The sequence below is a fragment of the Colossoma macropomum genome, unplaced genomic scaffold (assembly GCF_904425465.1).
Source record: "Colossoma macropomum unplaced genomic scaffold, Colossoma_macropomum, whole genome shotgun sequence".
NCBI classification, from domain to species: Eukaryota; Metazoa; Chordata; class Actinopteri; order Characiformes; family Serrasalmidae; genus Colossoma; species Colossoma macropomum.
Window position 1 is genome coordinate 19923650 of NW_023494804.1, and position 121896 is coordinate 20045545.

At 38.6% G+C, this 121896-nt stretch overlaps 1 protein-coding gene across 1 annotated transcript; it reads left to right on the forward strand.

Moving 5' to 3' along the window:
• The first annotated feature begins 60475 nt into the window (after window positions 1-60475).
• lrrtm4l1 (leucine rich repeat transmembrane neuronal 4 like 1) lies at window positions 60476-120961 on the forward strand. The gene is made up of 3 exons (XM_036595875.1): window positions 60476-60558; window positions 77918-79557; window positions 120417-120961. Exons 1-3 carry the CDS (start codon window positions 60555-60557, stop codon window positions 120480-120482), a joined length of 1710 nt encoding a protein of 569 aa, XP_036451768.1. The 5' UTR covers window positions 60476-60554; the 3' UTR covers window positions 120483-120961.
• The last annotated feature ends 935 nt before the right edge of the window (window positions 120962-121896 follow it).

Sequence of the window (121896 nt, forward strand, 5' to 3'; positions counted from 1 at the left end):
AACTAAAGAATGCCTACAGGCATGAAGAAAAACTGTCAGATCAAACTCATTATCCAGTCTGTATAGATGTGGCGAAGTCAGCAGCAGGATCGATTCTAAAAAGTTCAGAAACATTTTAAATGCTCTGAGCTGACCAGATGCCTAAGAAACTCACTAAATGGTGTTTCACCTCAGAGCAGGAAAATGACTTGGCAAAGCACGCTATTAAAGCAATTATGGACTCATTCAAGACCAAAAGGTGAAATGTTCTCGCCATTCAACCAACCTGAACTTTCCAGAGCAGAACATCACTTACTAAAGAAAAGAATGACAAAAAAGGAACAGGAACATCATTGAGGAATATAATCAACCTCTGAAGATATATATGGACACCATATATGTCCACAGCCATTGACTGCAAAGCCTTTGCTGTACTAAATATGAGCAATAGATACCTCAATTCCAAAAAGGTTGGGACAGTATGTGAAATGCTAATAAAACAGAAAGCAGTGATTAGTACATTTTGTTTGACCTGAACTGAATTGAAAACAATACAAAAATAGAAAATTTGATGTTTTACCGTTAGTTTTTTTCTGTAAGTATACACTCATTCTGAATTTGATGCCTTCAGCGTGTTCTAAAAAAGTTGGGACAGGAGAATGTTTATCACTGTGTTACATCACCTTTCCTTTAAACAACACTTAAACATTTGGAGACTGAAGTTAGCAACAGATCCAGTTTTGAATACAGATATTTTGCCATTCTTCATTAATACAAGTTTTCATAATGAGCCACATATTTTCAGTGGGACAGGTCTGGAGTGCAAGCAGGCCAGCCTACCACACACATGCCCTGATTACACAGCTGTGCTATATATAACAAGCAGGGATGTCCCTGAAAAAGACATCATCTAGAAGACAGCATGTGTTGCTCCAAAATGTGTGTCTATCCTCCAGCATTAATACTTCCTTCACAGAAGCGTGTACTCCCCCAGGCTCAGGAAGGATGCTGGAGGCAAGAGAAGCATATGCAGCAGCCATTTTCTCATTCACAAAATACAAACAAATGAAACTGAAACTGCTGCTCGGTGCTCTGTCTTGGCTTCTCTCTGCCACATGCAGGATGCTCGGACTCGGAAATTTCGGTTTTCCTCTAGTTGATTCCCATATATATATTTAGGGGAGTGACCAGTTCAGTTTATCCCTTTTATGCCTTTGGATTAGCATGGCTGTTATCACTTTGGTGCATAGCTTGTCAGTCTGACAAGCTACTTTCTTTGTTTTCCTTGTTTCCCTTTTTATTTTACTCCTCATCCAACTTGGTTTCCTGCTCTTAGCCCTTTCTCTCTTTTTGAAGTCTGTCTTTCACCTAAGTTGCTCTGCGCTTGAGCCTGTCCCTTATTGCCCATCAGGTTGTTCGTCCCTTCGTGCTTCCAAATACAAGCATGAGAGTCATGAGTTTGATTCTCTCTTAGGGCGAGCCCCCTGGTGCATAACACATTCCCTGGGGTCCTTCTTCTTTTCCCGCCATCGTCATGTTTTTTTTTTTTTCCTCACTTGGGATTCAAGCCTCACCTTCCTCCCAGCTCTCATAGCCATCATCCAGGGGCGCATGGCACACACAGGTAACCCACTAAACCACCATATATTATGACACATCACTGACTTTAGAACTTTACACTGGTAACAAACTAGATGGTCCTTTTCTTTTTTTGGCCCACAGAACACAACGTCCATTATTTCCATAAACAATCGGAAAGGTTGACTCATCAGATCACAACCTACATTTCCACTGTGCATCAGTTTCTTTCAGATGAACTCAACTTCAGAGAAGTCAGTGGTGTTTTTGGACTTCGTTGACATATGGCTTCCACTGTGCATAGCATAGTTTTAACTTGCATGTGTGGATGCAGTGAGGAATGGTGTAATGCAATGCTATCTGAGGGATCAAAGGTCATGGGCATTCAGTTGTGCTTTTCAGCCTTGCTCTTTACAATGAGCACAGAGTTTTACCTGGAATCCCTGAATCCTTTGATGATATTATGCATTTTAGAAGGTGAAATACCTTCTATTCACTGACACCTTTTTTTGGCAAAGTGGCAAGCTTCGACTCATTCTTGCTCATCAAGGAACAGACCTTCCCTGGATGCTCGTTTTATACCCAAAGATGATTGCATCACCTGTTTAAAATGTTTTCACAATGTTCCTGGTCTAAAATTTCCTGTGTTCTGACTTCAATTTCAGAATATATTTACAAAAGACAATGAGGTTAATAAGGTGAAAAAAAAAAAGGTGTCATAGTTGTGCTGTCTTTTTTACTATTTATGCTAATACAGTTCTAAGTAGATTTACAAATCACTGCTTTTTGTTTTTATTTGCATTTCCAATACTGTTTTTGGAACTGTAGTTGATTTATAAGTTTTTATTATTTTTTCCAATCACTTTTGCTCCTTTTGAAATGGTGGAACTGTATCAACTGTATGGTTGTGAATTTTGTATGTTTTGCAAAAGATGTAAATAGATTGATGCAAAAACTGATGACGTTTTGTACTTTTTTAGCATAATCATTATTTTATTGCAAAAACAATGTGCCAGAGCAAAATATCTAAGGTATATACTTGTCCAGTTAATTACAGGATACACTATAAATCACGGTGCTGAGGTCTCGCATACATGTCTGCTGATCAGCTCTAAAAGTTGTTAAAAGATTAAGTGATGTATGTTTGTTATTTGTTTGTTTGTTCTCGTTTGTTTTTCCACTATGATTAAGACAATGACAACAGCACGCCTGAACTACCCCCAGAGTCTGTGTTGGCCATCAGAACTGGCCAAAGAACCAAAATCCAACCAGCCCAGGATGCCGGCACACAAGCCAAAGTACATGCCAGCTCTTCCCCACAGCCTAGAGGTAAGCCACTATCTGGATTCCAGCTACACACACACACACACACATACAGGGACTAAACTGGGAATACACCCCCAGCATTCAAGCATGTAAGGATGTGTTAGGTAAGGATAAGATATCTGTAGCTAGCAGAGTACTACAAGCAAAGCCTCTTTGGCTCAGGTAGCTGCTATTCCCTTGGCTTTACATGCAGTGGACACTGCTTTGTTTCGTTTTATTGGTCGATTTTTGCATTTTGGGAGAGTATTTAGTGGGTTAGCCACCTAGTGAGAGAGTGAGAGAAGGCCCATATAAGTAGGATGCTGAGGTTGTATGCAAAAGTTTGGGTGCCCAGGCCAAATTACATGTTTTGTTGATTTTCTAAGTGAAAATCAGTTAATGCTTCCTCTACAGCAGGGTTTCTCAACCTGTGGGCCGTGAACCACCAGTGGGCTGTGAAGCACCTTCTAGTGGTCCATGGGATCTGTACTCAGGGGGAGACAGTAGTTTGTAGTGGGCCAGTGGAGACTTATAAATAAAAACATCGCAGGCTAATTAAACATCATCACTTTGAGACAACGCAGCAGCAGCAGTGGAGAGGTTCCTTAGGGCGCTTTCTCCTACCTTGTTCGGAGCAGAACCATCAAACTTTTTTGTTCACTCCACTCATATTCAGGTCTGCATCAAACAGCTAAACCAGTCCGGCACAAATCCGGGAAATCTGGTCTCGGTCCGCTTCCAACCAAATCCTGCTCAGTTCACTGCTGGTGGGAACGCATCTTATGATAAAATGAATTTTTACAGACTCATTGCTCTTATATGTTCCTACAGCTCAAGCTGCAGCTTTAAAAAATGACAGACAAGCCATAAAATAATAGTAAAAAGATGTGTTTAATTTGTGGCCGAGCAGCTGCAGACACAGGTTTTCAGTGCGAGCAATTAAGAAAAACTATAAAAAAAAGTTGATTTTAGTTTTTCTGTGGGCTGCTATCCTTTTTAGTTATAAACAGGTGGCCTTGGGGTGGAAAACATTGAGAACCCATACTCTGCAGCAGTGGTTCCAAACTGGATAAGCATAGCCCCAGGGGTGGACCAAATGATGTTGGAGAGAACATAAAAAAAATTACACTTGATGTTTACTTTAGAGAAAACATAAACAACTCTGCACTCCACTCACCAACCCCTGAACAGAAGATCCTCACTGAAAGTGCTATGAGTGTATGCATGAGGAAAGAGTAATTGGGATATTTATAATATCCAGCATATGACAAGCGTGTGCTCTAATAGTTAATTTGTTGTAATGTGGGTAAAAGGCTGTATTGGAAGAAGCCGTTTCACTCCTAACTTCACAAGCAGTTCATTTATTAGTTTAGCTGCGCTGTTGTTGGCATGAATGAAGTATCATTTATTAACTCTTGTTAAGGCATGTGTACTCCTCGTTAACAGAGTACTTGAGTCAGTTTCACTTTCACAGATCTGGATGTAGCGAGGTGTTAGTTTATAGCTGCTGTGATTAGTGCTTTAGCGCATTACCACTTTGCTTGCATGTTTCCAGAGCTGGGTCGAGCTGTAGGGCCATCAAAACTAAATGATGATGTTACTGACTGTGATCTGAGGGACATTAGTGAACATTTTGTTATTCACTGTTTGTTTTACAGCCACAGACTCTTTCAGACACGCACAATGTGCCCTCATGTAGACCACTGTGCACTTGTAAATAACATTATTTAATTCAGTATATATGGTGTAATGTGTCATCACACCATGAATATGTTTGATCTCTTAGGGGGGACTGATTTTATAAGACTAAATGTCTAATCATCGCAATATGTGTGTGTGTATGTATAAGAAGAGATGGTACGCAGCAGGAGGTTTAAGTTCAGAGGGGGTACAGGACTGTAAAGCTTGAGAACATGCACAATTACTGTTCAGTTGCTGAATTTAACTTATCATATAGATGCTAAACAATATGTTAAATTCAGAAAAAAATGAAATTGAAATTGTGCACAGAAAAATTTCATATTAATTTTTTTTTCCGTAGCAAATTGGCCAGTGGCGCCCAAACGTTTGCATATGTATGTATGCATCTATCTATCTATCTATCTATCTATCTATAGATCTATCTATCTATCTATCTATCTATAGATCTATCTATCTATAGATCTATCTATCTATCTATCTGTAGATCTATCTATTCATTGATCGATGTGGGAAGCCATCTTATTGATATGTGCCCACTGCATGCCAATTCGTCATGTGATATAGATAGATAGATCTATAGATAGATAGCTAATAGCAGCTAATACATATGTTTTTGTTGAGCTGGTAGCCTATGTAGCCAGCCGACGTATACTGAAGTATACTAGAGTAGCCTACTAGAGAAGAGAATTGATTTGAAATGTATTTGAAATCCATGAATGACTGACAGGTTAATTTGCATTCTGTGTTGTAGAAAGACGAACCCCTCAAGCAACAAGGTATTGGCTAAAGAAGCTGAAGGAGAATTCCGTGCCGCATGCAGGGGCCATGTACTGTAAGTTGTGAGTGCTGAAATTTTAAGCAGCATGTTTGTAATGTACACAGAAGTCATTCAAAATAATAAGCCTTTTTTCCATTTGAATTTTTGTATAATTTACATCAAATACAACATGTCACAATGTTCTACAGTGAGAAAAGAGATGATGACCTACATATATGATTCATTAAACCACTGCTCACTCTGCTCTCTCATTCTGAATGCACTTTATGCAAATGAGATGAGTGGTGACCAATCAGATTGTTGATGTGTGGCACAGTAACGGACTGCCAAGTCTATAATCAAGCTACAGATTCAGTGCTGGAACATGGGAGCTAATTACTTTGGTTTAAATATCTGAGTTGAAAACAAATGAGCTAAATTTGCTTGTGGTTTAGCAACATGCCCCAAAGTAGCCAACAGTGGATTTTGTTCACTATGCTGAGAAAACAGCTTAATTAAACATTGCACAGATACCATAAATTTGGAAATATATTTATTAAAAAAAATCTAATTCTACCTTATAAGAAGCATTCATATGTATTTAAGCTAAATTTTATTAACGTTAAATTATTTTCTTACTTTTCTTTGATGACCTTTAACAGTTGTAGTTAAACAATCCTTTCACCCTCAGCATACCCACTTCTCTCATCCCTTTTGTCTAAATATTGTGTACAGTAGGTGATTCTGACATTTGCTTTTTGTGAGTTACTAGTTTTTTGTTTATTTTTTGTAACAAGGTGCAAAAATGTACAACTCAGAAACACATTTTGTGGATTTTGGCCATGAACAAGCACCTGAACCCATGAGTCACTCAGCCATCAGTGACTTAGGCCCAATCCCATTTCTTATTTTTTACCCCTACACCTTGTTTTTGAGTGTCACTTTGCCCCTTGGAACTGAGTTACAAGGGGTAGTGGTTGAAATCTTTACCAATGAAATAAAGAAGAACATTGCTTCATTAACAGGCTACTAGCGGTGCTCTGTAGGCGATTCTGCCAGTCTGCAGTGATAGCAGAGGAGGGTAAAGTTCAGCAACCTCACTGCTGAGCTTTAGTTACATTCAGGGAATCCTATGTGCAAAGAGTGGAAGTCAGCTATTCTCCAGCTTCTCAAATTTTCCTGTTCCATCCGAAATAGAGCAGCAGTTACATTCTGACGCTTGAGGCATCAGTACTGCCAGACTATTCTAGGTGGAACGGGAAATTCAGCTAGCTAGCTACCGAGACATTAGCATACTATTAGCGATTTTTTATGCTTGCTATGAAGAAAAGGATAGTAATATACTTAAACGACACAAAACTAAGATGACACAATGGTTATCATAATTTTGTAAGAATGTAAAATGTAAGAAAATACTCACATTTGTGGATTTCTTTGGTCACTTGCGCAGCCATTTGTCCTTTTTTTTGTTGTTGTTGTTTTCTCATAACACTCTGTTTGGATTGTGCTTCTGAAAAACCACAATTTAACATTTCAACCTACCCCTCCATCTCAACAAAAATTGGGACACCCTACCCCTAGATGTGAACACTCAAAACAAAGGGCTGAGGGCTAAGTGGTAGAGGCAAGGGGTGAAATGGGATTGGGACTAATGGGTGAGCTAGAGCCAGCCGGTCCTATACGCTCACTATGAATGTTGTGAAGCGCCCTGCAAATTATGCAAGGGCCCTATGTCCCCCTCAAATCAATTTACAACTTTGATTAGAGGATGAAATACAACTAAAGAAAGGAAAAAAACACTATGAGAGTGAATTGTGGGAACAGCAATCAAGTAAACTTGTGTTCTCTTCTCTTCAAGTTTGATGTCAGCTAATAACAGTAATGTTTAACAAATAAAGGTTGCTGTACTAACTGGGCAGTGCATCTCTCCATAGTCTATGAGAGTGAAATACAACTATTTATTATGTTTGATGAACAGCAATAGGCAATAATGTTTACAAACTGCAGCTCAAAAAAGATAACCATGTTGTGCATAAACATGTTCATATGCACAGGCACAAAATGAAACTCACGCTTTGCAGCAGTAGTGATGATCTAGTCTCTCAGTCCAGGTTTAGTTATAACTCTGGACTAATGCAAAATGGAAAGCAATGGATTGACACTGACTAATGACACTGACTGATTAAATATTATATTTAAAATGTTGATTAGCTGGGCATACTGGCACATATGGATGCACATCTGTCAGTAAATAAAAACAATCAAGTATTCAGCCAAGCTATGCAGCTGGTAAAATTAATAATAATATTATAGGTCTTCTAGCTGTGTGGTGATTGCAATTGGTTTACACGCCTCACAGGTTAAGTAGGAGGGGCTTTTTGCAAAATTTGGTCTCACTTTATTTGAAAAGTCCACTTTAGTCCCTTATTGATTTTCTACAGATGTTCAAATTGTTCACAAACTAAATAAATGCTGAAACTCAGTTGATTCTAAACAGTGGTGAGGTAAGGTTTAGGGTTAGGATTTGGACCAGGATTAGGGCTAGGACCAGGGTGAGGATTGGGTTTAGGTTTTGGGTTGAGATTAAGGATAGGGTTGGGATTAGAGCCAGGCTTAGAGTTAAAAATTTTGGTCCATTTAGTAGATATTTAGTTAAATGTAGCTTGAGTATCTACAAAGCATCTAAAGTATACTATCCATATAAAGTATGACCCAAAATTTTGCCCCAGGGCCCCAAGGAGGTCAGGACCAGCTCTGGGGTGAACAAATATAGAGATTTGTCCTCATTATTAAGAATAAATTGACTAAAAATAAACTCAGCACACAGATGCAGTGAGTAATGTAGACTTCTCATATATGATCTATACATCTTGTGCACAAAACATTTTGAGGAAGGAGTCATTTGAGGATGAGCGAATCTGCTCTGAGCTGCACTTAAACTTATTTTGTCAATAAGCAAAGAGTATTTGTGTTATGCTATGGCTCTTTAGCACATATTAGTGAATGCAGAATAGCTTTCAGTTACTCCAGAAGATTCTTGTGACTGATCACAAAACATGATGCCTCATGAAAAGGGAGTCTTTAATGCACTCCTACAGCTGAAGGAAACTTTGTCACAGTGCTATGTCGGTGTGCATGATGCCACATCACTGGAAAACCTCATATTCAAAGAGAATGCTAAATGCAGTTACAGCGCCATGTTTTTCTAGGACTGGCTGACAACATTATATAAGGTATCAAGCAATATTTCCTCTCCAATTACCAGATTCTTCACATTCAGTGTCGTGAGTGTCCATAATTTGGCTTTCACATGGCTTTGCTACGCATCAGCTAGAAACATCATGCAGACTCGAGCCACTTTACATTCTTTTGATACACCATTGAATGAAAGGGAAAAAAATAAAATGAGATGTGTGGTGTGTTGGCGAAGGTTGCGAGAGATTGGGAGAGTCGCACAGAACTGTATTGGCTTTATGGCACCAAGCCGAGCATGTGGGCGGATTAGCATCCTACCTGCTAGCTTACTGGCTCTCTTGGTCGAGCTCCTGCTGAGGACCGAGGTCTCTTCTCTGAAATGTGTGTCGTGCATTTGTTTTTGTGGGCATCTGGTTCTGTATGTAGTAAAACAGATAGATTTAGCCATTTTATGGAGGTTTTAATATATAGTTGATATACTGCACTGTAAAGTGCATAAACCAATGCAGAATATCCCAGAATGCTTTGCAAATCAAATGAACTGACAGCACAAATTTTAAATCACCATCCACCCCAGGATTCTTGTACAAAAATTGAAAACCTACATTTTTTTCCCTGATTTTCTCCCCACTTTAACCAGTTCCACCTGCTAGTTAGGACTCCTTCATTTACACGATACCACCAGCGCTAGGAGGGCGAAGGCTAGCACAGGCTTCCTTTGAGACCTGTGAAGCACCACCGCCTCTTTTTGAACTGCCGCTCATGCAGCATCATTGGACAGCTGAACACGCTCAGAGGAAAGCACCAGCCGCCAGTTGTGTTATGTCAGCCAACAGGTGCTTGCACTGACTAGCATTGTGCTGAGTAAAAGGGGGAGAAGGGGAGCCATCCAGCTCACCCAAAGAGAGGCCAAATGTGCTCTCTTGGACTTCCGGCCACGGATGGCTGTAGTATCACCAGGGATCGAAATCACAATCTCCTGATGATGGTCAGTGCTTAGATAGTTGCACCTCAAAACCTCAACATTTATAAAAGTATCTTTTAAAAAATTATATTATTGAATATTTTTGTTATCTTTTAGGTCATATGCCATGTGTTTTGAAACCCATTAGCTGTTAGCTTGTTAAATTAAGGGTTTTCTAGTAAATCTACGTCCACTTATGATCTAGTCAGGTCAGGTTTTAAAGAGGCTGTTAGGTTAAGCAGACTCTTTGGTTAAGTAGACTCTGGGGTTACGTAGACAATGGGTTAAGAAGAATCTTGAGTTAAGCAGACCCTTTGGTTAAGAAGAATCTTGGGTTAAGTAGACTCTTTGGTTAAGCAGACCCTGGGTAAAGCAGACCTTTTGGTTAAGAAGAATCTTGGTTTAAGTTGACTCTAGTTTAAGCAGACTATTTGGTTAAGTAAACTTTGGGGTTAAGCAGACTCTTTGGTTAGGTAGACTTTGGGATTAAAGAGACTGTGAGGTTAAGCAGACTCTTTGGTTAAGTAGACTCTGGGGTTACGTAGACAATAGGCTAAGAAGAATCTTGAGTTAAGCAGACTCTTTGGTTAAGTAGACTCTGGATAAAGCAGATCCTTTGGTTAAGTAGCCTCTGGGGTTAAGTAGACTCTGGGGTTAAGCAGACTCTTTGGTTAGGTAGACTCTGGGGTTAAGCAGACACTGGATAAAGCAGATCCTTTGGTTAGGTAGACTCTGGGGTTAAGCAGACACTGTATGTAAGTAGATTCTGGGGTTAAGCAGACTCTTTGTTTAAGTAGACGCTGGGGCTAAGCAGACAGTTTATTTAAGTAGATTCTGGGTTAAGCAGACTCTTTGTTTAAGTAGATTCTGGGGTAAAGCAGACTATTTATTTAAGTAGATTCTGGGTTAAGCAGACTCTTTGTTTAAGTAGATTCTGGGGTAAAGCAGACTATTTATTTAAGTAGATTCTGGGGTTAAGCAGACTATTTATTTAAGTAGATTCTGGGGTTAAGCAGACTCTTTGGTCAAGTAGACTCTTGGGTTAAGCAGAGTCTGGGTTAGGCAGACCCTGTGGTGAAGGAGAATCTGGTATAGGGACTCTCCCACTCTTTTTGGCCTTCGCTCCTCAATCCCACACAGACAGAGTGAGCGGGTCGCCCGCTGCTCAGTGGTGGAAAAGAGGATTTGCGTTCTTAACTGGCTCGGAATAGCCTAGTGTCGATACATGAAAGGCAAGCAGGTACTTAGTCATGTAACCCAGTGAAAAGAAATCAGGACGAGGGGGTCGGGGGCGGGTAAATATGTAAGTATATAAAGAGATTAATCTGCACTCACATTCTTATCACTCGTTTCAGCGTGAGTCTTATTTAGGGCTCCTCTGCAGAGCTATTTTAGGCCTGCTGTAGGCTCATCACTTATTACAATCTGCTGATACTTGCTTTTCAGTTACCAATATGATGCGGAGCCAGAGAGATGATGTCAAGTGAAATGTAAAAATCAGTGCACCAATTGAGATGTACTCAGGTTTGTTTGAAATCTGCCTCTCTGTTGGGTATCATGGATGAGTCTATTAGAAAGATTCTGTTGCAAACAATCCTCATATTGCACTGTTTATGAAACAACGAACAACACAGCAGGTGTGGGATGTGTTGGCAAAAATCCTAGAAAGGATATGTTTGCTCATTGAAGAATGATGCATTTTAAAAACGTGGGCGCTCCATTCCATTTCCCCACCACATTTCAATCACCTAGGATTGTCAGCTAATGTACTTCTTTGTGTTGTGAAAAACAAACAAACTCATAACGCTGACTTTTAAAAGCCATTTTCTTTACATCAATTATATTGTATTGGCCTTTTTCCTCAGTTACTTATTTTTCATTTACTTCTCAATTGTTGTACTGTATGGTTCCTAATTCAAGTACCTTGTTTTCACTATGCTAACATATCCAGATCCACCTCCTGAAGGGCCTGATAATTAGCTGATGTGCTGAATTAGATGAGTTAGATTAGGGAAAACAGAAAGATATGCAGAGACAGGGTCCCCAGGAATGAGACTGAAAAACTCTGGGTAACGGATGATTGGTTCTTACACCAGTAGCTCTTTAAATTAAGGAAATATCATGTAATATATGCACAAAATATCCAGACAGCCCTTCTGCTTAGTGAATTCAGGTACCTTAGGGTGCCCCCATTGCTGTCAAGCATTCAGTTGGGCACACTCAGCTTGTATAACCGCCATAGAAGAGCACTGCCAATAGAGTGGGATACTCTGGAGCAACTACACATGAGCCCAAAGTCTCCATGCTCAGTGCCAAGCATTGGCTAGAGGGATAGAGCACTGGGCTGTGGAGCAGTGGAACTGCATTCTTTGGAGTGATGGAGCTCCATCCAATACCTTTGGGAGGAGTAGCATTGGAGGGGTGATCCAGCACTGATCATCCAACATCAGTACCTGACCTCAGTAATGCTCTGATGTCTGAATGCAATCAAATCCTCACAGCAATGTTCCAGCATGTAGTGTAAAGTCTTCCCAGACAAGTAGAAGCTGTCTCTGCAGCAAAGAGGCACATAATTTAGTGGATTTAATACCCCTGATTTCAGAAGAAATGTCTACAAACCTCCAGATAATGTGCAAACAAAGTAGCTCAAGCAAAGCCACTGAGCGACTATGGAAGGGTAAAGAAATGAAAAACAAGCTACTCATCTCCACACTGTCCGCTCTTATAGGAAGAAAGGAAACCTAAATGTACCAATAATTGCTTTCTCTGGGATGTTGGATGTGCAAAATAATTTACTGCTTTATTACAGCCTTCTGCACATTGTCTGGAATCAAAGACTCTACAGCAAATAACTTTTTGGATGTCCAGCAGGAACATAACAGATCCTTACTAGGTCAACCCCCAAACTACTGAAAAGAGAAGCTCTAATCTTTCTGGGGGTCACTGACATTTTAAACTTTTGAATGCAGCCAGACGTGGCCATGCTTTCTTTCTGACAATTTGCTTTATTGACATCTGGCAATGAAATGATTATGTGCAAACAAAGTAGTTCAAGCAAAGCCGCTGACTGAATATTGAAGGGTAAAGCTTCTTGTGTTCAGAGCTTAAGCCTGCTGTTTTAGTAAGGAACTGTACCGGCATGGCCTGGAAAGCACATACAGATGTGATCGATACCTTTCACTGCTATATTTAATGTGAACTGGCCAGTGCTGCAACCTATTGAGTTCATAATTCAGTTGGTATACTGTGGAGAAAGCCAGGAGGTGGGTAAATAATGTACATTCTATGAACTGAAGGTGCAATATTAAATATTCAATAGAGAAGATACTGTCATACCTGCTCTAGGAAGCTGGTGTCATGTACGTATGATGAATGTATGAACATGTATGAATTTGAAAGAGACTCAATGCATCTTCCTTCATAGTTAAAATCAATTGAAAACACATCAGCCTGTTCCAAAAAAATCTTTGGTGTTTTTTTGCTAAGTGTAGTTTTAATCATGAACTTTGTTTGCGGTTTGAATATTCATTGAATGCAGGAATAAGTCATTGATTTAATGCTGAAAAAGCATACAAAGGTGAGGAGTGCATAGATTACACTTACTGTGGTAGAAGCCTTGCAGTTATTTTTATTTTTTTTCTTCTAGCAACTGTTGTAAACTTGGAAAGAAAACTGAAAATGCTCCTTAAATTGCTATAAATTGTGCATTCTAATTTAGCAAATTAACTCTGGATGCTACTGCTACTGAAGATATGAAAAAGATATGGAAAAAAATGTAAACAGCTCAGTGTCAACAGCTGCTTAACTTATTTTGGGTTTTTGTTGTGTTTTGTTCATGCCAGCAAACATAAAACAAAATCTCTAAAAACTGAGCAGCAGGTCTCTCCGGGGGTGGATGTATGATTTCCTATGAAGAGCAGTTAATGTTGTTATTAGTCTTAACAAGTCTCAGCTGGCATGAGTGGAGCGAAGACATCTGTATTCAGCACCGTTTTCACCAAAAAAGATGTAAATCCCGCCCCGTCACGTCCCTGTGAGTGTATGATTTTCTAGAAGGAAATGACTGGCTTGTAGTCGAAACACGATCCACTTTTGTAAATGGGGCCTGATTCCACAGCCACTTCAGCATTTCTCCAGGCGGCACAGTCACCTGGAAATCGAAGATGTGTTACTATAAATGTGAAAATGCAGTGAAGGGAACAAAGAAAAATACTTCAGTGTGGAAGTGAAGTGTCAAAAAAACAACAGGAGCCAGAGGGTTTAGAATGCCCGGTGAAGCATCGATAGATGTTGGCCTTGTATCAGAGGACTGTGGAGTCACTGCTTCACCTTTGAACCCGCTCAAGCTGATGTAGGATGGCCAGATGTCCTATATTTCAGCCTCACTCTCTAATTTTTACAAAAATTGTTCATTTCTTCCTCATTTAAGTATAAGAACTCATTTTTTTCTAGTAAAACATTGTGAAAAATGTATGTCACATGTAGTATGCAGGCTAATCAATAATCAGATCAACTCTATGGAAAACGTCAGTAAGATGTTCACAAGTCATTTCATCATTTCAAGTCCAAGTCGAATCTTAATACTCTAGAAGTCCCAGTTGAGTCTCGAGTTTCTGAGGTGAGACTAAGTTGAGTCTTGAGTCTCTGGGGTGAGAGTCTGAACTGAGTCTCATGTCTCCTGAGTGTGAGTGAGAGTTGAGTCTTGGGTCTCTAGAGTACAAGTTATAATTAAGCCTTGAGTCTCTGGGGTGAGAGTCTGAGTTGAGTTTCAAGTTTCTGAAGTGTAAATAAGAGTTGAGTCTTTAGTCTTTGGGCTGTGAGTCTGAGTTGAGTCTCAAATTTCTGGAGTGCGAGTCAGAGTTGAGTCTTGAGCCTCTGAGGTGAGAGTCTTAGTTGAGTCTTGAGTCTCTGGAGTGTGAGTCAGAGTTGAGTCTTTGGGGTGCGAGTCAGAGTTGAGTTTCTGGGGTGAGAGTCTGAGTTGAGTCTTGAGTCTCTGGAGTGTAAATCAGATTTGAGTGTAAATCTTTGTACTGTGAGTCTGAGTTGAGTCTCAAATTTCCAGAGTGCCAGTCAGAGTTGAGTCTTGAGTGTCTGAGGTGAGAGTCTGAGTTGAGTCTCCAGTCTTTGGAGTGTGAGTCAGTGTTTAGGATCTGGGACACGAGTCTGAGTTGAGTGTCGAGAATGGGGAGTGTGAGTCAGAGTTGAGTTTTAGTCTCCAAGGGTGAGAGCCAGAGTTGAGTCTTGAATCTCTGGAGTGCCAGCCAGCGTTGAGTCTTGAGTGTCTGAGGTGGGAGTCTGAGTTGAGTCTCGAGACTCTGTAGTGTAAGTCAGAGTTGAGTCTTGAGTCTCTGAAGTGAGAGTCTGAGTTGAATCTCAAGTCTTTGGAGTGCGAGTCAGAGTTAAGGATCAGGGGCACAAGTCTGAGTTGAGTCTCGAGACTCAGGAATGTGAGTCAGAGTTGAGTCTTGAGTCTCTGAGGTGAGAGTATGAGTTGAGTCTCAGTTCTCTGGAGTGCAAGTCAGGTTCTACACAGCTTCCAATAACAAGCGTTAATTATAGAAAACTTTCAGTTTGAAGGACAAATGTGAAGCTCAACATACTATAATGCATGTTTAAAGAAAGGAAAGCAAAACAACTCGAAATGTATGCTTAGTCTTTAGTTTAAATAGCATCCCAGACAGCATAGAATAGCATAACTAACTGAATAGTATGAAAACCTCACTTATTTATGCAGAGGTTCATTTTATTTTCCTGCCTATTTTATATTATAACATGTTGATTTTGTGTGCGCTATCACAGTGCTTCACTGTTAACTAGCAAGTCGGAGCAGTGCTCATCATATCATTCATGAGCCCACCAAGAAAGGGAAACTTATTTGATTCTATGGCCAAATCATAGGGATAAAGGCATTTTTTGCCCTGACTTAAATACTTAAATCACATACCTTCTATGTAGACATCAGAGAACAATTTAAAATACTGAAATAATGCATTCTGTGGCACCTTTAAAGGGTCAGTGAAGACCATTAGAAAATGTGTCCACCAATTCCCATCTATAACAGGAAGTCTAATAAATGTAGTTAAATATAGTTGACCCCTAACATTCTTCTGACCTCTCTATTCAACACTGGTCACTCAGTCTTCCCTTGCCCCTCCAGCCCTTACCCCTATGAAAGAACAGCAATTGCTCAACACCTTACAATGAATATTGGAATTTAATGTTTTTCCTAGAAGCTATTCTATTCCTCAGCTATCTGAATGCCATACAGCCCCATGCTGTGCTACATGCCTGGAAGCTGAGATTGTGACCTGCTGCTTTCACACGCTGGCTAACATTACACGTACTTACCTTGCATTTAGTCACTATATCAAGCCCCTGTGTCAGACTGTGAAGAGACTTAAAGCCACATTTCTGCATTAAGCATGTGAGCTCAACACAGGGTATGAAGATCAATTGCTAGAGCAGGGAATTACATTAGCCTTACGTAGTGTTCTGAGCTTACTGCTAATACCTCAAACTTAACATCTGTCTAAAAGTGACAGGCAGTGTCTTAAGAAGAGCAGACTCTTTGGATGTTTTCACATATAGTTAGGCTATTTTTGAGTGAACCAATCTCAGTTCTCTAAAAGTGAACCTCAAAGGGACCCATCTGCAAAGATTGTAGTGCTTTTTGTTGTAATAAAAGCAGACTTTAAAGGGGGCTTGGATTTCTTTCAGGTCCTCTTCACATTCATGATCAGAGGGCACTTGGTGTTTGCACAAACATCTTGTTGTGTAACTACTCTGTCCTGAGTAGCTTGTTGTTATCAATGAAATGGGAAATGAGTATATAATAAGTGCAGTATTCTTGGGCTGTCTTGCATGCAAATTATGTTGAAGTGCTACCCACAGATTTTCAATGATGTGATGTTCAAGACAGGGGACTGTGAGGGCCATTCCAAAAATTTCAGCTTGCATTTCCTAAACAGTTCATTATGGATTTTGTGGAATGGTTTGGAAGCTGTAGAAGCCAGTTCTCTTGTCAGCTTCAGTTGCTTCTAAATTTGCTGATAGCACAATCCATCTCTCTGTGCAATGTTTCCTGTGCCACTGGCTGCCACACAACTCCAAAGCATAATAGATCCAACCTCACGCTTAACAGTTGACACAGTGTTCTTTTCATCAAATGCTGTTCCCTTTTTTTTCTCCAAACATGCTTTTGGTGATTGTGGTCTAAAATTGTATTATTGATTTATCAGTAGAGCACTTGTTGTCAAAATGCCACTGACTTATGTCAAGACTGCACTGAGCACTAACGGTTAGCCCTAATTACCTAATTAGTCCTGGCTATCCAGCCCCTCCCAGCAGCTGAAGATGGCCTAGCAGGCTGCCTGGACATTACATATGGATGTTTTGCTTTGCCTTTGTGGCCAGCATGCAAGCAGTTCTATCTGGTTTTCGTGGTCTTCCAGATCTTCTACAGTTCCCCTTTACTGCAACATTTCAGACAGTAAAAATGTTGAAGCGCTTTGATCTCTTTTCATGTCCTTACCCTGCTTTGTAGGCAAGAATTAGCTTCATTTTCAGATCCTCAGCCAGCTGCTCAGAGGAGCCCAGGTTTCTCGATTGTAAACGCAAGGTTTAAAAAGTCAGAGAATTTATTATGTTGGTGAATTTTCAGCACTTACAATACCTGATGACAATTGTTGACCTTCTTAACTAGTCCCAATGAGACAGTTAAGGCCTAACAAGTTTATAGCAGGAAGGATGTCCAAACTTTTACACATGCCACAATTACTATTCTTTTCATTTAAAAAATAAAAAAAATCTGTTTTTGGACAGGAGTGCCCAAAGACATTTTGCATACATCTGTAACCACTGGCCCCAAAAAATTACAGCTGCATGTGTATGGCAGGCCTAAGACTAAGACTAAGGCCATGATACCGTTTGTTTGTCGGTCAATTCGGGGTTTTTGAGTTCGTTTGACATGTTGTGCACAAAAACGCTGAGTCAGCAGTCTAAAAACACTCGAAACAGTAAAAAAAAAGTAAAAACAACCTTTTTTTTCACTCAAATTTTCAGCGTTCTGCAGGGAACATTCTGCAAGTCTATGGCAGAGGCAAAGAATCACTGAAAGAATCAGTTGTCTTGGATCTGTCACAGTCTGACTTAGTTCACTCCCCAGTGAGGAGAATACAATATACAGCCTATAGGAAAAGAACACTAACAAAAGCATTCTAGCATACATGTTTTGCTACTGATTCAGGCAGCAAATGCCTGGAGAATACACTGGAGAAAAAGGCGGGTGAGACAATGCATTTGCAGATCACGCTGCAGAGCGAAAAGGCCTTGAGAGAGTGCACAGGCAGAGCTACCGCTGACTGGAGTTTCTGCATGTGGGCCAGCAGTGTGACCATGAGGCAAAAGAAAAATTGTGAACTCTTCACTTTTTTTCATATTGGAGTTAAAAGAATCTGTTCAATAAGACACTCCACTACTGCTGTTTTGTCCGTTAAAACGTCCAAGCACTCTGGGTTAAAAAGAAAAAAAAAACATAATGACACATGGCGAAATAAACTTATTTCTCTTCCATGGGCTGATAAAATGCACAGCTTCATCTTCATAGACCAGCAGGCAATTCAACGCTCAAAAAAAGTTTTTTTTTTAATATTTTGGACAGGATTGTTGACCCTCTCTCCTGCAACTTCCTCCAGCTCATTCCGAGGTACCCTGAGCCGCTCCCAGGCCAATTTGAAGGTATAATCCCTCCAGCGAGTCCTAGGACAACCCCGGTGTCTTGTCCCAGTAGGCTGTGCCATGGAAACCCCCACCAGGGAGTGTCCAGGGGCATCCTGATTAGATGTCCAAACCACCTCAACTGGCTCCTCTCAATGTGGAGGAGTAGCAGCTCTACTCTGAGCTCCTCCTGGATGACCGAGCTCCTCATCCTATCAAGTAGTGTGTAGCCCACCACCCTGGGAAGAAAGCTCATTTCCACCGCTTGTATTTGCGATCTCATTCTTTTGGTCATTACCCACAGCTCATGACCATAGGTGAGGGTCAGGGATGTAGACCGACCAGTAAACAGAGAGCTTTGCCTTATGGCTCAGCTCCCTCTTCACCACTATAGTGCAGTACAGTGACTGCATTACTGCTGCCACCTGTCCCATTAGGGCAGGGCATCAGGGCTGTCAAAATTGGCCAAAAATGATATCTGATTATTCCTTCTAGAAAAAAAAACACAAGTTCAAACCACTCAAATATCTACTTTTGTGCAATATGTCCATAAGAGGGCAAATCAATGCAACAAGAGTGTTGCATCAGATTCAGTTTTCTCTCAAACTCACATTCCCCTTCACAATGTCCCCAGGAGCAGCATCCACTGAGCAGAAACCAGCACCAAACAACACTGCAAGTACAGAAAGTAAAAAGGTGTAAGAAATGTGTAAATCTTCACTTTGCTGCCAACTGTTTTTTAAACTGAGGCAAAAGCCTTTTTTACGCATATTGCTTTCCATTGTTTAAGTGCTTCCTATATGTGTGCACCCAAGACCATGATTCATCAGGGGGAATGTGAATTTGAGGAGGAACTGAATCAGATACATTTGGGTGTATGTTATTGAGATGTGCCCTCAGGTTGCTAGTGCTTGAATAGCAAGCTAACTGTAGCTTACATCACTTACATACAACTTTCCACAATTTTGCCATCTACTGACCTTAAAGTAGTCTACTGCTCTGCAGTGTTTCCAAACAGGGCTTTGTAGATTGCTCGGAGAGCAAATCACTCTTTCTGCATCCGAGTTGGGTTGTGAACTCTCTGCTATCATTACCACATAGTTGTTGTTGAATTATTTGCTTGTTTCAGCTGGACCTACATTTCATTGTAAATCATTAAAGCCACATTGTGTGATTAAGTGCAGTGCATGCAGTGCAGAGGCTCAAGCCCATGTGAGAAGGCAGACAGACTTTTTTTTTTACATTTTTTTTTTTTTTGGGGTTTTTTTGTTTGGGTTTTTTTACAATTTGATTTAGTACCTAATGTAATATATAAGACAGAAGCATATTATGCATCATATTATGCATATGCGACTCACAGGGGAGGCCACTTTGGGGGGTGGGGGTGGGGGGAGGGCAGCGACCATATCAGGGTTGCTGTGCCTCCCCCATTGATAGCACCTTTTCATATGAACAAGTTTAAAATAATATCTACGCTGCATTCCCAAGTTTTCGCTTAGCTTCATGAAGTAAATCCCTGTCTGTACATTATCAGCAAGTGGTAGGTTAGCTAACTTAGGTATGGTAAATGTATACTATTGCCCTAATTTCCTACAACCAAGCTAACTTTGTAGGACAGGAAGCAATCTAATTTAATTCTTATTGTGATCCTGCATGGCTGGTATATCTAGCAAAGCACTGACAATATAGTTAACCTACCTCAGTAAAACCTCATCCAGTACAATACAAGTTCATCCATGTACCACACACATCTTTGCTTTCAATATAATTGCTTTTTAAATTGCGCTTTAAAAGTACATTAAAAGTACTTTGTTCCATTATGAAGTTAGACAGTAGGTAGGTTTTCATCAGTTGCATTTAATTCCAGAGTTAACTCATACTGAGAAAACAAAGAAACTGTCATTGTCAAAACATCTAATTATTACAGTGTCAAGATAATTCCCTCTAAATTAACACTGATTTCCACTTAGATACAAAAGGTCATCATTGCAAAGAAGATACTGCACCAGTAGTGTATCTGTCCTGCTGTGGAAGAAGCCAGGACTGCAAAGCCAGTAAGTAAATATCAAACTAACACTGACTTTTAACTCAACCTCAGTGTCTAAATTCAGAACTAAAAGTATTGACTGTTTGTAGGTTGTTTGCACTGTGTAGCTATAGCACACTGTGCACCAGCAACTCCAAGTTCCAAGTTTTCTTCATTAGTGTGGGAGCAACATGGTGCAGTATCCGTGTTCGGATGATCAGAAGAAAACTGTCCTCTTTGTCTTGGAGCTTGGAACTGGAAACTGTCAGTGTTTTGCTGGGCAAGCTTTGGAACAGCAGACCCTCCTCAAGGCAGTCGATGTCTGTTTTATTGTTTTAATGGAATTTAAGGAGTTGTTAAATTATAAATAATAAAATCATATGGCAAAAGGAATCTATTATTATTATTATAAGTAGTAGTGGTAGCAAAAAATCATTCATGGTACAATTGACCCAGTATAGTATAAAAATAAAAAAAATTAAAAAATCATTAAAAAATATTTATTTATTTATTTATTTATTTATTTATTTTCATAACCCAGCACAATGGTTAAATTACTTGAAGCAGCCAATTGGGTTAAAATACCTCAACATATGTTCTGTCAAATATTTACCCAATGAGGAGCTGCCAAATAACCCAGGTTGGGTTGTTTCCAGCCCACCAATATGTAAAGTGTAGGAGTAAAAATGTAAGGACTTGAGACACTAAAGATGTTTATCTTCATTTCAAGGAAATTTGCTGCAAGTGAAGAAGTGAAAGTCTGTTACAGAAAGTTTGAAAATGACTAAAAGGATGAAGCGTGAATCATATTTATCAACAGTTATTATTTTTGAAAGGGCAATGATGAAAATGATGGCCCCATGGTGTTTCAGTGTCATCTGGAAAAGCTACCTTTTGGAGTAGGACCAAAAGTGAGTGGAAAAGGGTCGCCAATTTTCCATCTTCAGACCTTCAGACTGATATCACCTTGTATTATCAACACAGAAAAAAATATTTCTTCAGTTGCATTTTCTTTCTCTATAAAACAGAAATTCAGGTTTCAAGTGCTAAAATCACTGCTTTTTTTAAATAAAAAAAACTTATGAGTGTTTCAGCCTGGACTGCTTTTTGAATGAGGCACAACACAGAGCAGCCAATCAGAACAGAGCTCATTTACATATAAGGGCATTTTCACACTAGTCTCAATTACTCCTCACACAGAACCAATTCTGGGCTCATCTAGGGTAGGGGCTCATTATCGCTGGTTTGCTTTCCTGCACAAGAACCATTCCATTCTGTTCCATCTGACCCATGGATTGATTGCGCAATTCTATACATCTCTTTTCTGCACAGGTTTGCAAAATGGTCGGTAGCTTAATCCGTTTGCTGCTTTTTATTATTGTCCACATATGCAAACACTCAAGCAGTAAAGAACAGTGCTTTTTAGATGCATTGCATTTCACTGTGGAGAAGCACCTGAGAACAAGGAGCCATTGTTGTATGAGGTTTTTAGCCATGCAGGCCAACACAAGAGGTGTTTTCCACGATGCTCTCAGTACACAAAGCAGTCACTTTACATAATGAACCAATCACGCTTCCCTGGAGGCCAGAGAACTGATTTCAGGAGGTCGAAAACAGCTTTCACACTTGGCCAAATGTACCAAACTTGCAGAGCAAGCGATCATGGGTCCAGAAAAAACTCTAGCCTGAAAATGCCCTTAAGGGCACATTAGCAAAAACAACCTGTTTCATTCTAAAATAGTCAACAATCAACTGTAAGAGCCGAGACTGAGTCATCAACCTTCTGGGTCGCGGTTGGGTGCTGGAGCCTATCCCAGCTGTCATTGGGCAGAAGGCAGGATACACCCTGGACAGGTCATATTATACCAAAATATATCACTAAATAATATATGACCTAAAATAATATGAATTATTTTTATGTAATCCAACTTTGCTTTGTGACTTTTGAAAGCAAATGATGGTGAGATTATTCTCTGCCCCTTCTTCTCTAAAACTTTAGAATCACTCAAATATAAACCAGACAACTTACCTCCATTTTTATTATTAATAGAAAACAGAGTAATAATAACATTCTAATCTTGGAACCTATGAGCATCAGCAAACAAATAATATCCAGTTAAACCATCATGGAAAGATCAATAAGATCCTCAACAAACAGATTTTATTTAAACCGGTAGAGAAAGAACTGTTTTATTCTGTTTGAAGATTTTGCTGATATTCAATATTGATAAAAAAAAGTTCAGATTCCAATTACCTCAGACAGTGGCCTCACATTCGAGAACAGTTTCCAAGACCACCTTACCTCCAGACCAAGACAATACGTCCAAACGGTGTTGAGGCTGAGACAAGACCTAAGACCAGTAATCAGTTGAAAATCAGTAAATAGGTGAAGCAGAACAGTGGAGAGTCATGTGAGGGAGATCTGGGGTCATATGATCAGGTGGGGAGTTCTGGGAAATGGAGTTTGGAAGCTGGGAAGTAGTAACAGCGGGAATGGAGGGAGGCGTGACAATGTTATAATTGCCCCTCAGGAGAAAAGAGACATATGGACGCCAGTGAACAGCACTCTGGTATAAATATACTTAAATAATTACAGTTACAAAACTCAATAATGGAAGAAAAGAAATAAACAACTTCTAGATGTTGAAAAAAAGAAGAAAGTGCAAATAAAAAATTTACTGCACCACTAATTACACACAAATCCACTCGTGAAGCTACCAGCTAATTAAGCAAGCACAGGAAAAATGTCTCATTACAAAAAATAATAACTTTTCTGATAAAATGAATAAATGCAATGAGCAAAATCAGAGTCAGTTTTTTTCTGCATATCCTGAACCCCAAAATGTAGTCATGGAAAATACTTATTAGCTGAGTTACTAGTAGCACCCCCTGCTGGAGAAACCTCAGACTGTTGAGTAGGAGTTCCAAAGCTTTGTCCATGTGCTTTTGTAATGAGATAGAATAACTGAGATGCTGACAGAAAAAAGAGAAAGTGAGGCTTTAATGTTAGAATTGCAATCCAAAAACATGGTCAGAGAACAGGCAAAGGTCAAATCCAGAAATGACAAAAGACACAAAAACACAAACCTGGCAACCAGAGTCCAAGGGGCAAAGGCAAAAGGGGCAAAAGTCAAAATACCAAAATACAGTCAGAACCGGAAAAATTACAAAAACAGATGAAGAACACTCAATAGCTCTTAGAAAAAGAAACAATACCTCACAACAAACTAACCTACGAGCCTGGGCTTTATACTAACATTAATCGTATGATAACAGGTATGACAAGTTAACAAGTCACCTTTTATTAGACAGTCAAGCTCAGTGCTCAATTTTAAGAAGCATCTGAAAACGTATCTCTTTAATAATTAATTAAACCACGACGTCTTGTGGTATTTATCTTCAAATTTGATCTTTATTCATTTTCTTCTGATTCTAAATAAATACTGATGATTTCTTGTATAACTATGTTTTATCACCTGTCTGTAAAGCACTTTGAGCTGTCACCGGCATGAAAAGTGCTATATATAATAAAAATACTATTATTATTATTATTATTATTATTATTATTATTATTCCAAAGAGAGTGGTGATTGGAGCGAGATGGAGGGCTGAAGATTACATGATCCCCCTGGGGATTCTGGGAAATGGAGTCCCTAGAGACCTCTGAGCTCAAGGGATGTGTGACAGCTTTAGACATCTTTTCCATTGTTATTGCAGAGGAGCACTGGAAATCAGCTTTAGATGTGTTTGGGAAAGCACCAATTTTACAACTTTTGATATTTAATATTATTTAACATACTGCTTAAAATTGAATTAGTCCTCTAGTTCTTTCGGTTCTCCTTCCCAATCTGTTGATCATAGCAGTTGAAGCATCATCAGTGGTATTACGTTAGTTCAAAAGCATAAATAAAATGAAAATTATATATAAAAGAATCTTTCTTTATGTTTTCTGTTTTCAGAAGAGTGTGCCCTGTTCATTTCTTACAAACCACAACCTTAGTGCACCTGCACTGAAGAGAAGGACGTGGACTGTAGAGCTTCTTTTGATTCTTGAAAGGCTCTTACTCCAGACACTGTCTTAAAGGGCAGATTGAAAGATTCAGGGATGTTATCCAGTGTTATGATTCAGCTCTCAATCAATACAAATGGTGCAACAATTCCATCATAAAAGCTTGTTTGTGAGGCCCAAATCACTCTGATTCTCCAAACACATGACCGCACAGGCATGACCTAGAATCATACAAACACATTTGTAGGCATAAAACACTTTCTGACTTTAGGGAAAAGACTTTGAAGTAAAAACCCAGAAGACCAGTCCTAACAGACTTTAGTACTACCCCTGCTCCAGCACACCTGATTCAACTCATGAGGGGTTTAATTCAGCTGATGAGCTGAATTAAGGTTGTTAGCGCAGGGTCTAAACTGTGCATGCAGGGGTTTGGCGGACTGCAGTGAGGTATGAGGCACAGGCTGCGATGCATAGTCTTTGATACATTTACGTGGCGTTTCACTTCGGTGGAAATTGAATGCGATTGAAACCTGCAGAGCTGACTGCAATGATTGCCAATGTTTTGCTTCAGTGGTATCACATCCTTTGTGAAGCACTGGGACATCCGTCTCTTGTTCTGAGGAGCTCTGGCCAAAAAGATAGATATAGACAAGATAGACACAGTGGGCAGTATGAATTTCTATCCACCATGCGATGCTATCTATGTATGAACCTCAAGGAGAACACTCAATAGCACAGCAGCTTCATTAGGATCCATGGAAAGTGTACTTCTAGGAATTTTACATTAGGACTTACACTACTGCTTAAAAGTTTGTAACAACTTGTCATGTTAATATTGCTGTTATTTTATTCCATAAGAACTTATGCAGTCGTATTATAAGCTAACCACTGAAAGGCATTTTAAGATGTTTGATTGAAGTTTTGTGAGACATCCAGAAGATATTAAACAAACAGAAATATACTGTCTATTTACAGTACTTCCTGGATAAGCGCCTCAAGCACCACTTTTTAAATACAAGGTATGTTAGTTATATTAGAACTTCATGCTCAATGTTCTACAGCTTCTACAATCACTGTAGAATCCACCAAAACTGTCCCTATCGGATAAATTGCACTTAAAGCTTCATCTTTGAGAGAGAGGAGAAAATCAAGTTGCTTCAGATCTGAAAATATCCACAGGTCTTTCTGTCCATCCTTCTACTGTGAGAAGACAACCCAACACTATGAAAGCATGTAAAGCAGTTAGGAAGCCCTCACTGAAAAAAAGGAAATAGACACATTAAACAAAGAAGCTGCTGGACTTCTCAGAACAATGGACTGACCACCCCAGAGACCAGACCTCAGCATCACTGAATGTGTTTGGGATTACTTGGTTGGTTAGAAAATGCAACCGATTTCTGCACCTTCTGCAAAAAAATGCAAGGTAAATCATGTCTCACAGTTTGTGTTTTCGTCTAATGTGTAATCAATGTCCTATTTCAGCCCTAATATGTTGTTTGGCTTCAGAGCATTCAATAGCAGCATGAGGCAGCACTCCCCACTCCCGTGTTCGAGCTTTGCTCCAGACTTTGACACCATCATCTGTGTCAGCTGCATTTATGACACATGATCAATTATCAAAGACAGCAATTTCAGTGCAGAACAGAAAAGAACAGAAACTCAAAACACAACCACAAGAAAAGATAATAGACAGATGTTTCAGCACCTGTCAGTGTGTTTTCTCTTCTTTTACTAAGTATGGAAAAGCATCAACACTATTCTCCGTTGTAACTGACTGTATTCTTCATTCTATATGAAGAGATTAGGCTGTACCACACTGGAGTATTACTTCAGTAACTGAATGGCAGTTTATGGGAACTTTGCAGTTTAAGGGGTTAAATTGTTCTGGATGGCCTCACAGTTCTGCCTACGCTGCAGCGGCCAATCTGCTGCCCAATCAGTGAGCCAGAACCTGTGTGATTGCCAGCTGTTCTGTTTTTCTGCAGCTGAGAGGAGTTTTATGAGGTGTGTTCACCCACAAAATGCAGAACCAGACCTCAACATCGCTTGGGATCACTGTGGAAAATGGTGTTCAGGGGGTCCCATGTTAGCCTGCTGTTAACTCACTTGCCACAGCTCCATGGATGCTAGCTTCGATGGCAACAAAATGTTTTTAATAGAGGTCTTTCATATCTCTTCTTTTGTCTTTGGTCTGAGAAATGAGTAACAATTCACTCTTTCCACAAATTTCTTGGGAAACTGGATGTGAAGCAGCTAAACAATGAGCTTTCCCTGAATTTGCATACTAGAATCCATTATTCTCCTAAAGGAGAGAATAGCATCATAATCAGTTTATTGTCAGGGACCCTAGACTTTTGATTTTGAGATATTGAGGGGGTCCATGAGGTTAACTGGAAAGTCCCAGACCCCCTGGATCCACTGTATTTCACAACTTGTTTGGTATTACTTGGATTGTGAAAAGCTTTCTAAAACTCAACTTTGGAAGTCTGGAAAAATATCCATGCAGATTGATTTCTTTGAAAAACTGAAAGGAAGTCTCCTGAAAAAAAATGGAAAAAGATTTGGACAATACTGAAAAATGCGACATTAATTTTAGTTCATGAGACATCCAAGAAATTTTCAACAAAATTGGTTTCAGTTTACTGAAAACAATGATTCCAAACTTTGGAAGGGTAGTGTAGATGTGCGTCTTGGCACATCCACTCAGTGAACTGCTGCACTGCACTGAGAGCTCAGACTGCAGACACTGATTCTGCAAATTACTCAACAGTCCTCTGGACACTACTGTGGCATATTAGGGGCAATGCTATCAGTAAGCAAGTCCTGTTCAGAATTTCAAAGGACATATTGCAATGCCAGACAAAACAAGTGTGCATACTCACCTCCCTCAGGCCGAAGGATTAATAATTTAACCTTGCATAACTTCTTCCTTAGTTTTAGGCCTTTGTCTGGAATCTGTATTGCGCTAATAGGTACGGCCACTATACTCTGGAGGGCGGTGGGGTGATGGAACATATCGCATTTAACAAGAGGTCAGCGCCTTGGTGCTAATCCTCGGCTGGCTGAGGTGGAGCTGTTTTTACCAAACTGCCCCCAGGCAAGGTGTTGTTATTACTGAGACATCACACGGCAAGTCTTTTCCCGAATGCGCCCGGGTCCCGTTCCTTGGCGGAGCTGTTTTAACACTAGCGGCGACAAGAAAATCACATCTGCTCGGCCATGATATCATAATGCCAAGTTCAGGTTGACTGCATGAGTGCTTGGAAGACAGTTGAAGGACACTGACAGCTATTGAGGTACTCTGCATAGCTCTTGCTGAGAACAGGAAGCTCCTGATGCACCACTCATGTTACAACCCATGGCCATAATGTAAGCCATGTATCAAAAGAACAAAACAATAAGCCTCTCTCCAAGGGATACAGCAGAAGACGGCGAGAGACTGTGAAGAACTTCCCCAAGGCTGTACACGAGCATAAATTATCTGAGCTCAACAAGCCTACCTACACAAACCTCACAAGCTGAATGTCCGCCACTCTATCTGTGTTGCCATGGGTACAACGCGCCCACAGCCAGGAGTCCATCCACTTATGAAGAGCGAAGTCAAGGAACATATCTTTTCATCTTTCTCAAATCACTCCCTGAAAGACTGTTAGCTGTTTTAGGTAACAGTCAATGTGGCACTTGTTTACTGCGCAATTAGAGAGGAGGGCGAGTCACAGAGGTTGTTCTACTGTATGTGAGAATGCATTCATGCCGTGTTGCTGCATCACAGCCTGGACTGCAGTATTCCACAATAGTCCAGAACAGGGCTGTCAGGGGACTAGCCAAACAGTCTGCTTTGTTTTCACCCTGGCACAACATCTCCAGTTGATGCACTGAGCCTCGGTCAGGGACAGCACTCGTCCTTAATAACCTCAGGTGTAAGCACACAGTGGACGGCGCTAGGGTCACGGGCAGGTCTGTGCTGGCACTTTACGAATTGTTTGAGATCCCAAGCTATCTCACCACCTCATGCTGTGCATTTGGCAATGAGGATGTTTTTGCCGGAGTGTTGTTTTGACTTTGAAGAAAGTTGTGTCTACTGACCAGAAGTTATGAGCCGAAAACTCTCTTAAGGGGTGATTGAGAAGTTGGCTGAGGGAATAGGCCTGCTGAACAACAAGTGGGTTGCCATAATTGTCATATTGTCGGTGTCAAAAAGTCACAGAAATGTGAAATTTACTAGAGAAAGAACACATTATTATTTTTGAAATTTTACATTTTTTCCCTGAGGTCCACTTACAAGCTGTCTTAGTGTTTATGTATCAAAAATAGTCATAGTTCATTTTTACGTGATCATATCGTAACCTTACAATTACAATTAAACAGGATGTTTTTGTTACTGTGCATTTAAGATCTAAAATGAGCTGATTTTGCATATTAGTTTCTATGTATAGATTATATTGACTATTTTTAAATGGTGTGAAAAAATATAGACTGAAAAATGAAATGGCATTAAGAAGTTTTGATATGAGGTCCTTAACCACAATTACCCCAAGGGTACAACATTCCCTCAGGATATGCTTCTAAATAAGAATGCTTTTTTCATTTTGTATGGCAGTCATAGCAAATGCACATCACATTAGGTGGTTATCATCAAAGGTCTTGCAAAGTTTTTAACTCCAAATATGCCACCTAATCCAAGGAAATGAACTTCAAGCTTTTCTTCTTTTTATTTTTTTCATTTTTTTCTGCAATTTAATCATAGCCAATTCCAGCCACTAGCTAGCTCTTCCTAGTACGCAATGCTACCAAGCTGGGAGGGTGAAGGCTATATGAAGCACCACATTTTCAAACTGCTGCTTACACAGCATCATTGGACAGCTCAACACACCTGGAGAAAAACACTAAAGACTAATTCTGTTTGATCAGCCCATGTTGGCTATCAAGCATGTTTTTCAGTGCAATGTTAAAATAAAAAGGGATTTTGTTTTGGTTATTTATAGTCTGAAGCACGATGAGGCATAATGGCATAAAGCACAAATTTTGAGTCCTCTCTACTGCTCTGCTTTTCTGTATCTACTGCGCCCCCCCCACCCTCCACCCCACCCCACCCACTTCTGTTCAAACCAATATACAAGTCACAAATGTCATAGCAATAGTGGTAGCCTTCATGTACAGTGGGCCATTTTCCAGCCAGGCCCCTGAGGAACCAATGCAATCACGCTGAGTGGAGGCAGTGTGGACCTTTCAGAGTCTTTCTGAATAACAATCGAGCATCGCAGTATACGTGGATGGCTCTTTTTTCTTTTTTATTGCTCTTCTACCCCATATCTTCGTTCTCTTCTCTGCTAAAAGACCTGAGGCGACATTTTTTGTGAGTCAAACGTGAAGAACAGATGGCGTTCACTTTGTTATACATTCCCCACAGTCGTCAAGCATCGCGCCCTTAAACAAAGGAACGACTCCGACATCTCTCTTTTCTCCTCTGATTAATTTATGACCTTCCTTGATGCAGAAGCTAGTTTAAGTAAAAGGTGTGTCATGCATCGAAGGCTTGCGGAGCAAGAGGCCTTCTGATAACTTCAGAACACGCTAAAGCTATTCAGCTCGTGTCTGGAAACAACAACAAGCCTGTCCCAGAGGTGGTGAGAAAAGCACCAGAAACATACTCTCCGAGACCCTTCTACCACCGCACTGAGACTCAGCACTGATTTTATTCAGTGCCTGCGCTTGCTTTTCAGGGAGAGGTTTGAAGATTTCAGTGTGGAGGTGCAGTGTGGGGGCTTGTGTTGTTTGAATAGCGTTCATATTTATTCCCTCTCTTCTCAGTTGTTATAGGAGAATTCACATTTTCAGAACTTAATTTAGCATTAGCTCAACAGCAAATAATCAGTTGGCTTTTAGAGGAAACTCACAAAGGACTAAAGCTCACTCCTGCACTCTGAAAGGGCGAACATCACGGAAAAACAGCTCCACCACACATTTTGGAAAGGAAGCAGTTTGATGTAATACGTAAACAAGTTTAAATATTCTGCTCTCTCCCCAGCCCATATAGTCTGCATACAGAAACTAAACTGTAAAAAAAGAGCCTGTTCTGAAATCATTGTCTCTATGATGTCTCAAAATATGTTTAAATATATCCACCTGTTCACCCTACTGCAGTTTAGCCCTGTCCGTTCACACTGTTATGAGGAGTGTGTCAGATTGGACTGCTTTTTGAATGAGGCGCAATACAGAGCAGTCAATCAGGACCAAGCTCATTTACATATACCCTAAATGGTCCTAAAAAGGCTCTTAAAGGCACGGTAACAGAAACAGTGTTATTCTAAGGGATTAGGAGAGCTGGTGCTGTAAAAAGAAATTGGGCCAAAAGGAAACAAAAAAAGGTTCCTTAGATTCTATAGATTCTATGGAAAACAACATTGGGTTCCCTAAAGAACCTCTCAGTGGATGGTTCAGTAAAGAGCCATTTTTTAGATGTGTGACTGAAAATATCCTTTTCTATACTAATTAAAGCTTTTTACTGCATTCTTAAAAATAAGGGAGGCTGAAAGAATTATTTGGAATAATTGCCAAAGAGGAAGCACTTTTGGTTCCATAAAGAACCTGTCACTGGATGCTACTACTAAGAACCATTTTTGTAAATGAGAACTGCAAGTGTGAAGAAATTTCTTGAAGTTTAAAGAACCAGAAAGGGTTCTTAGGAGCATAGAGGAACCACATTTTGTTAACTCCAGCAAGTGTTGAGAACTTTTTTTTGTTCCAAGAACCTCTGCATAATGTAAAGGTTCTAGGAAGAGCATTTAAATTGGTAAGGGTTTGAAAAGTGTTCCTCTCTGGCATCGGCTTTCCTGCAGAGTTCAGTTCCAACCTGCATCTAACATGTAGCCTGTAGTTCTGGGTCGACGAATTAGACACTCACAGATATAAAATAAACCTAGAGGTTTATTTGAAAAAGGATTGATACAAAAACACCAGAACAGATGAAAATCCAGTAGAGAAAAACATAATACATGGGAGTAGGCGAAATCATAGTCATAAACAAGTGAGGGTCGAAACCAAGAGATCTAACCAACATGTAAACAAAACCAATAGTGGATAATCTGAAAGACGGAAAAAGAGAAACAAAGCAAGGTCAAACACGGGATGAGCAAGAAACAAGAAAATGGCTCGGTAACAGTGAAACAGACTGGCTTAAACGTACAGTTCTACAGGTGATGACAATCAGTACTCAGGTGACTTGGGTCTGCTAGTCGGCTAGTGATTGGTGGATGGAGTCACTTGACATAGTGAGGGACCTTGGGAGTTGGAGTTCGTATCGAGGTGGGAGTCCAACAGTGAACCAGAAAGCGTGACACCGCCCTCCTTCCCAACTACCCCAACCACCCACAACACACGCCCTCAACCCTCCAACCACTCCAACACCCTCCCAACCACCCCCAAAGCCCTACAACCCCTCCCCTGACAAGTACAAGTGTGACAACTTTGTCTTTTAAAAGGCAAGTGATTCCTTGCCTTTTTCTACAACTCTATGAGGGATGAGGGTTTTTCTTATTATTTAAAATCATGGAACATTTCCAACCCAAACTCACTTCCACTTGGGAAATCTATAATGAAGGCTTAAACAAACTTCTGCTTCTGAAAGCAGCACTGTTTAATGGTTGTGTCATTGTTTTGTTCCCCAAGGGTTGCTGCAGAGGAGCTGTGGCTAAACATTAATTGTAAATTGAAAGGCATTATTTGGAATTAAAATATGCCGCATCATTTAAAAAATGACAACTGCCCGCATCTGTAGCATGGATTATCTTGAGAGGAAAACGGCTTAAGAAAGGGAAGAAGGGCTTAATGTTGAAGAGCTGGACTCAGACCTGAACATTTCAGAAACAGAATCTGAGTGACCAAATTAAAAGACAGTAATCAAAATGTCAGGACGTGATTTGAAACTGGAGACTTGAGGTTCAGTCTGATGTCGACGTGATTTTGAAGAATACCCCTTGATGGATGATGCTACAGATTTATTATTAGAGATTAGATCAGTCTGATGATGGCTATTTATTATTTAGACACAAATTGCATGTTTTTTTCAGGAATGTCAGCAAAAATCAGTACAAATTAGGCACCAACCAGCCGAACAGACCAGCAGTACACCAAACCTCCTCAACAGCCATGAGAGCATACATTCATTAAGCTGCAGTGTTTTTGTTAGATGTTTTATAATATATTATTCAGCATTATAATTATTCAGCAATTTACATTATTCTCCAGAACATCACTTTTAATGCCTGAAAAGCAGCCGAAACCACAGAGCGTAGTTCTGCATACAAAATTAATTGGAACTACAAAGCGAGACTAATTTTGAGATGCACTGTGAAAGTCCTGTCTGTGTTTAATTGTGAAAGTTTTTTATGTATTTATTTATTTATTTTTAATAATTTAGGGTTACATGTTGGAAAGTGCTTTAAAAATGGACATATTGTTCGTTTGTGGTTGAAAACTCAAGCATTTCTTTTAGATTTTTAATAATTCGTTAAAAAAGATTAAATCAGATTCTGGCCAAGTAAACATAAAAAAAACATAATATATGCAGTTAAAAAATTATTGTTGTTTTAAGTATGAAAATGGAATAACCTGGCTGCCTTCAAATTTTTACTTCTCTAACAGTAAGTTAGCAGAACAATAAGCTGTTCCAAACTTTTAACTCACTTGCAGTTCAATAAAATTTATATAACTCACTTTAAAATGAATTCATTTAAAATGTAACCAGTTTTGAATATTGCATTATTTGCTGGGTAATAAATAAATAGATAGATAAACATATTAATAAACAGATTTGTGAGTGGGAAGAACCTTTTGAACCATTTAAAGAACCTTCACATAATATAAAGGCTCTAGGATTGACACATACATTGGTTTAGGACACTTATACTGCATCAGGGCTCTTTAAAACGTTCCTCACATTATTTTTTTTTCAAACATGGTTCCTTAGTGAGTGGTTAAAAACTCTTCCTGGCACCCTGTTATAAGTATAGATAGCTTGCTAGTTAGATACACAGAAGGATGGATGGATCTATAGATACTTAAAAATGAAGGTGCCAAAAAGGTTCTTTGCATGATGCCATAGAAGAACCACTTCTGGTTCCCTAAAAACCTCTCAGTGGATGATTCTCCTGGAGAACTACTTTTGTAAATAGGATGTGTGAGTGTGACAATTAAAGAACATCCACATAATAAAAAGCTTTTAGGACCCTTCAGCTGGTTTAGGACCTTTTTTATTGTGTCAAGGTTCAAAGGTTCTTCAGACTCACAATTCTCCTTTTTAAGTGTAGTTCTGTAAGGAACCAAAAGTGGTTCTTCTATGGCATCATGCAAAAACACTTTATGCAGAGTTTAGATAGATAGATAGATAGATAGATAGATAGATAGATAGATAGACAGACAGACAGAGAGATAGATAGATAGATAGATAGATAGATAGATAGATAGATAGATAGATAGATAGATAGATAGAGAAAATCCTAACCTACTTGACTGAAGCCAACAATCAACAGTCATGTCTGTTACCCAGCAACTGTCATACGCGCACAGCTGAAACATAAACACATAGTCAAAACAATCAAGTTAGTTAGCCAGACAGCTAAATTTAGCTGCTGTTATAAATGTAAAAAAGGTCAAACAAAACTAAATCGTGATAAACTGGAAGTTTATATTTATAATATTGTGTTGGCGCTTCGTGCTGTTTATCAAAGCATCTCCGCTCCTCAGTTGCAGTTTTCTAAATATTAACGTTAGCGTTATTTCTCCTATTCAACAGACACACGTTCAGCTCTGTCTCCTCATTATTTACCACTCTCACTGTAGTGTTTTGACTGATGAGTTTTCATCAACAATACCACACGAAAATAATAATAAGTATTTATTGGACACACCGGCAGAAATGGGCACATTCAGAACACTAAACTCGAGAGGGAAGTCACTGGCTTCACCCCGATGATAACTCCCAGGGTTGCAAGGAGGCTCTCCAAAAAGAACATTGCCGCCCGTTTGCTAATGATCACATGGACAAACCAGAAGGCTATTGGAACAATGTTTTGTGGACAGATCAGACCAAAATAGATCTTTTTTTATTTAAGGAAAGGAAAACACTGCAACCTTATCCCATCTGTGAAACACAGTGGTGGTAGGATCATAGTTTGGACCTGTTTTACTGCATCTGGGCCAGGACGGCTTGCAATCATCGATGGAATAATGAACTCTGAATTACTCCTGCAAATTTTAAGGGAAAATGTCAGGATGTCTGTCTGTGAGCTAAAACTCAAGATAACATGGATCATGCAGCAGGACAACAACCCTAAGCACACAAGTTGTTTTACCAAAGAATGGTTAAAGAAGAATAAAGTTAATATTTTGGAATGGCCGAGTCAAAGTCCTGACCTTAATCTTGTAGATATGTTGTGGAAGGACCTGAAGTAGGCAGTTCATTGGAGGAAACCCACCAACATAACAGAGTTAAAGTTGTTTAAGTGGAGGAATGAGCTAAAATTCCACCGAGCCGATGTGCAGGACTAATCAACAGTTACTGGAAACGTTGCAGTTATTGCTGCACAAGGGGGTCACACCAGATACTAAAAGCAAAGGTTCACATATTTTTGCCACTCAAAATATGTAATTTTGGATCATTTTAATTAATAAATAAATGCCAAGTCTAATTTTTGTTTTTGTCTCGTCTGTTTAATGTTGTTCTCTTTATCTACTTTTAGGACTTGTGTGAACATCTGATGAAGTTTTAGGTCAGATTTATGCAGAAATATAGAAAATTGTAAAGCGTTCATAAACTTTCAAGCACCACTGTGGGGGTTCACTGGTGGGTGTGGACAGCAAATTAAATGACTTTATTTATGTTATAGACGTCGTGATCCCCAGTTCCTATCAGAAAGGAATCAGACTTCGACTTCAAGTTTCTCCACAAGGAACCATTTCACATCAAACTCTGAATGAACTTTGTTCAACTTTCAACAGTTGAATTATGTAGAAAGTTTGATAAACTCCTCTTTGAGAACAATGCCCAACTTTCTCCATCTTCCTCTCCTATTCACATACATTTCCTCTATCATCTACAGAAAGCAATCTAAATCAGCAGTCTGGTAAGCAGGCCAGCAAAGTGGCTTTTCATGTTCGTTTGACGTTAGCTTTTGCCTGACACAGATCCATAGCGATCGGGACCCCCTCAGCTCCCCTTCTAAAAGGTCACTTGTTGGGTTGCCTGGTGCATTAATCCAGAGCACTAATACAGCAGCACGTGGGGCCCCACGCTGGCAGATTGGGTCTGGCGGGACTCGGCAGAGCAGCGTTAATGATGGAGTATGTGATGGCTGAGATTTCACTTTGGTCTCGGCTTTGATTTCCCCTTTCTCTATCCTCTCCTCCATCACTCGATTAGCATCAGAGTTATTGCACACGCCACGCTGTGAGGAAGGAGAGTGTTGTGTTTGGTTGATCAATACATACAAGACAGCGACAGAGGAATGCAATTAACGTCTCCTCCGCTTTCTCTGCGAGCTGCGTAGAGGGGCCGTAAATATACTCCTTTTCCCTCTGCCAAGCTTTGTTGCCCCCCACGGCGCAGCGTAATTTGTGTGAGCATGTGTGCCGAGCCTAGTCTTTCACAAACTGCTGAGCTTTTGCGTCTTGCCCCTGGCATTCTGACTGAACAGCCTTTTCTACTCTATCAAAGATAATTACAGGTGAGATCATTAGACATTATCTCCAATTCTCTCCTGCATAATATATGGCAAAGAATATCCAGTTCCACTCTTGGAGAAGTGCACTGAAAACAGTAATGCACTGAATTTACTTGATTTTCATTTCAATGTATAAAATATATCAGCACAATCTTGCTTACTTTTGGGAATGACTGCAATCATTTATTAAGAGGTGATTATATTTATCTCACAATATGCTTTTCAGAGTATATTGGATATTGTCATCGGCCAACTGCATGTTTGATTATAAAGAGAACATAATTTGCTGTTTAACTGTATTTAGTGCAGTGTTGAATAAGATCACTGTATTCATAGTTTTTTAAATGCAGCACTATGGGTCCTTTTCAAAGTTCCAACTAATCAAACCTCAGAGAAATGAAATGTCATGATACTGTGGTAGTGCTGAGTAAGACACAGGGAAGACCATGATTCTACTATGAGAAGTGCTTTTTATTAAAAACCAGCAGCCAGTTGCACCAGCTGAGCGTAAGTTTGATCGTAAGTTGGAGTGTAAAGTCCATCCTAAACCTTACTTTGTGAGTAGTTAGTTTAAAACTAGTGACATACAGAATTTCGGTTGCACCAAAGACACATGCAGTACATCTTAACTATTAGGGCTCGTAGTGCTAAAGTGATCGTAGATCAAAACAGTGTTGCACAGAATGACATTTTCTTTCTCTGCAGCCAATCAGTAATGCTACCCAACATAACAGGAAACATTACACACATGATCTCCACATGCAGTGAAATTGCTGGCATTTCTCTTTTCGTACATTTATTTCACTTAACATGTGTCGGTCGTATTAGCCATGATTCAAAAAGAGACTGGGTTTTACAATAAAGTGGTGTCCTCAAAGCGTCTATCTCTTGTATATGTGTTATTCTGGTCTGCTGCTGGAATTTTTCCGAAATTCAAACTGGGATTATTATGCACAAAATTTAACAGCATTTTATTGTTGAACAGTCGGTAACATTAGAGAAGCTGAAGCCTATGTAATCACTAAAAATGCTAAAATATTATCCTGTTAAAGGCCTGTTTATTAAATGATCCCAGCTCCAACATCTTTAAAATAGAGGACAATTTACCCCTTAAAATCTCATGCTTATTGAATACTAAGGCTTATTATTCAGTCACTACAGGGACTTCAATGCAAACTAGTTAAGCTATTCTTAGGTCAATGAAGTGATACCAAAAAAATGTTACCAAAATGTTACCTTAACCCAATTCTTACCAAAAGAAGCAAACTTAAACACAGCAATTGTGTTCGTGTGAATACTTAATTTGCAGAGGTGGGTAGGAACAGGTTACATGAACTCTGTCACATTTTCTAAAGTAACTATGTGTTGTACTTGTGCAAGTTGTTTAACTTTTTAAAATCACTATCTTATTACATACTAAAGCGTATTATTCAGTAACTACAGGGACTTCGATGCAAACTTGCTGATCTATTCTTATAGATTATTATAGAAGTGTGTAATAAACTTTGGACCTGCCAGCTGGCCCTGGCCATGTAAGGGGTTAAATACAAGGTACTTCGTACTCTTACTATTGTACTCTTAATCAAGGTGTGTTGGCTATAATTCAAAAAGAGACTGTGTTTCACAATAAAGTGCTGTCCTCAAAGTGTCTGTCTCTTTTATGTGTGTTTATTCTGTTCTGCTTCTGAAATGTTTCGAATGTTCAAACTGAGATATTTTACATTTTAACGGCACTTTATCAATGAATGTGTGGTAACGTTAGCAAAGCTGCAGCTAATGTAATCGCTATTTGAATCTGCTGAATGATAAAGATAATGTTAGCTATGTTAGTTATATTTTAAACATAATCTATGTTATGAATTCAATGATAAAGTCAGCATCACACACAATCTGAGCACTGTTGGAGCTGCTCTTATTACTCTGCACACAGTTGACTTGTGTACTTGAACAGAGTCACCCATGAGGTTTTGGAAAGACCCTGTAGCAAAATATCTCAGTGCCAGACACAAAGTAGGACTCAGGGCTCTGTTCCTGTCTGTGTTGTGTAAATCTGCGGCTAGGAGGTGTGTGATTTTTACTATCTCCATTTGATGAAAATGGGTGTAATCTGTCCTGCAGAAGTGGTCACCGACACAAACTGAGACGTATTTTGTTTTCTTGCATGTTTTCCCATCATTTAAATCGATCAGCCTTTTTTAATGTTTTTTTTTTATTACAGCAGAACCTACTAGAGGTTATGTGTAAATTTTAAGGTAATCCTAAAGCTGCGTTGAAACTATGTTACCTGGTACAACCAGTTAAATTCTAGTAGCTCGTAAACTTTAAGGTAGTGGCAGTTTACATAGCACTGAACTCACTAGCCACAGACTTCACCTTCATGGTGAGCACCAACCCACACTAACTACACCCACTCTCCAACACAGAAATACACAACAAACACATACACATATAGTCACTTTTCCAGAGGGTGCATGCCTCCCATGATCTTCCTGGCATACAATACAATACTTATTGTGTATCATGCAAATGTCTTGAAATATCATTCAACTAACGTAGTTGTAACACTTTGCTTGACCCAACTATATAAAACTGATAAATATGTCATGGCAGGTGTCATAAATTGTCATGACAGATTTTGTTCAGTTATAGAACTGACGTTATAAATACCATTAAATGTCATGATAGATGTTTTCAGCCTTTTCACAGCAGTGAGTTCTTATATAAGGCTTTTTTTTTACATCAACATGGATACATTTTTTAAATGCCATTTGAAATGCAGGCTCGTAAGCCAGACTGGGGAGGCTTTGAGAACCTGACAGGTACAGGCCATATGAATCACATGCAGAACAGACTGTTTAGCACAATTTGCGCAGTGAAAACAAACTTGGAGTACCAGTTGAAAAATGCACAAAGACAACTTGTTTGCTACCTACACTTTCAAACACATTTCAGAAATACATTTTTCAAATGGAATATTGTAAACAGTTCAGGCCTTTACCTCATTTTGCAAGACTTATTGGTGAGTAGATGCAACTGCTGCTCCTAGCATTAAAGGCTGGATTAAAGTTTTATACTCACTTACGGCACATATTCAGAGGCGCCACAATATTGTCCTATCCACTAGGTGTCCCTCTTCAAAAGTCTCCATGTTCTTGTTTGGCGTCCACATCCACAGCAGCATGTAGTTACAAAATTTTCTGCATGCTCAACACAAAGATCGACAGAGCTTTGAGCTTTGGATATGTGACGCACAGACCCTTGCGACTTTCGCAATACATCAGGTATAAACCAGACTTAAGAAAGTCAATCACTTGTTCACCAACATACAGTGCATGGACCAGAGCCAGTTTAAATTCTCTGAGAGAGGTGAAATCTGATTTTTAGCTTGCAGTTTACATCAGACAGTCTGTGTGCTTCTGTACTTGATGCTGAAACTTACTGAAATGTAACAAAAAAATGCACATCTCACACCTCAAACCACATTGTTGGCCTCCAGAAGCAGCTTCTATTAGCAAGCTAGTAACAAAATACTTTTCACAGATATCCACAACACTAGCCAACTACTTTGTAGAATGAGTAGTAAAAAAATGATACCGAAATTGTGACCACTGAAACTGCACTGTTTTGATAATGCTGTCTCAGGCCAGATACATTTGAAAAGTGCTGTTTTTGCATTGTGGACTGGGGAAATTTAATATAAAAAAATGCTGAAGTATCATCCTGTGATAGGCCTGTTTATTAAATGACCCCAGCTCCATACACACACACACACACATTTTCTAAACTGCTTATCCTTCTGGGTCGCAGGGACCCCAGCTCTTTAATATGGAGGATAAGTTACATCTTAAATCTCAGGCTAATTGAATACTAAGGATATTATTCAGTACCTACAAGAACTTCAATGCAAACTAGTTGAACTATACTTAGGTTACCAAAGTGATACCAAAAAAGTGTTACCAAAAATGTTACATCAACCCAATTCTTACCAAAAGAAGTAAACTTAAATACAGCAATTGTGTTAATGTGATATATTTTATTTGCAGAGGTGGGAAGGAACAGGTCACATTAACTCCATCACATTTACTTAAGTAACTGTGTGTTGTACTTGTACAAGTTGTTTAACCTTAAAATCACTTAACCTTAAGTATTATTACATACTAAGGCTTATTATTCAGTAACTACAGGGACTTCAGTGCAAACTTGCTGAGCTATTCGTAGATTATAGAAGTGTGTAATAAAATTTTGAGCTAGGGGTTCAATAGATGGTACTTTGTACTCTTACTCTAGTATGTACTTTTACTCCAATACATTCGTCGACATTCTTTCTGCTACATTTTAATGCACATTCCATGCATTTGTTCTAATGAAATAACATTTAACATCACTCCGTTTCATCAATCAAACACCAGTCACACACGTATGCTGAACTCAGTCAAGGTGAATTTGTTTTATGAAAGTGAAGTGTTATCTCCACAGCATGAAAGGATAACTACAAAAGAGTGAAACTGGGATGATTCCATGGAGGAAGACCACTTCCAGCTTCATTCAGGATATTCTTTCCAAACAAGCTGCCAAAACCAATGGTTTCACATTCGAATTTTAATTATAATGCAAAGCTTAGCTCCCCTGATAAAGACTTGAACTCCCTTAGAAAGAATTATATAATTAAGAGCATCTGAAGTTTGGTCATTATCTTATTTATAACAGTATATTTGTGCTCTAGCTCTCCTAGAACAAGGTGCAATTGTTGCTTGTTGAACATAAAAGTGTACAAAGTTCTCCTGTGAGAGTTTGGTTGTTTCTGTACTGTGGTCTGTTTTACTTTGTATTTCAGTGTGGAGAAAAAAATGCTTTCAAACTAGTGCAAAAACACTGTGGACAGAAAACGTTTAGATGTTTTGACAGCTGCATTTTTCATATGTACACTCTTAAAAAAGATGGTCCTTCAAGGGTTCTTCAGTAAAGAAAATGGTTCTATGTAGAACCATAAGCACTCAAAGAACATTTTGCATGATTAAAGAGTTCTTTGCACCATGAATAGCTTCTTCAGGTTGATGGAGAATGATAGTTCCAAATAGATTCTTTCTGAAAAGGGTTCTATAAAGCACCCAAAAAGATTGTTGTCTTACTTTGTGCTGGGAAATGGGAAATGGGTCAAGTGGTTGCATATAAATAAGGTGTATTACATCAAGGCAATTCTTGTCAAAAGAAGTCTACTTAAATACAGTAATTGTGTGATGTAACACATTTTCTTCATGTGCAATCGACTGACATGTTTAAACAAGGTAAAATCAAAGCACCATGTTATATAGCCAAAAGCCTGGTTTTCATTTACCATCCCTAAGAAATTTAATGTTTAAAAATATGAACAGTGCACTAAAAATTACATTGAACTTGAAAAATACAAAAAAAATAGAGTGCTGTGTAAAAGTCAAGTCAAGTCACCTTTATTTCTATAGCATATTTAAAAGACAACAGGTGTCGGCCAAAGTGCTGCACAGTAATATCAATTAAAATAACCACTACTAACTAAACAAAACTACACAATGCATTTAACAAGAAAAAGACATGCATACAAAACAAATCAGATAAAAACAATAAAACAACATAGAACAAAATAGAAGAGATATGCTGGCAAGACAGAACCAACCAAGACAGAACAGATGCTGAATGCGTAATCATTAAAGACCCAAAACCCTTAGAAAATGCATAGGTTTTTAGATTTGACTACAAAACCTCTATTGTGGGGGATTTCTTTATGAAAAGCGGAAGACAGTTCCAGAGTCTTGGAGCAGCTACAGAAAAGGCCCAGTCGCCTTTGAATCTCATCAGAGAGTGTGGAATGTCAAAGAGCAACTGGTTAGAAGATTGTAGCACTCATGAGGTGGAATGGAAGCAGAGGAGGTCAGAAATATAGCTCAGAGCCAAGCCATGAATAATAAAACTTTAAATTCAGTTCTATATTTTGCTGGTAACCAGTGCAATGATGTTACGGACAGGTGTAATGCTCTCCCTTTTCTTGGGACCAGTCAGGAGCCTCACGGCTGCATTTTGGACCAGCACAACAAAGTCAGAAAGCACCCAAAATTTATTTAATTTCCAGTCAAAATGAACATTTTTCATCATCAAGGAAAAAAGCAGTAAGCATATTTAACAGAAAGTTATTCAAAAGCCTCCAGTATTAAATATAATACCTATTCTATTTATACCTAAATTTCATGATAAACAGACCAAAGGAAATGGCCAAAAATCACTTTGAAAAATGTCTGATTCCATTGACTTACACATTTAAAGTAAAGTAGGTTTTTTGTTTCTCCTGTAAAGCTGTCATTTTGGAGATACTAGGTTTTGTTCTGCCAGCAGCGATATACACAACGGTTAGTTCCAGCCATGCAAGCTGATTGGTTGAGAGGCGTTCTAACCGTGCTGATATTTCGCCATAACATCACGGGTTTTTCACAAACACTGTATCACTCCGCTGAGACGCCGTAGGAGACGCTCAAGCCATTTGAATGCTTTTACTTCTTACTTTGCGCCCAAACAGAAAATGGACACTTTTAAGATCACATTTGACCGACAGCCGATTTGGTCAGACTCTGAAGATCAGACTACACTACATTCCGAAATTGTCATTACCACTCAGCAAGCTTTTCAGTCGGCAACTGTGACAGAAGAACACCTAACAACCTGGAATTAGCCAGAAATGAACCGAATACCATTCGCTCCAAATCAGATTGAGCCATAAAACTGCCGCAATAAAAAACAAAAAAGCTGCTCAGTGGTGATGACAGTTTGGGAATTTAGTGTAAGGAGCTGGAGAACTAACTGTCGGCTGTGCAGGAGTGAGCGGAGCTCGTTACTCTGATGTAGCAACAGGCTGCTTGTTAATGAACAATAATTTGGCGGAAGGAACTGCTGACATTAAAACATATTAAATGACACGTTCACAGCCCAATTTATTAATTTCTTACTTTATTTATTTAACTGTTGTATAACAGCAATAGAACACTCAAGGTTGTGTGTTATCACGTATAACATTACGGCTGTGATGATCTGAAAAATAAATAATGTGTACTTAATAGCCATTTTGACTGGAAATTGTACTGTACTGTATATTACATTAACTCTGTTTTATCTTTCAGTTTGCTTACTTTTCGCATTAATTATGTTGATGTAAGTATTTTGTTCATATAGAAATGATGTACATATGTGAATCAAGTAAACACACGCATCACTTTTTTTCAGCATACTTCACACACAAGCTCAACAAAAGCCAGGAGGCGGCATTAAAAAGACTTAATTACAGAGCACACAAAACAAGCACATAAAGCTGTAAAGCAAACACACACGAGGCTCATCATGCACGGCATACAATTTAGCACTAATTTATCTGAGTACATAAAACCTGTAAGAGGATTAAATGTTATGTTGACACTATTTTGAATGAACCAGAAGCTGCAGTATTACACTGCAATTAAAAACTCAGTGTGATTGACTTTCAGCAGCACCGTTGGAAACCTGGCATTTTATAGACAACTGCAGTGGTCAGTGAGGTTATTCATAGTATGGTCATATGCAAAAGTTTGGGCACCTTTGGTCAGATTATATGGTTTATTGATTTTCTAATTGAAGGGAAGTGAACACACCCTCTACAGAGTACACACTTCTAAACATTTTTAATCACAACAGCAGTTATTTGCTGAATTTAACATCTTGGGAAAAACAAAACATGAAATGTGGCCTGTGCAAAAGTAATGGCATGTTTTAAATATTTTATACTGTACATTTCTTCCAAGCAACAACTAAATACAAATCATGCTCTAAAATTTGCAGAAAAATGCCATATTAAAGTTTGTTCCCGGTAGAGAATGTGCAATGCGAGAGGGAATGAGCCAAAGTCAGATACTGTAAAAACTGTATTTTTACTGTCAAAGTAATGTAAAATGTTTTTTGAAAAAAGGCTTAATGTATGTACATTTACTGTTAAATTTTTTTCCTGCCACCCCTGCTGCTGGAATTTTCTTTTACAGATTTTTTTTTACAGTGTAGATCATCATAGTTCTGTCATTCTTGATGACCTACTCGCAAGACCGCAAGTGTTCTGTTGCTTTTATACAACAATTCTCCAAATTAAAGAAAGATATGAATCAAAGAATCATTGTATCAAACGTGCTTTAATATTGGCAATTTCTTCCATCAAAAAGTTGTATCTTCTTTCTATACTGATAGCTATAAAACTGCCATAAAAGTGCCTCAGTATCAGGTTCAGCTCAGCTTTTTCAGTATTTGCCAGCTGAATCTGAATGAGGTTTTGTTCCAGTCAGTCTGTAAAGCATTTCACAGCCCATCTTGTTCTCTGAACTGTACTTTGATAGTTTCTGGCTAATTTTAGCCTGTTTATTTGTTCACAGCTGCTGACTGAAAAGCTTAACAAAGACAGGTTCTGAATTTGATATAGTCCTTGGTCACTCTCTTCTTCAGAATCTGACTAAATGGGCTGCAGGTAAAATATTACCTTATAAAAGTCAGAACAAATTGTTGTATATAATACAGTACAACATATTACTATTAAATACAAACATCACTTGGCTTTTTTTATTACTGATTTGTTTTCATTTTAATTGCCTTACAGCAAGAAGGGCTTGAGTTTGATTCCTTGGCCGGGTGAATAGGGGCCTTTCTGTGTGGAGTTTGCATTTTCTATGTGTCTGTGTGGGTTTCGTCCCACAGTCCAAAGACATTTGGATATGCTAAATTGCCCCTGGCTGTGAATATATACATCTCTGTGTCCTGTGATGGACTGGCAACCTGTCCAGGGTTTTTCCTGCCTACTGCCTAATGACTGCTGGGATAGGCTCCAGCAACCCCGTGACCCAGGAGGATAAAGCAGCTTAGATTGTGTGTGTGTGTGTGTGTGTGTGTGTGTGTATTTTAATTTTTATATAAATTTAACTGATCAGGGGGCTTTCAGCAAACAGCAACAATCACTGACTTTATTCAGGGAGCAGATTAAACACAATGCATGAATCCTCTGGGGAGCAATGTATGCTGACTGAAAAAAAGGGTACACTACAGGTACGTTGTTGTTCACCAAGTTACAAACAATGTAAATGGACCAGCAAAGATACAATATGGTCCTTGAGGTTCATATCACACATCCATCCAAACCTAGCTCTCTGGTGGACTCCAGTTCCCAGAACCCTCTGGGTGAACATGTGACTGTTACTTCACACCAATCCATGTATCAGACGTGACGATTTTGCTAGTCATGTGATTCATTCAGTTTAGTATTGAAGCCCGGGCTTTAGGTTAGATCAATGCAAGGTATTGTGTCTATTACAGAGCTACTGTCTTTCTTGTATGTTTGTTTCTGATTCTGACATACAGTATCTTCTGTATTTTTGACTTTGCCTTTAGCCTGCCCTCTTTTGGATTTGGTCTGCATGGAGTTTTTCTTCTTGTGCATTTTGTCATTTTTGGACCCGACCTTTGCATGTTTTTTGACGACGATTCTGGAAAGCGATTCAACTAGTAAAACCTCGTTTGCCTTTTTTATCTACACGTGTCTGACTCATTCTGTCTCATTACAGTGCAATTGTGTATCTTAAATAAGTTTTAAAGGTACACAACATTCATTTACCAAAGGAAAGGAGCATATCTAAAAAAAAGGAAAAATAATAAATAGAGTCTGTCAACACTTAAAACTACATTATGTAAGATTTGGGGATTTGGAGACCTCTTTGGCTGAAATGTGTAACTGCACACAACGTTCAGAAGAACATTTTGTACCGAGTATTTTGCTTCTGATGAATCTGTAGATTGCTGGTGCAAGAGAACTCAGTCAAAACTTGGTGAAGGACGTGTCTTCTGAGGATGTAAGTGAATTATCTTTTAAGATCTAAACATTTAGCCAGACCTTCTTTTCTTTCATGTGTTATTGCATAAAGAGGTATGACATGGACTAGAAAACTACTGTGAAATCCAATCAGACAACAACTGCAAAGAAATATTGTACAATCATGTTCCCTTATTAACTGAAATCAGACCCTTGATGGTACCACTACAGTGACAGCGTTTGTGCACAAATTTTTTTCTAAGACTGTAGGCTGCTTTGTGACTGCTATGAAACAAAAGAATTAAGCACTTCAAACAGATGACCATTTTCACCAAATCAAAACAAGTTTCAGTGGCCTGTCCATATTTATCCCACACATATATTATTGATATAAAATCCTTATCCTACTCATTGTGTTCCATAATCATAAGAACCCTTAACTCATAGGCCTACAAGTCTACCCGCATCACAAACAACACCACTGAAAATAATCTTTACTTGACCTCAGCTGATAGGTTTAATCTTGTGCTGATTAGAATTTAACCAATCAGGATGTTTTCTGCATGCTGTGACTGTAACAACTAAAACTATAATAGGATTCTGGGTGCAAATTAAACACAGTATAGCAATGTGGGCACTATCACTACATATTAACCATGTGTATCTTGCACATACAGTCGGATATAAAAGTTTGAACAGGCCATGTTTTGTGAGTGAAAATATGTTATCACATGCTCTACAGGGAATACAGTTAAATATGACACTTTTCTGCAATTTTAAGCGCACAATGAGTTTAACATATTGGAACAAAAAAACAATACAAAATGTGTCATAACTTTTGCACAGGCTGCAATTCATATTTTATTTTTTCCTCAATAGGTTAAATTTAGCTAATAAACAATAATTGTGCATTAAAATGCGCAGAAGTGTGTTCTCTGTAGAGGATGCTTTAACTTATTTTCACTTAGAAAATCAACAAAACGTGTAATTAAACCAGGGGCTCCCAAACTTTGCATACAAGAATGTATACAGAGCAGTGCAGAGCTTCTTATTGAATTACTGGAGTTGGAAAAGTACAAGTATAAAATGGTCATTACAGTTATGTTATTCTCATTGCTGAAGCGTTTCCAGGCCATGCCGTTTTCAGTACAGGTGAGCTTTTTGACAGTTCTCTTTCCGGCTGGGTAGAATCTCACACAAATCCCTTCCATCTCAGTGTCTTTCAATGTGCAGGTGGGAATCAGCAACCAGCAATTAACCCGACGAAGGGTGCCTCCTGCTACGGCAGTGATTATTAGCCTTCGAATTCCAGCAGCAACCGCCAAGCTGCTGCTAGTCATCTCCTCTGGGAAAGAGACAAGAATTTTTCAAATGCAAACACGTCGATCTCTACTAAGGAATCTTAGAACAGTACAGGCTTACAACTACATCAGCAGACCAGGATTAGAGGGCATTTTGACATTTTAGTCAATGAAATCAACTCCAGTCCAGAGATCATTATGTAGCTCGTGATGACTACAATGGATTCTGTCTGTCGCTTGAAACTGGAGTGCTTAGATTGGAGCACCGATGTCTGCTAACATCTAAATGACCTCATCTGTTTGAATTAAATTCCCCTAATTATTTTAATGCTACCATACTATTAATGCTATTTCTGTCTATCCCTTACAGGTCTGGAGTTATTCCACTTGTTTTGCTGTTCAGTTTACATTACATGGTGATGTATATGTAATTATATGATTCTATTATTAATTACATACTTAGTCAGGCCCGGATTATCCCATGGGTTTTGCGGTGGATGCCCAGGGGTAGTCAGACCTCTGTGGACAATTCTGACAAAATATTTTGACTCACAGTGGAACTTTTACAAGCAGCACAGCAAGACTTGCTCTCCAAGTCTTTCCTAACTCTCTGCCCTATTTTTCTCCTCCAATCACTGCTTAACAACTGTTCACACATTGGCCATTACTCTGCCATTTTAATTTTCAATAACATTACAGAGCACAACTAAATTATGAGCATATCACCAATTAGAAGAAAGCACTGTTCGATTTTAAATATTCAGCTCTCAATGCCAGTCAAAACACAGAGAAGCTCCCAGCCACAACATTTCAGACAAGTTTAGATACAAGTGAGTTTAAAACAGTTTAAGCACAGCTGGTCATCATTCATTTTCAAATGAACTAAAGAAAACGGTGTTATTATCAGCTGCTAAATCTGCCTTCTGAACCCTGCTGAGATCTCCACTTTACAACTCAACCTCACCCTGAGCTGAAAACTTAAAAACTGTTGCAAATGTCTGTCAGCCAGCTAAGCCAGGGGTTGGCAACCCAAGTGTTAAGAAGAGTCATTTTGTCAAGTTTTTACAAAAATCTAACCAGTTTCGGAGCCACAACACTTCATGTTCATTTTATTGAAGTAACATTTCACATTCTAGGCTGTAAATATGTCTCAGTATGTGCTAATGTATTAATATAGGCTAGAAATATGATCTAAACGATAAACATAAATAGCTGCTTTTCTAACATCTCCGGCAGGAAAAATGGAATCATTTTTTTGTAAAATGTCTCTTAACATTTGACTTTTTACGAGGCAGAAGTCAGCTTCTCATTCACCAGCTTGTTGTTTGAATTTTCCCATTCCACCTTAAATGGTTCAAACAAGAAGCTGGCGAGCGAGCGACTTTTTAGTGTTTGACAGTTTCTCGTTGCAGGTTAAATGTATCAGTAAACCAGCTGGAGTGATTATAAATGTAAATAAGTCTATTTGTCTCCAAATTATCAATGTTCGTCTTAAATCTTTCTGTTTGCCATTTTGTTAGCTACTGCTGAGGCAGGATTGTTGTCTGTGTTGCTGTGGTGACCAATAGTCTGCACACCAGTCTTCAGGGTTATAATGTTAATCAGCAGTTATACATTAACTTCAGCGTTTAAGACCATTTCTTGTTAAAACTGTGTTAGAATGATCAGCAGAGCTTTTTTTTACTGCAAAGGAGGATTATTTTATTTTTTACCTAAAAATCTAATTCTGCTGTGGAGCCGCAATAGAGCAGTAAAAGAGCTGCAGGCTGCTGACCCCTGAGGTAATTTAACATAGGTAGTTAACCCAGGCATCTGTCAGCTGCTGTTTATCAGAATTAAATACAGTTTTGTCTCAGTTTTGGAGGTAAACAGCCGTATGAGGCTGAGATCTGGGAAATCTAGTCTAATACAGGCTCCCGTATAAACTCTGAGCAATAATTCTGTCGCACTCAGATTTGTTTTTCACTTTGTTTTTTAGGTTTTACTGGCCTAAACACAAATCTGACCAGACTGAGGTGGACTATGAAGCTCTTTTTGTCTCATGCACGCTGACTGATATTTACTCCTTAATCTCAACTTACAGATAAAACCTCAGAGAGTTTATTCAGTCAGTTTTTTTCATCATTTCATCACAGAATGTAGCCTGGCTCTGCTCTCTCACTCTCTCTCTCTCTCTCTCTCCCTCTCTCTCTCTCTTTCTCTCTCTGCCATTGAATTTGTCTAAGTGAAAGGCTGTTTAGCTGTTTCACAGTCAAATAAAGTAAAAGTGAATTTCTGGTTCTGTATGTTCGCCAGATGAATATATCAGAGTAAAAATAATCAGCTCTGGATAAACTGCTGTTGTTTTTGATTTTAATAGTAGAAATCTTCTGTACGAGTATCACTGAATTTACACAGCTTGAAGGCGGTGACTAACATGTTTACTATCTCTAGAAGTTGACATCTATAAGTATAAGCAAACAACAGGGAGCTGATGGGCAGCAGGACTGTCACTAAAGATGACATGATTAACTGAGTGATACTACTACTTTGTTGGAAGTAGATAAGCTAGGAAGCTTTACATAATCACCTAAACATAAAATACATGTAGGTTAATGTAAACCTTGTTCCTTACACAAGATATGTAAGTGTGCACTAGGGGAATATTCTGTGATCACTCTTGGGACTATCAGGTATTATCAGGTTTTGCTTTAGTTTTATGTTTACAGATTATTTCAAAAAATGTAATTCAAATGTGTTTCAATGAAGTTATTGCAGATGTTCAAAAAAGTGACTTGATTAATCAGTTTTCCAATAAACTACTTATTTACTCTTACTTGAGTGATTTCCTTTACTAGTACTTTTATTTGTGCTCAAGTAAATTATCACTACAGTAATGGCACTTTTACTTAGATAGGAATTTTCAGTACTCTTTCCATCCATCAGCTTAGGATGCAGGATGTTTTGGCTTTTGTCCATCTTTATTATGTACATTTCAGCTATCTGATTTTAATTTGTCAACTTTATTGGGGTAAATGTTGCACGTGTTAAAGGCATATGCATTCATAACTGCAGCATGCTCAGCACTTCAGTCAGTATGCTGTCATTGTGGTGCTGCCCAGCCCTAATGTAACCTGCTATGATACTGCAAAAAATTCCCTGTCCACCCAAAAAAGATTTGTGGCCAGGGGCTGAGAATATGATCCTGGCCTGTACTTAGTTATGTAGTTCATTACATTTGTACTCTGTGATAACAGGTTCTAGTCTGCACTTCCAACATTTTTCTATTTGTTTTCGGGGCAAAGCAAAACTCTATGCCGAAGTCCTCATTGGGATGTCTGTCCACTCAGCAGCTCATCTTCTCAATGCCCCTGGGCACTTATTTCTACTCAGACCAAGCTCCAAGTAAGGTTAGACATACAAACCTGCCAGGCTAACATTTTAACCCCTTGGAATCCCAACCTTAATACATGTTCATTCATTCATTTATTCTTTCATTATTTTGTTCATCTTCTAACCTGTTTATCCTCCTGGAGCCTATTCCAGCACTCTGTGGAAAGCAGGAAACACCCTGGACAGGCCGCCAGTCCAACACAGGCCAGACATGCAGACATATACACTCATACACTCTCACCTAGGGGCAATTTAGAATTACCAATTGGACTGATTGCATGTCTTTGGACTATGGGAGGAAACCCACCCACTGCGCCACCTGCCTTATTTTATGCTAAGACGTATTATTCAGTAACTACAAGGACTTCAGTGCAAACTGGTTGAGCTATTCTTAAGATATCGAGGTGCGTAATAAAACTTTGTGCTTTGTGTGAATTTGTAATCACTGGCTAAATCAGATGAAAATATGAGTACTTTATGTTGTTGAGCTTAAATAAGTACATTTTTATGTTGTTCCACAGCATTGGGGGCTTTTTGGGTGTTTATGGATTTGTGCTTCTGTCATGTTTGTATGCTGCTTGTGCCAGCAGCTGTACATCTGTGATTTCATGGGCAGAACATTATATATTTATATACTGAAAACCTATTTAGTACAGATTTATACAGTGAATAATCCTCTGATCACTAAACAAATATCAAAAACAGAAAAAGAACATCAACCAACGTGTAGTTTGTCTGTTGTGATCAACTGTATTTGGAAAAAAATATATATTTAGGTTCTCCTGCAAATTCTACTTTGGGGCACACAAACATTTGCATATGACTGTAATAGGCTTTATTACATAGGGAATATTTCAAACAAAATATTTTCATAGGCCAATGATAAGCTTCAAAGCAGTTAAAATATGCCCTTCAAACCAGTATTCAATAATGATCCTGCACAGACATTTTCTAATCACACCTTGAGTAGTTGAATGAATGCTGAACTCCAGTGTAACTAGCTATTCATTTAACTTGCTATCTGACAAGTTAGCTAGATGGCTAATGACAAACACTTATGAGTCAGTGGGAACCCTTAAGGCCTTCTAGGCTTTCAGAGCAAGCCTAATGAAAAGAAAAAAAAAATACATGTCTCATTTTTAGTTCATTAGCATTGTGTTTGTTATATTTAAACTCTCTCATTTCAGAAATGTTCATTAGGTTTTTGGTTAAACAAAAAAGTAAATTCTTGTAGCTGTTGATGGTAAATTTTCCAATCAGGATTTTTTACTCTGCATTATCTGAATAGATGCAGCCAGGTGAGCTCCCCCATTGGTTAGGACTTCAGGAGCTGAACTGAAGGCCTTACATGTCAGATTATTCACAATACAATTAGGCAGTGAAATCAACATTTTGATTTCCAATGAGTGGGACCAATTTTGTGAGAAAAAAAAAACATGCCCTCTGGAACTTCTAGATATGTCACAGACTGTGAATACCAGTGGAAGCCTGATAAATGTGTTTTAGTCAGTTGTTAGAAATAGTAAACAGCAGTGGCAGCTTTATGAGTCACTGTAAATAATGATAATAATGATATGTTTTATTTGCAAAGCACCATTCCAAAGCTCAAGGCTGCTTTACAGAGCATCCAAAACAGCCAAACTATAAACCACAAGAGTATCATAAAGAAAACAAAACAACATAAAGGGACAACATAAAGGAAACAAACTACACAACAAACTTGCACACCAATAGCAAAGAGAGGCAAATAACAGAGGCAAATAAGCTGTCATCAGAAGATCAAAGGGAAAAAAAAGCAAAATAAAGACAGTAGAAGACAAAGACAACACAAACCAAAGGGATAAAATAAACAGGACATAAATGAGATTGCAAATAACAAGGCTATGAGGTTACAGTAAAAGAGTAGTGCTGAGTTTTCAATTTAGTTTTGAAACAGGAAATGGATGAGCAGTCATAAATATGTTGGGGGAAGGAGTTCCAGAGCTCTATAGCAATAAAGGATCTGCCACCCCAAGAAGACAATCTAACTAGAGAGACGACCAAAAGTCTGAAGGCAGAAGACTGTTTACATGAAGGGATGTACAGATGAAGGAGCTGAGATAATTATGGAGGTGCCAGACCATCTAGAGCCTTAAGAGTAATGAGAAGTTCTGTATCTTATCTTTAATACGAGAAATAATGGGAAGCCAATGTAACTGGTATAAGACTGTAGTGATATGCTTTGCATGTTTGGTGTGTAAAACTGCTACAAGGTAAAAAATAAGTTCATATCTTTTACAAGCTTCAAATGTCCATGTTTAGCCTCTTAAACTCCCAGGCTTATTACTAAGGCCTATTATTCAGTAGCTACAGGGACTTCAATGCAAACTGGCTGATCTAATAAACTTTGGCCCTGCTGTTCTGCCCCAGCCATTTAAGAGCTTGATCTAGCCAAAAATGTTCAAGAATTTAACATCTAACATCTACAAGCAAACATCTTACTAGAGTCAATATGGGCACCAGCAGAAATAAACATTGTAGAAGTGTTTTTTCAATTTTTTTACTAAATTTATTGACTACGCTTAAGGCCTAGCTTGAATAATCACAGCTTTCCAATGTTGTGTGTGCTTCTGTCACTTAACTACTGCTGTACAACAGTGCATGCAGTAGTATTGTATTAGTATTGATGTGGAACTCAATCCAGTATACATGAATTGCACACTTCTTCCAGGGGATGTTTTACACAGAAAAGGTTTTCATTTTTGTTTGTACTCACTCTCTCCTCTAATGACAGCTCTGCAGTGCAGCATTATCAGTGTTCAGAGCTGGAAAGTGGCTTGTGCGCACACAGAAGTCTTGATTTTTTTTTACATCTGATGTATGTGAATGAATAGCACAGCACAGAAATAATCGATTTTGTTTTTTTGTTTTTTTTTCCTTGTACTTGTCCATGTCGAGAATTTTGGCAACATAGATACATTGTGCCTAATACAATTTTGTGATATTTTAAGGGGTGCTAAATTAGGGTGGCAAATTAGAAGATCTCCCCTGCCAACAATTAGAAATAATCAATATAAAATTACAGCATGCTTGTATTATCAACAGTGATAACTGTGACCTCAAAGCATTAAAATCTCTCTCTTTTCTTCCCATCCAGTGAAAACATGATTGCCCCCTTAGTCCCAAATGGAACCCATGATGAACATAGTTTGATCAACTGACCACAAAATTAGCCGCTTTCATCTTCACGAATTACAGGTTGAATGCCTCATCATGCTGCATTAATAACAACCTGCACAAGCTTCACGTTGAAGTGGAATATGTACCCCTGGCTTATTAAAGCGAGCATTTTCATGCCTGTGAAAAGCAATATAATTCAACATCTGACATGTACGAATAGGATTCAGAAGGGTTCATCAGCAGTGTGCAGCATCAACCGCAGAATGCACGGCTGTCAGATTGCAGCTTCGGAACATGCTTGTTTTTTTTTTTCTGACCTAGAGATGAAATGGAATAATTAGCTCTTGAATCTCATGTGATCATGTTGTGTGGGCATCTTTTCATCTTGAACATGTATGTATGTATGTATGTTCACTATGTACTGCAGCAACTACTTGTAGTGATCACAGATATTCTGGTCTTACTTCATCCACTGTGCAGATGCTATAATGGGTAATGTCCTGTCAGTCATTAAAAAGTCAAAGCTAGTCATGTTTCACTGGGGTTATTTGTAGTATTCCATATGAAAAAAGGACAGCAAAAAGAAAAAAGAAAGCAGGGGGCTGACTGCTTTAATAAAATCATCTAAAATGTCATGTTTTTCCCTTTTTGATGTTGCTTGCTTTGCTGTTGCACCACCCAAACCCACCCTGCCCTACAATACGCTAGCTGTGGTGTTCCGTGTGCGTAATTGATAATAATAAAAGCGAAATATTGCACCAAATCTTACTTCAATCATCTACTTGTGGACATACTTTTTCCTTTGTAACTGAACTAAACTCCTTGATTTGAAGGAAGATGCAATTGGATGCCCAGGCACATGCACAGATAGACCCTCTGCCCCTTTGTCCCCAGATTGTACAAGTGCCCTTTTGACTGGTGTGCAATTCAAGATCAGTTGCAGTGAAATGAGGCTCAGCCTTGCCCCGGGGAATAAAGCTTGTGGGTGAGCTTAGGTTCTACTAATCTTGCAGAGCCAGACGGGATCTCGTAATGTAACAAGTACATCTTGGGAAAACCCTGAGAGATTTTGGGCTAAATATTGGTAGTAATATAGATTCATTAGGGTGGAAACAAACTAAAAGATAAACTTCTAAATTAATCCACGCCTCATGAAGGTGGGGCTTAAAGTAGGGGTGCACTCGTCGACGCTGTCTGATAAACAACAAGCTCGTTGTTAGTCTATGGGTGTAACGTAAGTTACCATCCCTCAAAAAACAAATTAAGCATGTAGACATGCAAGATGTGTGCAGAGAATACATTACATATGGTAAAACATTACAGTAAAACAGTTCAATTAGTTAACAATAGTGACGCTTTGTTTTGCTTCTGTTTTTGACAGTAGCAAGGATGTTAAAAGAGCATGGGCTTGTGTAATTTGGGAGGCAGGTTTTTGCAATCCAGCACCAAAAGTGTAACAGGCTGTCCCTAGATATGCATTCTTGTTACAAAATCCTGTCTGGTCCCACAAGTTTTGAGTTTTGTGAGATTCTTCACCTCTAGTTCTCCTCATGAACTCTGACCTGTCATGCATTACCACAGTGCTGGAAATCCCATCAATAAAACACTGATGATCTCTTTAATGAAGCATCACTTTTAATAATATTGTCATTTTTAACACCAACCAAATATAATGGTGGCAGTAAGGGATTTTTTTATCTAACTACATCACGTTTTCATTGTTGTAAAAAGCAGGGATTTATAACTAAGTACTGCACACAAATTAACAGGGAACTCCAATTTTTTTCTAAATTTCTATATGAAATTGGGAGCTGAGCTCCCTCAAAGAAGTTTTTCCAAGAAATTGTTATCAAGACAGGGCCTGATGTCTGAGATATTATTTTACAGTAGTGTGCACAAAGGCAAAACAGTCCCCAAAGAAAATGTATTGGTTCAGATTTACCACTATTCTATAATCATTAACATTATATATAAAAACTCAGAGGACATGTGTAGATTCACTGGTGGTTTTGGATAGTAAATAAAATGACTTAAAGTGACCCCTGGTTCCTATCACCTCCACTGTATGGAAATCTGAAGCTGTACATTTCTCAACACATGAAGCATTTCACCTCAAACCACTCTGAATGAATTTAGTTACATCTCAACCACTGAATTCTACAGAATGTTTCCCTTTCAAATAGTGTAATAAGTATTGCCATAGCTTTACATGATGGCGACTGGGGTTCAATCCCTGCAAATATAGTAATGTCAGTTCTTTGGGCTGCCTCTGGAAAAAGTCTGTGTTTGGTTTTCTCTGAAACATGATTTCACAGTCTTTCTTGATAAGAGCGATTGCATTAACAGTAAATTAAATTAGGTTTAATGTTCTTGTTGCCCTTTTTTCCTCTTGAGCCTGTCTGGGGTGGTCAGTGCTTAAATATTGATTCTTTTGATCCTATTTTGAGAATCAATCCTCACAAGAAAATATCAATACTACTCATTTTCTTTAAGCATACTCTTAATAACAACAGTGCCAAAATGAATTCTGTGCATAATGCCATAGAAGAACCATTTTTCATTCCCTACAGAACCTTCATTTTGTCACTGAGACATGTTAGTATGAAGAATTATTTTAAAATTCAAAATAAAAGTTCCATAAAGAACCTTTAAATTGGTTCAGAAGAGCATGCAGAGCACACACATACTAGAAAAGAACACGTATGTAAATGCATGTTTTTCATTGGAAAGAAATGGAATAATATAATTACTTTCAATTATGAACACTGTGTAATGTGATTAGATAAATGGGCAGTCTAATCAGTATAATAAGATGAGAGGAACCTGAATAGGCCTGTTTTCCTGTGCTAAAAAAAGGAAGTAGCTAAAGTTCATAATAACTCCCCCAACTTAAATTACCTCCCCACTGGGTTGCGTGAACCCACCGCCCACTCTTGACAATGTACAGTTCAACCACTGACTAAACTCTTCTTCTAATCTGGCTCTCCAAGACATATTGAGTAACATATAGCTCAGTCTAATCCCAAATCAGCTAACATTGCTGCACACGCTGCAAAAGTCAGCTAGCAGCCTTCCTCAGCACAAATCTTAATAAAACATCCATTTAATATGCTCTATATAACATCAACAGAACTTCCTACAGATGCTGACAAACTTTTTTCTCCTCATGTCAGTTTAGCAAGTTTCGCTTCCGCTGCAACCATGTGTGCTGCAGTGACTGTGAGCAAAGCAGCCAAAGTTTGTAACAGCACACTTAAAAAGAATTCTTTCCAGAACTATTTTTGGTTCCTTAAAACCTTTGCAATAGATTATTCTTTAGAGTCATTTTTGTAAATGAGATGTGTGAGTGTGAAGAACCTTTTAAAGTTAAAGGAACCTCCACATAATATAAATGTTCAAGAAAGTACCCGTTGAATTTGTGTAGAACCTGGGAATGTGTTTACAGAATGGAGAACTGAAGTATCTGTATTCAGTCCATGTTACATTTTTGAAAAAGCATTTATTCCAATTACAGTTATTTTTTACATTTCTAGAATACTTTTAAATTCTTTTTAAAAGTATTAAACTGCATAAATAAAAAAAAAAACACAACCATTAATGCATGCTCTTAAAGCCTGAGTAGACTGATAAATCAATGTGATCAGTTATTAATCTCAGTGTTACTGAGCTCTGCTAAAGCCTGAGTAGACTGATAAATCAATGTGATGACCAGTTATTAATCTCAGTGTTACTGAGCTCTGCTAAAGCCTGAGTAGACTGATAAATCAATGTGATGACCAGTTATTAATCTCAGTGTTACTGAGCTCTGTTAAAGCCTGAGTAGACTGATAAATCAATGTTATGACGAGTTATTAATCTCAGTGTTACTGAGCTCTGCTAAAGCCTGAGTAGACTGATAAATCAATGTGATGACCAGTTATTAATCTAAGTGTTTATAAGCTGGACGGCATCAAACTCAGGCTGAATCCCAAACACCTTACGTACTCCCTAAATAGTATGCTAGCTATGGAAGTTTTGAAATTCTAGCTTCTACTGTCAAATAGTACATCATTTATCAAGTAAGGATGTGTTTTTTTTTTCATGAAACATATTAACAGCGCCATTTGAGATTCAGCCCTGGCACAAGAAGCGGGGTGCAGTGGGATTGGTGCTATTTAAGACCTGCGGTGGTAATTTGGTAACCAAAAAGTACTTAGGCATAACACAGTGATATGTTATGATATATTCATTAATATAAGACAAACAGTTATGAAATGACCACAGTACATATTAATGGGCAACCGAATGTTCTTCTCTGCCTTCAGCGCTCCATGCTTGCTTGGCAATGATACCATACACTAATGGAACTACCTTTCTTGGCAGAATGCATGTTTATGTTGATTATTAATAATAATAACTTAAATTATTTACTGAAAACGTGTATTTTAATCATAATTTATGTTGGCCACTTCACGCCATGCCTAAGAACACCCTTCCCCGTCATCAAATCACAGTAACGCATGGCGTCTCGTGGCTTATTGCTTCAATATTTTATTATTGGGATATGGTGAATGGCGTTCTGAGTTCACAAGACTGGTGGCAGTCCTGCCCAGGGGGATTGGGTTTTTTCATGAAACATATTAACAGAAGATTCACATGAAGAAAAACTGTCAACCAAACATCAAGGAACAGTGTGAATAAAAAAAAATACACTCTCAGAAATAAAGGTAGTAAACTGTCACTGGGGCAGTACCCCTCTTGTCACTGGGGTGGTACCCTCAAGAGTACATCTCAGTACCTTTAGTCAATGAAACATAATCCGTTGAAATTATATTTTCTAAGTTGTATTGACTCCACACACCCCGTCTCGTCTCCAGGCCTTTCATTTTATTGCTCTGTTTTAAAACATTAGGTTATGAAAAGATACAAATATGTACTTTTCACCTGGGAATAAAAAACCTATTTAAGGTCCACAATTGGACCTTAAAACCACTGTTGTACCTTTGAGGGAATATTTACATTGTTTGTACCTGGATGAATGAAAAATGTACCTGCACAGTATCTTTATTTCTAACAGTGTACAACAGCAATACAACAGTTTTTCCCATTTGTTTATCAAGATGTATTACAGCATTTTCTAAATTCAGGACAGTGTATAAAGTGTTCAGCCATCACTACTTTCTCACAGTATTCTGCCCAACTCTGTACATGTGATTCAGCTAGTAAGAAATCAACTTCTAAATTGGGTAACACAGTACTGTGCATAAAGCTATATGACACCTACATAATCTTGTCACGACAACTGACATAACCCTACATAAATGTTTATAAATGCTTCCTCCAGAAGGTATCATCTATCATAAAGGCTAATTTAGCTAACTTTGAACAAAATTGGCAAATGTAAACTTTATAGCGAATGACGCATTTATAAACATTATAAATGTCAATTGTCATGACAAGCTTATGAAGGTATCATGTAGTCTTCTGAACAGCACCCTACAGCAAAGTGTTACCACATGTTAAATTTCAGTTCACACTAGTAAAGTAAATTTTCCTCACATTAAAATGGAATGGGGAAAAAAACGTGAATTATTACTCATGAGAGCGGAACTCTTACATGTTAAAACATAAAACATTCATTTTGAATTTTGAGAAAATTTGATGTTTTACTAGCAAAAATACTTTAATTTTAATTTTACGTGTTTCGTGTTTTATTTAAAACTAATTTCTTATGTGAATTATCTGTGGACTAAATGCTAAAATGGCTTTGCAGATGTCCACTGTTGTCCTTCTTGCAGCTTTGCTGTGGAGCCAACCTATAGAACTCCATCAGAGTTGGTGGTCCATCAGAAAATACATTTTGATTGGTTTAAAAAAGATGGTTATTTAGCTAAATATTCACAAGCCGAGGTTTTTTAACCACATCCCTGGACAGCATCAAATACAAATTACCTAACAGAAATTTTCGAACAGAAAGTCATCTGGCAGCTGTGCTTTATGATTGTTTTGTATTGTTTAGATGCTTGTCATGTCAATTTTACTCTTTTGTTTTATGTGATGAGGACCACAATGGGAATAAGCTTTAGTGCTTTTATTGTGTTTGAATCATGCGTGATTTTAATGGCTGTATGTATTTTAGTCATGAAATAAAGTCAATCAATCCATCCATCAATCAATCAATCAATCAATCAATCAACAGCTCGTGCTTGTAGAATATAAACAGAGGCAGCTCCTGCTTCTAAGTAGACGGGGCTCATGATGGTCCACTACTGCTCTCCAGGACAGTGTCCACAGTGAGCACAGGGTCCTCCTGCCTGTGTGAGTGATTAGCCTACAATGCACCATCAGGACCATAGTCGCGTGCGCTGATTGATGATTAGTGATTGATGGCGTGCCTGTAGTTTCACAGCGCGAGGAGCTCTTTTTCCTCCGGCCGCTCGTGCCGGAGGAGTGCGCGTGTGCTGGGGTGGTGTTGGTGGTGGTGGTGGGGAGGTGGAGTTTCATACACACTCTCGGAGCTTCTCTCTCAAGCGCGCGCGCGCGCACACCCTCACACAAACGCGCGAGGATGCAGCCTCGACTCAGCGCTGCGCGGTAGCGGCTCCCTGCTGGACGCGAACTAATGATAATAATAACACTAACTGACGATAATAATAATAATCGTGACGTAACCCGTTTTACTGCCAACTTTTTCCTTCTCTTTTTCGCGTCATTTTCATTTTTTTTCTGGATCTCGTGCCGGCTGATCGCCATGGTCCGCGGTGCGTGCGGGACTGGACCGAGCAGCGAGGGGTCAGCAGCAGCTCGGCGGTGGCAGCGCGCGGAAAGAGGCGAGCTGCACACGTAAAAGCAAAGAGAAAGACAGAGAAAAAAACATCAGTGAAAGCGTGAGAGACCGTTACCAAACCAGTGACCAGCAGTGAGTGACCGGGCCAGCCAGGGACCGTGCATCTTGGAGAATGGGTGAGTTGACCAGCTTCAATTCGCACGAGCGTAGAAGTTGGAAGAGAGAAAGCAGCGTTCAGGGATGGCGAAAGTGCTTGATTATACATTTGCACGTAGGAAAACACACACACACACACACACACACACACACAAAAGCAAGAGTGGCAAAGGAGCCAGTGCGTCCTGGTGGTGCATGGTGCAATCATTGCATTGCTGTCCCAAACCCTTGGAGGAGAACGACAGGCACTCTAAAGCTCAGGTGTGGGTGGTGAAATTTTTAAGATTTGTAGACTGTTATTTTCTTGCTTTCGTGGCAAAGAATCCTTATTTTATGCAGATACTAAACCTTACTGATCTACAAGATGTGCAAAAACGCTCCGTCTCCATATACTGTCCTCATTTGCAGTATTTTCTCAAATGCAAGATGCAGTGCAATTCTATTCTAGTTCATATGTTGGAGTAATATGGCCTGTGCACTCCCACACAGTATGATAAGGCATAGGAAAGAGTTCATAATCACAGTTCGTGTGATCAACTCTCCTGTCATGAGGCAGCTAAGCGCCCTGGCAAGCTGCACCCAATTACTGCTCACTCTACTGTTCCAGTCCATCTGGGGTGGTGCCTACCTACAGGGCTTCAGGCTCTAATCTACACGTCTAGCTGAGCTGTGCAAGGAAGTCAACCCCATGGCAGGCTGTTGATGGTCACTCAGGCTTCCCCACGGTTCGTCTGCCACATAGGCCTCTGCAACCTTAGATAATTGCACGTTGGCCATGCCAATTATTGGCAGGTAGACCAAGGGCCAGGTCTAAATTTCATGCAAGCTTTTGCTGCCCAAGCAGTTTCTAACATGCTGTCAGAGATAAATGTGTCTCAGCGTGAAGCCTCGCTCCCTGGCTGTCGCAGCTTAGTCCCTTCGCCCGGTCAATACCACTTTAGCCTTGTATGGTGGCAGGTTGGATTGTGTGTGGCTGATAGTCTTGGATCCATGTTTTTGGATCCTAGCAATGAGCCTACCAGGAGGAATCTGGTGGGCTGAAGCTGCTGCACCTGAGAATCTTAGAGGAGATCTTAAAAATGAAAAACGTCGATTGGAGTAGTGCCACTTTTTAGTTTTTCAGGAATCTTTCACTGGATGGATCTTTGAAGAAGTATTTTAGTGAATAAGTGAGTGTGAAGAACCTTTTCAAAGCCCTAAGAACCTCCACATAATGTTTATGTCAGTAGGCTGAAAGATTGTGTGCACTGGTAGTTTTAGACTTTTCTTATAGCAATTACAATGTCTGGATAAAACTATTGAGCTTAAGCTAAGAGTCTTAGAAGAGAAACACTCTTATAAATAAAGGTGCCGAAAAGAATTTGTTGGAGTGATGCCATAGAAGAACCATTTTCGGTTCACTCACGAACCTTTCAATTGATGGTTCTCCAAAGAACCCTAAATTGAAAGATTCTTGAATTGAAAGTGGCTTTTTTTTTAAAGTTTAAAAGTTTAAAGAACCTCCACAGCAATTTGGTGGACAGGACTAACAGTTTTGGACCCATGTTTTTCATGTAGCAATGAGCATTTCCGGAGAAATCTATCGGGCTGAAGCTGTAGCACCAAAGAGTCTTAGGAGATAATGCTCTTAAAAATAAAAGTGTCAAAAAAGGTTCTTTGGAGCAATGCCATAGAACAGGCGTGTCCAAAGTCCAGCTCCAGGGCCAAATGTGGCCTGCGGGCAGATTTTAGATGGCCCCTCGCTTCTGTTTAAGAGTGTGTTGTAAGTGGCCCGCCAGCCAATACATTACAAAATTTCCTCTCACCTGACGGTGGCAGTATTGCCCTAAATTTACAGTGTAATGCACTGCACTGTGTTAATAAAGTTAGCTAAACTTTAAGCGCCTTTCTTTTCTGTTTAGACATTTAGTCAAGGCTACATCACAAACATAACACTGAGGATCAGCTTTTTCAGCCAGATGGAAAATGAATTACTTTTTTATCAAGAGCCAAAGCAAATGTGTGTGCTTAATATGTCAAAACACTGTAATGAATTTCATATCAGTAGACATGAAACAAATCATAAACATTACAGGATAGAGCAGAGAAACCAAAGCAACTGTAAATATTGACCCTTTAAGGTTGAACAAAAACCTCTGCCGTTTAATCTGCTCTTTATGTTTAATAAAGTGATTTCTGAATGCAGTTGCTGCATTTATTTGACATGTAAAGAACATTATCTGACAACGATGGTCTCACGAATTATCTTTTAAACATGTAAACACTTGAATAGGAATATACCTAATACATTAGACATAGTTAACTGTTACTCTTAAACAATTTATCCTTTTTTTAAGTGCTTGCTGATCCAAATCGCTCTGACCAATCCATAGAAGAAGTCTGGTGCATCTTTTATACAGTGATAGGAAACACAGTAGCTCACAGAAAGCTCAGATTTTATGCACTGATATTTTGAAAGCATAGTATTTTGAATCATTTGAATCATAATATTTCAGCCCTCAGGTATTTTGACTCAATACAATTTGGCCCTTTTATAAAAAAGGCCATGTTTTCCTACAAGAATGAGTATATCAAGAGAAATTTGGTGGGCTGATGGCTCTCTAAAGAACTATGTTATAAGTGATATGCAAATGTGAAGAACCGTTTTAAAGTTTTAAGAACCTCTATATAATGTAAAGGTCTATGTCACTTTAACCTTGTATTGCAGTAGGCTAAAGAACTTTGGTAGTCGATAAATGCCTCTTAATTTAAGCAATTCTGATGACTGAAAAAGTAGTTCTGACTCACCAAAAAAAAAGTACATAAAATAAAAAGAAATTAATAATCAATGTCCAGATGAAAATTTAGCTAATGCTGGTTAAAAATTTTACTGCAAATAATGATGATAAGAAAAATGAAAGAAAATGAAAAGCTGAAATTTGCGATCACTGAACAAACACATTCAGGCAACTTTGCCTGAATGCTACCAGCAAGGTACAAATTCAACATCAGCATTAAGGTCGCAGATCTGTCTTTTTGTTAAACAATGAGGATATCAGGAGGAATCGATTGTGCTGAAGCTGTAGCAGATTAAAGTCTTAGTGGAGATACATCAAAAATAAAGGTGCCAGAAAGGGTTCCTTGGAGATAGATGGCTCTTTAAAGAACTTTTCTTGGTAAATGTGTAAGGGTGAAGAACCTTTTTAAGTTCAAAGAACCTCCTGCCATATTAGGCTTGTAGGGCAGTACGGCAGGATTATATGCACTGATAAATCCAGACCCAAAATGAAGATACCAAAAAGGGGTTCTTTGGAGCGATGCCATAGAAGAACCCTTGCTTTGGTCTGATTAGGAACCATTCAGTTGATGCTTCTTTAAATAACTATTTTTGTTAATGAGAATGTGCAAATGTGAGGAACATTTTCAGCTCTCCAGAAACCCACTGGCACATCCAGGCTTCCATTCCTCACTCCGGTAACTTCAGAATAAGGCAGCCAATTTGCATTTTTTTCCATGTAGTCACTGAATATTACTTCTTAGAATGTAGTGAGCCTGAGATTTTGAGAGGATTTTCCTAAAGGATTTTCCTACACCTTTAAGAAGTGGGTTCTTCAAGGCTTTTTTAGTAAAGGCAATGGTTGCCTTTAGATAGATAGAAGCATGACAGCTTAAAGAATCATTTGAATACATAAAAAGTTCTTGCATGGCAAATGGTTCATCTATATGATGGAAGTCCATCTGTATATGGATTTAAAGAGCTTTAAAGAGATACATTGTTGAAAACAAAGGTTCCTATAAAGTTCTTGACTTGGACATACAGTTTTACACTTCTAGCAAAAAGGGTTCTATATAGCACCAAAAAGAATTCTGCTGTTTTCACGAATCATTGTAATTGCAGTGCTTTATAGAATGCTTTTTGCGAGTCAAGAACCATTTAGGAAGCTTTGTTTTTAATAATTTATCTCTACATTATAAAAACTGCAACATTCAGTTTTCAAATTAATCTAGCATGTGGCTCTAATATAAATGCTCTTGAAGACGTTGATTAGCTGGATCTGATGTGGCAGATTAGAGTTGCAAACAGAGTGCTGCAGAATTTCTCCTGGAGCTGGTTGGAGATACAGAAGCTGATTTAGAGTAATTAGGTGCTGTCTCCTTCTCTAAATCCTCTGGTGAAGTGACAGCCTTAGGAAGCTAGAGTTACACTATCACTGAAGAACTATCATTATCGCTAATGCAAAGTTTTATTTCTTCTTCTGCAACTTTGTGAAACTGGAAATTCCATTATTGCATTAATATTGCCCAACTTTATTATAGTTTTAACTGGAATAGAGTGCCCAGTGACTGAAAGGGACAGAACTGAACTAAATGTATTAGTTTGTATTTAGGAGTGAAAAATAAAAAAGTGTCAGGTAAAGTATAAGGTATACACAATAAAACAGTATTTAGGGCAAACCACTAATTTGCTGGTGCAAATAAAATACTTTACCAAATACTGAATTAAAAGAAAGTAAAATAAATACAAATAAACCTCATTAAAAAGTGTAATTAAGTAGTTTGTACATGATGCTCTTGCATTATTGTTTTTTTTTTTGTTTTTTGTTTTTGTTTTTTTTTTGCAGTAAAATATTGACGTCTTCATAATTCTTAATGCTAATATCATGAATAATGGCCAAAACAATGGACCAATGTAATGGGAAAGTGGTGAAACATGATTTTTTTTTTTCACTTGTTCAAACAAAAGTGTTTGATATTATATATTAGCATTGCTCAAATTTAAACACATACTGTTCACTCCCCAGCCCATACAGTCCATATGTGGAAACAGCTAGAAAAACAGCCCCATTTTGAATGAACTGTTTCTGTGATGTCACAAAAAACAGCACATTTACATACATCCACCTGTTCAGCCTACAGCTGTTTTAGCCTCACCCACTCATGCTGAAGTTCTAAGCAGTGTTTCAGCCCAAACTGCCCATTTGAATATGGCACAATACAGGACAGCCAGTCAGAACAGAGCTCAAAGCTACAGTAGCACATTTTTAATACAAAGGGTTAAAGAGAGGTTGGAAAGTAGTCATGTGCAAATAAGTTATGATAAAACCATACTAACATCATAATAGGCCCTCATAGGAAAAAATTAAATCCAGGAAAAATGAAGAATATGGGCTCTTTAAAATGAATACATAAACTAAATAATATGTAAAGAGCTCCTGGTAGTATAGGGGCCTGACTGCTTATACCAATAGTAGCAAGAAATGGCCCTGAATTAGGTCTGAAGCTGTGGTACTAAAACCGCTAATAGCTGGAATATCAGTTTTACTGCATTCCTGCATGGATATCTCTGCTCACATAATTTCCTCTGAATAGCATAAGAAACATCAACTGTTGCATCAGGTTCAGCTAAGTTCATTTCACTTACCATTTATATAAAATATAATGTTTTCTACATTCCACTGCTATGTCTGATAAGCACTACTGCTGACTGGATTGGAAAGTTAGTTTACTAGATCCACGGCCAACTGTATTTCATTTCAAGCCTTCTAAAAAATACACATTGGGCTTTTAAAAAGATTAAGTAATTTCAAAGCACCTACAATTTCAGTGTAATTAATAGATTAGATTCTTGAAATAAATACTGTTGGACCATGGTTAGAATTGTAAACAACTGTAACGGTCCATTATGAAAGGAACAATGAGAAAGATAGGAGGAAATGAAAGGGTTGTTTAGGGTATAGCTAGTATTGGCTATATGCATCTATATGCATGCGACTCTCATTTCCTGAGACTTCACAAGAATACCACGTACAGTTTGCTCCATGTGGTCCAGACGATATATCTATAATTTGTTTTGTCATAAAGAAATCATCAAAAGATCATATTTCATAAGCTATATGCTGGGTTATTTACGACGACTCTTCTATCTCCTCCTCATAAGTTGTTGCTGAGAGTCATTAGTATAATTTGGTAAGCCCGAGTGCTTTAGAGAAGCTGTGATCTGAAGGGAAACCTCCTTTGCTCTAAGTTCAAACTCTTCTAACTTATCTCTGATTTGCTTTAAGCATATTTTAAAAATCCAGATCAAAGTGGGATTATTTCAAACCATGCTTTAAGATTGTTCTTTTATCTAGATTTATCGCCAACAGTGTAGGATTTAGGCTCGGTCTCTGCTTAAGATGATTGCTCGCTGATGCTAAAGTTGTTGCTTAATTTCTAAATCCATTTAATTTTTCACAGTACAGTGCAACAACCTTGATATCTTAATACAACATCATGCCATGGCTTACTTGAAAGCAGACTTCAGCATGAGAAAAGAAGTACGAGTAGAATGTTACTTGAGTGATAACAGCTAATGGATCACTGAACACTGTCATGTCCTGCATATCAGAAGAGTTTCGTTCTAAGGCCATACTCATCTCCTGATCTGAATAGGCAGCAGCAGGGTGGGTATGCCTCTGGGCCTAGCAGTCACTGCAGTTGTTTATTACACTGGAGTCAAGCAGACATTTTATTCATACTGACGAAATGCAATAACTATATTCTGATCACTTGAACTAGATTGCAAGATGCAATGCAGTATGCTTCCATAATTTGAGCTAAACAGGATCATACCAAACTAAAACTAATGTGAGCTAAGCTAATGATACAGGACCAGCATTGTGGCAAGCTGAGCTAAGCTGAATGACACAGCACAAACATTGCAATAATTTGAGCTTAGCTAAAGGGTACAAAGCTAATGCTGTGATCATTTGAGCTAAGCTAAATGGTACAGTATCAGTCTTATGATTATTTGAGCTAGATTGATGATACAGTACTGGTGTTCGGATCATTCAAACTAAGCTAAATGATACAGTACCAGTATTGTGATAATGTGTACTATGTTCAAGGATACCAGCACCAGATAAATTGAGCCAAACTGAATGATACATTAGTAGCATTGTGTTAATTGGCAGTAATCTGAGCAAGACAGTACAAGTAATGTGATAATTTGTGAGCCAAGCTCAAAGATAAAGAACCAATATTGCACTAATTTGAGCTCAAATCTATGACTTGACAATGTTGTTTTTTTTTTATTTGAGCTTTGGTGAAATATACAGTGCAAATGTTGTGATAATTTGAGCTACAATAAATAACACAGTACCAGCATTGTGATAATTTGGGGTAAAATGAATGATACAGTGCCAATGTTGTAATAGTTTGAGCTAAAGTGAATAATAAAGTACCAATATTGTGATAATTTGAGCTAAAATCAATGATCAAGTACCAATGTTGTGGTGCTTTGGGGAAGTGGGCTGGAGGTTAGGGAACCAGCCTTGTGACTGGAAGGTCGCTGGTTCGATCCGCTCAGCTGACAGTACGTGACTGAAGTGCCCTTGAGCAAGGCATCTAGCCCCCAGTTGCTCCCTGGGCACTGTGGTAAGGGCTGCCCACTGTTCCGGGCAAGTGTGCTCACTGCCCCCTAGTGTGTGTGTTCACTAGTGTGCATGTATGTGGGTGTTTCACTGCATGGATGGGTTAAATGCAGAGGTCTAATTCCTCTGTGTGCAAACACAGTAGGCTAATGGTTCTGAATTCAATTCAATATTGTGATAATTTGAGCTAAAATGAATAATAAAGTACCAATGTTGTAATACTTTGGGGTAAAATGAATAATGCAGCGTCAACGTTGTGATCTTTTCAGCTTACCTGAGTTTTGTGATCATTTACACTAAGCTAAATGATACAGTATCCGTGTTGTGATAATATGAGCTAAGATGAAGGATATAGTTCTATTATGATAATTTGAGCTAATGATAACTTGAGCTAAGATTAATTATATAGTACCAGTGTACTGATCATTTGAGCTAAGATGAATAATACAGTATGAATGTTATGATCATTTGAACTAAAATGAGTTATACAGTACCAAAGTTGTGAAAATATGAGCTAAGATGACTGATACAGTATGAATGTTGTGATAATTTGAGCTAAAATAAATTATACAGTACCACAGTTGTGATAATGTGAGCGAAGATGAATGATACAGTATGAATGTTGCGATAAATTATACAGTACCACAATTGTTATAATGTGAGCGAAGATGAATGATACAGTATGAATGTTGCGATAATTTGAGCTAAAATAAATTATACAGTACCACAGTTGTGATAATGTGAGAGAAGATGTATGATACAGTTTGGATGTTGTGATAATTTGAGCTAGGCTGAATACGCAACCAGCTTTGTGCTAACTAAAAGCAAGCTAAACAATGCGGCATTGACATTGTAATAATATGAGCTAATATGAGGGATGTAGTGCCAGTATGATCATTTGAGCTGAGCCAAATAACACAATACCAGTATAATGATAACTTGAGCTAAGATTAATTATAAAGTACCAGCATACTGATCATTTGAGCTAAGCTGAATGATACAATACCACCACCATGATCGCTTGAGCTCGGCTGTCAGTGTTTTCTATTCTAACAGAGTCACCGAGCATGACTGCCAAACGGCATAGTACAAAAGCTCCACTGGTGAGGTGCGGGATGCAAACTGCCTCTCTGCACTCGCCAAGACAAGATAGCTCTCTGCTCTGTGTTTCATAAGCACTCACGTATTCCTTAATTGATGTTTTTTTCTGTTCTTGCTCACTTGAGAGGGTCTTTTTCTGTTCCCGGTGTTATACAAAACACTAGCGAAAAACCAAACCATTTATGATGATGTGGCATTAATGGTGAATAATTAAGATTGGCCGTATTTGCCTACCTTTAGTGCAGTCCTAATTGAACTTTGCAGCACTCCAAATTAACCTTTCTTCTCTCTGATTCCTGGGTGTATTATAAAAACCTGTTCCTGTGATACTCTACCAATTTATTCATCACCTCTGACCACCTTTTGCTTTGAATATTTAATACACCTGCCGTATCCATACCTTCACACAGCTCATTTTTATCACCACCATTCTGTCATAAATTATACTTTTAACACAAATCCATCATTTCGTCGCGCTCTCCATCCCCCTCCCATTTTTTTGAGCCACAATTACAACACTCTGTTCCAGTACAAATGTGCATGGAATGATGGCTTTTAAGTGTGCAGGAGGTTCTTCATTTCAATATTGCAATTTCAGTGCAGCCACATAATTTATGAGCTGTGATGGCAGTCTTGTATGGGTATTATGGCTGTGCATCACGGAGCTCAGCAGCATATTTCACTGTAAGTGCGCCAGCTTACAAGCACTGATACCGTACTAAAGCCAGTTTGCTCGGAATTCTGCTCTGGAGAGGAAGCGATTTTAGCCGGAACTGGTAAAACGCAGTTAATTAAGGAAAGTTTGCAAGATAACAACAACAGACTTGCTTTGAAGACGACAGTGCTGTTTGTTTGGATGCAGACATCACTTTTAATTGTTTCAGAAATGACTGTATGGAAGGGGTTTTGTTTTTTTGTTTTTTTTTTAGTATGTGTGTGAACAATTCTTGTGTTGTTTTATAAACACAATAATGCCACTGGGACTTAAGGCGAATCTTTCAAATCTGAGATTATGCTGCTTCATGCTCTGTTGAATCTTTTAAAGTTTTTGTACCCCGTAGGCTAGAGCGTGATGTCTCATGAACAGCCACCATCATTAGGTTAGAAGTTTGCCAACCACATGACGTCTGTGTTTGTGCTGTCTATAGGATTTATACTGTGGGCTGATAAGCAGCGGCGGATAGAGAACATTTTGTCTGGGCTGTAAAACAATAAAACATGTATGGGGTGGCCACAACAAAGCAAGACTAGTCAACCTGAAATCAAAATGGACCATTTTTACCTTCCTAGTTCATGTCCTTGATAGGGTTGGGTGGTATCCACTTGTTTCATGCCTTCAAAAACCATTTGTAATGTTACAGCAGTATACAGTACTGGGGATAAAAGTGTTTTGTGCCATGTCATCCTACATTATTTCAAAATTTAAAAATATTTAAAATGTTTACACGGACACCAAATAAGTGCACACAGTGCACAATTTTTGAGCCATCATTTAATAAATGTCAAACCATCTAACAACAATTGCTAAATGTTAAACAGTGCTGCTAACTAGGAGAGAGCAGTTGTTCAGCATAAGCTTAGCTCAAATGATAACAGCTCTGCTCACCACAGAACATATCTGATTCTGGCTAACTAAAGCACCGACACAGGTTTAGATGATAATGATTCAAATCTGAGGGAGTGAAGTTGAGTAACTGGCACTAAAGGGACAGAAAGATTTAATTAAAGTTGTTCTGTGGTGTCTGGATCTGTAGCCTGATCTGCTAAATTAACGTTAGCTCAGCGAGCAGGCTATAGGCACAACAGGAACCAAAGTTCCCTACTGAAGAAACCAGCACAGACCAGCATGAATTCCATGCTAGTTTAAGCTGGTTTATGCTGGTTTAGTTGGTCAACCAGCATGGTCATGGAGCACCCAAGAAACAACATTGCTGTTCAAAGAAAAACAAGTATCCAAAATAGCAACTTTATAGAAGAACACAAAAAGGTACTTTAATGGATACTTGTAATGGAAGTCCCATTTTCAGGCACTTCTGTTGGTCCATTTATCATGAAATTGTCCCACAACATACAGGGCAGCTGGTGAGCTCAAACTGATGTAGAAAACTGAAAAATGAAGAAATAAAAATACTTGTTTTTTACGTGACGATATGCTGGTCATTCATATTAACTCCCATTGCTCCTGACCAGCATACCAGCATGCAACACAACATATGCTGGTTTTGCTGTGACCACACCATGCTGGACTTTTTGGACTGTAGTGTTTTTTTGGACTGTAGCATTTTGGCTAAGCTAATGAGAGCTAAGCTAGCAGGCCAAACGTGCCACACATAACAGCACAGGCTTCGTTCCAGCTAACTGATGCTAAAATGATGCCCATTTAGAGGATATCTGCAAGCACAAATTTGAGTGACTGGTGTTAGAGTGAAAATTGAACATGTTCTGTGGTGAGTGTAGCTCTTGGCCATCACTGAGTCGCTATCAGGCATAGAGATTTTTCCTGGCTCTGATTTTTCCCCTGTTTCTATTAGTGACCACCACCTTTTAGTGAGCTCTCACAAAACAAATCAGTGACTCCTCTAGAGGATAAATTGGTTGAATGTGTTTATTTGGCTGTTCAAATGTGGAATAGCTCAACTAAAGAAGGATCAAACCGCATTTAGTTTTGCCAGACTGAGGTCCGTGTATGTGTGCTTTTTAGCTTCAGGGAAAAAAAAGAACCTATCACACCTAGAGTGGCCAATCAAATTTCACCCCTGCCTACAAGCCAACAATAACCGAGAAGGAGAGTGCTACGAAGCTGGTATCATATATCGCAGCTGCAATGTCTTTATGGAGCTGTATCAACAGTGTAGAAACAGAAAGTGGTATCCAATAAACCGCTGACCTCTCATGTATCCACTTCTGGCCTTGAGTCTATAAAACCACGCTGGCAAAATAACTGAAATCGTGTAGTGCTCTAAACAGAAGTCCCTATCAGGGCTAACAAGTGCTTTACACCTACTGAAGGACAACAGAAGTATTTTCAAGGACTCTGAACCACTTAATGGCTACAGAACAGCAACAGCTCCTCTTAAACCAGGAGATAATCCATCCAGCCCCAGCTGCCTTTGTTACCGAAGACGCTTGTGAAAGGTTTGATTGACTGTGTGTATACAAACATAGCAAAAAATGACATGAGCACAGAAGAAAGAAAGTGCAAGTGTTTGGGAACCTTCTGCCACTGCTTAGAGATTTGGACATGTACTTGTTATGTAAGAGTTAGTCAAAAAAGCTTTTCCAAAGGGGCAGTAAGAAACTGCGTGCTGCTCAGTAATGCAGGTATCACCACTTTGGGACAAAGCACTGAAGCATTTTGTTGCATTACAGTGTTCAGATGTACAATTAGTGCATTTGAAATGAGAAGCTTACATTTTTGTTTAAGGATGAAAAATCTGCTTGCATCCTCAAAAGATGCAAGTGCAAGTGGAACCTGGTAGGTTTGGAAGATCCAGCACTTATTAGTATGAAAAATACAGGGCTTATTCCTCAAACATGTATACAGCTTGTTATTTGGTTGAATTAACTGTGTAAAAAGGTAGAAAACAGTCATCTTAAACAGCAATGACTGAGTGCTTTTCATGCAGCGAATTTTGTACAGATGAATACATTTCAGTTCCTGCACAAAATCCATGTAGACATTCTTTTATGAAATTTTACGAGAATTTAATTTTGTTAAATACATTACTGCAGGTTCTATTTGCGGCCCTTCCCAGCTCTTCCATTCTCTGGCCTCCGCTTCAGCAGAGGCACCATAGCATTCAAATGAAATATCAACTTGTCAGGACGCCAAAAGAGACGACAGCTGGTCGAGGCTGCCAACATCCTTGCAGTTTTCTGAAAGGGGGCTGCCACAGTCTTAGAGGGTTTCAAATGAGTGGCTTTAAAATGAACTAACCTTGGATGAGATGTGCTCCATGTTTCGTCAGTGGTGGACAGGCTGGGCAGTTATTAGCTGCATGTACACAGCAACCTCCCACAGCAACAGATGTCACTCATCTAGGAGTGAAGAATGTGATGATATGTTATCATTATGGTGATAAACTGTCAAGATATACTTTTGTGAGTATCATCAGTAGTTCTAGAACACTAAACAGCTGCATAGATCATAAAAATACAGATTTAGACCAATTACAGAAAGTCTGTAAACAACAACCAGCATATAGTAACTACACAAACTGCATAGTAAAACATATCTGATTGGATATCTGATCATGCTAATTTATGTTTACTAATTGACTGTTTGCAAAATAATGATTGACACACAATTTAGCCAATCATAACTGTCTCCTAAGTGCTGCCTCCTCTGTCAAGCGAAGGAAAACTCAGACAAATCTCATGAGAACAAACCTGCAGTGAGAACGACAGTGGCAGTAAATTAGTCAGAATTATTGGGCTATAAATTGTTGGAAAGGTGTTACTTCAGCAGAAGCTGAAAAAGGTTTGCTTTAAATTAAAGCTAAACATCATAACTGTATTTTTGTATTTGCTAACATTCTTTTTAAAATTGTGTCTAATACTAAACAGCGTTACAGTACATGAGTTTTCTTAGCTTCAGTGTTAGCTTAACTGTGAACTTTAGGATTATCTCATTCGAAGGGTCGTTCAAACCTTCTCCTTATTAGCCATGAAAATCTACCATTTTACCATGCAGTGAGTGAACTGTATATTTGTTTATTATAAACATAATTTGCAGAATTATCCTACCAAATTATTCTTCATGCTACTTAAGCACAAATAGCACAAATAGCACAAATATTAAAGATGCTACAAAGCTACCAATTGTTTGATTTTTCCTCTTTTTAAACATGAAATTCCAAAAATGTCATTGTACTCATAACTTTTCATTGTTAAATTACTAGTGAGGCCTGTCATAATTATGACATAATTGCCTTAGTTTCACTAAGGCAACTCCACAGTTTCACTATTATATGGAGTAGAAAATGGTTTTAATGAAACATGAATCTTACAAAAACTTCAGGCTTCCACTTTAATAGTTGCATACAGTGAACAAAAAGACAACTAAGTCATTAAATGCAATTATTTAAATGACAATTAATCATCAGTTACAAATTCATGATCATGACAATCCTAGACATTCCTGTTTTGCTGGCACATGTTGTCTGTTCCAACCTGTTTATCATATACTGTGAAAATATCTTAATTCATGGGCAATGTGATGCTATTTTATCATTACATTGATATATTGCACCACAATATGCTTTTCTTGATATCATCAGTACTTAATGAACATTGACCAACTGCATATTGCATTGCAAATAGCATAATTAGTCCTGTTACATTATATTTTCACCATATCCACCCACAGCTCAAACTACAATGCTTTACTGGTTCTGTTTGGTCATGAAGGAAATCTGCAGTAAAATAGTTGTGTGCTGCCATTGTGAAGTAGGATATTATTTATTCGCTCTACCTCTGAGTCATACAGGAGCATGTGGAGCATGTGGAGTCTTTGTCTATAGGGAACTTTCTACATTTATTTTGACTATTCAGCCTGAATTGCTTCCATCATTAAGTTTAACAAGATGGGGGCGTCAGGGTCAGCAGGCAATCAGTGCCTCTTGGCACAATATAGTTAACCATTTGAATTCACCCTTTTTGCACGAGGTGATAACTTACCTGTAGGGTGTTAAGTAATTAGAGTATAATGCAGAAAGTTTTTCTGTGCAGGTGCATGTTTATATTTATATACACATATGTACAGTCATTTAATTTAACATACAGGGGGAAAAATAAAGAGGATAAGAGTTTATGGAACATTTTATACTTACATAGTTTTATGTTTTTTCCAATATGATAAACTCAAGTAAATAGAAACTAAATTGACAGAAGAATGTACTGTTTTCTTTGTCGATGATATGTTGACTTATTTCCACTTAGAAAATCCACAAAGAATGTCATTTAACTGGGGTGCTCAAACTTTGGCACACGGCTGTTGTCCAGTAGTAGCAGACAGCGTAGGTTACTTTGCAGCTACAGTCAAAGAATCTGTGTTGTTTGTGTGTGTCTGCTGTCCAGATTCATATTTCCATTTGTGTGCTGGTGGAGTTGAACAGATTTGTTTTGCTGAATTTTTGATCACTGTATTGATTCATTCAAGCCTCCATGAAATCTGTCGCTATGGTCGGCCTGCTTGTTTTGAGTTTGCCACAGTGTGGCCCTGGCCCTTTTACGTCAGTCACATCACTCTGACAAATGTGCATGCTTTTTGATCAGTGAGGAAGATCACGTACCTGACAGATTAGCAGTCAGGTTTAACAACCGCTAACAGTCGATGGGGCAATTTTCAACTTGGAGTGACGTCTTCTAGCCATTTGTTTTCATTTCCAACGCTCTCCGAGGACATGTAATAGCCGCTGTAATGGTTTTTATTGCCACATGTTCGAACAGAGATATATATCGAGTAGCTACATGCTAATTGTGATGGCCTCGGATGATATCTGATTAGCGCGGATACGGAATTGGTCTCCATAACTCGTGAGCCCGTATGAAATGCATTAGATGGGGCGGCGGGGCATTATGAGATTATGAGGACGGCGGCAATCTCTCACTCTGCCTCTTACAGAAATTTGCTAACAGCACCACTGGGACCACAGTTTAGGCAAAACTGATGACTGTGTAATTTGCAACGTATGCTTGGACAACTCCTGCCCTTCTCTCTTAGTGTCTGCTAGGGCTGTAGAGACATACAGTGCAACTTGCATGGATCTTAAACTGCAGGGTTTTGCTCTACTGTATATGATCATTCAAAAGTAATTTCTGCTTTTCTTTTCAGCATTGCTGGATGCCAGCCCCCAATAAAACAAATTGCCCACTTTACTCTGTCCTTTTTTGGCATGAATTGCCCAGTATGAGGCAAACTGTAGTAGCTATTAGGTTGATGTAATGGCCCAAAAAGACACAATAGGTTGACATAATACTTCAGAGCCACCATTCACTTTTTGTGGAAAAGACTGGCAGCGTCTTATTGATGGTACGAGAGAATTTTAAGGCATCTGTGCTAATTAATTCACTAGAATATTAAGGTGCCTTTTAAGCCACTTAGCAATCACACATTAGTTAAATATGCACATTATGTTCTATAGTAATATAGGACATATTTAAATCTTGCACAAATTATACATGTTGATGGATTCATATGTTAATCACCAAGCACTTGAGATGAATCTGGTTTTCTAGAGTGTAGAAAACCTTGGACTTCTGCCTGGCTAAGATACTGAGTCATACAGTGGCACCGCACAGGACCAGCAAAAACTAGTAAAAATGAGATCTGTGGTTTTGTGGTAGATTGTCCGAGATACTAGAAATGCACTGCCGAACTGTCAGAGAAATCAGCTCCACAGACAGCTTCCTCCTGCAGAGTTGGGGCTGTTACAGCAGTTCTGTATTATCTGTGTTATGTTAGCAACTAGATCTAAGTTCTCTGTGCTGGACAGCATGACACCTTAATTATAACACCTCCTAGAGAACGGTTCCTTTTTTAAGCCACCAAGAAATATGATGTCTTTGTAGCTCCCAAAGAGTGAACACATGAAGGTTATAGATCAAAAGCTTTGCTATCAGAAGAAGAAAAGAAGAGGAATTGTCCACGGTTCAGCACTATTAACTCTGATCTCGTAGGCTTTTTGCTTGGCTCCAGGAAGCCATATATACCACTTTTATTAGTGATTTGAAGCCAGCCTACAGACCATGATGTCACACTGAGAAATCATTTTATGACTATCATGCTTCCGTACAATGTATGTGTTTTATTTTAAAGGTCTTTGTTTGTATACGTGTTGAAAATAATGTAAGATTTAAGTTTTCCTATAGGAGCATTTTGGCCTAGCATTTATGCTGTTGTTTGTCATGCTGTGTAATATTCTGTAGCATAGCATTGCATCCCTCAGCGTCATCGGTTTGACAGAGTTCACAATTTGAAATAGTTTTCATTTATCAATGTTCTTTCACTACAATATCCTGCATTCATTACACAAATACATCATACAACCATTGGGAATGCCTGTGGTGTCAACCTGTCCCAACTGCTAGCCTAGACACTGATCCATAGGCTAATAAATGATGTTAAGATAGCGGTAGTTTAACTCTTACTATGTCGAACAATATTGTAAAGAAAACAGTGATTCTGTCTTTGTTGAACACAAAATAGAGGCAAATTTTTACTCTTTCATTCAAAGAAAAGGTGCCAAATTGAGTTAAAGTATTTAGATAACCAGGCACATTGCTAATTGTAGCATTTAGCTTGTTGACCTCCTCATCTGACACTTCCTTTCTGTCGTTTGTTTAATTCACTCTCTCCATTGTAAGGATGATTTAAAGACAGTTGCTTTTCTTTATACTAACATCTCCCTTTCTTCTTAATTCACCAGCTAGTGAAAAAAATATATATATTTCAAACAACATCCCCAAAAATCCACCCAAAACAGTGGTAGTTTGTCAAAGGTTCCTCCCACTTTCATGATGCATCATGAGAAGGTGGTTGTTTTAGTCTTTAAACTGGAGAACTGTGCTGTACAAGGTTAGTAAAGATGTTTACAACAGATGTAGTGAGGTTTTTTATTTTGGCTAGAGTGTTCCTTTATGGAATATTACTCCAAAATAGCAACTTTGTTAATTAACTGTGAAAGCTAGTGGGTACTGGTTAGCATAATCAAAAAAAAAACTCTCTTTGCTATCTCCTGGCCTGCTGTGTTCTTAAGGAAAAAGATCTGTGAACACTGTCGGACAACCCCTGCTATCTTTCATGCATTATTAGTAATGTTAGCACCTTTTGTGTCGCGCTGTGATGTATGTTTGTTCCTCATATCATGCTGTTTTCTCTCCACAGGTGCTATGGTTTGTGCTAGGAGATTAGCATGCCTCCTCCCTCTGCTTGCCTCCACTCTTCTGTTGCTCTGCTCCGGGGAGAAAACATGTCCCTACAACTGCCGCTGTGAAGGTAAAATCGTCCATTGTGATTCAGCGTCTTTCATGGATGTGCCAGAGAACATTTCAGTAACTTGTCAAGGTTTGTCCCTGCGCAACAATGACCTGCACACAATGCTCCCCTACCAGTTTGCCCACCTTAACCAGCTCCTCTGGCTGTATTTGGATCACAATCAGATCTCGTTTGTGGACAGTCGTGCCTTCCAGGGCATACGACGACTTAAGGAGTTGATCTTGAGCACCAACAGGATTTCACAACTCCATAATTCCACCTTTCATGGAGTGCCTAATCTCCGCAGCCTGGACCTCTCCTACAACAAACTTCAGGAACTGCAACCAGGTCAGTTCCATGGTCTTCGGAAGCTTCAGAATCTGCACCTACGCTCCAACGGGCTTACAACAATTCCTGTCCGGGCGTTTATTGAGTGCAGAAGCTTGGAGTTTCTCGACCTAGGGTATAACCGACTACGTGTCCTCACACGCACCGCATTCCTGGGTTTGTCTAGGCTGATGGAGCTCCATCTGGAACACAATCAGTTCTCTCGGATCAACTTCTTTCTCTTTCCACGCCTCGCAAACCTGCGTGGTCTGTATCTCCAGTGGAATCGTATTCGGGCAGTGAACCAAGGCCTCCCATGGATTTGGTATACCCTGCAAAAGCTGGACCTCTCCGGCAATGAGATCCAGAGTCTGGATCCTGTGGTATTTCAATGCCTACCAAACCTACAGGTTCTTAACTTGGAGTCTAACAAGTTAGCCAATGTGTCTCATGAGACTGTGGCAGCCTGGATTTCCCTGACTACAATCAGCCTCGCGGGAAACATGTGGGACTGTGGGCCAGGCATTTGCCCCCTTGTTGCCTGGCTAAGGAATTTCCGAGGAACTAAAGATACAAGTATCATTTGCAGCAGCCCCAAACATCTTCAAGGGGAAAAGGTTATGGAGGCGACAAGAAATTACATAGACTGTGAAGATTTCGAACTCATTCCTCAAACACCATTTCCTCACCACACTCTGGAACCAACAATGGAAACTACTTCTGCACCACCCTTGCCTCCCACTACTCCCCCTCCACCCCTGCCTCCACCTGCCTCTGAAGCACCCATACCACCACCCCTAGCTCAACCCCTTCCTCATCCTACTATCTACAACCTCGCTGAGACTCATCCTAGAAACACCCCTCCACAGACGCCTCCACCCTCCAACAGCCTGCTCGTCACTCCATCCCCAGAACAAGAGAACTTAGCATTCCACAAGGTCGTGGTGGGAGCCGTGGTGCTTTTCTTCTCAACGTCGCTCGTCCTGACAGTGATCTATGTGTCCTGCAGACGGTACCCTGGTGCCACTAGGTTGCTGCAACAGCGTTCAGTCATGGGACGAAAGCGTCGGAAAAAGAGTCCTGAGCCAGAGCAGAACCTGAGCTCCCAACTGCAGGAATATTACATGAGCTACAATCCTGCCGCCACACCGGAAGCCATGGATGTGCTGGCCAATGGGACTGGTACTTGCACCTGTACCATTTCCGGCTCCAGGGAATGCGAGGTATGACAATGTCAAAGGCAGCCTAAAATCAAATCAAATCAAAACAAATGAAACGGCTCTGGATTACAGAGGTAAAATTTTTCATTGTGCATGCCATTCATTATAAGTAGATGGAGGATAAGCACCCTTGACTCCTTTGAGTAGTGTCTTAGATGGGTATCAATGGCCTAAGGCCTTTTTGCTTTCTAATCTAGGAACGCATTTGAGAATAAGATACATTAGACTCCGATCCAGGAGTCAAGGGTTCCTTAACCAAATTCATTAAACTGCAGCATACTTTCATTCACTTTTCTTTGGTCTCATGAAATAACACACCTCATTATTTTTTTTCTGTTTGTTCTGCTGCACTGAGTCACTTAACAGCCTTTGAATTGCTACCATAGTTTTCACTTGCAAAGCCCAGAGCACTGAGGCACTATCAAACATTTTATCTTTCATGATTATACATTATCTTGTTATGGCTGCCATCATTAGTAGTAATGACTGTGCCGCATATTGGCACTTTCTATATCAAGTATATTTTTCCTGCTGTTAAATCAGGGCTGGTTTTAGTGTCATATTTCAGGCATTAACTTTATTTAGCTTGTCAGAGCTAAGCAAAAATAACGTCAAAAGACTGAGGAGTGTTCATTTTCAAAATCACAGAGCATACTAATGATGTATTGATCGGCAAGAACCATTAGAGAGGAAGGAAAATGGTCTCCTTCTCTCCACCCATAATGTGTTGTATTTAATGGGGGAGATGGACTGTGTCTCTCTGCCTCGGCCCATAACTGGTTTATTCAGCTCTTTTAGCTTCTTTTACAGGATACTGCACAGTACCCTTTGTGCCAGTTTTAGGAGTCGTGACCTTGTAGAAGGCGATATGTTTTGCTAGGTGAAGAGATCATGAGGGTTTGGCCTACACAGAGGCTGTCAGTCAAACTAAAATCTCCTTGCAACAGTCTCAGAAGAATGTTTTGAAGGATGCCGGTTTTAAAGTGGCTATGCTAAATCTCATGACATGGCTGAGTGCAATCTCCCCGCCAGGAAAAGGAGTCTATTTATACAAAATATCAGTAGTAATTGCTGTCAGCCTCATCCAGAAAATCTTGAGTAATGGTTTGACTCATGTTTTTGATGTGGTGAAGTATGTTCTGTACCGAGTTATGCCTTCTACCATTGGATTCACAACTGGTGTAGTTTTTGCAGAAAAAAGAGATTATTTACGCTTGAAAGAGGCTCTGCATTTTAAAGAAGAAGAAGAAGAAGAAGAAGAAGAAAGGCACTCTGTTTATTTTCGTTGAGCAAAGCAAATATCAGAAGGAAAGAAAAGCTGCTAAACTCTGTAAATGTTTGGTTTGGATAATGAAGATCACTTGCTTGATTTAATGAGGTAATGAAAGCGGAATAAATATCGAAAAGGAGCATGAATAAATGTCCTTTCAGCCTATGCACAGTGAAATTAGATGCACGGATAAATGCAAAACAAATATTGGTCTTCAAATTCATACTTGTTGAACATTTTTGCTGCTTAACTTTTTTTTTCTGTCACATTTAACCTTTACTGGGGTTATTTGAAATGTTATTCATTAAACACCTATTGGCTCCGAGCTATTCATTAAATTGCTTTGAACGCCAAAATTCCTACGACAGGGGGAACTGTTGCATGACTAATTCACTTGCGCTGTGTCATCGCCTCGCGCCTCTAATCCAGGGAGATCTCCTATGCTTAGAGGCCCTATACTGCTTGAAATGTAATTACCTCTACCTTATGGACCTGCATATTTTAATAAGGCCATAGGCATAACCACAAAGAAAAGGCCTGAGACATAACTGCTAATGGTCCCTGTAAAAAACATCTATTTATTTGATGCGAAGTAACCACAGTAAGCAAGAGAAATCCAATTACCTTCGACCTGCAGTCTTATACGACAAAGCACACAAATTTCATAATATCACATATCACTTTTTTCTCTCTCTCCCTCCTCTGGTAGTTTCTAAGCGAAGGGAGTTTTTAATAATAGAAGAGCGAGCATCCGTTCTGGTTAGGCTGATGAAACTGCTGCGTTGCTGTGCCCGCCGCTGCATCTTTCATTTCACCTCTGTGGGGTGGCAGCCGTCCCTGCAGACGCCAGTCAGATGTGCTGGAAGCCTGGTACAGTCATGTACCGCTGTGTGTGCTGGGTAAGAAAAAAGTGCACAGGTGGAGAACAGGCGGAGGGGGCACCCGCACCGAAATGACCTTATTTGTCCCTGTCAATCTGCGTTAGATGGATCCTGTCTCACTTTGAACTCAGATTTGCATTACAAAGCAATGAGGTGCCAGAATAAAAGCAGCTGTGAAAGATATAAATGGGTGCTTAAATAAAATAAATATGTTGAGCGTTTGAAACCCACTCCCTTTAACTAATGTCATCTTCAAGAGCACTCTACATACAGAAAGCTCAGTAGCGCAATACTGAGCTAGCGCCTAGTTTTACTGTACGTACGTTATTTTTGGATTACTTTAACCTACGCTATCCATAACCACTGAAAAGGAGCATGAGAGTGCAGAATTGACAGATAAGTGACACTGAACAGTCTGTATTGCTACAGCAGACCAGCGAATGCTGTTAAAAGCTAGCCTACTTAGCCATATGGTGATATCCATTATCTTCTCAAATGGAAGTCCTTTTGTGTTATCATGCTTCATGCATGTGGGGAGAGTGCGCTACGATGATGGTCTCAGCGCTGTCATTGTTTCCACCGCCCTCAACATTAAATAAAATATAGCCAACACTAGCTTTGGCCTCAAACCACAGCTGAGCAGGGGTTGTGAAAATTAAATTATACCCATTCAGCACATCATCACAACAACAAAGGCTACAGTAGAGCGTGACGCCTGAACTCACTGTGAATTCTAAAGCAGCTGAAGAGATCTGGTTGCAATGATGTCAAAATTAGGCCTTATATATGCATTCCTGCTCTAATATGCTTCATAACATAACTGATCTCAAACATGTAAACCTGTTCAAAAGAGTAATGGAGCAATGCCGTGGAACAGGGGTCATCTTTTCTGATGCTGAAGTGGCTACAGGATTTTATTCTAATCAAGAAAACCTGATTCCACTTGTTTAGTCAGTTGGCCTCAGACTTCAGCCAGTTGATTAGATATAGTGATGGGAAATAAGTCTTCAGATACTTTTATTTTTGTGATGTAATATACTTCCAGTGCATATATGCAGTTTGGATTTACACTCATAATGGCCCTTATCCATCAAAGATGTGCAGATTTAATGACGTATAAACTAATCGTCACCTGATTGATCTGAAACAAGTGGAGATTTAAGCACCAATAGTGGATCAGCTTCAGGTCATGAAAACAAGCACCAGCCTACCAGTACCTCATGTACATATCATTTACATGAACCACACCCTAATTCATGCTGATGTTTTGTTGGGAGCCAATAAAATGACAGCATTGAGATTGAGCAGTGAGTGCACTGCTCCCCCTACTGACCAAACTTTATTGTTGAAATGGCGATGACTGGAAAGAAGCTGTATGTTTGGGGTCATTGTCTTGTTGAAATGACCAGATACAGTTTCTTGACCAATGAGATAAAATTCTCCTTTGTGTCCTGGTACATTGCTCCATTCATGCTTCATTCAGTGACATGTAATGGCCCAGTATGGTTTGCAAAGAAGCAGCCCCATATAATGATGCTCCCACCTTCGTACTTCACTGTGGGCATGATGTTCTTGGGATCATACGTGCAACCCTAAATTTAGCTGAATTATTGTTCAATACTTGTTTTATCTATCTAGAGTGCAGTAACAGAAGAGTTCTGATTTGTCTAAATGCTTGTGTGCAAATTTTGCTTCTTTTTTGCAGAGGAGTGCAGTGAAGAAACAGACATGGACTTTGTTCACACAGCAGGTAAAAGTGGCCCAAATCTGATCTTTTTCTTCATATGTAACACAAATGTGTTCTCTGTGTGTCAGTGTGAACAGCAAAAAACTCTTTGAATCTGAAATTTTCAATTCCAATTTGAGACGCTTTCCAGTAAGTATACGATACGCGGCAATCAACTCAGTCTGAACAGCCAGATCAGAACTCATACGTCAATCCAACTCGGCATTCATTGTAATTTTGCGGTGCTGAGACCTCATAAACATTTGGGGTGATGTTTCTATAAATTAGAAGAGACTTATTCCAGACCCTCCATGTTCAAAGAGATTTTGAAAGAAATGGCCAAACGTGGCAAAAAAACAGTTAAAAGTGAAATCAAAGTTTAAAGAATCCAAGGACACGAGCCAAACAAGTGGCCTTGCCTTTTTTACGGCCAGCTCGAACACGTCCTGAGTGATGAGCCCAGCTGTCAGTCAGTGAAGATTCATGATCGCTCCTGTGATGCTGGCAAATATGAAACTGGAAGCTCCTGGAGCAACTGGCATTCGTTGGCAGTTATGATTGTTTACCTCTGGATGAGCCACGTGAAGCAACGTGAAGCATTGTTCTTTTGCGCTAATGACTGTCGGGTCAGTTTAGGTGCATGATCTGTTTAGACTCATGTCACATACAGGTCACATTTAAAAGATATTGTGAACAGCCAAACAAAAAAATCGAATTTGGTGAGAAAGATTTGGGCCACTTTTACCTGCTGTGTTAGTGTAGCCATGATTGCAGTGCAGATCACTGCTAACCGCTAGTGTTGTTCTTGCTGCTTTCAGGTTGTCCTGCAGCTCTTTTCAAGTGACTGCTGGTGTCTCTCGTACCTTCTTTATCATTAGTCTGAGAGAGATCTTCCATCGCACACCTGTTTGGGGATGATTAGTTGGGATTTCATGAGGTTTCCTCTTGCATATTATTGAGCCAGTTGTACTGACAGGACGTTTAATGCATTGTTAGGCTTTTGTAGGTTTTTCTATTTGAGTGTTGTTTAATAATGTTGACCCTGGAAACTTTAGGTAGCTTCATGATTGCAACTTGTTGCGTGAAATCTTTCCAACCAATGGCAACATTGTAGAATATTGCAGTTTCATAGTTCTCATAGTTTACAAGCATATTTTTAAAAATGTTCCTAAATGGTTCTTGACTTGGACACTTCAATACTGGCAATTTTAAGAAAACCATTTTAATGGACTCATTTTTGTAAATAAGTGAACAAATGTAATGAACCTTTTCAAAGTTTGAAGAACCTCCACATAATGTAAAGGTTTTACATTACCAATTATAGTTTTCTCTTTTTAAGAATCTTAAGTCAAGAACCACTTGGGAACCTTTGGTTTTAATCATGCATCTCTAAACTATGAGAACTTTAAAACTGGTTTGGTTCTCAACCTAAAATGCATTTAAACACATTGATTAGTTGGATCTGATGTGGAAGATTGGGGTTTAAAAACCTCCATATAACGTAAAGGTTCAATTCCAATTTCATGTTTTCCCTTAAACCACACATCCAAGCCAAGAACCATTAGGAAACCTTTATTTTTTAAGTGTTTGCTCATTTTAATGTCCATTCCATCAGCAAGCACAACACTGAATGCTGGCAGTAAGCAATAGATTGACCAGATAATGAGCTCATAAGTCAAATGAAGTGATGTGAATGGGGCAGATTATTCGAAAGACTTCCCAATGATCACAAACAGCATGTTTACGCCAACTCATCTGAATTTGGCAGGGTTTGATAGCGTTCGCTTGGCTGCTGTGAAAAGGGCTTTACCCGCCCCTGTGGAGCAAGCGAGTGCGTGCAGGTACAGCCTTGTGCTCTCCTCCACACTTCGCCAACAAGCCTCAGTTTCGGCGATTTATTTTTTTAATGTAAGTCTGTTTACTTCCTCACTGCCACTCGTTCCAAACAAGAATTTCTTCTTGAGTGTCACTCATGTTACAAAGATAATCAGGGAGCTGAAAAAGGGAGGTGGAGTGAGCTGACTTCAGAACTGAAGCTGGCCTTTTCAACTGAAGTTACTCTGAAAAAACAGAGAGAAAACTTTCTACAATTCAGTCACCACATGCGACAGTTCAAACATCATCTCAACATTATCGGGACTCTAAACCAGGTAAAACAAAAGAAAAAGAAAAGAAAATGAAAACTGGAAATGGCATTTTGCTAAGAACAAAAAGAAACAGCATAATCATCCTTACATAACTGTTCCAGAACAGAAATGTTCATTTGAAATCTCTGTTACTGGTTAAGTTATTTTTTATTCCATGTACATTGTCAAAAATGAAAAATTAGGTTTACTTGAGGTCAGCCTTCTGCATAGTTTTTTCCTAGTCAAAACATACATTTTTAGTACTGCATGTAAGTTGGGTCTACAAAATACAGTTAATAAAGAAAACTTTATTTAGCTTATTTAGACAAAAAGGTCAATAGCCTGGTCAGTTCAAGTCATATCTAATATCCAATTTATCACAGGTGAGTTTAATCTAGTCTAATCTGAGCTGTCAGAGCATCAGAAGTGCTGTTGTCTCTAAGCACAAGAATGGTAAAGGGTACAAGGCCATCTCCAAAGCCCTTGTCATCACTGTTTCAGTAGTGCAACAAAATATTAGGCAAGGGTGCCATTAAAACTGTCCATGCCGTACTTTGTTTCTTTTCTTTAAAATCACTTTCTACAAATTATAAAGACATGATTTTTGGTTAGAACTTTAGACATCCATTAAATAATACTAATGATAAAATGTTGGTATATTTCAATTTATTTATGAAGATATTGTAAATGTTGTATAAAAAAGAAAAGGGCCAATAATATGTACAGATATGTACAGACAGTATGTAACACTGTTAACATCTAGTGGCTCTCTGTGTTCATCTGGTTGGAAACCAAAATACTGCCAAACTGGCACATTAACAGCTTTCTGTCTGGATAAGCTCGTCCATTTTACTCTCTTCCAGGGCTTAGATCTCATGTACCAGACTTTCTTGGTTTTATTTGCACATTCCCTAACATTCTTTGCCAGACTAAAATCTATTTTATATTATTTCCAAGTGATGTTTAAAGTACAAAAGGTCAGAGACCACTTTTCATTTATTTCATTTCCTGTCAAAACAGTTATTACGTGCAAGTTATTCATTTTTCAGTGAATCAGGTATCAGGAAAAAAAGCAGAAAACATTTAACAGAAAATGACACAAAAGCCTCAACAACTAAATATGATATGAATTTTTCAATACTTACAGCTTCCATTCTTTTCAGGAGACTCACTTTCAGTTTTTCAGAGAAATCTGAAGGGGTTCAGTCTAAGTTCAGTCTTAGAAGTTGGTTTTGCATTTTCTGCTTCTCACCATCCAAGAAAATAAACACATTCAGTGATTTTGAGGTCTGGACTCTGGGGTGGTCGGTCCATTGTTCAGCTTCTTTGTTTGATGTGTCTCCTTTTCTCAGTGAGGCTTCTTGACAGCTACACATCCTTACAGACGCATCTGAGTAATCTTCTCACAGTGGAAGGATGGACAGAAACACCTGTAGATCTTTTCAGATCTGAAGCAGCTTGATTTTCTCCTCTCTCTCAAAGATGAAAGCTTCAAGTGCTGTTTGTCTGATGGTGACTGTCTTGGTGGTCTACCAGGTCTTGCAGTTGGTTGTTAGGTTTTTCTTTTTCTCTGTTGCTTTTAATCGTTTTTAAACTCCATTTTTTTCAGTTATTTTTCTTTGACACTCTTTCTTTCTACATCTTATAATCAGTCCTCTCATAAATATCTCCTAAAAAATGAAAAAACTTGTGCTAAATGTCCTTTTTGACTGGAAACTACCTAAAGAAGATGTGGTCTCTGACTTTAGCACAGTACTGTATGTGTGTAGATATTTAGTTGATGGTGTTCTGTTTGTATAGTCTGTGATTTGATACCATCTTTTCTACTGTATTCATTGTTGAACTGATCACAGATTAGAATGATTGTACAAAGTTAGTGGATAAATGTAAGCAATAAAAAATCACATAGTGTATGAAAGAGAATGAAAGATAATAATCTGTAGAATATCAGCACTTTAAATAATCACATAATTTATGAATGTCTCTCAATATACAATGCATCAGTATAAATCTAAATTATGTTAAATTATGCCCTAGACAGGTAAACAGGCTTGTTTGTCTGGTTGTTATGATGGCACAGAGAGCCCATTGACTACAGTGCAACACATGTTAGGCTATCTATACTGCTTTTTCAGAAATAAAGGTGTCAAAGAGGATTTTTGGAGTAATGACAAAGAAGAACCACTTTTGGTTCCCTTCAGAACCTTTTAGGCCCAATCCCATTTCACCCCTTGCCCCTACCACTTAGGCCTTACCCTCCAATTAGTAGAACTAATTAGAAACCTTTATTTTTAAGAGTACATCATAACCTCTGGTAATTAATCATGGGCTGTACTTTGGAACAACTTATTGGTTCAGAAACAGTAATATCTTGTGTATGAATATGCACTCAACAGTACAAACACAGGCCTACATGCAGCTTATGGAACAGAAACAGAATTAACTAGTTTTTAATTTTGATCTAACCAGTTTAGGAACACAAGAACAAATAAAACATTAAAATGTTGATTTTGCTCGGAGCAAACTGATTTGTTTTTATCCTATTTCTGAACCATGAACATTATTATTATGTTGCTGGCAAGCTCCATTGAGGGAACAGAGGAAGGGCCGAGTAAACAACCCCACTACAAAGCTCGCAAGTCACGTGGAAGCCCAGTTCCGGGCATATTTTTCCTTCTATTAGTCATCCATCCATCTGTACTGTATTGTGAGAGTGTATCAATTGGACTTATGTTACATAACAGAGTAAAACAAGGCACTGTAATGTGAGAACCAGCATAATTATTATGATTATGAACATTTCAAGCTCTACATTCTTAAAAATGAAAGTGGTTAGAGGGTTATTTGTACAATGCCACAGAAAAAATACTTTCAATTCTCTAAAGAACCTAAAGTAGAGGTTCTTCACTCTGAGATGTGTGAGGGTGAAGACACTGTTTAGAGGTTAACCCCTTTAAATTATTATGTACTAGGGCTTATTATCCAGTAACTACAGGGACTACAATGCAAACTGATTGAGCTATTCTTAGGTTATAGAACTGTGTGTAATAAAACTTCAAAGGACCGACATTTAAAGGTAGGAAGAACCCCTGAACTGGTATAAAACTTTTACACTATTTGGTTCTTTAAGCCTAAAAGGTTTCATTTCATTTACAAATGTGATTCTTTACTGAACCAAAAAAGGTTATTTTCTTGCATCATTTACGGAGCCCTTTCTAGAGTGCGCACAGAAAGATCATCTTTTTGCCGTCAGCTTCTTAAGTTTCCAGTCACCTACTTTCAATACTTCAAGCCTTGTTGCCTCCAAATCACTCAGAGCTGAATAAATAAATCGCATCACGCCTAGCTTGGTAACAACCGCATTGTCACTCACCTTAAATGTGTGCTCATTATCAACTCCAGTGATTCCCTTAAAAGGTGATGAAAACTACATTACGAAGAGCTTAATGTAACTGCAGATCTGGTCATGTAGAGCAGTGCAGCTTGTTTGAGAGACAGCTGTCAGAGTCTGTCAGGCCCAGTTACAGGGCCAGGGTAGATAACCGTGGTGAAAATAGCTTGCGGTTAGCAATTCAGGATTCTGTCAGCTATAAATCCATGGTGCAATAACTAACACCTGCAGGAAATAATGCATTTTGTTAGCCCTGAATTCTGAAAGGCTATTGTCTATGAAAATGCCACACTATATGTGTGCATACAAATAGCTTTATGAAGCAGTCAAACACAACTGTTTGCAAGTATGATCAATTTTCATACATTTTATAGTATTTCTTGGAAATAGCCTAAAAACAGATAGCTATATGCTGTTAAAAAAGCCCCAAACTGTAATATTGGATTTTGGAGTAAATTATCTGAATTATTCATCAGATTTAAGAAGTACGTCTGAAAATCATGTAATTTAACTGGTAGTGTAGCTAGCTGTCTGCCTGAGGCAAACACAGTGGATTTTGTAGCCTCTTACCGAAAGCATTTACATGTACCTGTACATGCATTAAACTTTTTATGTGTAACAATGTATATCCAATAAGCATATTCCTCACTAATACATCAATACATGTGAAACTTTGCAGAAACATACAGAATCCTGCTATGGGTACTTTTCCACTGCATGAAAAAACAAGAACTGACCCAAATGGGAACGAACAGAGCATATGGTTCTAGTTTTAGTTCATTTTCCTTCTTGAGAAACAGCTGGAACTGTCATAATATCCATGATTAGTAACATTTTTACTCATTTTAAGCATGGAAATGTAAAGCATCAGACATTACCTGGGCTAATTAGCCACTTTTCTAACAAGTTATCTTAGCTTAACACTCGTTGAGCTGACATGGAAAAAACATAATGTGCTTTTCTGCACTCTCACCCTCACACAAATGTCTACAATTACACAAAATCATGTATAGAAACAAAGCTTATATAGATATGTGTGAAAAGATGAGCAAAAACACTTCTTAAGTAAAGTCTTTTAGCTTTATAACTAGCTTATGGCACCTTAACAAACTCTTTCTAAAGTAATAATTCTAAAAAGAACACTCGACACATTAACATACCATTCTAGTTTACATTCTGGTTCACTTATCTGTAATACAATTACTTTATCTTCACCTGGCAGAGTAGGAATTGAATTGCCATATTGATGACTGTTTTGACTGTTACCAAAGACAGAGGAGAACCCTCGAGTGCCTTAAGGTTGTGTTGATGCGAATGTAGAAAGCCATATAATTGGAGCTTTTGGTATTAGTCTGATGGCCTATGGAAACAGATCAGCTCTGGTTTTCTGGTCCCAAAAATTCTGGTACTTTAGTGAAAATCTTTTTTGACTCTATGGTACAAATTTACAGCCAAACGTGTCCGAAACACTTTAAATATCTGGATGCCCATGTGACATGCAAGCTCTATAGCTCTCCCTTTAATCCCTAAACACCCCGGATCCACTGAATGCAGCCTCCTATTATTCACTCCTATAAATGAATAGCAATTCAATTATTTTCTATTGTTTTCAATGTAGTTAATGAACAATAAACATTGCATGGTTATTACTGCACTGTTTCATGCCTGATTAAGCCTCATTATCCAGTAACTACTGTGGATTATTTGATCATGTCTACATTATGTAGTTGTGACTGTGAGAAACTGAAGTTTTGGGCCTTAGATTTTTAACTCTGTAAAATCACAGGCTTATTAAATACTAAGGCTTATTATTCAGTAATTACAGGGACTTCAATGCAAATTGGTTCAGCTATTCTTAGGTTAAAGAAGTGTGTAATAAAATTTTGGGCCTGGCCATTTAGGGGGTTAAGGGTTTAGGACAAATTGTGCACCTGACCAGAGACCTTACCAGTATCCTAACCTTAACATCTGTAGGAGAAATATTTAAACTGACCTCAGTTTAGCAACTCTGATAGACACTCTCTCCCATCCTGACTTTAAGGGTGTGACACATCCCTCCACTCTCATGCCTCATTTCCCCAGTACCAGCACCCCATTTAAACTTAAACTCACTCTTCCGCTTCCCTTACCTTCTGCTGATTAAAATGGTCATTAAAAACTTAAATCCAGCATGTCACTGAGGAGCTCATAATGAATATGCAGCTTTGCCATTTCATATTCCATGCTGCTGCGTGTGTTAATCCAGAAGCTGCAGTTTTAATGCACAAGTCATCAGATTCCCCCCTGGATAAAGTAATGATTCACCTTTCGGTGGAGATTAACATTGGAGTTACTGCTCTAAACAGGGAAAACTGCGCAGCTGGGCAAAGCTTTTAAGGTACACTGGAGACTCTTTACCTTGCCAAAAAGGTGATGGATACTTGTTGATGCTATCAAAAAACTGGAGGTAAATTATAAATACTATATTAATTGCTTAAATAAACATTGCCACTGATAATTCAACACATTAATGCAATATTAACCTGTTAAATTTGATACCACTTCATCTACCACAATTACTGTTTATATGATGAATTATTCAGTAACTACTATGAGTTATTCCATATCTATCTACTATGAGTTATTCTGTTTCTACTATGAATTATTCCATATCTACTATGAATTATTTGGTATCTACCATGAACTATTCCATATTTACTAGGAATTATTCCATATCTACTATGAATTATTGCATATCTACTATGAATTATTCAGTATCTACTATGAGTTATTCCATATCTACCATGAATTATTTCATTCCTAATATGAATAATTCCGTATCTGCAATGATGTATTATATATCTACAACTTTTCTATCTATCTACTATATTATATTCCATAACTATTATGAATCCTTCAGTATGTACTATAATTTGTTCAGTAACTAAGAGTAACTACAGTAGCTACTGTGAAAGCTACATAGTTCTGAGCATGTATATTGGGTCTTAGGGGTTAAGGATTTATTAAAACAAACAAATATGCAAATGAAAAGCTTGAGATGTAAAAATCATTGCAGTATGTGTGAATGTCTTAATTCAACAGTGTGAATGTTTCCTGCAGTAACCCAGTTTTGTGTTTTCTGACAAATTGGCTCACTAACAAGCCTCTCCTAAGTTGAAGTGGGTTTGTTAGATCAGGGAAACACTAAAATGCACAGATCAGAGGAACTCCAGGATCCGGACTAGAGCTGGGAATTATGGGTAAAAATAATAACCTTGATGTTTTTCAGTAGTAGACACTATTGTGCAACAATTTCATTAAAGTATTTTAAAAAAATCAAAAACATTATGAAACAGTATAATAAAACAATATTGCATATACAAGCATCTCTCATTTACCATCTGTCATGGAAACCATGGTGAAAAATCAAAACTCAGCCTCAAGATGTTGATCTTAGATTCGAAAAAAAAACAAATTGAACCTGCAAAAACAGTTCAATATCCATTCATTCATTCTTTTTCAAATTCCTTCAATCAGAAAAAACTAATTTAGTTATTTTTCCTTACATAATGCCTGTATGTTGAGGGCTGACATATTTAGTTGTATGCAATGTCAAACTCAGCAAATAAGTAAAGGTTGCATTGAGCTCACTGCAATGTTAATATTTTTGCCTAATTCATCTCCAAAAATCATGGCAAATATATTAAAAATATATTATCACTGTCTAAACATAACCCTGTAACTGCAGAATGGTCATTTTTTGAAGCATTTCTACTGATGCATTTATCCTGAAAGTTTCACACAGTGTAAAAGGCAGTGGGTGTTTTCGAATGATGTTAAAAAAAAGAATAAACCAACAAACAACAACAAAAAATTAGATTTTTTATCTGACAGTGGCATCACCCAGCTTTAGCAAATGGGCAGCCACATGTACCCACACACTGGGCCAATAGCTTTAATAGCTCTGTCCTCTCCCCGAGTGATCCCTCTATCTCTGTCTCCTGCACCACGTCTGATTAAGCTGTGTATTAATAGCTGTAGCTGAGATCACGTCAGCTCCAAATAAGGAAAACACCACGCATTCCACGGGGGACTTGGGAGAAAAGGAGAAAGAGGGGGAAGGAAAGAGACAGAGAGAGGTTTGAGACAGTTTGAATCTGATCATCTGCTGTGATGAAAGAGAGAGAGAGAGAGAGAGAGAGAGAGAGACAGAGAGTGAGCGACAGAAATGAGAGGCATGTGGAAACTGACACATTTCCGTACAGAATGTTTTTTTTTCCTCTAGCCGTGTTTCACCACACTGCGGATGTTAGTGGTAATGAGCTCTCTCTCAAACAAGTGCACTCTCACTCATACTTTCTCTCTCTCTCTCTCTCTCTCTCTTTCTTTCTCACCAAACCTATTACGCATCACCATTTACGTTGTAGAGGGGATGAGTGTGGCAGCATCACGTTAATAGCGTGGTCTCCATAGGTCAGTCCACTTCTCTTATTAGAAAAGTGACCTTCCACTCCCTAGCCAACTGCTGTTTATATGGAGAGGTCAGTTTTGAGCCTTAGACTTTTAACTTAAATTCTCAGGCTTATTACCTACTAAGGCTTCAGTAAATTCAGGGGCTTCAATGCAAACTGGTTGAGCTATTCTTAGCTTATTGAAGTGTGGAATAAAACTTTGAGCCTGCCTAGTGTTCATATGGAGAGGTCAGTGAAGCAGGAGAAGGTCTACCAAGCCCGGGGCTATATCTTCTAGGTACTTAAAGAAGTAGCGCTGCAAATTTGCTCAATTTTCCCCCTCAGGCCAAATGTAGTTCATCAGCCAAGACATGTTTAGTGTATGAAGCTGGCTTCTTTAATTTTGCACTTCTTCAGTTTTTTGCAGCCTGTTTCTGGCACGTTTTCACATTGAAATACATCTTAAAATGGCCTTTCCATTCATGGACTCTTATATTTAACCGATAAATGCTTAAATCTAGTGCGTTTCCTGCATTTAAAATAACGTTAAATAAAGTTTTTTTTTAGAAGCTTAACTTTACCTACATCAAAGGTCTCTGACTTTAACTGAAAGAACAAAATCACTTAAATTCTGCATGTCTCCAAAAACAGTACTTTGTAGGTTGATTGTTGCAAATAAATCTAGATCTATATCCAGCCTGGGCATCTTCATTACAGGCCTTATAATCATTAATGCTTTGATTAAACAGCAGGGATCCCTCCCACCCTAGTTTCTTTGCAACTCAAATCTCCTTAAACATTATTTTTCATAATTACAGATAATACTTTTCATGAATATAGATAATAACACTTTTAATGGAGAAATGGAGCAAACCCTGACTCTTTGAATGTTTAAAAACATCATTGAATTTGTTCAAAAGCTTAGAATGATAGACATTCTCTAATAATTACACCAACACCACCATCAAAAACATCTCGGAAAAGTTAACAGCACTTTTGGTAAAACTACCAACTTGTGAAACAACAGGCAGGAATCCAAACAAGACAGTCAAACACTTATAAAACAACCCGTATTGGACTGGGAGTACTGAACTACCTCTTTCACTGTGTAATATAGACTGTCAAAAATGTTCCATGTCCAGTTACTTTTACATTAGATACGTTTATAGCTTATAATGAATGGCTGACATTAGCAGGCTAGCTAGCTGGCTATCAGTCATTATGCTTTCTTATATTCATGACACACTTTAGAACAGGATAAAACAGCTATACGCAGTTTCCTTAAAAATTTAAATTCCCTATGTTTTCGAGATCTCAGCCTGAACTCTGTTCTGTGGCCCATTTCCACCCTGGGTCATGAAACATAAATAAAAAAGACAACAGTGACCTTATGCTTGCCAAATAGTGAGCACACATTCATGTATACTGTTAAACCTCAGATCTTTGTCTTCTTCATCACTCTGTATGAAACTTGTCAGCATCATCAGATATTCATATTCATCACATATAATAGCTCACTTTTATTTAGGTGTTATAACTGCTTCTTAATGATTTTCAGGATGTTTATAACATAATTAATAGCCATTGATAAACTCATTTTAAACCACTCATAGACCCGTTGTAAGAATTGTCTTACTGTGAAGTGTACTTTACCAGTTAGCATCTGCAGACTAAAATCATCACAAACTTGCCTCAAACTGTGTGGAGGTGTAAAGTAATCTCTAATAGACCTGCTCATGTGGTTTCTGACACTGTATGACACATTGTTATCTATGAGCATGGACAGAAGTGCAGGCAAAATTAAGATGCCTGCCACCACTGTTTTTAGCTATGTATTTGTCAATTATTTGTATAACAGTTGTATAAATGTTGACTCAATTTGGAGTATGGCAGTGTTTCATCTAGGACTTTTTTTTTCCCACACCCCAAAACCTCCAAACCAGCAAGCACAGTTCACTGACATCTACTACCCTCCACCTCAGTGGGGGGAGGTGCATCAAGAAGTATTAAAATTAGGAAATATCACATAAGTTACGAAATACAGTGACTTTCCACTACAGAGCAAACTTTTGAATATATTTATTTACATCTATTTCTACCTATGGCCCTTTTGATGCGCTACTTATAGATTGCAGCACTATATTTCCTCAGTTGCAAAGATTGCAGCCTGGCTTAGAGCATTTAATTCATTTATTATTATTATTAGTAGTAGTAGTAGTAGTAGTAGTAGTAGTAGTAGTAGTATTATTATTATTTTAAGAGATATAGAGCTCTTTCTTATGGAAACTGGTGGGCTGTTGGAGTTCAGTAGCATGCAATAGTAAGAATAATAATAATAATAATCATCATCATCATCCTTATCATCATCATCATCATCATCATCATTATTATTATTATTATTATTATTATTTTTATTATTATTATTATTATTTGTCTATGAACAATGTTACATAGTAAATGTTCTTTTAAACTGTAACATCTGTCTATCTTAATGTTAGCTAGTTTAGTCTTTCTTATTTCTCTCTTTCTCTCTTTTCGGGTGCACAGACTTAGAAAGACTGGGTTGGGTGTTGCCACAACGTCTCCATTTCCTGTCTCTGTCATTCCAAATTAAAAGCCCTCTGAAGAGTTTTAAATTAAACTACATGACATTTCATAAAATTCTGAAGCAGCGGCAGCAATTATATATATATATATAATATATATATATATATATATATATATATATATATATACTGTATGGGGAACATTGTCCTTGCACAAAGGTACATAGCTACAGTCTGCAGGTTTAAAAAAATACAACCAACTTCAGAAAAACATTCCTGCAGATTTCACTGAAAAACTGAAAAGAAAGCTGAAAGAAAATGAGTCAACACGTTAAATACTGAAAAAACTTTCATTGTTGAGGCTTTTGTGTATTTTTCTGTTCAATATATGTTTTTTTTTTTTATGAACGGTAGTCTCTGGCTTATATGTGGCGTACTTTTGTCACTTTATAGTTTGTGATTGGATACGAAATATAACAAGACACTTCTAGAGATCAAATGCAGCTGGAGATGATTCTCTTGAGGTGTTCTGTCGGGAACACCGTCACCCTGATCTCTTATCAAACAAATAGAATCTCTTAATACCAGCATAGCTTCACATGTTCATCACAGACTTGCAGCGTTATCAGACAAAAGGACAGGATGGAAGAATGAAAGAAGTATTAGAAAATGTGGACCCTGCTTACCCACAGCACACGTGTTTTGAAGTCAAGCTGTGTAGTGCCATGAAAAGTCCCAGCATTTATCCTGAAAACCCCCAGACAGCTGATCTGAATCTACTTGTGTGCAGGATCTATAGGTTCAATGTGGTGCCCAAAAAAGGTTCTAGCAGAACTTTCTTACTCCATTTTACCATATGGAATTATTTTTAAAGCGGTGCATTAAAGAACTATATATATATATATATATATATATATATATATATATATATATATATATATATATAAAAGATACTCCACAGAACCTTTGCGTTCTATAAACAACTGTGTTGTTTTAATTTTACTGGGTTCAAATGTCCAAATGTGGATCAGACACAGCAGTGCTGCTGGAGTTTTAAACACCTTAGTGTCACTGCAGTGCTGAGAATGATCCACCACTCAAATAATACCTGCTCTATGGTGGTCCTGATCATTGAAGAACAGTGTGAAAGGGGGCTAACAAAGTATGCAGAGAAACAGATGGACAGTCTGTAATTGTAGAACTACAAAGTGCTCCTGTATGGTAAGTGCAGCTGATAAAATTGACAATGAGTGGGGATACAAGGAGGTGGAATTCATGAAGTGGCCGGTCAGTGTACTTGATATGATGCAATAGACAATGTCAGCTGATCATCACACATTGTAGAGGACAATGTAGCATAATTTAAATGGCACACATGTAAGAACCACTGTGCAAAATAATCAGTTAGCCTTTACCTTCACTGTAGCACCTGGTTTTCATTTTAAAATGCCAATTTGGCCCATTAAAGAGCAAATCATGTTATTTATTGTGTATTTATTGTGTAATAGGAAGTGCAGGAAATGCTGGTGTGTTTCGTGTGTTCACTTAGCCCATACAGTGTGAGTGTCCAGTATTAAAGGGCACATATACAATATTTTTCTCTTATTTTATTTTGTTCATTTAAGTCCACTTATGAAATTTGTGTAGCTTTATGTAATAAAAATGGTCATAATTCATTTTTACATGACAATTTCCAACCTTTCTTTGTCCCTTTTTGTAACTGTGCCTTTAACACTGAAATATGCAAATGAGCTCTCTTCCTGTATTGTGCTTTATTCAAGGAGCAGCCCAGGCTGAAACACTCCTCATAACTTCAGTGTGAAGGGGCGGGGCTAATCTGCTGAAGGCTAAATAGGTGGATATATGAAAATGTGTTAGTTTTCATGACGTCACAGAAACGATTTCAAAACAGGCTGTTTCTGCAGCTTAGTTTCCATGGACTGTATAGACTGAGAAAATTTTAAGTGCTTACTTATTACATCAATCTGGTTTATTTAAAAAAGGGAGGAACATTTCGAGGATATGGGCTCTTTAAAGGGGAATTCCACAGATTTTTCAACATTTTTGCATAATTCTGTCATTGCGATGTGAACAAAGTCATTCAGAGTGGTTGACAGGTAGAGAAACTTACAGACTCAGATTTCTTTACAGTGGTGGTGATAGGAACCAGGGGTCACAACGTCTACAACACAAATATAGCCATTTTATTTACTATCCTAAACCAACAGCAAACCTACATGTGTCTTCTGATTTTTTATATGGGATGTTGATGATGGTAAAATAGTGGGAAAAAAATCTGAAAAAATGAGTTTCCTTTGGGGACTATTTTGCCTCACAGTGCCCTGCATGTACCCCTCCAGGAATCCAGGAATGAATTAAAATAATAACAAGACATTTTAGGACAGAACTTTATCAACAAACTGTCATAAAACAGTGTCTCAGGGATCAGGCAGCATTTTCATAACCATTTGATGTAATAACTTTCTCTGAGGGAGATTTCAGAGGTGGACATCTGGTTCCTATCGCCACCACTGTGAACAATTCTAACTCAGTGAGTTTCTCTAGAACGAAGCATTTCACACCAAACCACTCTGAATGACTTTCTTCACATCATAACCATTAATTGTGTAGACATTTTGAAAAAATTGTGCAGTTCCTATTTAAGAATTCAAAATGCCAGTTTAGCCCATTAAAGAGAAAAAAGTGCTATTTGTGGTGTGACTCTGACTAACAGAAAGGACCTGAAATATGTTAGTGTGTTTCATATGTTCATTTAGCTCACACAGTGTCTGTCCAGTATTTTAAATAAGGGCTAATAAATATTGTCCAAAAAATCAGCCATTTGCCAATTTGAAATCAGCCATAACATTCATGATCAGTTCATCTCTACAAACCACTGGAACAAACCATGAGAGAGCAAAATGCAGCAATGTTCACAAAACTCTCCAGTACTGTGTAAAAGTCAGGGACCCTTTCATCTAAATCATTTACAGTCAAAACATTAAGCCACTGAGTAAAATTCATTTCAGGAAAAAAATGTTTTCAGCAGAAATCATAAAACTAAACAGAAGCCTCAGCAACTAAATATAAGATATAGATTGACAGTATTTAGTGTGTCCACTCTTTCAAAAGAAATTTTTTCAAAGAAATCTGCAGAAATATTTTCCACATCTCCAAAGTTCATAGAAGTTTGTTACATCTGCTTCTCACAATCCAAGAAATTCCAAATACATACAGTCAATGTAACAATCCCGCTCTGCCCGGTCCTTGTCTTTGTCTGTTTTATCTTCTTGTTTACCTCCCCTCATGTCTCTTCCCATATGCCTTCTGTTTATGTCTTGAGCCATGTGCCTTTGTTATTGTTTTTGTTCCTGTCTCCGCCCTCGTCCCGCTTACCCTTTAGTCTGAGCATAGCTGACTCCGCCTTTCCCAGCTGTTTCTAGTCTCATCTCTATAAGTAACACTCATGTTGTAGTCTTTGTTTGTCTGCTCTTGTGTCCGTCTGGGTTGGTGTATGTTTTGTGTCAGTTTCCATGTCAGTTAATATACTTTTGTTTCTTTGTGCTTTCCAGTAGTTGTTTTTCTTGGTGTTTTGTTGACTTAAGTAACCCCTTAAAATCCCAGGCTTATTACATACTGAGGCTTATTATTCAGTAACTACATTATTCAATGTCAATGCAAACTGGCTGAGCTTCTTCATGTTTCTATCATCTCGCCTCTTTATTGCAACAATATTGTTGAGGTCTGGACTCTGGGGTGGTCAGTCCATTGTTCTGAAAACACCAGCAGCTTCTTTGTTTGATGTGCCTGTTTCCTTTTCTCAGTAAGAGCTTCTTGACAACTACACATCCTTTCAGACCCATAGTGCTGAGTTGTCTTCTTACAGTGGAAGGATGGACAGAAACACCTGTGGATGTTTTCAGATCTGAAGCAGCTTGATTTTCTGCTCTCTCTCAAAGATGTAAGCTTTAGGTGCTGTTTATCTGATGGGGACAGTGTTGCTCGTCTACAAGGTCTTCCAGGTGGTTGTTAGGAGTTTTGACTGGAAATTAGGTAAAAGGAAGGTGGTCTCTGACCTTGTGCACAGTACTGTATGTAGCAGGTAGCATGCTAAATGTCTAATCTACAACATACAGTTCCTGAGAGACTAGCAAATAGCTGTAAAGCAGTAAACATGGCTATGTATAGCTGCACACTGATTTTGACTCTGTAAATATCCGGAGGCAGATATGCTGATTGATGGTTCAGTCTTGATGTTTGAATAGATTTCAAGGAGAACACAAAGGAGAGATTGTGCTCCACCCAGCTGGAGAGATAGTGATCTCGCAGGGCTTGCAGGAGCTCAGTGTACAGATGTCTGATAGAGATACAGTCTGCTTTGTATCAACCAGGGAGATGAAACGGGGGAAATTCTGCTGTGGCAGTTTTATCATGCAGTCTTAACATCTACATCACGATTCCTCGCGCCCCACGGTTGGTCCACGAGCTATGTTTCTGTGAGCACTGGCTGACTGAAAGGTGTAATCTTTTACAAAACTTGCTGCCATCGTTCAAGGCTGCAACAGCCCTCGTGAAATCTTTTCTCCTTCAATTTAACAGGAAGATGAGTTCAGATGACACTACAAATATGAAGTGCCTCTCTGAAAAAGCACTCTCGCTAACAGGTCCAGCAGGTCCCAGGGGCCAAATTCCAGCCCTACCACCCCCACCCATCAACCCCCTGCCAACACACGCACACACAAGCTCACCCCCTCACTCACTTCAACAGACACAGCTCCCTCATTCATACTCTTAAGTCTTGGGCACTCTCAATCACCCACTCATTCACATCAAGACATTAACAATGAGTCAGTTCACACCTGTCTTTCCTCAGTCAGATTATGTCTATGCAGGATAAAGAATCATGTTTTTGTCACGCTGGTCTTTATAATAAATCTTTTCAGACGAGCAAGCTCAATTATTTACATTTTTGCTTTTTTTTTTTTAACTTGGGCTTGCCCTTAAAGGAGAATTCCACTGATTTTTCTAAATTTCTGCATAATTCAGTGGTTGAGAGGTAAACAAAGTCATTTAGAGAGGTTGATGTGAAATGGTTCATTGTAGAAAAACTTAAAGACTCAGATTTCTTGACAGTGGTGATGATAGGAACCAGGGGTCACAATAACCAGCCTAATAATCCGTTAATAATCCGACTAATAGAATATGAATAGAATATGTCCATGTAAACACCTCAGTCTGAATAGATTGATGATTGAGGCCATTCGGAATACAATTTCTATCCGATTGAATGAGGTGGGTAATCTGTACATAAGCTGTTAAATAGAATAATAACTTGTAAATCTCTGTATCTGATTACATTCCCAAATCGGAAAGTTTAAGTACGTTTAGTGCATGTGTGTTCGCGTCATAGAGAAAGTTTATAACGTTCAACATGTTGTGAGCAGAAACAGATCTGCAGAGGAGACGAAGTTTATGCTTTGAACTTTAATCTATAAATAGAATGTATTCAATCAGATTGGCAAAAATCTTTGCATGTAAACACAGCCATTTTATTTACTATCCAAAACCACCTGTGAACCTACACGTGCCTTCTGATTTTGTATATGTAATGCTGATAATAGTAGAGATAGTTTAGAGGGACTATTTTGCCTTATAATAGCCTGAATGTACCTACGTACACCAAAAATGGTCAAACAATGTCTCAGGCATTCATATACCAGCTTTTACATAAAGTAGAAATGTTTATGATTAACCATTATTAACCAAATGTTAACCGATTAACCATTAAACATGTTCAGCCAATGCTTTCGGTTTAAAAAGCTAATTTAATTTCCAATTAACAGTCAATGTTTCCATAGATGGGTTTTTTTTTAACTTGAGGAATGTTTTTGAATTGTATGCATGAGGGTGCATAAGCACAGTTTGTTCCAGTAATCCTACTTAGCAATACACAACTCTGGGTCTTCTGGAGTCGATTTGACACCTTCACTTAATTTTAACAACCAGACCTGTTGACAAAGGGATGCAGCAGAGATTAAACCATCCTAGATGTACTTTACACAATTTAGAGTAGCAGCAGATCGCAGTGATATGAAGAAAAACTGCTGTTTAACTCTGAGAGTCATTAGCTAAGAGGCGACCCCCACACCCAGACGTGTTGGAGTCAAAGAATTGCCTCTTTTTGATTCTACAACAAAGTGAAACATGTGGCTAAAAAGAGCACTGTGTGGGAGTGTTTTTGCAAGAAAGCAAAGTGGTCGGATATAAAAGCATGTAATGCTGTGTTAAAGTGCAGCAGTAGCACAAGCACAGTGACGTACCATATCAGCAGCAAACATCCACAAGCGCTAACCAAGCCAACTATTTCCTCCATGTTCTCAGGAAGAAAGTGTGATGCATGGCATTGGGTTTGCTGGCAACTTTAGCCAGATGCTACTTGAGCTTGCCAGCCAACAGATTGCATAGTAGGCTGACTCACGTGGACATGTTTGCTGTTTCTCAACAAAAGTGACTAGGATATTTAGTCACATGACAGAGGGCTAAGGTGGGCTACAACTGACTCACTTAGTAAATGTCATGTTGCCTCTGTTGAGCGTAGCCTTAAGCTACATTCTACAAATGAGTTTAGCCAATGGAGTTAGTCCCATGCCAGAAAAACTTAAAAGCTTTGGGCTTCTGACTTTGTTGATTGTTATTTAAAGTATGCTTAAGAACTTCAAGCCAGCACCAGTCAGACCAAATGTCTTCACTTGGGCTAATAAAATGTGGTAAATATAAGTAAGCAAACCACATTACGTTACTGTTAGACCTTTAGGCAGTGTTTTCTGATTTAATAAAGCTGCCTAAAGCCTTGTTTAGAGAAAACGCAGTGCGGAGTTTGATGTTTTTATGATTTCATGATGTTTTTTTCATGGTTGTCCATGGTTTTAGGTTTAGATTTGAGAAATATTGCTAAAGTTTGGCCTTTTCTATCTCAGAGCGATGCAGTGAAACTTGTTCATGCATTTGTTACAAGCAAGAGTTGATCACTGTAATGCTCTTCTTATTGGACTTCCTAAGAAAACAATACATCCGCTACAACTTCTACAAAATGCATCAGTACAGATGCTAACAAAAACAAAACAGAGAGATCATATCTCTCCTGTTTTTAAAGAACTGCACTGGCTGCCTATATCGTTCAGGATAGTTTTTAAGTTCTGATACTAGTTTTTAAGGCTCTTAATGACCTTAACGCACCACTTACATCAGATAGTGTCTGTCTGTTTATGTTCTAGCACATGATCTTAGATCTGCAGATAATGACTTCTGCAAATACCTTCCTAAAATACAGTGGAGAGGCCTTGTTTAGTAATTCTGCTTCTAAACTGTGGAACTTAATTCTTCCTTTTATTAGACAGTCAAGCACAGTCCACACTTTTAAGAAGCATCTAAAAATGTATATCTTCAATACTTTTTAATTCTTTAAAAAAAAAAAAGTATTAAATTATTAATAAAATCTTTATTCATACTTCTTGCATTACTGTTAAGCTTTATCACCTGTCTGTAAAGCACTTTGAGCTGCCACCAGCATGAAAAGTGCTATATAAAAAACAGTTATTACTATTATTAGTATATTATTATCTAATCTTACAGAATCTTATCGTAAGTTATACTAATCTTATCTTAAGAAAAACTAATCTGCTACATCAAGGTCAATAATCAACTGTTATGTCTGTTACCAACCAATGATACTTTCACATCTGGAACGTTAACAAATAATCAGAATAATGTAAAGATTAAGACAGTTACTGACGTAAACATGTCAAAACGTGTCGAAAAAATGGAAAAAGCAATTAGAAGTTAATAATAGGTTACTGTTGTGACAGTTCCTCAGTTTCAGTTTCCACTTCCCAAAGGTTTAGCCAATGTGCAAGCCGTGATTACGTTATTTCTCCTAATAAACACATGTTCAACCCAGTCTCCTCATTATTCACCACCATTGCTGTAGTGTATTAGACAAGTTTTCACTGACATTAACACACACAAGTAGTAGGAGGTAATGTTGGAGAATGTCTTCAGTGTCTGGGATTGTGAAAGGAAGATTTATGGAACTCTTTCACAAGTGAAACCATAATTATACCACATTTAACACCAGCATGCCAGTTATAGTGAACTTGTTATGCTGCCTGAAAAAAAAACAGAATTGTATTCTCAGTAGAAAAAGTTGGCAAACAATCAAAATAAAAAGTTAAAACAGAAGCTAGGACACAGCTGGGGTTGCCCTAAAGTTAGGACAGTATTTAGGAAATTTAGCCAGGATGTTTGTGTAATACTGTTTTCTTTTAAGGAGTTAAGATCAGATTATGAAGTCAGGAACTGTTATTTGTAATAGTTATTTCCTAAATTCAGTCCTAACTGAAGTTGTCATGGCAACAAAACAGAAAAGATAAGATTTCAGAGACAGAATGTTTTTTTAATACAGCCTCAGGTTTCTATCACCACCACTGTGAACAGTTCTGACGGTAAGTTTCTCTAGAACTGGGCTTTTCACACAAAACCACTCTGAATGACTTTGTTTACATCTTAACCACTTAATTATGCAGAGTTTTCAAAAATCAGTGCAGTTCTACTTTAATAGACTCAGATTCTAGATTAGGAAATGTCAGGCCTGAGAAAAACAAAGGCAACACCTGACACAGTGAATAAACCTTTTGTTTCTGACTGAACGGGTGCTCCTTCACCTGTGTTCCGTCATGAGCAGTTACAGAAAGAGTCTATCAATAATAAGTTTAAATCATTTCTTTGCTGTTCGTGTAGAGATTTGCTGAATACAAAAGCGAAAGGAACAAAACAAGACTGATGCCTTTTTTTCACATCAAGTGTACGAGCGTGTAGCCAGGGTGATTTGACAGAAAGATACAACTGAGGTCATAATAATATAACAGTAGGAATGTAGCCCATACATTGTGCATTGTCCTGCTTTCTGTATTAGTAATATAGAACATTTAGCTTAATTACTTAAAAAAGACTTGAGTTCAGTGGCTTAAAAAGCTTTTTTACTAGAGTTGAAGAGATGCTTTTTCAGCTCTTTGAGCTATAGAGCTCAAATCCTACATTTCTTCTTGCAAACATCACTTATGATGTTTTATATACCAAAACCAACCATAAATCATGTTTACATGAGCATTTTTCAACCTCTCTTTATCCATTACATTTAAACAGGCTGTTTTTGTTACTGTGCCTTCAAGACTGATGTATTTAGATGAGCTCCATTCCAGTTGGTTGCTCTGTACTGTGTATTCAAAAAGCAGAAACTTCAGTATAAGTGGGCGGAGCTAAACATATGTAAGCTGAACAGGTGGATATACAGTATGTAAAGTTTGAACCATGGTCAAATTACATGTTTTGTTCATTTTTTAAGTGGAAATACGTGAACATATACTCTACAGAGAACACACTTCTTTAATGCACAATTGCTGTTTATTTGCTGAATTTAACATATTGGAAAAAATGAAGCCTGTGCAAAACTTATGGCACATTTTATATGATTTTTCACAATGTACGAAACTCAGCAAAACATTTTAAATTGTGCACTAAAATTTGCAGAAAAATGCCTCATTTATATTTGTTGTCTATAGAGGATGTGTTAACTTATTTTCACAAAGAAAACTGACAAACTAAATTTGGCCAAGAGTCAACTTTTGCACAATGTTGTTCTTTGTGACATGAATTCAGTTTTCCATGATATAGGCCATTTAAAAAGCCAATGTAGGCTATGGCAATTCTTCATTAATAGTTCTGAAGCTTACGTTAGAGCATGAACACTGATGAAAAACCTGCACAAAAGACTAACTTTCAAGCATCACCCTTAATTATCCATATTATACACAAGCAGTGTATCATGCACAATTCAAAAGCCTGTTAAAAAACATAAAACCCTGTAAGTGACCACATAGAATTGAAACTCTTGAGAAATTCTGACTTTTCAACTGGGAATTGTGAGCTGGAGGACTGCTCAAATTGTTTTTTTTCCCCTGGAAAAATTTCCAGTTCCAACTATGAATGCAGCACAGCGCTGCAGAAACACAAGGCAAGTTAGCTAGCAAAATGGAAATGAACTGGCATTTCAATGAAGAACAGTGTCTTTATAATGTCATTGTTCTGATTGCTCAGCTGTCCCGTTTGATCTACTGTAGAATAGTTGCTCTTTTACACAGCTCACACAGCCTCTTTAATATGCTCTGCACCACCACAGATATCCTAGCACTATCTCATAAAGGAAAGACACACTTTACTTTATTAGATAGTGTCCCCTATATTGTACATTACATTATACATGGCTAAGCATTTCAGTAAGTGTTGATGGTAGGATAGCATTCAGTACTTTTTCCTTTACTAGAGATCCTGCATATTTTATTATACTTGAAAAATGCGTTGGAGGACGCGTTGAGGCCAGAGAAAACTTGCTAAAAGGCCAGATTTTGTACACTAATCGATGATCCTAGTTCTGTCAATAAATATTCATTAAGTATTCATAAAATAGTTTGATGTACCTCTCACATTGTGGGTAAGCATGCCTGATCACAGTAGGGATATCAGCGAGCATGTGACGGCTAGCGCGATGAGCCACCCACTGTCCACACTGCACTCAACCCACAGCCCATGGACGCCACTAAACCTCCTGGCTGGCCCAGGCTCATGGTGCCACCCAGTGCGATGTGTTCTTTATCAGCAAGGCCAACTCATAAACCACTCCGCTGTTTGCCATGGCACTCCCATGCTGAGGCCTTCAACAATACCACTGTTGTCAAGACTTCCCACACCTGCCCCATCGTCAAGCTTTACCAGGCTGACCCTTCTGTCGAGCCTCACCATGCCTTCTTTCTCATGGAGTCTCACAGCAGCATCCCCACTGTCACAGTCTTTTGCCGGGCTCTATCTTCATTACCACTCCAGACCAATATCCCACTTCTGACACCTCTGTAGTATCAGCATAAAAGGAGACATACACTATATTGCCAAAAGCGTTCGCTTGTCTGCCTTCACATGCATATGAACTTGAGTGACATCCCATTCTTGATCCATAGGGTTTAATATGATGTCGGCCCACCCTTTGCAGCTATAACAGCTTCAAATCTGGGAAGGCTTTCCACAAAGTAGAGGAGTGTATATGGGAATTTTTGACTATTCTTCCAGAAGCGCATTTGTGAGGTCAGACACTGATGTTGGACGAGAAGGCCTGGCTCGCAGTCTCTACTCTAATTCATCCCAAAGGTGATCTATCGGGTTGAGGTCAAGTTCTTCCGCACCAAACTCGCTCATCCATGTCTTTATGGACCTTGCTTTGTGCACTGGTGCGCAGTAATGTTGGAACAGGAAGGGGCCGTCCCCAAACTGTTCCCACAAAGTTGGGAGCATGAAATTATCCAAAATCTCTTGCTATGCTTGCTATGTCCTTTCACTGGAACTAAGGGGTCGAGTCCAACTCCTGAAAAACAACCCCACACCATAATCCCCCCTCCACCAAACTTTACACTTGGCACAATGCAGTCAGACAAGTACCGTTCTCCTGGCAACCGCCAAACCCAGACTCGTCCATCAGATTGCCAGATGGAGAAGCGTGATTCATCACTCCAGAGAACACATCTCCATGAGTTTGCTGCGAATAGTGCTCTTTTATTGAAACACCAGCATAAAGGCATATACAAGGCACCAAACTCATGGGGTTGGTCACTATTAGCCATAGGCTTCCACCCCATGGGGTCCAATCCCCAGCACAAAACACCCACATCCCTCAACACAGAATAATTAACATGAATTACATGAATGAATTAACCAATGCAACTGGTCAAAAAATGTTAACTTCATTTAATATCTGATAAACAGCAGCTCTGATTTGAATAGACTGGTTAATCATTCAAGCTAAGGAATGTTTTTTAATTGTTTGCTGAGACTATTTTGATCATGTTTTCAGAGAAAAGGTGTGATGCATGGCATATACGGTACAAAAACTTTAGAACTTTATAATATAGAACTTTCAATAGCTTATCATTACATATTCCAGTCATTTTGTCAACTTTTTAGTACTTGGTTGTATTGGTCAAGATTAACATTCATTTATCAGCATCTGTATTTGCACAAAACAAAAGCAAATTCATATGTAGGATATGTTTAATATGGTTTTAGGCTGACCTTATGTATCAGCCTGGCGTTCCACAGTCCATACAAGGAACATTTTTTAATATCTTAGTGCATTAACAGAGAATTCAGTTGATGTGTGCGCTCAAAATAAGTATTTTACTGTGGCACTGAATGTGGTGGCTCAGCCAATCAGATTCCAGAACAGGAATCATCAGTTTTAGAATTGATATTTTGATTGGTTGCATACTTGATTTTAGGCTTGCCAGTTAATGTGTAATCACCAACTAATGGCAGTCAATTACTGGTCAAGAGAATTTGCATCCCTACTCCAAAGTGTCCCAGTGGTCACTGCATTTCTATACAGATTATCCAAGCACAGTGCCTCTGTCAGGAATTGGTCCATCTTAAAGCTGTTGAATTCACTCCTTTGAAGGACTGTCTGGATACTAAACCTAGGTAAGTCATAATGAGATTATAAAGTAGATAGTTTAAGAAATATATTGATCATACATTCAGGTAAACTATAATTTAGAGAAATGTTGCCTAATATTTAGCAGCGACTGAACGGCTGGGTTCTGACTCCCTGCAAACAGAAACAACGTCCCTTCGGGAACATGCTGTTAAAGTCCTCAGAGATATTCTGCTCTACTCATTAAAGCTCTGAAGAATACTCGATCCCACCCAAACATAGCTCCCTCTGCCTCTGCAAATGTTTGAATTATTAAAGGCTGATGCTCAGGAGGGGGGTGATATGACTGTGGGGAAGCACACAGTTCTTAATCGTGGCCTGTAGGCACTCAGACGCATGGTGCACATAAGGAGGCTGAAGCCTAAGCACTCTGCTGAAAAAGAATCCTCCTTCCCCTCACTCTCTCTCTCCTCTGTTTCCTTCTCAGTCTCTCTCTCACACTCTATCTCTCTCACTTACTTCTGTCTGTTTATCTTTCACTCTCTCACATCTGTCTCCCTTAAACTTTTCTTTTCTCTCACACTCGCTCTTTCTGTCCCTTTTTTTCTTACTCTAACACTCTCTCTGTCTCTCTCTATCTCTCTCACCTCTTCTGTATGTTTGTCTCCCTCGCTCCCTTTTTCTCTTTACTCCTCCCTCTCTTCACTCTCTTTTTCTCTTTCTTTTCATTCTCTCCATTTCTCTTCCTCCTCTCTCCCTCACTGTCTTTGTATCCCTTTCACTCTCTCCTCTTATAATGTCTCATCTATACTCCTCTATCTCTTTTTTATATCCCTCTCTCTTTCTCTCAACTTTTTCTCTTCTGTCTCTTTTACATTCTCAATCTATATCTATCTCTCTCTCTCTCTCTCTCTCTCTCATAAGGGGCAGCAGTTCTCTTCCACTAAATCTTCTTTTCTCCAACATCCTACTCACCAAATATTTTCAGATCAGTTTGAAATGGCCGGAGGTTCTCAGGATAAACCGCAGAGCTTGACTTTAAAAGCAGAGCAGCAGCAGACCCAGTGCATACATATTTGTGGCCCACATTATCTACCACTTCTTTCTGTTCATTCTTCCATGTTGTGCTTTTGTCTGATGACACTGCAGAGGTATGACGAACATGTGAAGCTTTCATTCCCTTTAAGAGATTCTATATATTTTTAATATGAGAGTAGAGTGACAGTGCTTTCTCAACATAACACCTCAAGAGAATCATCTCCAGCTGCTAGACGTTTGTCTCTTCCATATCCTGTCACATACTATAAAAATGGACCAATTTTTTCACATAAAAAGCAAACAAAGAAATAGTAGCAGTCAGCTTGAAGCTGAATTTTGTATAGACTTTATCCATTTTTCATAGATAAGAGTTTATCATACAGTGTCAGAAACCACATTATCATGTCTAATAGAGATAACTAAACAACTCCACACAGTTTGAGGCCAATGTGTGATGATATAGGCTGCAGAATGCATAATGCTAATTCATGGGGTGTACACAGCACTGGCTCTGGCCTTTTAGGGGCCCTAAGCAAGATTTTTTTGGGGAAGCTATATTACTAAACAATGTACTGTTAAGTTAGAGTCTAACTAATAACAGTGTCTGAATCTGAGAATATAAACTTGAATTAATCACAGTCTGAGTATCTAAACCTAGATTAATCATGGTTTGAATATCTAAACCTGGATTAGTCACAGTCTGAGTATCTAAACCTGGATTAATCACTGCCTGAGCATCTAAACCTGTAGTAATAACAGTCTGAATATCCAAACCCGGATTAATCACAGTCTGAGTATCTAAACCTGGAAATAATCACAGTCTGAGTATCTAAACCTGGAGTAAAAACAGTTTGTCTAAACCTAGATTAATCATAGTTGAGGGAATATAAACCTGGATTAAACACAGCTTGACTATCTAAACGTGGATTTATCACAGCCTGAGAATCTAAACCTGGATTAATCATAGCCCAAGTATTAAAACCTAAATTAATCATAGCCTAAGCATCATAATAACAGTCTGAACATTCAAACAAGGATTAATCACAGTCTGAGTATCTAAACCTGGATTAGTCATATTCTGAGTATCTAAATCTAGATTAATCAAAGTCTGAGTATCTAAATCTGGATTAAACACGGTTTGAAAGCTAAACCTGCATTAATAAAAGTCTGAATACCGTAACATGGATTAATCACAGTCTGAGTATCTAAACCAGGTTTAATCACAGTCTGAGTATCTAAACCAGGTTTAATCACATTCTGAGTATCTAAACCAGGTTTAATCACAGTCTGAGTGTCTAAGTCTGGATTAATCAGAGTCTGAGTCTGTAAACTTGGATTAATCACAGTCTGATCCAAACCTGGATTAATCACAACCTGAGTATCTGAACCTGGATAAATCACAGTCTGAATATCTAAACCCAGATTAATCACAGTCTGATTATCTAAACCTGGGTTAATCACCGCCTGAGTATCTAAACCTGGATTAATCACAGTCTGAGTACCTAAACCTGGAGTAAAAGAGAAAGTTGTTAACTGCTATTCTAAAACAAGTTAACCCTGTCTGTGTTTGTCAGGTTTTGTGAGGCTGAAATTGATTAAGAAAGCCTGAGTTGAACCAGCTTTATTAGACAGACAACTACAAGCCAAAACAAATGGCATAACATTAACACCACAAAAAAACAAACCATACCTTTATCTTTAAGCTTTTCATCCCCATCTTAGACCAATCCTATAGTTAATATGTGGCATGGCAACCGATTGCATCATGCCCAGAGTGCACTAAGTAATGTAATAATGTGACATTATCACATTAGTTTAATTTTTTCCTTTTTAAAAAAACATTGTGGTCAGCAGTTGGTGAGGGAAGCAGCTCTGCTTTCTGTAATAAACAAGCAGCATTAACTTAAACAGGACATGGCTACTGAAGGCTTTGAACACATAAATGTAAATATGTAGAATAAATATGAATAAAACATAAAAGTTGAAATTCCACCCTAAAACAAGCAAACATACAGTACTGTGTAAAAATAGAGACCATCCTGCAGTTACTTCATTTCCATTCAAAACAGCCATCATATAGAAGTTATTCATTTTTGGTATTAGAAAAAAGGCAGAAAACATTTAACAGAAAATTACCCAGAAGCCTCAACAGCTATATATAATATCAATTTCTTGAATGCTTAGTGTGTCCTGTAACAGCATTTTAGGGCCACTGATAAAAAAACATGAAAAATTGTAGACTTCGAGAATAAAGTCGTAATATTTTGAGATAAAAAAGTCATACTGTATGATATTTGAAGAATAAAGTCATAATATTTCAAGAAATCCGTTGTAGAATTACAACATTAAAGTGGGATATTACCAGGTAAAGCCGCAATATTGTAGCCAAAGGGTTTGCAAAAGGAAGGTAGCAACCTCATCATGTTAAACCGAGGGACGTTGAGGAGTTGGTAGAGTTATACTTTCGTATCGATTTCTCCCTTAAAGAAACACTCAGTCTCTCTGTCTCTCTTGACACATCAGCACCAGACTGTTATTAGTATAAGAAATGGCTGAAACGGCCATGAAAGAAACTGTGTTTATTTAGAATAAAGAACCAGATGGACTCAGAGGAAACTGTCTGTTCTGTTGAAGGAGAACTCGCAGGCAGTGGCCATAAACACAGCTATCAGTAGTTACATCTCTGTTCCATTTGAAGAGGTCATGGTGTTTCACAGGAGACAATGAGATGATAATCAAAATGATCAATCCCGAAGGAGTGGAACTCCGGTGCACTTGGCGTCTTCGTGGTCGCCAGTACGGCGACCGAGGTCTCAACACATTATGGCAGCCCCCCTACAAATAGCCCAGTTTTTTCTTAGAATATCATAAGTTTATTCTTGTAACTTTATGACTTTATTAGTGAAATATTAAGGCTTTATTTTTGAAGTCTATTGTTTTTATTTTTTTTAACAGTGGGCCTGAAACACTGTTGTAGTATCCACGCTTTACCTTTTTACAAGTTCCTTTCTTTTGAGGAGACTTGCTTTCAGCTTTTCAAAGAAATCTGCAGGGATATTTTCTATACCTCCAAAGTTCAGTCTTAAAAGCAGGTTTTCTGCTTCTTACAATCCAAGAAATTCCAAAAACATTCAGTAATGTTGAGGCCTGGACTCTTGATTTTCTCCTCTTTCTCAAAGATGAAAGCTTTAAGTCCTGTTCATATGCTACGGACAGTGCTGGTGGTCTGCCAGGTCTTGCATAGTTGGTAAGAGTCCCATTTTCTCTGTTAATCAGTTTTCATGCTAAAGTTCTGGTAACTGGTGTTTTTTTAACTTAATTTCCTTTGACTTTCTCCTTCTTTATATACCTGGATTATCTAATATCTAATCTCATCAGAAATATCTCCTGAAAAATGAATGGCTTGAATTTAATTGACTGGAAATTAAATAAATAAGGGGTGGCCTCAGATTTTTACACAGTACTGTAGCAGTCTCTTCCCCCCACAGCAGTTGTTGGTGTCTAAGCTAAACTTCTTGTGAATGAACATTTGAGCCTCCATGATTATTCTTTCTTATTTGGTCTGTGAATTTCATGAGAAAAGCATGCTGTCATATGCATAATTTGATCAGTCTGAAGCTTACACCATACTAATGAGCATTGCTAATTAGTGGCATATAGGCTTCCATTACTGGTTAGGCACATTAGCTTTGTTGCCCCAGTACAAAATAAAGTAGGAGACTTCAGATTTGTCTGATCAACTACATTTAAGGTAAAAAAAAGCCAATTTTTTTCTTTAAAGTCCGAAGAGACTTTAGTTCCAGCTTTAACCAGACAAATCCAGCTGCTAACTCGTACTGCAGGATGGTGCAGCTCATCACTCGGGTTGGAGATAGCTTTGTTAAGCTCTTTAAGTCATAAGTCCTGGACAGAGGGATCACAAACCAGTCATTATCATCTGCAAACACCTGGATGGAGCAGCGAGGTGAATGGATAGAAATCTGTAGCTTATCTGATGGAGAAAAATTCTCTATGCTACAGAGTGAAAAAAGCATTACCCAGGAAATATACGAGGCGTGTCTGCTCATATCATTGCTTTAACTGAGAAAGTGCATATCCAATTACCCAGCTAATAACGTTTTCTCATATATTTCACTACGCCGCTGAAGATTAGGAAGTAAAGATTTGCAATATCTGACTGGTGGTGAGTAATGCGTGCAGACGCAGAGAGGTGCTGAGCAGTAAGGACCTCAATAATGCCTCAACAAACAAAGAAAACAAACATGGCCCTGGGCTTCAAACAGGCCTGTAGTCATCTACAGCACCTACAGAGAGAGAGAGAAAGAGAGAGAGAGAGAGAGAGAGAGAGAGAGAGAGAGAGAGAGAGAGAGAGAGAGACACAGAGGGAAGGAGAGAGATAGAAATAGAGAGAGAAAGAGAGGGAGGGGGAGGAAAAGAGAGAGAGAGGGAGAGAGAGAGAAAAGGGAAAGAGAGAAGGAGAGAGGGAGGGAGGGAGCGAGAGAGAGAGAGAGAGAAAAAAAAGAGAGAAGGAGAGAGGGTGTGAGAGGGAGAGAGACAGAGAGAAGAGAGAGACAGAGGGAGAGACAGAAAAAGGGAGGGGGAGAAAGAGAAGATAGAAAGAGAAAAAGAGAAAGAAAGGGAGGGAGGGATGGAGGGAGAGGGAGAGAGATGGAGAGAGGAAGAGAGCAAGAGAGAAAGAGACAGAAAGGGAAGGAGAGAGAAATAGAAATAGAGACATAGAGACAGATTGAGAGGAAAAGACAGAGGGAGAGGGAGAGAGAGGAGAGAGAGACAGAGGGAGAGAGAGGGGAAGAAATTGAGAGGGGGGAGAGAGAAAGAGAGAGATACAGAAAGAGAGAGAAAGAGAGGGAGACAGAGGGAAAGAGAGAGGGAGAGAGAGGGATGGAGAGGGAGAGAGAGACAGAGAGGGAGAAAAAGAGAAGAGAAAGAAAGAGGAGAGAGTCAGAGAGAGGATGGCAGAGAAAGGGAAGGGGTAGAGAAAAAGGTAAAAATAGAGACTGATGGAAAGAGAAATAAATAGAAGGACAAGCAGTGATTATGAACAGGAGAATCAGAAAAGGACAGTAGAAAAAAGTGGGAGAAAGATGTAGAGAGAGAGCAAGAAAGACATAGAGAGAAGTATAAAATGAGAAAGGCAAAAAGAGTGAGACAGAAAGAAAAAGAGCAAGAAAGAGAAAAAAGAAAAACTGAAAGAGATAGTAGTAGGAAGAAAGAAAGAGAGTGACATTGAAATAGAAAAGAAGGAGGTAGAGAGAGAAGAAAAAAGAGGGAGTAAGAGGGATTGTTTTAGAAAGGGAACCAAAGAAACAGAGAGAAAGAGAGAGAGAGGTAGAGAGATAGAGGTGGAGAGAGTGAGAGAGACACATAGAGACAAAATGAGAGATAGTGAGAGAGATAAAGAGAGGTAAAAAAGTAAGTGAGAAAGGGGTGCAGAGAGAGAGAGAGAGAGAGAGAGAGAGACAGAGAGAGAGAGAGAATGAGAGAGAGAGCTAGCCCTGCTGGAGCCTCGATGTGATTTGTCATAGAGTGAGTCAGAGTCACCACCTCAGAGCACTCATGCTAACACAAAGCTCTATGACTCTATCCCTCTCTCTCTCTCACGCTCTTTCCATCTTCCTGCCTGTGTCTGCTTCTGCTGTCATATCTCTCGCTCTCTAAAAACACATCTCCAAGGTTACTCGCCAATTTGTCAATCACGGCCTTTTATATGTCGTCCAACATGGAGCACATTTGATTCCGAGTCAGTGAGATAAAACCCTCATTAAAACGGGTTAGGAATTCTCCAAACATCATATTTGCTCTCTCACACCTCCGATTCTGATGAAAACGGAGGAGGTGAGGCAGCTCAGCAGCACTGGCTGCTCCTGTTGTTTGGAAGGCACAATGAGATAATTGGAGCCCTGGGCAGGAGAAGAGGCACAGCAGGGACTTGCCAACAACTTTAGCCTGACATATGTCTCCCTCTGCTTTTGTGCACACCTGACATGGTGCAAACTAATTACTCCGTGTTTATCTCCAGGTAATTAACCCCTTAAAAGGGCAGGATTCACCAACAGGTCCAAATTTTCATCTCTCACTCTTATAACACTGTAATAATCCAGCTTGTTTGCATTGTTTTCTATGCTATTACTGATTAATAACCCTTACAATGTGATAAGTCTGGGATTTTAAAGGGGTAAACTTCACTGTTACAATCTAATTACTGGGCTGGCTATAGTGCAACATAAAGGATAGAATGTTTAATTTATTTTAAAGAAAAAGAGGGCATAAACAATGAATTTGCACTGAAAAGACACACCATACAGGCCATTCTTCACTACGGCCTGTAATCATCTATGTTGTCTCCATCTGTAGTAATTGGAGGGGCTTGAATGTTGAGCCAGAAAGCCTTTGCGAGCTAATTAGTCAGGTCAGCGTTGCAGCCCAGGGGTCTGAGCAGTCTCATTTGTTCGCATTCCCACCGATGTTTGTCTGCGCTTGCCGTCCAAGCGCTTTCTCACCTCGTCCTCTTCAGTGCTAATTTGGGCTGATGTGTCCAAGCCTGGAAGAGCTCAGCATCTGAATCTGAGAGGCTGATGGTGCCTCACCTCGGTTTTAACCTGTGGGGGAGGCTGTCAGAGCTCTAATCAGGGGGCTGTTTCTCCATGCCTGAGCCGTTCGTACTCCAATGCTCCGTAAGAAAAGAACAGCAAACAAGATATTCATATGTGCAGCTTTAGACAGTGCTCACGGGACTTCAGCGGAAGGAGATTTGCCGCCATCTTTGACCTTTTCTAATATCAGCTGGCTGCAGCTGGAGTTCCACTACTATGATTGGCAGGTGAACGTTGCTTATGGGACTGAGTGGCAGGTGGATTTATATAGGTCCAATTTCCAGGTATGTCGATTGGAGGTGAAGGCTGAATGGCAAAGGGGCCAAGAGGAGTGATAGGTACAAGCAAATAAGCAAAGAAGCATAGAGGAGGTTTAAGGGCGAGTCAATTTAGTCTGCCTTTTTTCCATCCAGGGTTATAAACCTGCTCTGATAATCCCACCTTAGCCATTTGCTATTAAACACTCTTTGAACTGCTGAGTGTCATGGTTTTGCACTGCATGAGCTACGTGTCTCTTAGGCCTGCACAGTAATGCAATTATATTTCTAGATATTGTGATTGTGAAATACAGAGACCACCTATTACCAGTCAAAATTTTATTGATTTTTCAGCATCAAGGAAAAAAAGACCAAAAACATATATTTAAAAGTTTCTACTTTTTCCTTGATTGCAGATTCTATTCTACTTTCAGTTTTTCAAAGAAATCTGCAGGGATATTTTTCAACACAAAGTTCAGTCTTAGAGGTTGGTTGCATTTTCTGCTTCTCACAATTCAAGTAACCCCAAACACATGCAAGTGAAGTCAGGTTTCTTTAAATAGTGCTTTTTACAACAGGACAACAGGCTTTTTTACAAAAGCCAAGGATGACAGTGACAAGTAAAAAATTCTTTAGTAGAGAAAGCTTGAGAGGAACCAAGACTCAAAAGGGGAAGACATCCCCCTCTATAACTTGTACTTAATGGCTGTTTTGACTGGAAATTATACAAATGAAGGATGGTCTCTGAAGGCACAATACTGTCCCTTACAATATCCTAAACCCACTGGTCAGTCCTTAATGTAACATGGTTAATGATTGGCTTGCATTATTTTGACCAAAATTATTTACATGTATGGAATATATAGGAGTAGGTGTGGGTTTTGCTTTGAGGTTAGGGTTAGGGTTAGGAATAGGTTTAATTAAATGTTTCATACTAAACTTGAAGTTCAGTTGCATTAAATGGAAATTTAGTTGATGTTACTTAAATATAGACTTTACAAAGCATCTATAGTGGACCATCCAAATAAAGCGTTGTTGAGATTTTTTCAATTTAAAAAGCAGTGCATGTTGTTATAGCTGTACAATTGGACAAAATAAGCTTCCAACCAATGAGTGTATATATCATATATTCAGTCAATAGCTCATCTCCTCCATGATTAAAGCCTCTCAGACTTGTTCATACAGCTTGTGGATTCTTGTTACAGTGGAGGCTCTCAAGGGGAACTGGAGCTCCACTTTACTCCTGCAAGCAATGTCTAGCATAGTCTGCTGAAGGTAGAAATTTAATAGCTGTATTTGAACAAGAGGACTACAATCATGGTTAATATTGTAGCAACATACAATGCACTGCAGCTGGGCTTCAGCCTGAACTACTACAGTCAAACTAGGAAAATGTGTTCACAGCAGTGAAAAAAAAATAAGTGGCATTACCAGCCTATTCCACTATTAACGTTATTAGCATGTTATTAACATGTTATTAATGCCTTATTAACACCTTAACATTACCAGCCCTATTTTATTCATGAAAATTATTAAGAACTCATTGGAAATGTCTGTGATTGGTGAAGATGCTGACAGCACACATTAAAAACATTGTGATTGGATGCCTATTTCAGTCTTCTGCAATATCAGTAAAAGCCACAATATTGCAAAAGCCAGTAATGGTAAATGAACAATATATTGTGCAGTCTTTCTGTTAAGTGGGTTTTATGGAAGCAGTGAGTCAGTTATAGCAGAGTTACCCAATGCTGCTTAGGAGTCCCACCACTCTGCAGGTGGACTCCAGGAGCAGAAATGGAGGACACTGAGTTATAGGAGCACTTCAGGCAGCCCGTTTGATTACAGAAGAATCAAAGCTGCACCTGAGGCATCCGTAACCTTTCAGTAGCATGGGGCAGACGCTGTCTTTGAGTTATCTGTGCTCTGTGGCTGGGAAATCAGGAGTGTCCGACTCCTTTCACATCATCAGAGGACAGAAAAATGCTGAGCCTGGCCTTTTCCTTTGCAAAACCTTATTTGAGCTTCAGCACTATTAAAGTAGGATTTAGCCAGGGTCAGTGTTTTTTGAGTTATTTGAACTGAAATACTATTAAAACTAAAAATCAGTACGGGTATCCATTCCCCCTCTCCTCTCCACCCCCCAGGGTCATAAAGCAAAGTGAGAGGAACAGACGTCTCCAATTTCTACAAACTCTGACTGCTACTTTCATTCTGTGTCACCCGGGTTAGAAATTAAAGTTTAATTCACAGCTTGTGGCGTCAGGGTCAGAAGCAGCAAGATTTATAATAGCGCTTAATATTTAAGCAGGACAGAGACGACCCACTGCATATCACTGCCATTTTCATTTTGTATTAGAAAGAATGTAAAAAAAATGGTGGTTTTAAGTTAAAAGTAAGTTATCTGATTGTGTTTGATGTAATATATAGGTTAGAGTTTCAAAATGTACAGTTCACTCTCTAGTCTATCCATGCATTTGAAAAAATAGGCCATTTTGAATTTTCTGCATTTGTGATGTCACGAAAACGGACACATATCTGCCTATTCAACCTCAGTTTTGTCTTTAGCCATTCATACTGGTCATAAGAAGTGTTTCAGCCCAGAAAGCTTAATTTTTGTGGCATAACACAGAGCAGCCAATCAGAAGAGAGGTCGTTCACATATAGTACTGTAAGTTGGAGACCACTCTTGATTTATTTCATTTCCAGTTCATTTAAAAAAACAGAAATTACATAGGAGCCTCAAAACTCACTAATATCAGTTTTTAGAATTTATTTAGTATTCTTTCATTTATTCAAAGTGATTTTTCCACACCTCCAAAGTTCGGTCTTAGAAGTTGGTTGCATTTTCTGCAAGTAATATCAAACACTTTCAATGATCTTGTGGTCTTGATTTTCTGCTTCCTCACTCACATGGACTACTTTATATCTAATCTGCTGAAATATCACCTGAAAAATAAAGAACTTACGCTTAATGGCCATCTAAGGGAAATTAAATAAATGAAGAAGGGGGTCTCTGAGTTTTGCACTGTATAGCAGTATTAAAGCCACAGTAAAAACAGCCTGTTTGGTTAATGTAGATAAAAAGAGAGAGAAAAATGCTCAATTATGAATTTCAAAAGTTTTCAGTCGACCTCAGGTAGAAGGCTAAAAAGTAAAATATTTATTTATTTATTTATTTATTTATTTATATGAAGATGAAAAATTATGTTTTGAGTTCATATAATGTCTAATATTGAAGCAACAGAACAACATTCTTTGTTCTACATCTTATTAACTTATTTAAAGTTCAATAAAACCAAAATGTTAAGGCAGCCGGGTTACTTACCCTTTTAAATTAGAGCAATAATATATATATATATTTAACAGTGTGTGGTATTAAGAGTTTCCAGATTTAGACTGTGATAACTGTGTGAAGAAAGAAAAACAGTAACACATACTTAAAGAGAAAGTGCAGCTTGTAGATTCTGCAAAAATTAGAGAAACCACAAAGAAAAGACATCTTTGAGCACCAAACTTACAGAAGCAGCAAAACTGCTTTTCCATTACTTTTCATATTGGGGGATGAAATCCGCTGTTGAACTGGAGGGTAATTGAGATAGCAATCATCGTGCATATCGCAAATTAGTATTCAAGGGAGTTTATTTAATCCATTTAAGATAAAGAGCTCACAAAGGCAAGGTCACTCACTCCAGATCGAACAATTTAATTCATTCCCTCCTAATTTTAATTAATATCTTAGGAGTGATGGCAGACAAGCATGCGGACTCATTTCTGGGAGTTCTTTTCAGTAGTTGAGAGCTGGCAGCCTATATATCATCAGCACCGTTGCTGAGTCACTCTGTTTTATTTGAGTGGTCACGCATGCCTGTTCTTCCTTTGTTAACATGCCTGGACTGTTATGCATTATGCTATCGTTGCACCACAATCAGATTAGCCTTGCTCTGTAATTAATGTTGACTTAATGAATTGCTCTGCTCACCACACAAGTGCTATGAAGGAATCACCCGGAGTTATGCACCGTATTAACGCTCTTGTCTCTTGTTTATTTTCCCAGAATGAATACACGTGTCCCAGGCCGCTCCCTGGAGCCTGGATTGGCGACATCCCCACCATTCACTAGGAATGTTTTCCCCACCAATGAGATTTCAATAGGCAACAGGGTTCCAGCCTACAGCCTCTCCATCCATCACTCTACGGCCTACGCTGCCATTTTTTTCTCTTTTCCCCATCATTTATGGAACGTTATCCACCACGGACATGTGAAGGGACATCTAAAAAGACAGCAGGAACGCCTCCATCATGCATTTTACTAACACGCACGTCACATTTCTTCAAGACGCCTCACTTTATTCACTCTCTTTTTTGCCTAGACAGCTCTTTCTCTAGTTCTGAGCCTGACTAGGCCTTTGGTCGAGTTGAACACACAGGAACAGGATGAACTATTCTATTCTACAAACAAAGCCACTGTAACAGCAATGAGAGAGCATGGGAAGATATCTCCTGGACTTTGAGGAATATTATCAACATCAGAGCGAATGGATTTTCCATATGACAAAACATCATCCATCAGACGACCATTGACTGCCGGTCAACTGATACATTAAGCCTATTGCTGGACTTAACTTATGTGGTTGCACTTTATTTGAGGGCTACCTACCTAGGGACTTTATAACACACTGATAAGCATTGAATAACGTGTTTATAAAGTAATGTTTGAGTATTTATAAGCAGCTGATGTGAGTAATCGCAGAATGTGTTGACACCATGTTGACATAAGGGGTCTTAAACTATTGTAATGGATGTTTTTCTCCATTTGTACCATTGTTATGGAGTATCATTCCCAAATAATGGATCTTAAATGCCAAGACCACTGTTTATGAGTTAGATATTTCTTCTTGAAGTTCAATGGTACAATTTCTATAAAGAAGACCAGTATGGCTACAGATACTAACTCCTTAGTAGAATTTGTTCATTCAAATAAAACAATCATTCAAAGCACTTTTACTGATACTAAAGTGCATTTAAAAGCAAGTAATTTTGCAGTTTTGCACTTAAGTAGAAATACAGACAGAATATTATATTAGATTATATGTCTAATATTATAACTACATTTACTCAAGTACAGTAGTTTTGTACATATATGTACACTACATGGCCAAAAGTATGTGGGCACCTGACCATCAAACCTCTGTGAGCTTGTTGTACATCCAATTCCAAAACAATGGTTATTCTTATGGACTTGCTCCCTTTCTTTGCAGCTATAACAGCCTCCACTCTTCTTGCAAGGCTTTCTACAAGATTTTGGAGGCTGTCTGTGGGAATTTGTGCCCATTCAGTTGACGGGGTTGTGGTCAGGGGTCTGTGCAGGCCACTTTAATTACTCCAAGCCAAACTTGTCAAACCATGGCTTTGTAGACCTTGCTTTGTGCAGAGGGACACAGCCATGCTGGAACAGGAAAGGGCCTTCCCCAAACTGTTCTCACAAAGTTAGAAGCATATTATTGTCTGAAATGTCTTTGTATGCTGTGGAATTA

Coding starts and splice junctions, on each gene's coding strand:
- lrrtm4l1 (XM_036595875.1), top strand. Junction 79,558..120,416: donor CCGGCTCCAGGGAATGCGAG/GTATGACAATGT, acceptor TTATTTTCCCAG/AATGAATACACGTGTCCCAG.